The sequence below is a fragment of the Rhinolophus hipposideros genome (genome assembly GCF_964194185.1).
Source record: "Rhinolophus hipposideros genome assembly, chromosome: 15".
NCBI classification, from domain to species: Eukaryota; Metazoa; Chordata; class Mammalia; order Chiroptera; family Rhinolophidae; genus Rhinolophus; species Rhinolophus hipposideros.
In genome coordinates, this window is record NC_138061.1 from 30,327,077 (window position 1) to 30,471,255 (window position 144,179).

Genomic DNA, 144,179 nt, shown 5'->3' on the forward strand with positions numbered 1-144,179 from the left:
CCCTTACGCACTCACCAGAATGACTACATAATAAAATTGATGATGCCACGTGTGGGTAAGGATGTGGAACAACTGGAACTCTTACACAGTTCTGGTAGGGGATATAAATTGATACGATCACTTCAAAAAATTGTTTCACAGTGTATACTAAAACTGAATGTAAGAATACCCAGTGACACAACAATTCCATTCCTAAGTATACACTCAAAAGAAATGCATACTACATATGTTCACCAAAAGATATATGCTAGAATGTATACTATTTATACTATCCCTAAACTGGGAACTACCCAAATGTGATGTGTTGATGTGATGGACACATGAGTAGTAGAATGGATCACAAACTGTGCTGTACTCACACAACAACATACTGTACTGTGATGAGAATGAACAAACTATAAGTATAGCAAACAATATGGATGAATCTTATAAGCATAATTCTGAGCAAAAGAAATCAGACACAAAGAGGATAAAAGAGGACATTCTGTGTATTTCATTCACATAAAGTAATCTACGTGTGGGAAATCAGAATAGCAATTATCTTTGGTGAAAGTTTTAGGTGCTGGAGGTCTTGTTTCTTGGTCTGGGTTCATGGGTGGTAGTGAAAATTCACTAACATATGTTTATAATTTATTCACTTTTCTGTATGTAGGTTACACTTTGACTAAAATCTTTAAAAAATTTAGTGAAGCGTGGACCTGACTCCAGACTAATTAAATCTCACTTTCCGGGGATGGAGCCCAAGTATACAGTACTTTACAAAGCCCTTCAGGAGATCGCCGTTTACAGTCAGGGATGTAAACTACTGGTTAATCGAATGAACCCTGGTCTGAGAACTGGGGCACTTGGATTTAGATTCTGGCCTTGGAGAAATCTCTGCTCTGGGCCTTGGTCACCAACTGACTTAGCAGGTCCCTTCCAGCTTATGATCCTAAGGCATGAGCATGGCTCTGTTAATCCAACATATTAGTTGACATAATAGATTCTGAGGGGGATATGATGAAAAACAGATTTGGTGTGGAGGCCTGTACAAGTTTGTGCTCCAGCTGTTTACTGGTGCAACACAATATTATGTCCAAGGGTGGGCAGTGTCCGAATAAGGGATGAGCAGGGGGCACAGGAACCTGCCTTAATCTCTTTCACAATTTTACCTGGAGTTGGAACTAAGTGGAAATTGATTTCACTTTTTTTCAGTTTGACTTCATCATTCCTTTGGAATAGGCTATGAGTAGGTCAGGAAGGAAATAAAGTTTCAAAAAATATTAACACTTGATGAAATCCTGTAGATCATGTGGTTCAATAGTTTCCAACCATTTAAAGGTAAGCTCTTCCCTACTTTTTCCCCCCAATTAAATTTATGCAGAATACAAATTTATACCCAAATTACAAAAATGAATGGATTCCTAGGGAGTTAAAGTGTTGATTTTTTAGTGAACAATATTTCATTTCTTGAGAAACTCTCAGTCCCACAGAACAACTTATGTGATCCCACTATATAATTTTTTAATTGGGCAATGAAGTCCAAAGAGTAGAAATGACTTGTCCTGAGTTACACGTTAATTAATGACATAGCCAGAGCAAATCCTAGTCTCCTGACTCAGAGATTCTTTCATTCATTCAGCAAGCATTTGCACGTACCAAGCACTGTGCCAGGCTTGGGAGATTCAGAGGTGAACAGGTCACGGGGCCTTGTCACGGGGGCCTAAGCTGGTGCCTGTCACCTTCATCTCTGATTATTCCATAAGCAGAGTCTGGCTCTCCACAGTCACCCTTGGGATGGCATCTATGGCACTTGGCACAGTGGGACTCTGAAGAGGCTCTCCTCTCTGAGGATGCTTTGAGAGTGGTTCAAGCCAAGCTTGGCTTCAGGAGGTGTTAATATGTACGAGTGGCATCACTTTAGCTTGCCCATCACCGAAGGGTGTTATGCAGGCTGGGGACTAAGTGCCAAAAAATGGCTAAGCCTGGAACACTGGGCATCAGCTAACCCTCATGGGAGTGCTCTTATGGACATGAGCAAGTGGCTCAGTGGGTCATGCCGCTGATTCCCTTCAAAATGCTTATCTTTCTCTAGTTTAAATATTGAGATTCTGCGTAAGGTTTTATTCTAATAAAGATTTCTGTGACTAAAACTCTTTGACAACCACTGCCCCACCCACACCTTTCCTGATGACCTGTGAGAATCAAGTCTTATTATAATTATTATTTTATCTTCATGGAAAGCAATTTCACAACCTTTCTAGATCATCTGTGTTAGGAGAGTCTGCCTTGTATAAAAATGAAATGCCTATGTGGCACTTTAAATCTCTTCTGAATATCTCTACACTCTTTGAAGTGGAAAATGGGGACTACCTGATGGCCAGGGCAGGCCCCGGGCATCAACGAAGTGTGTCTCCCATGGCATCACCTGCTTTCACACCTCTGCCTGTTTGTCTGGACCCTGCTCCTCATCTGGGGTCTCACCTGATGCAACCTTTGTGGCCACGGTCCCCTTCTCTCCGGCTCCTCCTTCTTCTTTCCATATTGCAACTCATCAGTCACCTGCCTTATTGCTGCAGGATGCTGCTGGGAGAGGTCTTTCTCATTTCTGAAAAACTGTAACCCCATCATTAGGTTGAAGTACAAATGTGATCACATCTCAATCTCTTTTTTTGTACTTCGTTGCTCTAGTTCCTCTGCTCTTAGCATCAGAAGGTCGAATAGCCTCCTTTTGAATATCCTCCTTCACAATCAGCCAAAAACCATGAGTGGCTACGAATACCATTTCCAAATCTAGACAACGAGATAACTGGAATGCTCTATCATTCTAAGTGTCATGAGTTTGGTTATAGCAGTTCATCCCTCATTCTCCTGGGACATTTGTCCAGTGATGCAGAGGGCTCTGAGTGGTCATAGTGAGGTGGCACTCTTGGACCCAGGATCATAGTGCTCAGTTCTCTCATGTGCTTGGTGGATGCTTCCAAAACATGATACTGGTCAGGGTGGCTGGGGTACAATGGACCCTGTGTCCTGTGTCCTCACCCTGTGACACACCAACAACCTTAACTTTGTATTAAACTCAGGACACCAGCCCAGGGCCCCCTTTACCTTGTGACAAGTTCCTCCTGGGGCTGTTGTGCTCTTACCTACGAAGAGGGCTATAGTCAGGGCTGTTCACTTCTACCTTTCCACTCTGGGAAGAAGGGTGTGGCTGTAGTCCCTTCCTACCTACCACCGGCTCCTTTGCTATTGCTTCTTGTCCTCTCCAGGCCTCACTGCCTCAGGGCTCTACATACCAAGTGGAAGGAAGGGGAAACCTTGGCTAGACCATAGGAAAAAGTCCCTGCTCCTTTTTTTTTCTGGATAAAAGTTCACTCAAGTGACTTTTTTCATGAATATGAGTGCTCCAAGGTGACTTGCTGTCTCCACTCTGGACACAGAAGCGGCTGGCATTGCATAATTCCACCTCACCTGCTACCCCTGTACAAATACGCACTAACTCCAGCAGTGACAACGGCTAGCAGTGATTCCGTGTGTCACACTCTGGAGCATCATGTCCTAGTCAATTTGTTAATTCTTAAACATGTAAAGAACTTTTTTTTTGTTTTCAAGCTTGTGCTCTGCCTCCTTAATTCTCTCTCTTCCGGAAATGGTTTCTTCTTCAATCTTCACCTATAAATGCTGCCCATCCTTCAGAGACCCACTCAGAAACCTCCTTTTCCACCTAGCCTTTCCTGGATACCTAAATCAAAGATCACAAAACAACCAAGTCTCCCTCTTCTTTGAGTTTCCAGCACCCTTTGCTTCTCTTTCTCTCAGTGTGCTTTGGTGACCTCCCTGGCTTGTGAGTCAGTGGCACAGCTCTGTGCAGCTACTTGGTCTGAATCCTGGCTCACTGTGCTTTGCTGATGTGGTCTCAGAAAATGGATTTCACCTTCCTGAATCTTATCTGTAAAATGAGGATGATAATGGTTCTTGCCTCACAATGGTTATTGTGAAGCTTAAGTTGGGTAAACCGTGCCTGGCACATAAAAGGTTAGCTATCCATTCAATAAATATTTATTGTGGGCCTATAGGTGCCAGGCTCTGAGGATGTGGTGAGGAGACAAAGCCCTTGCTTTTATGGAGCTTCCATTTCAGTGGGGAAGAAACACAATAATCAAACAAATAATAACAATGGCTGTCATGTATTAAGCTGTTTATGTGTGCCAGTCATTGCTCTAAGTATTTTCATTAATTATTCTCTTTTGTCCTCACAAGAACCCTCTGCATTACATACCATAATTATCTGCTGACAGACAGGGAACTGTAGCTGAAGGAGTTACTAATTTGCCCCAAATTATGCAGCTAAAAAATGGTGAAGCCAGGACTGAACCCTGACAATAGGACTTTAAAGCCTGCAATTAAGTGTTAGGAAGAAAATAAAGCCAGGGATGGGGAAAAGGGGCGAGGGGGGTGTGTGTGTGAAGGGAGTGAGGGAAATTGAGAAAGGACTCCTGGAGTTGGAGAAGGTCAGAATAGGCAGAGGGAAGAGCAAATAGAGCAAATAGAGACTCCGAGGCAGGGTGAGCTGGACATGCGCAGACCAGCAAGACCAATCTAGTCCGACCCAGTGACTGAGGGGAGGAGGGTGTACGATGAGGTTGAGGAGCTGTTAATATTAACTTTTATAAATGCTGTTAGTTTCCAGCCATTATAATTATAGATCTTGCGTCTCCCATTAGCCAATGAGGCAGGGACTGCGTTGTTCGTATTGGTATGTGCCCACAGGGCTCAACTTCTGGACCTTATTAAATAGTAGACATTTAATATTTTTGTTGTTGTTGAATTAGAGCGTCAGTCTAATTGGGATAAACACAGGCTCTGCTAAAAGAAGAGAACTGGCTTTGTGTCCAGACCCAGCCACTCACTAACATCTGTAGGCAGCTCTCTCTCTTTCCCTCTCAGTCTGTTCCCTTATTTGTTAAACGCAGAGAGGTCAGTTTCCTTTATAGCATTCTTTTGTTTTTCAGGATTAAGAGAGGTAATGCATACAGAACATCCAGTGCATAGTAGATATTTGATAATTGTTGCTTCTTAACCCTACCCCTCTAATACTCTAATCTGTTGCCCTGAGAACCATCCCAATTACCCCCCCAAAGAATTTTTCTTTTAATTCCCTGAATGACTTGGAAAGCTGGCCTATCTCCTACCCCAAATGATGTCTCTGGGCAAAAATGACTTCTTTCTATTGTCAGAACTCCATAGATGTTTGAGGCATAACCCTGAATCAAAATGTCTTGGCCAATCCTTATTCCCAGGGTTCTTTGTCGGGATCACCTTAACAATAAGCTGAGATTTCAGAACTTTGCATTGCCTTAAGTTCACACAGGCAGGGTCTCACTCTCAGCCCACCAATGCCAGCCAGTTCAGGGCCACAAGGGCATCTGTGGGACCCACTGAGGCAGGACAGATAGCGTAGGAAATTGACAACCCCCCTCCAGCGTATAACGTGAGGTGCCTCACTGGTTATACAAGCAACAAATAGCTGTATTCAGTACCTGCACCTAGAGAAAAACAAGAACCAGTTTCATCCAGCTGGGCTGATCCCTATGACAGGGACCTGAATTATAATATCATTATAATCTCATTTACATAGTGGTTACTACGACTCCAATCACGTAGCCATGACAGTTCGGAAGGAACCAAATAAGGAAGAAAAAGCCAGAAATGGAGGGTCCTGCCAGGGGAAGGAAATGAATGAACCAAGTCAATGGGATGTCACCCAGGGAGGGATAAATAGCACCCCTATCATGACTTCTTTGCTGCAACTTGTTCTCTGGGTTCGACAGCACTTTCCTCTCAATAAGCCACTTTTGCTTTCTTGCATCTGTCTCGCTCTTGAATTCTTGTTTGTGCAGAGACAAGAACCCAGTCACTGCTGCTCTGGGTTGAGTCTTTTCTTGGACATCACCGTGAGCTTCTGGCAACACCACCACTTAGAGGAGAGCCAGGCTGCAGCCAGGACCCTGCCAAAGTGTACAGTGTGGTTGCCTTCTTCCTGCCAACTGGCCCTTTTTCAGAGACTTTGTGGTCCCTCCAGTAGACAAACAATTCTTATCTTATCTCTTGGTCAGTTCCTGGGATAACATTACCTGGAAGGCTACCCCTTTTACTGTGGGTCATCTCCAGCCCCAAGGAACTGAGAGGACTTTTCCTTCTCTTGCCTCTGGCCCGGATCCTAAGACTTGACTCCGTCTTTGTCCTCCCTTAAACTTGTTTTGTGGCGAATCATCTGAAGCATATGATCCCTCCATAGCTAAATTTGACTTCCTAGTGAGGAATTTCAGGGCAGATGTGATATGTAGGCAGGCAATTTACAGGTACGTGCCAACGTCTCAGAGACCAGCTTGGCCTGGCTGTATGCATTCATTCCACTTAGTGCCCAGTTTGGCCAGCACATTTGCTCAGTGTCAGCTCTTGGTGAAACCGGTCCTTTTTGGCTGGACATCGCATCCAGCTCTTCTGTAGTTACTAAGTGCTATTTATTTCTTCTCCTGGATTCTACACTCACTCAGAAACCTGTAATGTTTCCTCCACTTGGGCGCCTGAGCTTAGGGAAATTTTTTATTAATATCTAGCCTCTCACTCAACTTTAAACAGCTATCTTTTCTGTAGGGATATACCCACTTGCTCCCAGCCCTTCTTTTTCCTTTTATCTCCCCTTCATTCCACGAGGGATTTATATTTACAAAACAACTCTATGTATATTAGGATTATTGTTAGGCTCAACATAAACACGGAAGATCCAAAATGTTGATTGAATCTGACTACTCATGAAGCCATGTGGCAGTTGCTATATAAACAGTTGTGGAATTGAATTAGGTTTTTTTGATGAATATACCAGATTATATCCTTTACAGAAATCCAATCCAATCCTGAGCATGTATGTCTCAGCTACGATGCTTTTAGCTTTATCACTTATATATACTTGTGTAGGATGGTAGGAGATCCTTTTTCACAGTCTTTTCAAATGGAGCAGGTGTTGACAGGCTTGGGAGAAGAAAGGGGTAATGATACTGGGAAGGCAGAAGCTGGGCTGTAATTTGATAGAAGCTGTAACCTTATCTATCATCCATCAGATTAACTGTAATAGAGTGAGTGGGCCTTCTGGCCTTACAGCTATGGGTGCAGGGCTCTGGCAACTGTCACACTGACCGACACAGGCCAGTATAAAATCCAATCGCTTGGTAGGTTCTGGTGGCAGAGACTGTGGCCCATTTAATTTTCCCAGTGCCTGGGCCTGGTACATAGTTAGTGCTCATAAATATTTGTTCAATAAATGAATAAATCAAGATATGGACTTATTGATAAGAATTTATCATGATACGAATTTTAGAAGAAGGACAATATTTTAGACTCAGAGCCTGGAAGTATGAGACATAAGATGGCTGTATAATACGTTACTAGGTAGGGAACAAACTAAAAACAACTTAGAGTAGGAAGCTGCCAGCATGCCTTTGAGAAATGGACAGAGCTGGTAACCTTGGTGCATGAAGAGTCACTCAATTGGTGTCTCTTAGTTAAGCAAATATAAGCGGACACCTATTGGCCTGGGAGAAAGGTGTAATGGGGACTTGTTTTCTTTTGTGGCTTCATGGTAGCTGCTTCTCCCCTTTGTTGGCAGCACTCTGAAGAATATTGGGTCAATTTGCATACGACACCCAGGATTCTTCTTGGTGGGAAAGGATAAGAGTACAATCTCCTTTTGCAGAGTTTGGGACTGAGGGGAATCTGACGAACGTACCATGGGATGGTCAGTACCTTTGACTGACTGACAGAAAATCACTCTAATGTCTCCAGAGGGGGACTCACCTTGAGGGAAAGATGAGTCTGGCTTTGTGACTTAGGTTCAACACGGGACACATAGATGATTTTGGAAGCCACTAGAATCAATCTTTGGGGACATGGTTCAGCATGTAGGTGTGATCACAGGAACTATAACCTGTGATCTAGGGCAGGGGTATGACCTCAGGGCATCAGATATTCTAAAATGGTTCAGGGCAATTCTTCAATTTCAGGAGGCAAGAAGGAATGACAGTAATGAACAGATTAGTTGTTTCATTTATACTTTAAAAGCCTCTGAGATTTTTGTACAAATTTTAGAAGAACATAAAGAGAGAAATATGGTTCTAATAAGAACATATAAGACCTCCAGGGGATTAACTGAAAAAAAAAAGTGACTATGTTTATATTCCAAGCTACTGAAGTAGGTCACACCAGTTACAAGTTGAGAAGCAAAAGAAGTTTGTCAGGTGTGAGGCACGAAATGAGCAATGGTGTTGAGATGGAAACAAGCCTGCTGTGTGGTTTGTGGGGTGATGAGAAGTCTTGTCTCCACAGTGAGAAGGGTTGTGTTGGCCAGTGATGGTATATGAGCCTGTGTGGGTAAATGAAGTTAGGTTATGAATGGGTTACAATGGCAGGCCAGGAGTGTACACATTATTCCCAGGATGCCCTGGCTTTTGGAGTACGTAAGCCCAAGACATTGTGCTGATGGTGCCCTAAAGAATGGGTGGGAGGGGCAGAAACCTAGAGGAGGGAGGCCAGCCTGGGGGCTTTGGTCCAGGGAAGGCTATCTGATGCCTTGAGGGCAAGGCTTGTATCTTCTTCACCAGAGATTCCTGGCACATACTAGGTATCTAATAAAAGTTTGTTGACTTGAATAACAGGAATGCTGTCACATGGTGGGAAGGAATCTCATGGTGGCATGCAGAGTTCCTGATTTCAGAAGTAGGAGACCCAAATTCTGGCACTTCCTGTCTATGTGTTGTGTAACTCATTTCACCTTGTTGGAATTTCAGTTTCCTTAGGTGCAGCCGTTCATTCACCAAGCAATTGTTGACCACTAGTCAAGTACCACATATTGTGCTATGTCTCAAAGAGGAGCAACATAGAGCTCCTGTCTTTGAAGAGCTGATGATTTAGTTGGAGAGACAGACGTGTAAGCAAATAACTCATTACTGTGTGGAGTGCACTTTTACAAAGTGTGGTGGGATTCCAGAACGATCCCTAACATTTATTGAGCACGTACCATGCACCAGGCATTGTTCAAAGCTCTTGCAGGTATTGGCTTGTTTAATCCTCATCACAACCTCGTGAAGTAGGTATTTATGCGACCGCCATTTTCCAGAAAGAAAAGAGGTTGAGTAACGGAGTTAGTTAAGTAACATGCCCAAGTTTCCACAGCTAGTAAGTGGCAGAGCCAGGACCTAACCTGATTGCCCTGAACCAGATTGAGGGTGGAGTGTGGGGAAGGAGGTTGATGTTCATTGAAGGATTCATAGGGATGTGATGTTTGAGCCATGCGGAAGCTAAATAGGTGTTTGATAGATAGGAAAGGGGCAACCAGCAGAGGGAATAGCGTTAGAGTCTAAAAGAGCATTTTGTTTACCTGAAGAGGAGAATAGCACAAGAGACTAGAAAATAGTATGGAACCAAACCATAATGGGTTTTGAATGCTATGTGAGAGAATTTGAACTCTATCCAGGAAAGCTTTCTAGCATTTCCCAAAGTGTACAGAGGAGCTAAAGTTCTGAGAGACATTAATAGGTGTGTATTAGTCAGAATTCTCCAGAGAAACAGTACCAATAGGAGATCATCTATCTATCTATCTATCTATCTATCTATCTATCTATCTATCTATCTATCTATCATCTCTCTGTCTGGATTTGTTATAAGGAATTGGAGGCTGAGAAGCCCAAAATTTGCAGTCAGCAAACTGGAGATACAGGAGAGCTGATGTGTAGTTCTAGCCCACCTCCAAAAGCCTAAGAACAAGGAGAGATGATGGTGTAGGTTCTCGTCTGAAAGCCAGTAGACTTGAGACCCACGCACAGCTGGCATTTCAGTTCAAGTCCAAGGCCAGAAAAGACCAATGTTCCAGCTTACACAGTCAGCCAGAAGTTTGTTCTTCCTCACCCTTTGGATTGGATTGGATGAGCTCGCCCATATTGGGGAGGACTATCTGCTTCACTCAGTCTACCAATTCAAATATTATTCTCACCCAGAAACAGTCTCCTAGAAACACCCAGAATAATGTTTGACCAAATGTCAGGGCTCCCTAAACAAATACCAGAAGCCTTGTGGGGAAATTTCTCCTCATGAAAAAATAATCTCTTCCTCCTCTGCCGTGTGTCAGGCCTGCATGTGTATCAGGCCTGGCACTGCCATCTCACTATTCACCTGAAGAGGAAACTGACGATGAGGATGCCAGAGTAGAAAAACCTGAGGAAACATCTCCGAAGCCGGCCCCACCTCACTGAATGTGTTTTGTGAAGCATCACCATCTTATTGTTTATTCTAGTTTGGAGTCAGAGTTTGCGTCACTTGCACCTGTATCCTACCTGATATAATCATAAAATAATATTGAGAACTAGGCTTAAACAAAGTTAATGAGGTTTTCTTTATGACAACAAGACTTCTCAGGGCAACAACGTTTGTTATGTGCAAACATCTAAAAGTAAGATACGACGTGCAGCGTTTCCCAAACATGCATGACCCTGCAAACCTTTGTAGGGTAGAAGCCCAGGAGACTAATGTTCCATAGAAATGCTATAGAGGCAGTGAGACTTTAAAGCAGGTAGATAGCATTACGTGCTCAGAAAACTCCACCCTTTCCTTCTCCAGCCACATCAAAAATTATGTTTCCTGTAATCACAAAATTTAAGGAAACTCAGAAGTAGCTCCCCAGAAAAAGGTTGCAAGCCCTGACTTACTCTACCGATTTCTTAGTCTCCTACCAGTTCTCAAATTCTGTGGGGCTTGTATAATTTGATATATTTGTCTGTGAGCATTGCACAAAATTTCCCTTCTTTTTTTAGTCACTTGCCAACATCTGTGAATGAAGTTGAAGTGATATATATATCTATATCACATGTGCTCAACCAGTCTTATTCTGGAGTGAATTATTTAAAATAACTCACTGAGTGAATTCCGGCTCAGTGGGTCTCTGACTAACATTCAAGTTTTACTAAAGCTCTGAACATTTTTGTAATTTGTTATTTATTTTTTTCCAACAGGGAAATGGCTTGAGGCCACAAAGGAAAGTATTAGAATGTTTTCTCTGCAGTTAGTGACAGGAGAGACAAACGGTGTAAAATAGAAGAATCTATTCCTTCCCAGATGGGAAAAATTGTTTCTGTGGCTTTTCTTGATCTATGTTAAATTCATTATGGTTTTCAGACCGAAACCACCTTGGCCCTAAAAAGCAAAAGGGAAAAAGAAGAGAAAAATATGTGGCAGATCTTTGCATCAAGTGACTGTGCCCCCTGGAGAACTGTGCAACCTTGGGCAGCCCAGTTAACCTCAGTTTCCTCCTCCACACTAGGGGCTGCTAACAGAGACCTCCCAGGGACAGCATGACATCGATGTGAACAGAGGGATGTAGTGAACAGCAGAGCTCCTGTGAGGATGAGGTGACATGTCGCTGCTGTTTTCTGCCCTCACGTTATGCTGTGGTGAAGTCGCTCACTGCAAAGAAGAACCTGGACTCCAGGACACAAAGGTATCTGCGGTAGGTGGTGGCTTGTTATGAATGGGGGCCATGGAGAGAGACACTTTCTCTATCAATCTCTCCTTTGTTAGAAGGAAGGCCCCATGCCTACCCCAAAGTCCTCCTTCTGCTGGGATCCTCTGTAATCCTTAGAGGACTGTACTGCTCAGCTGGGGCCTCATGTTGATCCAGGTTGTCCACTCCTGGGATCCCTTACTTCTCTGTTTACTGAAGCCAAATCAATATGGGAGTTGCTTTAAAAAGCCCAGCTCAGGCCAGACGAGTGGACTTTCATTGCAGGGCAACGATTGCATGTTTTTTTCTGACCAGGTAATTATCGGTTATAGGACAATGAGGATGACTCTTTGTATCAATCAACAAAGGGAAATTAAAAATTAACATGCTCCTGTTTACTCAACTGTAATCTTTGAATCAGTCAATACCCAGGCTGTGCCAGTAACCTGATTTGAGGGTGGCCACAGATTCTGCTGGGGGACCAGCCCAGTCAAACAGTTAAGGCTGAGACCAGTCGAGCAAGACTGGGATTAAATATGTCTGGGAGGTGGATACCCATAAAGTGCTTAGAGATTTCTTGCAGGGGGCTGACATTTGTGGTGCTGGCTGTGCTCAGTTTGAGAGGACCCACAGCCCTAGTGTTTTCAGGTGGCATGTATTCCAGTTGTCCATTCCAAGAAAACCCAAAGTCACCAGGCAACACATTTTCCTTTTTCTCTTCTTTTTTCTATCCCTGTCTCTCTACCCAGCCCAAGATGGCTGCCAGTCAGGTGGAAGTGTGTGGGCAGGAGGCAGGGAGGGAGCTGGTCAATGCTGGTGGGAGACTGAGGTGCAACTATCTGAATTTGGGGATGATTCATTCCATGCCCTCTGTTCATTTTGAGGGTTAAAATACCTGTGAAAAAGGGGATGATGATAGAAAGTTTAGTTACAGTTTAGTATTTTAAATATCTCCATGAGCACAGTTCCTAGTACATACTGAGCAATCAACAACTATTTGGTGAATGAAGGAAATAATGAATGAGTGGACTAGGACCATGGAAGACTGGGAATCAGGAAGAGAATTTTAATTTACATGGAAGACAGACAGAGAGACAGAGAGACAGAGAGAGAAAGAGATTATAGAGATCTTTGCACTTACTAAGTTTACTCATTCATGTATTGATGTATTGTTGGGATTCTTTAAAACAATATGAGTATACCACATTTGTAATTAGAATAAACTAGTAAGACATAGAAATATTTATTGTGCTCTTAGTATATCTCAGGAACCATCTACCCCTGGGGATACAGAGATGAGTAAGTGGTAGAAGTAGATGCTGCACTTAAGGGGCCGAGTTCAACAAGGGAAGATCAGACAGGCACTCACTTAGCAAAGTAGGAAGTGCCCAGAATTTGCTGAAATATTACCTTAAAAAAAAAAAAAGTTAAGATGAAAAAGTGCTTGGTGTCGCCAAGTATAATTATCCTGCAGCATGGTTCCAAAGTACAGGGAGGGCACTTCTTGCCTGAGAAGGAGGTGGTGAGGATTTTCCCTGGCCTAGGAAACCTTAGCCTGGTTGTGGCCTCCAGGACGGCCTCTCTGCTCACCTATCTGGTCAGACTCAGCCTCTCCCCTGGTCTCACCAGCATCCTCCCAGTGGCCCTCACTCTTAAAGGTACAAGGAGCATGGTCCCAGGGGAAGATAGATGTGGGAGGGAGCTCCCAGCACAGAGAGAGAAGTAAGACTCATTGACCAAATCCAGTGTTTGTGCAGGAAGGGCCTTAGGAACATCAGTGCTAACACCTTTGTTTTATGGAAGATGAAACAGAGGCCCAGTGAGGCTAAAGGCTTGCTTGAGGTCACACAAGCAATGTCAGGGTTGTGAATGTCAGGGCTGGAGCTGGAACCCAGGTTTCTGATCCCTAGGCTTAGGGGTCAGCTGCTGCTCCAAACACTCCTTGCTTCTTACTGGAATGGCCAATTTCCTTTCTCCCTTCCCATCATCACAGCAGCCTCCAAATGTGTTTGCCTGGCCCTGAGCTTGGTCCATGTTCCCAGGCTAAAGATTTTACCCCTGGAAGCCTGGGTAGGGGCTGAGGAGTTCAGATGCTCAGCCTCAGCCAGGTGGAATGCTTTTAACCACCTATGAGAGTCAAGCCAGTGAGGTCTGAAAGGTGGTTGCGAGGGGAAACCACACAGCAGTACCCTCATGTTTGGCAGGCAGAGGGCTAGCATGAATAGCCTTGGGGATAGGGAGGGTGTTTGTGTGTTTGGGGGGGGGTGTAATTATGCACACATCTATGTTGGCAAAAATAGATATGGGTTAAGTGTGTGTGTGCATGCAGCTATTAAAAAGAGTTTTAGATCCATCCATATGTCATGAGTTGAAGGAATGCCCCCAAAAGAGTGTTAAGTTAAAGTTAATGCAAGTTGCTGAAAAAAACAAGTTTGCCAATGATGCTATTTCTAAACCTGAAAATCTTTGATGAATGTTTGTATGTTTGCATCAGTTTAGAGAAAGATACAGAATGATACACCCCATGTCGCTAACATTGATTATACTGAAGGATCAAGATTATTACTTTAAAGTGATTATCTCTGTAATATTTGCCTTATGACAGAAAGCCTGTTACCTTTGTAATTATAAAAAAAACTTGCATAAAATAGAAAAGAATAAAGTGTGTGTCATTATGTGTGCATGTGAGTGTTAATGTGTGTACACATGTATGTATGTGTCTGAGTGTTCATGTGAGTGTGTGTGTATGTGTATCTATGGGAGAAGTCTCAAGGGACAGCAGTACTTTCAGTGCAAATTCCAGACACTGGTCACATCCTTCAACCCTTGTACTTTGGAAAGTAGCCTCAAGGATGTACACTTTACTTGAAAGTTTTTAAATAAACATCACCTGCATGGCAGGTGCGTGCTATTTCAGGGCTCCTACCGTGTTTCCCCCAAAATAAAACCTAGCCAGACAATCAGCTCTAATGCATCTTTTGGAGCAAAAATGAATATAAGACCTGGTATCATATCATATATATTATATTATATTACATTGTATTTTATTATAGACCCAGTCTTACATTATAGTAAAATAAGACCGGGTCTTATATTGCTTTTTATTCCAAAAGACGCATTAGAGCTGATTGTCCAGCTAGGTCTTATTTTCGGGGAAACATGGTAGCTTAACCAAGTGGCTTTGGCTATGTTACAAATGGAATAGGCTGGAGTAGAGGCTGCCACTTTGCAGCCTACACCACTGGTGGTTTAGAGGTTTCTCCAGGAAAATCCACATCCCCTTGTACAATATTTGTGAGGCATCTCCAGTGTGCAGAGCACTCTGTGCAGTAAGAAATCATTTTTCTGGGAGGACAGCTGCACAAAGAAGAGAGCTTAGAAATCTCAGTCTATGTAGGTCAAATGCCTTCTATAGGCAGAACCATTTCTCTCTCTCTCTCTCTCTCTCTCTCTCTCTCTCTCTCTCTCTCTCTCTCTCTCTCTCTCTCTCTCATGCGCACTCTCACTCTCTCTGAAATCCAGGATTTCCCAGACATCAGGATTTATTAATTGACTTGACTAACGCTCAGTGTGGTTATGGCTGGCTTCTGTGATGACCTGGAGTTTTAAATTTCCATCTACAGCTGCAACAGTTCATTCTTACCAGCTGGGGCTTAGAATTGCTTTTTAGAATGTTGGGTGGGTTGCTGTGTGTGTGTGTGGCAAACACTTGGATGTTCAGTTGTATGAAGTCATTTCTATTTTCTCCTTCTCACATGGATATAGCCCAGGTGGTTATTCACACTGAGAAAATATCAGAGTGAAAATAGATTTGGGAGTCATCTCTCCTGCTCACTCTGTGATATAAGAATCAATTACTGAACTTCCAATTTCAGTACTTTTGGTGCAAATTCTAGACACTGGTCACATCGTTTCTGGTAGGAACCAGAAACTCCGTGTCTCTTAAGGCCATTCATTGAAACTCCAACACTTGTAAGTGTGGGACCATTCATCCTTATTCAGAGTGCAACCTGCCTTAGATGGGGTAATATGCTGTCATCCTGTCACTGGCATTTGGAATTTTCCCCTATACTGCCTCTCCTTGATGCAGTGGCCTCTGTTTCCATAGAATAAAAGAGTAAGGAAGGTGGATTTGAATGAGATTATCAGTAAGGTTTCTTACAATTTAGATTTCTTTTCCAATAGTGATACATCTTTGTAATGAGTCAGGAATCTGTGGTCACAAGTGACAAAAACTCTGCAGATGTCTTCAGGTGTCCATGAACTTCCCAAAGTCAATGAAGTATTAATGTCTGATAGACAGTGTTGTCATTCTACACAGCCATTCCATTCTTCTTCTCTACTGACAACCCCCCAGTGTGACCAGCCCTAAGTGATAAACCTAAGATTGTGGTAACTATCTGTTTTGGGGGTCCTAAAACCAACCAAAAGTCCAGGAATTTGCTAGGAAGACTCACAGGAGTCAGCATATATGTACACACAGCTAAGATTTATTATAGTGAAAGGCTACAAAGTCAAATCAGCAACAGGAAAAGGTGCATGGAACAAAGTCCAGAGAAACCCAGGCACAAGCTTCCAAGAGTTCTCTCCCAGTGGAGTCACACAGGACATGTTTAATTCCTCCAACAAGTTGTGATAATAATGTGACATATTATCTATCAGTGAAGTTCATCAGAGACTCAGTGCCCAAGGTTTTTACTGGGGGCTAATCACACAGGGATTACTTTCCTAGCACATAACAGCAATCCAGACTCCCAGAAGGAAAGCCGTTGTTCAGCATAAACCATATTATTTGCACACATAGTTTTGGCACAGTGAGCTACTCTTATAAGTTCTGGGAATGGTGGGAACTCTCTCCAAATCCAAGTTCCCAGATGCTAACCAAGAGCCAATCTTATAAGTAGACCTTCCTAAAAATAACACTCTCAGGCCTGCTACGTTAACTCTTTTCTGCATACTACCAATTCTTCTTTGTCTGACACTTGATTTGTCAGCCTCCTTTGTAGCTATAAATAGCCATATGACTCAATTCTGACCAATAAATTGCAAGGGGAGAGTGTTTTGATAATATTTGGAGCTGTAGTAGCCATCTTTGACAAGTACAGGGAAAAAACCCAAATACATGAAAGGTAGCATAGGGACAAGTGAAAAGAAACTACGTTTTTAGTAATATTTTCATACCAATGCACCATTTTGGGAACAAAACATCTCCACACTTTTTTTATGTGAGATAATAAAATGTCTTTATTGCTTAAATACTTGTTAATTGGATTAAGTTGAATACAGGTTAAATGTATTCCTAAGTAATATAATATGTATTCTTTGTTATGGGCTAAATTGTGCTCCCCCACCCCCAAATTCATGTGTTGATCTCCTAACTTCCAGTGCTTCAGAATGTGATTGTATTTAGAGACAGATACCCAAAGAGGTTTAAAGAGGTTATTAAGTTAAAAAGAGGCCATCAGGGTGGGCTCTAATACAATATGACTGGTGTCCTTGTAAGAAGAGAAAATTTGGACATAGACATGTATAGAGGGAAGATGATGTGAGGACACAGTGTGAAGGAGGCCATTAGCAAATTAAGGAGAGAGGTCTCAGAATAAACCAAACCTACTGATACCTTGATCTTGGACATTTAGGCTCCAGAACTGTGAGGAGATAAATTTCTGTTAAGATATGCAGTCTGTGGCATTTTGTTATGAGAGCCCTAGCAAACTAATATACTTTCCAATATGGATATGGATATAGATAAATATAGCCAATTATAACTGACAAAAGCAAGAATTTAGAAGAAATAGTCAGATCCCGTGTCATACAATTCTCAGGAAGGAGAAGAATCCAATAGGGTGAAGCAAGAGAACAGATTAGCCAAATGCCTTCAGAGGAGAACTGGCTACACACACTCAATCTCATCTTCCAGAGGCTAAAGCTTCTGTATAATTGTACTAATTACAATGAGATAGTAATGAGACATAATAGGTAAATGGTAAATGGAGATAGAACATCTGGTGGCCAAAGGCTGATGGACAAAGGAGAGGAGAAGGGGGGCACCCATTGGAAATTCCTGGAGAAGGAGCAGAGGCAGAGAGAAAAGAAAGACACTATTGCTGTAGATAAGCTAGGTCCCTCTTTGTGTCACTAGTCCTTGTACAGACCACAGCAGGATATCTTAGGTTGGTGCAAAAGTAATTGTGGTTTAAAAGGTTACAAATAATTGCCAAACCCACAATTACTTTTGCACCAACCTAATATATATATATGTATATGTATATATATATTATTTTCCCAAAAATAAGACCGAACTGGAAAATAAACCCTAGCATGATTTTTCAGGATGCTAGTAGTATAAGCCCTATTCCCAAAATAAGCCCCAGTTAAGATCGTCAGCCAGATAGATGCATTTAATATATCCATTGCAACATACGACAGACATATTGAATTATAAAATAATAATATTAACATATAATTAAATATAAATAAATAATATTATTGACATTAATACTTAAAATAAATGATAATATAAATTATAATGATTTGTAAATACCCAAGCAGGTGCCTTTGGACCAGAGGTAAATGCTTATGTAAACAGATGAACTCGAGACTTATTGCCAAATGACCAATCGGAATACATACACAATGCACAAATAACGTGTGCACTTGATAACAAATGGATGTGGTTGGGTCTAATATGAATCTTCATAATTCAATGCATCATATGTTGTAACGGACATACTTAATGCACTTGTGTGAAATAAAGGAACGTTTTCTGAATTTTGGTGCTTATAATTTTTTGTTGCTTTTGTGTAGACCATCATTCTTAACTGTCATCATTTTTGTTGCCACTCCTGTCTCGTAAGACTTCATTAACACTTGATTTAATGGTAGATTTAAAGGGAATAATATTTTGACCCCCATACAAGATGAGTGCAAAAAGAAAGAGCTATTCCGTCAAGTACGAGAAAGGAATTGTGGAAGACTCCCGGAGCAAGAATCTTACGGCTTTCTGCAAAGAGAAGTTGGATCTTTAAATGGTCCAGACATGGCAAGCAAAGTACGATAACCTCAGTCAACAGGTGAACGAGGGAAATGCTAAGAAGCACAAATGTGGATCAGGTTGGCAACCATTATTTCAGCTGGAAGACATCATCTGTGAATGGATTGCTGACAGGAGAGCAAAGGTTTTGGTTGTACGCAGGGCTGATATTCAAGCATTTGCCCTTGCAATGGCACCAGTTAGAAATATCCCCAGAAGAATTCAAAGCATCACAACACTGGCTAGATGGCTTCCTTCAGCGATATGAACTGTCTCTAAGACGACAACACTTTTCAAGCTGGAAGATACTGAAGTTATTAAACATGCACTTGCATTCAAGTCCTTTGTTGATGGCATCTACTTTTCTAAATACCAACTCTCCAACATGATTGCTGTGGATGAAACTGCAGTGATCACGGGCCAAGGATCTCAAACAACAATTGATCAGAGCCTTGTCAATCTACATTCCCTCCACTGGTTACGAAAGTGCACATGTTACCTGTATTTTGGCAATTCATCTGGATGGAAAGAAAACCCCACCTCTAATCATCACTAAGGGTAAGAAAGATAAGGTTGAATATGTTTCAGGCATTTATGTTCATAAAACCGAAAAAGCCTGGTGCACACAAGCAGTTATAAGGAAGTGGGTTGATTTAATGTTGCCACTTGTTTTGCGAGGTGGCCAAAGAGATCTGCTAGTCTGGGATTCAGTGAGCATTCACCGAGCTAAAGACATGAAGAACTTCCTTGCAGAGAGAAGAATAGATCAAATAATGATTCCCACAGGAATGACTGCCTATCTCCAGGCTCTCGATATTGCGATAAATAAGCCATTCAAGGACTATCTGCACATGGAAATCAATGACTACATTGAAAATAGAATGGAGAGAAATCAGCATGGAAACTTTGTGAAGCCCAGCCTGCAAGAGGTTGTGACTTGGGTGAAGAATTCATGGGATGAAATCAGCGACAGCTGTGTTGCCAACGAGCAGGCAACGTGGACAGGAAACCTCACTTAAGGAGAGCTCTTAGCTGGACATGAGAGATTGGGGCCGATGGTTCTACAGGAAATGGAGTCGCAAGAAATTCGAGCTGGAATTCCAGGTTTGGAGAGTTATGACGATGTTCCAGAAGATGTCATGACTGTATTTGAATAAATGTAGATTTTTGTACATGAAAAAATAAGACATCCCCTGAAAATAAACCCTAGTGCATATTTTGGAGCAAAAATTAATATAAGACCCGGTCTTATTTTTGGGGAAATATGGTACACACACACACACACACACACACACACATACACACACACACATACACATGCTTCCTCCAGATGCAAAGACTCTCAGGTGGAAATCAAGTGAAAGCAGTTACTACTGTGTGACCTACCACTTGTTACTAGGGATTATGGTCAATTTCATTTGGGATGCCTGGGTTATGTCATTCTGGTAAGACTTCCTTTGGTCCTGGTGATTTGGGGCTTTTTGAGGATACTTGACTAAGGTGTGAGTGAATCAGAGTAGCCACAAACTCAACTGAAATTAATGTAAGCAAAAGAAGAAGAAGAAGGAAGAGGGAAGGAGGAGGAAGGAGAGGAATAGGGGAAGAAAAAGAAATTTACTGGTTTATGTAATTGGAAGGTATAGAGCTGCTGGTGGCTTCAGGTACACTGGATCAAGGGGCTCATCAAAATTGGTTTTCTTTCTCTACCTATCTCCTCACCTTGTGTCTATAAGGCTTCATTCCTCTGCTGGTTACTCCTGCCAAAAGTTAATCCAATCATGAACAAACAATCAGACAAACCTAAATTCAAGAACTTCTATAAAACAACTGGCCTATATTTTTTAAAAATGCCAATGTTATGAAAGACAAAGAAAGGCTAAGGAGCTCTTCAAATTAAATAAGAGTCTCATTTTCACTTATGAAAACTAAATGCAACATGCCAATGTGGGTTTTCATTAGATCTTGGATGGGAAAAAATTGTTATATACTGTATACTAGGTAATAGTATTGTTTCAATGTTAAACTTCCTGGGATTTGATTTTTATATTGTGGTTATGTAAAAGAATATCCTTGTTCTTAACAGATACATTCAAAGGATATAGGGATAAAGGATCCATATGTCTACAACTTACTCTCAAATACAGTAATAATTACAGTAACAATAACAAAATTGCAGAGAATATGCAGAGAAGGGGAAGAGAAAAAAGAATGATAAAGCAATTTTGGCACAATGTTAATCTAGGTGAGGAGCATACTAAGTTCTATTGTACTATTCTTGCTACTTTTCTATAAGTTTGAATATGTTTGAAAACTTAAATTTAAAAATTAACAAAAAAGGTATTGACAGCTGACCTCTATATAGACTCTCAATGTCCATGTAGCAATTTCATGGAAGAGTCATTGATTAGCCTGGATCATGTGCTCATTTCATTGAGACCTGGGACAGACACTGTAACTGACAGCCTCACCAGAGACTTTATGAAATGGGGAGGAATTCCCCAAGAATCCACAAGAAAGAATGTGGGAGAGTGTGCTGGACATAAAAAAAAAATGACAAGCAACACATCCATCATCACCCTGTCTCAGTCGTCTCTCTTCCCACAGCTTCCAGTCTTTCAGATCCTATTCTGTTGGTCTCCCAATCTTCACTTGCTGCCTGGCCCCATCTTCCCAGGCCATCCCTCCCTCCAAAATGGTACCAGACAGAGGCAAAGTCCTTTCAGCAAACAGCTACACACTTGGGACTTTTGGGGGGTTCCTTGCTCCTCTCATCATACCCATCTGGACTTCATTCCTCTTGATCCTACTCTCTCTTAGTTCATTGATGAAGAAATCTGTGTTCATGGGCAAGTATTACTAAAGGTTATATGTGTGGTCTCACCCACTGCTTGCAGATTCACATTTTGACTGGGCCTTAATCCAGGCAATAAAAGCCAATGGCAGGATTTTCAAGCATAAGAAGTAACGTGGGGCAGGTGGGCCTCTTGCTTCTTTTCCACCCCACTGTGTTGGTGATTTTTTCCTTTGTCTCAGGCCAGGGTTTCTGACAGGGGCTGACTGCTGTCCCTCTCAGTTGGAGGAAGCCAGGGGAGCCAAAAGGAACCAGGCCAACATCACTTCATTTCCCAAAAGGCAATTTTTACAATTGATTTGTTCCCAAGCAGTAAAGCAGAGTTAGCAAAGAGCTTGCTGGAACTGAGTCAGTGCAGTCTTGGCATGAGTACCTCTGCATTCAGCCTTCTTGAGAACAAAGCAGGATTGAGGGAACCCATCTACTGAGGGCAAAACTAGTACGAAGCAATGAAGAGAATGCATTCATTCATTTTTCATGCATCTATTCACTCATGTATTCGTTCAGGAAAGGCGGAACAGCATAGAGGTTAAGGTAGGCCCACATGAACATTCTCGAAGGTTGTGCTGTGTTCTGCACAACTCCAGGGGGTGCTATTCACAGGGACCATATGTGGCATCCCTAGGTTAGCAGCACTTGAGCTGGGATTGCATCGCTTCGCTTTAAATCTGTCTCCACCACCTCCACCTGTGTGACCTTGGGCTAGATTCCACATGTCTCTGACTTAGTGACCTCATACATAAAGTGAGGATACTCCCTGCCTCCTAGGGGTTGTTGTGAAGGTTAAATGACTGAATACATCTTCAGTAATCTGAATAGTTTAAATAGCATTGCACTGATCTGTTCCTATAGTGGCAGTAGAATACTCTTGGGAAGCCATCTGGGTCTGGGGCTCTTCTGTGTGTTTTTTTCCTCCCAGACATTTTAAAGGCAAATCCCAGACATAGCATATTATTTCACCCATAACTACCTCAGTATATGTCTATAACAAAAAAGAATTACAACCAAAAAACTCCCAAACAAAACACAACCTACTCACATACAATGCCATTATCACATAAATATAATTCATTTGTAAATGTCACTAATGTCAAGTTCATATTCAAATGTTTGTCTCAATTGCTTTTATGTTTATTCCAAATGTGTTTATTAAGGTGGTTTCCCACTTATCCTGATGCAGGAGGCTTTTAAATGTGCTGCTTCTGTCTGAGGGGGCATCCTTCTGGAAGCCTTGCATTTCCTCCTGTAGGCTGTCAGGGACAGTGGAGCAGCCAACACACAGAACCCACCTCTGTGCGTGGCTACAGGAGTGGTGATTTGGTAGCATCTGGGCAATTCACGACCATTATAGGAATGGAGGCTTTGCGAGAGGCACCTCTTCCTGTGTTTCTTCTTCTCCTCTTCTGCACAGGGATAGAGGGATAAAGGCGAGCCTTTGTGAGAGGCATGTTCTTGTAGGGAGTTCATTAATGCTGGAAAGCTCAACTACTTTTCATAGTTGGTTTTCAAATCAGAATCTCAGGTCCCCCAAGAGTGTGTACTTCATATTTTATCTGACCTGTGGTATCTGACACACGCACTATGGAAAGCCCTGGTGTCCTGTGCCTTTCTCTGGAAAGGACTCATAGTCACCTCTTGCCCTAATTTCCTCTTTTTGTAATGTCTCAACATCCGCTTCTCAAGGCTACTTGCTTTTCTCTTGACGTTCCCGCCCACACATGGAATATGCCCATTTCCCTTCATTTCCTCAAAACACTGCTTGCACGTAGCTCTCAGGGGACTCAGAGGAAATGAGAAGCAGGGGTGGTATGGGAAGAGAACTTGTTACACTGTAGCAACACAGCACAAAATGCACGTCCTGGTTCTTACATGTCCTTCTACTGTCCCTGTCACCTGAGACTTCTCACTTGTCTTTGCTTCTTCAGGAATCCTGGCCTCCTGCCATGTTCTGGCCCCCTCTCTACTCCCATTGTAGCAATGTCTCCCCACGCGTGTGCTTCCTCATCCTTTCCTTTGAGGTTGCCCATGGTGACATCAACTTCTTACATTGTTAGGTCAGGAACCTAGTTCCCTTGGTCTCACTCTTCCACCTCTGGACCACTTCTTACTACAGTGAAAAGGCCATCAGAGTGTTTTGTTAAACCAAAGTCAGAGCTCACCACTTCCCAACTCCTATTTCTACATTATCGATAGCATAGTTGTTTACTTAGACTATCACAGTAGCCTTTACCTGGCTTCTCTACCATCATTCTTGGTCCTCTCCAGCTCAGACTTTTCTAAAGCCAGAGTGATCTTTCCAAGACACTAATCTGTGATCACACTGCTGCCATGTTTAAAATACATCAGTGGTGTCCCATTGTGCTTTAGACAACGTCCAAAACCCTCAATATTCTCACAGGCTCGGCCTGAGCCCAGCCCTGCCCACACCTCACCTTTATCTCATGTTACTCTCCCTCATGCTTTCTCCATCCATTGGTTTTCCTTCCGTTTTTTTCAAATGCTTCTCGTTCTCTCCAGTGGCCAGAACTGGGTCATGCTTTTTCCTCCACCACCTCTTACTCCTCCTTTGATTGTCTGCTTAGAGAGAACTTCCCTGGCCCCTGCTTGCACCCTTTTGTAGTACCTATTACTCTTATAATTGTTTGTCTAATTTCTACCATCCCTGCTTGAGTGTGGGTTACGCAAGGCAGGAACTATGCCTGCCTTGTTCATTACTCCATCTTCAACCTCCAATGCAGTGTCTTGTACAAATACCCAGTGAGTAATTATAAGTTCAATGGAACATCTAAAGGGTGCCACTGGTGCCATGGACACTGGTGATAATGAAAAAAATCCCAGTCACCCAGAAGTGAAATCATCATCCTGTTAAGGAAATCAACAATGCCGTATTACACTCACCTGCAGATGCTATGATTCTGACATTTCAAAGGGAAAAAGGGGCGGGCGGAACTGCATCCAAAGCCCAGCTGGTGCTTATGGAAACATTGCTTTGCGATGTTACTTTCTTCACTCTGGAGAGACTATTTTTTATGCTACATTTCTAGAATTATACAGTTGCATGCGTAATGCCTCAGTTCCTGCTGATGAAGTGATTTCTGCAGAGAACTGGCTGCCTTCCAAGAGGAAGGGCGGGCTCCTGAGATGCTTCTGAAAAAGATGAAAGAATTTCCAAAATAGCAGCTTAATGTTATACCACATATGGGATTTTCAAATTCACAGCTGGTTGGATAACCATTTCCGGCTTCAAGCTATTTGACTTCCTGTCTCCGTGGCTTCAAGCACCCAGAGTTTTATTTATCTCCTGGTGACCAGGGGGTTTCTCTGCCTTTTTTCACCCCCCCCAGTTCCTCCCACCTGCTGAGTATTTCCAGTTGTGTAATAGGAGCATTTGATTACGTATCCACATGGACGAGGAGCTCCATGGAGGAGGTACCACCTCTGTGCTTTGTCCCTTTGATCCTGCAAATAATAGCTGGATCTTAATATGTATCATCGAATAAATGACTCCCCAATCAAATGGTTGAATGCCAATAAAAAAAGCATACAGGGGAGAATCACCATTCAATACAAAAGACAATATTGATACCAACCTAAACCCTCCCTTAAATATGCTCAGTCATGTCTGTATTACACACTCTTCCTCTTCCAGTCACTATTGCTACATAACAAACTACCCCAAAACGTAGTGGCTCAGAACAACAACCTCTTCTATTGTGCTCACGGATTCTCTGGGTCAGAATTTTAGACAGGGCACAAAGGAGATGGCTTGTCTCTGCTGCATGACATGTGGGAGCTCAGCTGAGAAGACTCAAAGGCTGGCGTGACTAAACAGGTCGGGGTGTAACAATCTGGAGATGCCTTCGCTCCCATGTCTGGTGCCTTGGCTCTTATGACCTGAAGACCAGGGCTGCAGATCAGAGCACTTACCTGGGCCTTTCCGTGTGTCTTGGGCTTCCTCACAGTGTGGCAACCTCGGGGTCGTTGGACTTTCTACATGGCTGTGCGTAGTCCCGGGAGCATGGAAGAGGCTGCATCACTTTTCCTGACTCAGCTCCAAAGGTCACAGAGTATCACTTCCGGCCACACTCTGTTAGTCAAAGCAGTCACAAGGCCATTGAGGTCAAGAGGAAGGGAAATCAACTCTGCCTCCTGATGGAGGTGGGGCAACCTTGCATTGTAAGAGAGAGAATGTGGGGCAGGAGATAGTTTTATAGCCATCTTTGGAAAACACGATCTGGTGCACTCCCTCAAGCTTCGCCTGCTGATAGGTGGGAAACCTATCAGGCATAGGGTATTGCAGGAAGGACCTGCAGCCAAGGTAATCTCATGCTCATCTGAGTCTTTCTTGGGGTTTATTTATTTTTCTTTTGAAGCAGAGGTCCTTGTGTTTATCTTCTTAATCATGATTGATTTTTGGCATAAGAAATGATTTTTTTTTAGATGCAAATAGATAGGCAAGATGAGACCAACGTTGCCCACCTGTCTTATTTATCAAGACATTAAAAAAGTGTTTGTGGAGAAAAAAGACTTAAAGTTTGGAAAAACTTTTAAAAATAATTTTCCTCTTAGAAATTAATGCACATTGTTATAACCAAGACTGACGAGTTCAGCAATAAAGAAACATTTTAAAGTTTATTTAATTTAAGCACCTATTAGGTCATCAACAAAATGTTAGTGTCCTGTTCCCAGCTCTGCACTATCTCATGACCCTGGGTAAGTTGCTTTCCTTCCTTGGGCTTCAACATCTTCCATCGGTAAAATGAAAAAGTTGAATTAGATGATGTAGAAGGTCTTGTGGTCCCCAGGGGCGGCTATCAGTTCCCCAAGCTACCCCTACTCAACCCACAGCAGGGTGTTCCCAAGATAATCCCCTCTCCACATCACTGACCCAAAGCACTGACAATTTAGAAAACCTAGAGTAGCCGCTGAGGTCTGTTGACTGTTAACCGGCTGGGACATTCTTGGCCCATCGTTCTCACGGGATTGTTGTGAGGATCGAGTGTGACAGTGTGGCAAAGGTGCTGCATATGCTGGACAGACATTATTTACTATTGTGTTACCATAACAGTCAGAAGCAAGATCAAAGTCCAACCTGACTGATCTTTAGAGTGACTGAATTAAAGAGTGGGTGGACACTATTGATTACTTGGAGTTGAGCTTGTAAACAATCTGTCAGGAAGAAAGTTTCAGACAAACAGGTTGGAATTCATGGGGTGGAGGTGGGGCCAACAGGCAGCGTGGTGCAATCAGCTGAGCAAATAGAAGTTTCCATAAATCCCGGGTGACATTCACAGAATGGTGTCTTGATGAAAGGACTCATCAGAAACCCATGGTTGTGTCTGCTCTTTGTGTGGCCCTCAAGAGACCTCGCCCCATGTTCCTCCAATAGGCCATTTGAGATTTGGGCCAGTAAGTGACATGTACCCATTGGCCTAGGCTGCATGAACCCATAAGCTATGACAGTAGCTGACATTTATTACATGCTTATTAAATGCCAGGCCTTGAACTAATTCTCATATAAGCTTGTTCCATTTAGTCCTCCCAATAGTCCTCTGAGTTGGGTCTTATTATCATTCCCAGTTTATAGATGAGGAAACTGAAGTTCAGGAAGGCCACACCCTTTGTCAGGATTCAAACCCAGTTCTTCTGACTCTACAACCCATGTCCTAAACTCAACGGTAGGCCTTAGGTTCAGAGTTCACACTGTTTCCTCCTCCATGGAAATAAAAATAATGCCTACCGAGCATCATCAAGGGCACAAGCACCAAGTACACAATCTTCAATGAGTTTTCACAGTCCGATGAGGTGCGTGTTACCCCACTTTACTGCTGAGACTGGGCTCAGAGATGTTAACGTGTACAGTCACTCAGCAGGAAGTGGAAGGTTTACCCTTCATCTGCCTGACCAGGAGTCCTTGCTCATCAGCCTTTTTACCCTCTGACCCTCCCTTAGCTGTCTCGGGTACTCACTTAGAAACCATTGCTCCCTTCTTGGGATTCCATGGCTTTGATGCTTCTCTCCTACAGCCTAGTACACAGAGATCCCATCTCTCTGCCAGGTCAGGGGCTTTGCCAGGGCAGGGCTGGGGTTTTATTTTATCTCAGCGTTTTCTGTGCCCACATGCCAAGGGAGCAGAGAAGGCAGCCCAGAGCTGAACTCCAGAGAAGCTTGTATATTGAGTCCTTGGGCAGAGTTTTGGGACTGAGACTGCCAGGAAGGCTCCTGAGATCTTATAGGCAGAGGGTCGTGAACAGGGACAAAGGTCCCAGTAGTGGAAGGTACAGGGGTGCAGATCCGGTTTTGGGGGTTCACCTCCTAGACAAGGACTTAAGGAGGATTCAGGAGGTCAGTGAGGTGGGTAAGGGATATAAGAGGCTCCGATAGCTGATGCCAACCAATAATCAAGTCCCAAATGCTTTATAGACCCATCAGGCCCATGTTCTTTTCTGGACTGCCCTTTCGGAGACAACAGAAACACCATGGTGTTGCCCTCCACCCACCCCATCCCCTCTCTGACCACACAGTGTTTTGTCAGTGCTGTGTAGTAGCTGGGTTAGAGGTATCAGGCACAGTGAGCAGAGGCATAAAGGGGGCCTCCATCCCTCTGGGCCTCCTGGCTCTGAGGAGCCAGGGGTGCCAAACCCTTTCAAACTAGGGCCAGTCATGATGCAACCTCAGGCTTCATTGCAAGTTGGCATATGGCTGTCAGAGCTCCAAGAAATTTTGAAAAGAGGAAGAGCGGCTTGGTAAAAGCTGAGCTGCCAGGGGAGCCACTGCAGGGCCCTGTGTGGCCTGCCAGGTGTGTGATAGTGAGGTGCAGCTCAATCCCCTCCTCCCCCTGGACTCATTCTGAAGCCATGCCCTGAGGGGGCTGGCTTGGATGGGTGACTGTTTCTACTTAGGGTTTTGGAAGCCCTGCGGTTCTGCAAAGAGGCCTTGGGTGCATTGCGAGACAGAGGCCAGGTGGCCCCAGCCCTGAGTCCCTCACGCCAGTGTCAAATGAAGCAGCTTCTCTCTTAGCTGATTTCTGTACTTTGCTGCAGGGCTCTTTCCTGCCTGTGCCATCCAGGTCTCTGTAGCAAGGGTAGGAATTCTCTTCCAATCTCCCTTCCCTCTGCTGATGAGCCCACATGCACACGCACACAAACACTCATGCACCTACATCTGCACGCACACACGCTCACACAGGCACAAGACCATAAAGAAAGTCCGCTTAGTTTTTACTGCACATTCACAGCAATATATTCAAAATTCAGGCAATAGAAGAGGTGAAAACATGGGTGCACAATCTCTCCTTTCCTCTCTATTCCTCCCTTCCTTTTCTCTCCCCTCCTCTCCCCTCCCTTCTTTCTTTGTTTATCCTTCCCTCCCCTTGGCTCCTGGTCTATTTTAGCTCCTTCCATAGCTTACTCCCCTACAAGGGAAATCTTTAAGCCTTGGGAAGGGCAGGGAAATGCTGGGTTGAGTCATCCCACTCCAGGGGGTGGAGGAAGGAGGGAAGACTGCCAAGGTGATTGGGCCCTAGGACCACCTGCCTTTTCTTGCTTTCTGGCACACCCTGGATAGTGAAACTGAAAATCTGATGCGAGAAAGCAGTTACTCTCCTGAGATGACTCCCAGAGCTCTGGGGGCCCTAAAATCATTCATCTACTTTGTGATCTTGAGTACAAAGCTCTCTATGGTGTGACTATATTCCCTCCTAGTTGGTCTCTGAGTTCTGACCCAGCTTAGAAGGTTTCTGGTTCCTCTAAGAAGGGAGTGTCCTCCCTTGCAGCCAGGCTGTAATATTGGCCATAGTAAAAGAGGCAAGAAAGAAGAAGGCCTGGAACAAATCAAGCTTTCGAGGTACAAAAATCAGTTCACTGTAGTCTCCAGGCATTTGAACATAGGAACTCAGAAGGAACAAAAGGTCTGCTTTGAAAGATGCAGCTTCCTGAGGTCTGGTCTCCCATCTGCCCTGCACTCCAACACCTGTCATCCCAAATAGGATTGTTGGTGGTGGTCCGTGGGGGTGGGGAACTACCCTTATACAAAATGTGTGTGTGTGGGGGAGAGCAGCTCCTTTCCCAAGGGCCTCTCTGTGCTCTTGGGTGTGATAGGATTACCCCTCTGGCTCAGAGAATAGCTGGTTGTCTTCCCTCACTGGTGAGTCTGAAAGTTGGGACTGATGAGAACCAAACTCTTGATGGCTCTGGAGGAGATGCTTTGGTTGTGAAAGAATGCTGAGTTGGAGTAGATGTTCCAGCTCTTATTCCTCCCCTGTAGAACAAAAGCACATCTTTCCAGCTTTCCAGGGAATGGAGCAGTGCAGTGGCTGGATCCATATGGTATGGCAGTGGGATTCAAAGTCCTTGGAGACGAGGCTTGGTGACTTCCTAGGGTCAGACTTTGCTCACAGGTTGTGTGGGGACAAAGCCCCCCAAAAACAGTTTCCAGGTTCTCAGCCTCACATAGAAAGGTGCTGGCTCGAGTAGTAAATGGCCATCAACTGTGATCAGATGGCCAGCAGCTGTGGCTAGTTGGCCGTCAGCTGTTACCCGTAAGCCATTGGCCACTAATATAACTGCCCTGGCTACGCTAGCAGAAGGAATGGGGGCTAGCAAGAGCGGATTGCAGAGAGGCGGATGCCGCCGGTGAGAATATAGTGATATGACTCCCCTACTTATGGTTCCGTGGGTGTTCCTTTTTGGCCTCACCATGTCCTGCGTTCTTATGTGGGGAGCGGGAGCTGAGACCCCGCAGGCCGCTCCGCACGACACGTGGATCTTGAGATCCTGGGTTATCTCGGTGAGTCCAATGTAATCACATGGGCTCTTGTAAGTGAAGGAAGGAGGCAGGAGGGCAGCGTGAGAGATGAGCAGATGCTGCAGAGCTAAATTTGAGGAGGAAGGATGGGGACCATGAGTCGAGGAGTGCGGGCTGGCAGCCTCTAGAAGCCGGAAAAGACGAGGAAGCACATTCTCTCCTGGAGCCCTTCTGACACCTTGATTTTAGCCTTGTATAATCCATTGCACACTTCTGATCTCCAGGACTATGAGATAATAAGTCTGTTTTGTTTTAAGCCTCTTACTCTGTGGTAATTTGTTACAGCAGCAATAACCAGTACGCCTTCACTCATGTGTCTTGCACGCTGAGATGCTGTTTGGTCTCCCTTGGATCCAAACACAAACACTGTCTAAAATCACGACACATTTATGGTTCTAGATGATCAGGAGCTAACTCAAGTAGCCTCCTGGGCTGCTCAGAAATTGTGTTTGGCTTGCATTTCCCAATGCTTTCTTGTGAAGTGTCAAAGAGGAGGGTGTGGTGGCCGTGTCTATAGCTGTGACGGTGCATAGAGAGCTTCCCAACTTTCCTTTTGACCACTGGAATCTCAGAAGTGGCAGTCAAAAGTGAAAAGTAGATCACTTGGGACGAACTGGGGGATGTTTTCCTAGGTCTCCAGATTTCTGTCTTGGACACAGAAAGTGATCGTCGGTCCTCAGCACGATGGTCCTCAGCACGTCAGAGGTCAGGGGTGATGAGCCCATGCATAAATGAGGGTGGTTGTGTAACTCAGAGGCCATTTTCATCACCCCCATTTACCCTGGGCACTGACTGATGAGCTGGGCTCCAGTTGGGGCTGTTCCTGCTCAAAGCCTAGTTCAGCGATAAAAGCTGGAGACAGAAGCCACATCGAGCAGGCACCTCCTGTCCAGGCACTTTATGGACACTATTGCTAGGGTTCGGTTCCTGGGCCTGTCAGGCTGCTCCCCTCAGGGGTCTAGAACATGGAGTAAACACATGTGGCTCAATGGAGAGAAAACTATCTGCTGGGCCCTTCAGCTTCCAAGTACAGGCTCCTTTGTAAAATCAGTTCGGAGAACATGCTGACGTCGTGCCTGACTGCTAGCTATTGCCACACTGTGCTTCCCCCTCTTCTGAGGCCCAGAGCTGGACTACATTTTTCAGATTCCTGAAAAACTACATTTTGCAGTTAGGTGTGGTCAGGTATGGCTGACACTCAGGTGTGCCTCCAGACCCTCCTTCAAGGAGGGTCTTGCTATTCAGGGACAGGAAGTGCAGTCAGGAGGACAGTCTCTGGCTGTCGGCTCCTTCAGTGTTGTCCATGGCTGCAGAAAGATGCCTCACTCAATGTCACACCGTCCAGGTGTGACTGCCTTCCACCTGATTGCCTGAGGCAAGACAGAGAAACCTGGCCCATTTTGGCACAATAGAGGAAGACTGACAGGCAGTATTTGCTCCACGGGGCTGGCCATTACTTTGCCAGGACTGTGTTACAGCTTGATTTCTCACTCTGCCCAATTCTGTTTTCTTCCCGCTTTCCTTTCACAGGTAGATTCCTAATAAATTTTCCGTAGCCCCAAACTTCATGTCAGCATCTACTTCCTGAGAATCCAGTCTGTGACTCTGTGACTGAGTTCTCTCCAATGCAGTGTGAGAGCAGGGTGTTCTGTTTTCAGGCCTGGCCCATGAACCCTTCGGGGTCATCCACCATGCTTTCTCCTTCAGCCTGCAGGATACAGATATCAACGATGCCCTAGGAGATGGTGGAGCCAAAAGATGGAAAGAGCCTGGGCATCAGGATGGGGAGAGCTGCCCTACTGACCTGAACTTCCGCCCAGAACTTTTAGGTGAGTTAGAAATTAACTTCTATGATATGAAGCTACTGAGTTTGGGGCATCTATTTGTTACTTTAGCTTAGTCTTCCCTGACTTATCTCTCCTCTGAACTTACCTCGCCAGAGACAAATGGAAGAGCTAGAGAATGGTGGGTCTCTGTGGGGGTGGCCATTGACCAGGGGGGACTGGAAGCGTATGTGCCCACTATGCCTAGGCACAAGCAGGCCAGAGATTCCTAGAGAACCCGGGAGAAGAGCTAGGGTTGGGTGGCTTTTCTGTGTGTAGATCTACACTCCAGTGAAACGTGGCCCGATGCTACCGGGCTCTCATCAATCAAAAAGCAGCTGCCTTCCTGTGGGGGCAGCAGTCAGAGAGAGGAGAGAAAGCAAGTTCTCATTCTCACACTTCCTGAGTGGAGAGGCGAGTCAAAGGTCTTTTCTCGTGAGCCACGGTTGCTATGTAGGAAGAGGAGCACGATTCCAACAATGAAATAATTCAATTGTTTCAATAATTCATGGATAGTTGGGTAGATGACAAATAGGTGATCGGTGGAGGGGTAGGTGACACACTGAAGTCTTGATAGCCAGTGTCCAAGCAAGTTCGTGTGAGTCAGAGCAATGGGCTATTAATTAAAGGTGAAACTATTCACCCATATTGTTCTCTGGTCCATGCCACTGATTTGATGAGTTTTGCATCCGCCCAGTCACGTCAACAAGTCAGGTAGGATTTTGTCAGTTTACCAACCCAGTACTGTGGTAGGTGCCAGGTGGGGACACAGGAAATACCTCTGTTCTCAAGCGTTTGACACACACACATGAACCACACACAAGTTTAAAAATACTAAGCGCCACTTGAGTGAGCAAAAAAGATAGGTGGGTGAGTGTGAAAAAGGGAGATTTGTCTTCCAGCTAGCTTTTTTGTTTGGGGGCTGGTGATGTTTCAGGGCAAGATTTGGCTGGGGAGAGAAAATTCTGGTCTAGGGAGGTTGTGGAGGGCAGGGGACCTGAGATGGTTTGGGACAGAGCTGGGGGAGGAATTGTTTGTTTGGAGAGGAGCAGGAAGAGCACATCAGGAGCAGGGCTAGGACTGAGCAAGGTGCATTCAGGAGACTTTTGGGAGTTGGTTTAGGGGAATATGCAGAATAAAAGTGGAACACATGCCAGGCTTTGGAGTGGGAAGGTGGTCAGATAAGCACCAGGTATCTTAGACAACTTGATAGCAGGGCACATGATCAGAACAGAATTTTATAAAGATTGTCTGTAGAGACCTTAAGATAAATGGGGGAAGAGTAAGTTTACAGTTAGAGAAGCTGGTTAGCTATGAAGGGCTGAGTGTCTAAATCAAAGATGAAACTGTAGGAATGGAGTAGAAAGAAGGATCAAATCTGAGAAGCAACATAAAGATGAAGCTTGCTGACATGAGGCTGAAGAGAAGGAAAAGTCAAAATGAGATCAATGTTTATAAGCCAAGAAAACCAGGAAAATAAGATTGCCAACAACAGAAATAGGCAAGTAAAGAAGGCCTGTTGAGTCTTGGCCTATATACCTGTGGTTAACACAAGATTGTGCTCCTTGAGAAACCCTACTGAAATAATTCTGTATTTTTTTTCTATTGTAATTTGTGTGTTTGTGTGCATATAGAAAAAGTCAAGTCAGGTTACAGAAAAGCTTATCAGCTTAACTCAGTGGTGACTAATGCTCCTATTGTATGTATACCCATGTGTTCTAAATCGTAATATCTAAATGGTATGAAAACACTGAGTTGTATGATTGTCATGAAAATCCTGGAGGTATTTGGTTGATATGGTACACATTTTAATACTTCATAACAATTCAGAATCATATCTGCTTCTTATGTTTAAAGAACAAGCAATGGTATATGGAGCTGTGATCAGCCTTCAGTTTAAATATGATAGGCACTCAATAAACAAGTGGTAACAAAAAATAGATTGGTGTAAACAATCTACAGAGAACAATGTACTTAAAAGTTTCACACATTGGATGGGGTAAAAAGAACCAAGAGGCATGCTTGTACAGGCTGCACGGAAAAGGGAGAGGCCATTTACTACTATAAACTCTTATAAATTTTAGACAACACATATCTACAAAAATCTTAAAATATCAATGTCCAAGACTGAAAGGAAAGGAAATCATCAGTTATAGGAAATGAGGAAGAAATGAAAAGCCAAAAGTAGTAAGCAGTATTAGGTGATTCATGATGGTGATGAACCCTCTAATGGATTTTAATGCCCATATGAGTTCAACAGACGTGCCTTAGGCCTATTCAAGGTAAGGAGCCCAAACTGATCCCACTTCATACAGTCTAGCATTTGCAAGGATTGCTATGTCTATGAAAAGGAATAGAAAAACTCTACTTCTAAGCCCCAAACGGTGCCACTATAGGTGAGGGGGTCCATATTTACACAAGTGGAAAAGGAACCTTAATCCAAGAAGTTCACACAAAAATTGGTGTGGGAAACCTATAGGGCATGGATTGAGAACATGAAACTATTCTGGTAAAGCACTTGCACTATTGAGGACATAAAATTAAATAAACTAAAATATAAAATTACAAATACATAAGAAAATAAGTCACTATGAGAGCCAGTTGATGAACTTATCAAGAATTTGTACTTCAAGAACTAAAAAGAGTAGAACGATCTAAAAGAGTATCAAACAAGTATGCTGAAATTAAAGAAATAAAACCCTATGAAAGAAAGAACAGTATGAAAAAAGAGCTGGTGGACTTGAAAAGGAACCAGAAGAATTTCTAGAAGTGAAAAATACAGCCATTGAAATAAAAAAACAAAATAAAAAACTCAGTGGGTTGGTTGAACAACAGATTAGGCATAGAGAGAGATGGAATGGTTGAATAAGATGGTCCAACATATGTTTAACAGGAAAGATTAGAGAGAAGAGGGAAGGCCAATATTCAAAGAGAAAAATGGCTGAGGAATTTTCTAGAATTGAAAGATACAAATTCAAGAACCATAATGAATCCTAAGTAGAATAAACAATATACAATATTTACATTGTCTTTAATGTTCTGCAATTTCATAAAAAAAGAAATATCTTAAAAGTAGCTAGAGGAAAAAGAGATATCTACCAAGGACGACAATTATAATGACAGCTAACTTCATATCAACAATGAAACCCAAAGATAGGGGATTAATATATTAACAGTCCTAAGAGAAAAATAACCATCAACTTAGAAATGCATATTTAATGAATCTTTCATGAATAAAGGTGAAATAAAAGCATTTTCAGATGAATGAAAAAAGAATTTACTACCAAGAAACCCTCATTTAAAGAGCTTCTAACATATATAATTTAGGAGGAAGAAAATTGAGCCCAGATATAGGTGTGAAGAACAATAGAAAGGAAATGGTACACAAAGAAATTGTAAATACATGGTTAAATCTAAACAAACATTAACTATATAAAATAATGTTTTATTTTATGGACATTAAATTAAGAAAAAATTCGTATTACAAAAGATAAAAATCAGGCCACATACTAGATCTTTGCAATAATAACAATGTTAATAGTAATTGTACTAATACCAAATACTATGCTTATGATCAGGCATAAATATACTTACATATTTATAAGTGCATATACATACGAGTGCATATACATATATGTATGTTTATGTTTTATTTATAAGTATATGTGTATATAATTCATATATACACATATACTTATAAACTTATTTAGCTTACATATTACGTATACTTATATGACATATACATATAAGTATATAAGCACACATGTATATTTATATATACTTTACCTAGGTTTGTTTAACAACTCTATGAGCTATGTATTATTATTTTATTTTAGAGATGGGTAAACTGAAGTGAGATGTTAAGTCATTTACTCAAAGTCACAGTCATTGGCAGCTCTGGGAGTCATACTGAAGCAACGTTGCTCCTGTTAACAAAGGATCAATGTTCAGAATAAAAAAATAACTCCTAAAACCAATGAGGAAAAGAAATAGAGAAAAATTAGGCAATGGAGAACTGACCATTCACAGAAGACATCTGAACAGCCTGTAAATGTACAAAAAGGTGCTCAATGTCATTAGCAACTATAGAGATGTCAATTAAAACACATTGGTCAGATTAGCAAAAAAGGTAAGCTAAAACCAACAAGTGCTGAGAATGTGGAAGAAAGACAACCCTTACAATATGGTGGAAATGAATGCTGGGACCACCACTCTGGAGAGCAATTGGACAACATTTGGTAAAGCTGAAGACGTACACCCCGTGACTCAGCCATTTCACATCTGGGCTGTCCCCTAGGGGGACTTCTACAGGCACACTCAACACGGGCAAGTGTGCTCATCGTAGCCTGGCACACACTGGAGAAAATATCTGAATGTTAGTCTGTGGGAGGATGGATCAACACATGGTGATACATTCATTTAATAGGATTCTACTACGCCATTGAAATGGATGAACTATATCTAAATGTATAATCAGGGATAATACAATATTAAGGACAATATCGAGTGTAAAAAGTGATGTACAGACAGGCGGAGTATGATAGTAGGTATGCAACTACTACTATATAGTGCTTACAGAGACACATGCGTAATATAAATGTAGAGCAGTATGGGAAGGATTCACACCAACTACAGTTTTTTGTTTTTTTTTCCTACCAACTACAGTTTTATGGGGAAAAAGGAGAAAGTATTTTGGGATTAGAGAAGCACACAAAAAGGGGCTTCAACTCCATCTGTGATTTTTTATTTAAAAAGAAAATCTGGCAAAATGTTAACATTTGTTAGATCTGAGTGGAAACATGGTTTTATTATGTTAATCTCTGAAAATTTTCTCTCAAGTTGAAATGTTTCCTTAAAAATAAACTCATTTATTTTCGAATTTTAAAATCACATTTTACACATCTGTAAAATAGTATTAAAAACCCTTGCCTAGTGAGACATCCGTAAGGGTAAAATTCTAAAGCACTGTTTCTAGAATAAGAAATACTCTAACAATTTTAATGCCTCAAAGCACTTTGTGTTCTTTAATATGGGGTTGCACCCAATGTCGGAGAGTCAAATCCTCCAGGCTTCAGAAACAGTGTTACAACCACAATGGCACCATATTGTCTACTCCAGACCAGGTACCGTGGAAGTGGTTTTCACATATTCATTTAATCCTCCCTACAACCCTCCACAGGAGATAGGGAGATTATTGCCATTTTACAAATTATTTTCACTTGATAACTGAGGCACAGGGAGATGAAGTAACTTGCCCCAGGCAACATAGCTGGTGAACAGTAAACCCAAACCCAGGCAGTCTGGCTTCAAAGTGCAGTTCTTAACCACTGCACTGGATGAAAGGCTGTGTGTGGCCGTCTGGGTGAACTGAGCATGTTCACCCTCTGCTACCTGTCTTCTTCCATTAATCACATCATTAATGACATTCTGGCCTATATTCTCATCATCTCCTCTCTTTTTCTTAAGTATAGGAAATGTGGGCAAGGAAAAAAGGCCAGACAGATAGTTTTGGAGAGAAATACTTAAGATCTGAAGTTGTCTGTCTATGGCCAATGAAATGTCATACTTAGTTCATTTCAGGGTGGTCTCTATGGCATTGTAACACTCACTCGGTGGAATAGATCCAGACATTGTTTCATACTGAAAATAACTGAAGAAGTTGGTGGTACTTGGTGTCAATAACAACACACATCTTTTGAAGCCATGTACATTAATTAGCACTCTTCCTAAGCACTACTTTAGAGACAGTGTAACGAAGGCAATAGTTTGCAATATTTAAGATATTTTAAACTTACAGTTTTAGTTAATTGCCTAATATTCAGAAAACAAACTGAAACCTGACTGATTGTATAACTTTAATATTCGAAAATTTTTATCCAGAAGTTAACAACTTAATACAATACAGATTTGTACAAAAAACGGGGACCGTTAAAAACTTCTGATCATACAGACAAAAATATGATTAAGCTAAGATTTAAAAAGTACAGGACATTTTGTAAATACTGATAAATACCGTGTAATGATTTAATTTACTGTGGCAGATACAAAAATCAAGAATTCTTTAACAGATTATATAAAAAAGCAACTACATGAATTGTCTAGCTGTTTAAATTAACAAAATATAACAGTAGTGGTTTTTTTAAAAAATGAGGTATTGTTACATCGTAAACAAAAAACAGCATAAATAAGTAAAGGCAATGTACAATTAAATGCTAAATGGTTATAAATTTCAACAACAGACAACAAAAATTTTCCAGTTTTTTATGGACTTTGTCATTTAAAAATCTGGCTTGCTTGTGTACTTCTTATTTAAAAATGACATAGCTATCGATATACAGCACATCATTAAACATGCAGACCAAGCCAATACAATTTTTTCCATCTCTACCAAATAAAAATTTTACATTTTATTTAAAACATTTAAATCTGGTTTCTTATACATGATTCTTTTGTGCTTATTAGTTAGTAGTAACCTACATTAAACATCTTACTTTCTAGTTCAAGCAGTGTAAGAGAGAAGCAGTTTTATTTGCATATGGATTAAAAACAGAGCAAAAAAAAAACACCAAAAAAACACACGAAACCAACACTTTAACTCTCTTAGGCTTTCCAAGATTTTTAAGAAGAAAATCCTTTAAATAGCGTATCCAAATGTAAAGCAGAGTCACTTCTGTCTCAAAGAGAAGAGTAAACCAAGTCGTAACTCCTTTTCCTTAAAGATTCTAGGTTGCCTTCAGAACTACAGGAAACCAAACTGATACCCAGTTCCTCCACCCGAAAAGAAGTCTGCTGGTTGGGTGCAGGAAGCATAGCAATAAGGAAATAGTATAACAGAAAATATTGTGGGAAAGTATTATTTGCATGTGAACCATATGCTGGTACTAACTGCTGGCTTCATTATTATTGCAAATATATCTTCAGAGATTTCTGAAGGAAAACTATCAAAGTATAATAGAGAAATCTTGATTTGGAAGTACTTATAACATGCTAATAAAACTGCTTCATTTGCTGTAAATGAAAAGAAAACCATTTACTGTCTGACTTAAAATGCAGTTTCTTTTTACATGCTACTTTATTAGAAAGTCCAAAAAGAGTATTTTTGAATTTACTATATTCAGAATCCAGTGAAAAACAAACATTTTGGTCAAAATGTCGAACTTGATTTTTCCACCAAGCTACGTCATTTTGGCACAAATGTTTTTATTGTATTCACTTGCGTCAAATATCTTATCCTAAACTTTACTAAAAATTAGTGTTTCAGTACAACTGGTGATCAAAAAATATTAGAAATAAGCCTTGTACATCGATCAAAGTATATATAAAAAGTTTTCTTTTGTGCTTGTAGTTGACTTAATTTACCAATGATTAGTTATCTGATTTCTTTTCTAATATCCCGACCCTTAAGAAGAAATGATAATTATACAAATATTACAGAAGTACTCAAAGTAACTAGTTTACTGCCAATGTGCATGCAGACTAACAATACTTAAAAGAATATAACCTTGAATCCAATTAGTCTGAAAATAGTTACACTCTTGTACAATCGTTTGTATTGATTTGTAAAAGCTGTATACACATCTAAAACCCTGAATTTACTTTGTAAAAATAAATCTTTAGCAATAAATGGCACTATCAAAATCCCATTATTCTCAGGCTATTATGTAGTTATTTACAGGCTTTTCAGCAACAGTTGAAAAGAATCTTATAGGACCAAAGCCAGTATATCAAAAAATCCTGTAAACTGCATTTGCAATTATACTGTTGTTTACCTCTATATGAAAATATGGCTACGTGCCGTACATTAATGATAATGTAGCAATGTGTGTTGCTACTGTGTGCTGGCAGCACGCGACCTGCCACTGGGTTCCACTGTGTCATCAGTGCATTCTTTACCGCACCTTGTGTTCCCAGTGGAATATCTGTGACAAACTACTAATGGAGAATGATAAACTGCTGTATAAAAGAGGGACGGAACCCACATCTGTCTCTGCCATCTGGTCTTTTCCCCACTCAAGCAATGTCTGTGGTTTTAGAAAATCATGCCTCCACTAAACATACTTCATATTTAATTTTTTTAAAAAAAACAGTATTTTAAAGTTGGTGAGCTTTGTCAAGGTGTTTTGAAACAAAAACATAAAAAGGTTAAAGGCACAATAAGAGGGAAGTGAATGCTACATATAAAATATGTTTCAAGTCTTCTAGGTTACTCAAGTCCAAAACCTTCTGAATTTGAAATTCCAATGATCAATTTCTGTTTCAGGTCTTTTTTGCTCTTGTAGGGGGGAAGGCAAAGTTGATTGAAGCAGGTGTGGGCCACAGGCAACCTAGGGAAAACATTTTGTTAAAGACATTAAGCCTCAAAATACACACAGAATGACTGCGTAGCAACTTTCAAAATACCAGGACACACACTTGATTCAAATCTGTTTTACTATCCTAAGAGATGACTCATTCTTTCCTTCATTGAACCCACTATGCATCAGGCACCCTTCTCGGCATGGGGCTAAATTTACAGATGAGACAGTCAATATCTCTGTCCTCATGCAACTTTCATTCTAGAGGCATTATTTTTGGAGTCAGACACATCTGAATTCGAACACTGTCTCCTTCACTTAACTAGCTGTGGGACCTTGTTCAAGTTGCTTCATGTCTCCAAATCTCAGTTTCCTCATCACCATGATAGGGTATACTATCCAACTCAGTTGTTAAAAAGATTAAAACAGCTATCTACATAAAACACCTAGCAGAAGAGCAGATAATATGACTGTTACTATTATTTCAGTCTTGACTGTCAGAAAATAATAAAAAGGCTCCAGCTCATCCCATTGCTGCCTGAGTCACTGCCTGCATAGCTCTGGCCACCTGGCTCCTTGTGCTAGCCACCGATATTTGGAATTCTTACAACATAGCGGACATTAACAAGATGTTTCATGGCCCAATGTGGCTGCCAGAGTTCTGACCATCACATCTGTATTCTAGAGAGGAAGCAAGATCAAAAAGGCCTCCCAGCTGTCTACCATCCTATAAAGGAAGCTTCTTCAAAGTTCTACGCTACTTTTTATCTCACTGCCCAAACATAGTCACATAAGCCACATCTAACTAAAAGCAAAAAACAGTCTGAACTTGATCAAGATTTGGATGATGTTAAAGAAGTAGAAGACACTGGTGAAGAACCAAAAATCAAAGCACATTAGCTGACTGCTCAGATTGTGCCAAATCCACAGATTCTTGCAGCCCTCTAAGAAAGACCTGATGGTCTAATAGGAACACCAACAGGAAATATTGAAAGCTTGCCAGTGTAGTTAAAAGATGAGGGAATGCTCTCAAAACCCTTCACGTTAAATGTGCACAGATGGAAGCCAAGTTCTGTGAGGAAGTTCGTGATCTTGAAAGTATGCTGTTCTCTATCAGCCTTTATTTGATAAGCAATTCGAAATAAAGAATGCAATGTATGAACCTACAGAAGAAGAATGTGAATGGGAACCAGATGAGGAAGACGCAATTTTGGAGGAGCCGCAAGAAATGGCCAAGATTGAAGATGAGAAAAAGGATGAAGAAAAAGAAGACTCCAAGGGAATTCCTGAATTTTGGCTGACTGTTTTTAAGCATGTTGACTTGTTTAGTGTTGTGTCAGGAACATGATGGACCCATTCTGAAGCACTTAAAAGGTCTTACAGTGAAGTTCTCAGACGCTGGCCAGTCTATAGTTTTGTCTTAGAATTTCACTTTGAACCCAATGAAGATTTCACAAATGAAGTGACATATAGGATGAGGTCAGAACCAGATGATTCCGATCCCTCCTTTTTTGATGGACCAGCAATTATGGGTTGTACAGGGTGCCAGACAGATTGAGAAGAATGTCACTCTGAAAACCATTGAAAAGAAGTAGAAACACAATGGACATAGGACAGTTCATACTGTGACCAAACCAGTTTCCAGTGACTCTTCCTTTAATTTTTTTGCTCCTGAAGTTCCTGAGAGAGGAGATCTGGGAGATGATGCTGAAGTATCCTTGCTGCAGACTTTGAAATGGGTCACTTTTTACGTGAACGTGTAATCCCAACGTCAGCGTTATACTTCACTGGAGAAGCTACTGAAGAAGAAGAAGATGATGATGATGAAGGTGAAGGACCACATGAGGAAGGGGAAGATGAGGAAAACAATCCAGGCTGTGACTCAGGAAGGGCCAAAACCCAGGGGAGTGCAAGCAGCAGTGAAGCAGGTGGTCTACCTTCTGCTCTCCTGGAAAGGATGAGTTTTCATTATTTGACAAAAGCCTATTTCAAGTTTTCTGTTGTTTGTTTACTTGTTTTGGTTAAAACAAACTAAAAATGTTTGTTTTAACATTTACTAAAAATGTTAAACTAAACTAAAACTAAAAATGTCAAATATGAAAAAATAATCCTATAAAGAAGATTTCTGAGACACCTGATGCCCACACCTTTAACGCTGCTGTCCCCAACGCACACACGATGTTCATGCTCTGAATCCTTTTGATCAGCAACCCCACCCTCTACCTGATGACACTGTTATCTTCATTTAACACTTCTACAGATTTCTTAGACCCCTTCCTTCAGAGCTTATGAACTCCATACTATCAGAATAGCGCTGACAATGGTACCAGTAGCAGTGGGAAAGGAAAGGACAAATTCAGTTCACAAATGAAAAGAAGAACTGACAGAACTCCGGGAATATATGGGGTAGCAGAAAACATGATTATAATCTAAGTACTGTCTACTCAAATTAGGCTCAGAAATTACCAAGTGGTTGGGAAAAGAAGTAGATCAGCATTAACCCATCAACATTAGAAAATAATTTAATTCCATCATAATCATCACTTTCATATGCAAACAGCACTAGATTAAAAACAAGAGGATTAGTAATAGAGGTACTTCTAGTACCAATTATAATAGCCAAAAAAACCCACCTTAGCATTTTTAATGAAAAACACTTGTAAATAAAAATGCAGTTTAGACAATCTAGTACTAAAAGCAAGTTATATTCTAAAAGAGACTACAAAACAGTTAACTTAGCAAAGCAAAAGGTTCATGGAAAGAAATTACTAACAGTTAGTATTTGTATGTCTCAAAAATTAATAGAGGACCTTAAGCCATAGTCTGTCTCATTTCAAGGCAATGTTTACTTCCAAGATTTTTTTATGAAGACGACTTCAGATTGAAAGAAGCCTCCAATTCTAAACATAATATTATTAACAAAACATAGATTAAAAATAAAATTTCAATCCGGAAATTTACCAATTAGTAGAAGTTTCATTCTTTGAAATTTTAAAGTTCAAATCAGCCATTCCTCCTACAGGTACTCTGTCACTTCCTGTAGTAAAATGTAACAACTTCTTTTGAAGATCAAGAGGAAATCCAAGTACAACATCCCAAAAGTATCTAGAGAACAACAAAGGAAGTTTATATAAAATGCCCTGACACAAATCCTGCAGATCAAAATAAAGTAATATAATGTAAGCTCTAAGGAAACAACTTCCCTAAATATACATAATACCCTTATTGTGAAATTAAGGAATGACAAGCTTCTACATATGAATTAGATTTTTTGACTAACAATATTATAAAAGTAACCCAACAGTGGATAGCACAAAAGCCATTTTTTGCCAATCTATTTTTTCTTATTTTTTTCAACACAGTGCTGCTATTAAACTGCTATTTAGATATGTAGCATCCCTGACATTCTAGAACCAAAGTCATTTTAAAAAATGTAAAATCTGTATACTTTTGTAGAAACTTATTTATATCACTCTCTCCGAAGGAGACTGCTAAGTGATTTCATATTTAATATTCTCACATTACTTTCTAGAAATGAAATAAGACAGTGTGGAACTCTGTAATATTTCAGCTGACTTACTTGATTCAAAGAGTGTAAGTTACACATAAATGAACCACATCCTCTTTCACTCCCTCTTCTGCATCCTCTCCATCTCAAGTACACAGCTCACCTTATCGTCAGGTCAGTTTTCGCATAGCCGTCATACTGAGTACTTCTCTGCAGAGCATGCATATCCAATTCAGGGCTTCCACAGACCAGAATTTCAACCTCTTCTGGACGAAGCAGCTGCCAGTAATTATTTATCAAAAATGATAATAAAAATGATTTAAAAAAAGCGAAATTGGAACTATTTTCACTGAATCAAAGTACAAAAATTACAACGTCTTTTATAGTAAATCAAACCATTTATGTTAAAGAAAAATCTCCATTTATGTTTTTCCTACTGAGGTAAAATATTTTTTGCTTCTGAAAGTTTATAAATCTTGTCAAACTATTAGGCCTTCCCCTTTTGCAAACAGTAGCAATTTGCCAGAAAAACCAGCAGATGACTAAGCAAGAATCCAAATTACTACTCTGCCCCAAAACCCAGCGTGAAACTCTTAGCTACTTCAGCATCTACTGATCTGCCTGCCTCCTTCCAGTATCCCTTCCAATAATGCACAGGAAGTATACACTATAGTTTGGGTGTACTTGGTTACAGTCTGTCTTGTGTCATTCCCTGGTTCTTTTCACTTATATAGGTTGTCTCTAAAGAGATTAAAACTGAAAAATAGAAACCATGGCATGTCATTTAATTCTAATTTTCCCTCTCTCCATCCCCATGACTACCAGTGTGTCACAGACAAAACTCAATTAGAGTTCAATAAATATGTGCTCTGTTTTCAAAGGTACTTTCAACAAGAAACATGTGACAAAAGTTATTTTAAAACAAGCTCTCTCCTTTGAAAAATAATTCAAATGAAAGATCTTACTCCAAACCCTCATAATAAAACTGAGGTGAGATAAAAATGATGTGATGGCACCTGCCCTGGGTAGCTGGGACAAAGAGCATGGGTTCTCTCAAAAACTTGCTTATATCTCCCACATGGTGTTCTAAAAGCAGCTGACCCATATTCACATGGCTAAGATAAGTCAAACCAAACAGTCCATCATGACTCTGGAGACAAACTGCTTCCTATGGGTAAAAGGCAACTCAGAGTTGCTGAGGGACCCGTGAAGCAGCAGGAAGCAGTTATAAGTATGTTCCTTAGTCAATAAGAAGTTGTGGCTTTTGCCCTGGAGCTTATGTGTTAACTCTGTTTACTGTGCTTTGTCCCTCAGTATTAAGACCTTGAGCCCCTGGGATCTCTTCATCCACTCTGCTTCAGGAAAGCTTTTAAAACCCTAAAAGACATAGCACAGGGGAGAAAAATGCAGTTGACTGGTCTTTTTTTCCCTTTAGAGAGTTAAGGCTGAAGTGGCAGAATTATTTTTATTTCTAGCTCTACCTTTAAAAAGTAGAAAATATTTTCTACTTTAAAAGCTTATCTACTAAAATATTTAAGGAATTATTTGTCAATATTATTGTATTACAAAACCTAATTGAAAGCTTAATTAAAAGTCTTAAACTCACCATAAGGGCATTTGAAGCACACACACTATGAAATCCATAATAAAATGCAGCAAACTGCTTATAGATGGATTTGTTGAGAAGAAAGTCAACATAAAGTTGTACATATTCTGAAAAGCAATTTTACATCTATTACATAGTAAAAGTAAATGGTAAACACTAAAACATTTTAGTTAAGAAACGGTGTCTAACTTACCTTTCCTATTTTGATTGGTAACTGGAATTTTATCACCACCTGGCTTTAAATTATAGGACTTAATTATTCCAAACTCTTCTTGAAAAACCTGATGGGAGATTCCAACACAAGATGTTCATTGGTATGGTTGCTATCATAATAGGCTTCAATGAACGGGTTTGTAAAATTTAAACAGAACAGTTTTATTCCCCTTCTAAATATACAAACTACAGAAAAACTAAGCTCTTGTGATATTTGTATTAAGACCGAGGTGTCAGGAAAGCATTACGAAGTTAAAAAGTAGGGCTTTAACTTATCCTGTTGAACACAGTTTAATACTTTACTGATGTTCACAAAACCTGTGGCCATTAGGTAACGCTCAGGTCTTTGGAGCTTCGAGAATTACAGTAATTTCCACCTCCCAGTTAGTGTTAGGGGAATGGAAATGAGAGTTTTGGTCTAACACATTAGTTTCTAGTCCTAACTTCTTGTACTGTAGCTAGGAGAGAGGCTTATTTTAAGAAGTTGAAAAGCTCTGAAAAAGTAACTGAGTCAATCCGGAATACGCCAGCAGCCTAGAAGCAGCTGTACCCTCACCCTTGGTGAATTTCCTTAAGCACTTTCCCTGGCTATTCATTTACCTGTGTGGGCTTCACTGTCTCTACTTTATCAGGTTAAGACCCTTTAAGACAGGGGATGGTATGTGTTGATTAATCCTGTTCATCTTTCCTAATAATGGGTGTTTAATAACAAATGGCATTTTTCACACATGCAAATACGTGGTTAACAGAAAGCTATTTGCCCTTAACAGTACCTGGAATGTTGAATAGAAATCTTCTTCAACATTGCCTTCATATGACAGTAATTCATTTAATCCATGGGCCAACTCCTATAAAAAAAGAAATCTGTTATCTGTGTTTTTAAACTAGATAGTATAACCTCAAATAGTTATGTGGATCTACTGTAGCTGAGTTACATGTGAGATAGACAGCTAAACTCTTTCAGCTATTGAAATAAAGATAATATTTGAGATATATTTTCCAGGTCACAAAATGCTTGTGAATGATTTCTACCGTCTACCTTTTCATTGGAAAAGGTCATATAGGAAGAAAACATCCCATTCAAACCAAAGAGGCAAAGCTCTGGGGTCTATTCATCTGCAGCAATCTAAGAGCATAGTTTCCGTCATAATTCACTGCTATCTGCAACATTACTATTTATAAATTTGTAGTATTTTCACTTTCAACTTATATTCTTAAGAAAATCTGCTGTTTTAGGATACATCTTTGAAACATAAAAGCATGAAGTTCATGCATGTTAATTGGGTTCTATATTTAGTTACAATGACTTCTTCTCCCAAGAAGTTGAGAACACTGAAAAAAACATTTTTCTACGTTAGGTGATAATTCATGTTATCCATGAGTAAAGATTTACAAATAGAAAAATTAACCAAATATTTAAAAAAATTTTCAGGTTTTATGAAAAAATTAAAGTCTTAAATTATTAAAAAATAAAGAATAGCATGGTTAGAATGATCTTACATACTTGCATACATAATAAATTTTCCATTCCATTAAAACCAGCAATTTTTATACAAGTCTATATAAGCATAGAGTTGATATGATTGTCATTTGTTTCAATTATTAATAAAAAATTATGGATGCTGAAAATTATAATTGGGAAATTTGTGATTTTTATTAAGAACTGCACGGACTACTGAAGAATCCAAGGGAAAGGATTTACCATCTTCTTTCAAAGATTAAATTTTAATGACAAAATACAATGTCAATAGGTCATGAAGTTATATACTCAGATCTGATTTATTCAGGACTGTATGGCCTTTTATTCCCAGCCTTGTATTTTCAAACCCCAATTTTTGTTGAGAATTGTCTTTATCTATACTGTCAATCTTAGACTCTTAACTATAATATGCTATCTCTAAAATATTAGGTATAAGTTTTTGAATGATTTTTGTAAACCTGTAAAGAGTATGTGAAGAATCAGAATATTGTTTTTACACATTGTTTGAAACCATGGTCTTATTTAATAGAGCATATTTGAGAGTGACTTAAGTAGAAGGAAAAGAGATATCACAGTTGTTGATTGAAGGTTATGCTTGACTCTCCTCTAATTTCAACTAAAACTCTCAAGTGTAATTTTCATAAGACTGTCGGGAAACAATTCTGATGCTTTGAGTCATGGATCAGAGTATTCATTAACAGGGTCATGGAAAATTATTTCTGTGATTTCCTTTTTATTATTTTCCTTATTATTTATTAACAACACATTGTTGAGTATTTTCTTCACTTTCTGTACTTTTTGTCCTATACCTTGCACATACTGTCTTTAAATTAAGAAACATATCTACTATATGTTTTTCTTCACTTCCCTGTTCTCTCTTTTTGAAAACAGAGTATACAAATACCAATTATAAGAAATTGAATAAAAAAGTAGTTAAAAAAACATTTTTAGGATACATTTTTACCATATGTCAAATGGAAATTGGGTACTTATTTTTAATAGATGCTATTTACTAATAAATTAATAATTCATTTATAAAATGTTTTTAAAAAATTACCCACATTCTACTACCCTAACGCGGTTTTCCTGCTTCCTTTTAATCTTTACTAATGCATGTAACAGAAACTTAGTTTTTTCAATAGTTGATCTCACAGCATATGTACAGTCGGGATTCATTATTAAAGAGCTAATATAAGAACAGGAAATTAGCTTAGTGAAATCTTCAGCTCCATAATATAAAACATATTGGCATATTCATTCATAAAATATCCATTCACTGAAAAAAAAAGCTGCATCTAAATGAGTCAAATTCAAATAGCTTTAATAATAAAATAATTTATTAACAATAAACAAATAATAAAATTAGAAAATTTATTGGTAAAAATTTTGGCAAAAACTAAGTATGTGAGACAAAAAAGGAAATCACAGAAATCTAAAATGAGAAGGTAACTCAGAGATTAGTCTACTCCCATTGTTCTACAGATAAGAAAATGAAGTGAATCATCCAGGGTCTTAGCTAGCATATTGTAGATACAAGACCACAGAAAGCTGATCTTTCAGAGCCATACTCTATTAACTTTTGCAAACAGTCATATCACACTATTTTCCAAACTATTGAGTCTTATCAAAATGTGAATTTATGTTGTTAATCTGAAAGAACCCAAATCAACTTCCAAAAATGTGTCTGATATCAAACCCCTGGTTTTCTAATTGGACCCATGTTCTGGGAGGTTTCTCAACTTTCATAGGAAGGCGCCAACCATACATCAAACTCATCTGCCTATTAAACACAGGGTTATTTAGATACTTAATGAACAACAGAAAATGTCCACATCTAGGTATTTGCTAAGAATATTACAAGGAATGCTCTGCTGACCAACAGTTATAAAAACTAAGCAGTAAAAAATATTATAAGGGATTGTCAGAAGGAAGTGTATACTATCCATCTATCTACTAAATCTTAAACTTGGCTTAAATTTGATGACCAGAAATCTAATTTTTGAACTGAGGAATGTTCTAAGGGACAGTCCTGTGAAATTTATGTTGTATTGATTTAACAGCTGTTTGTTGAAGACACTGTTAATGATATTGCATAGTATCATCTTAATAAGGACCACAGAAGTGATCAAATACTAAGTGCCTTCTTATCTCATGTAATCCCCCGATATATAAGTTTTATTATCCAATTGTTCACATAAAGAAACTAGAGCTCAGAAAGGTTAAACAACTTATCCAGGTTCACAGAGCTAATAAGTGGCAGAGCCCGGATATAAACCGCAGCCTCTCTGACTTCAAAGCCTGTTCTACTATGTTATAAGAGCTGAGGAGAGTTGCAGAGTGCGTGATGTCTCTCTATAAGGAAGGAGAAGCTATATAAAAAAGGAGATGGGTTACAAAAGGAGAGGGGAAACCATATTTAAAAAGAATAGCATCAGCAGGAGAAAGACTGTTCAGGTAGAAGATGTTAGCTTTAAGGAATAAGATTCTAGTAACTGTATACTTACAGGCATAATTTGGCATAAGTCGTCAGTGGTAACACTGCAGATGCCTACTGGTGTATTTTGATCACTAGGAACGATGGGAGGGCTCAATAATTTCTTGTAGCAGCAGGGGGGGAAACGAATATCCAAGGTAATGCTGTTATAAACAGCTAGTCCCATAAGCTATGCATACTAAATGTTAAGCATTAACATAAAATCCATGACAACAAATGAGTTTTGAATTATGCATCAGTCTATTTCTTGCATAGTTCTTTCAGATCTAACGCCGACTTTCTAATTAATCCCACATCCTTTCCGCTCATATTTCCCTTTTTTACATAATATAGTTCCTTGATTACCAAGTCACGTAAAAAGGAGGAGTTCAGTAGATAGTATTTAATGATTTCCTTAAAAAAGTTTATCTAGGATCACAACAGATAGCAATTTCAGACATTCCTATAAATTATTTAACATATAAAAATATTGTCTAAATTTAAACAAAGATGTTGGTGATTTTATAAGTAGCAGCAACAATTTACTCAGTGGAACTCACTGTAGAACACACTACTGATTTTGATCATCATTTTAACTATTTTAAAATTAAATACAGACTATGTAATGACAGCTGAACTGAAAAAACATATGTATACACACACACACACACACACACACACACACACACACACAGGCACAGACATACACACTGTTGGTAAGCTAACAGGACAATTTCTCTCCTACAGTAATACCTGAAAAGCCTTTAACAATGGAGTTTACTCAAAGTATCTAAGTTAAAAAGCTACAGATGTTACATATATAAACTTTGCCCTATTGTATTTTATTTATCAGTTACATGGCAGAATGTAACTACCATTTGCTGAAAGAGGGGTTTTAGATTAAATTTCATAACATTTCAACTGTCAAATAAAGATTATTATATCAAGTTATTAAGGAAGTCATTAATTTTATAGGCTCAAAAGAAAATCTAAAAATATGGGCTGGATGAATTACTGCAAACAATTTTTAATAATTGGAAGACAGTCATTATCTCAATTTGCTAAGGCAGAATGAAGGTTAATTTAAGGAATAGAGATGATATATGTAACTATATCAACCGAGACTGAGCAGTGAGTGTATTCAAGAGACAGATACTAAAAAGAAGTTCTCATATACTTCTGTAACTGTGATAATAGCAATAATGACAATAACCACAATACCACTGCAGTGACCATTTATGATCATCTATAGCGACAAGTTCTAAGCACTTTTCATTAAAATCAACCTTCTGTGCTTGATGCAGGAATGAGGATGAGGAATTCTGGAATCACTGAGGTGTCATGTGTTGAAAACCCTGCACTATACTATAGGGCTCCTACTTCTACTTCCAATGCCCCTTTTCGTATAAGTAAGTCTACTTTAAAAAACTGTTATATTACGGCTCTTCATGCAATCTTCAAAACATTTTATAATTACTATTACAGGTTTCATTGTAACATTTGTTGTAAATTCTAAGGCCTTACCATATTTAAAAATGAAATATTAGAAACACAATACTGTTAGAACTACTAGAACAACAAATTTTTGGTCCTGAAATTTAGAAACTGAAATATATACAGAACCAACTATATTTTCTCAATCATCATGCCTGTTCTCAATTTTTAGCTTTCTCATGTGCAGCAGCAGATCTCTCAACCACTTACAGATCACTGTCATCTCACATTTTTTCTACATATTATCATGCTTTTGGAGCATTAATCTTGTTTTCTACAGTTTATTTTTTGTGTGAGATAAATACACATTAACAATGAAATGTAGTGGCTATAATAATTTTAAATCTACAGCAGGTCCTCGAATAATGTTTTGTTCAATTTCGTTTTGTTATAATGTTGGTGAGATGCCATAGGAACTTAACTCTTGTTTATATCAATTAGCCTGTGGTAAAATTGTTTTTGTTATGTCATTTTACTTAAGGTAGCAGAACCTATCAATAACGTTAAGTGAGACTTCCTGTAATTATTTAACTTGAAACACGCAACATATGCAAAAATGCTTAATATGCCCTTTTAGGTCATTACTGAATAGAAATTAATGTCTATTGCAAAAGAAAATAATTAGAAAATTCATGATTTTATGTATAATACCATTCTAAAAATGTGATAGCTAAGATCTAATCCTTCAATACAAATATTAGCAAGTCAAAATATCATCCTAAGCTGTTATATATACAAATATACAAACCTAAGTTGTTATAACTATGTAAAGTACGACAAACATATATATAAAATGAAATCCAAATAGCTCACAGTATAGTGATATGCATCAATGACTCAGGCTTTCACACATTCAACAAACGATTACTGCAAATAATACAATAAAAACAGAAGTCTAAGAATTGTCAAGCATTCTATATTGTGGAACTTGGCACTTTGGGCCTTTAGATGTGACAATATACACAAAATTTCATACTAAGTTTACCATCTCAATGTATAGTTTTCTCCCTGCAAACTTTTATTCCACCCAGTCTCTCATTTTTCATATACACTCCTCTGGATTGATCCCAACAAATGCAACAAAGATAGATATTGAAAGTCCTCCATAAAATGGTTCTAACTCTTCTTCTGGTGGTATATTCTGTAGCTCCCAGCGTGCTCTTTGTTTCAATCAAAGCGGACCTACATATTGCACTGTAAAAGGTCCAGTACAATGCAGTCTTTTTTTCTAGTCATTCTCCCACTGTATGTCCTACTCTCTACAGCCCTGTGTCAATCAGACAGAACGACTCAACGTTGAAATGTCTACCTTCTGTGGGAAGACCTTCCTTAGAACTCTTTAGCTCTTAATGTCAAATGTTCATTTGACTCTGAGAACAGGCCACCTTGTACTGGCAGTCATCTGCCCATCCATCTAAGTAGTAAACTTCTTGAAAGGTGGATATTTCTTTCCTCTTTTATCGTGTGTATCTCCAGTGCTTGCTCATTTATTTACTCTTCCCTCCTTTCTTCCAATTACATTTGTTAGAATTAAAAAAGCTAATGTAGAAGGTATCTTGTCCAATCTCCCATCCAATGCAGGAATGCCCTCTCCAGCACACCTGATAGGGATCAGAGGATAGCAGAGGGATTTATATAATTTAAAAAACACTACAAAATAATGCCATATGCTTTAAATATTCCCATTTCACTAAAATTTTAATTTTTATGAATCTTGGAATTTGGGAATATATTAAAGACCTAGATTTAATCACCATAATTTCAAATTAGTAAACTGAGTAAAATCAATACTAAGTGAAAGAATGGAAAAATAGTTCATTATGAATGAAAAAGATATTTTGATTTTTAAAAAATGTCTCAATTTTCTGATAAATTAGATAATATATGAAACAGAAAATAAACATTTTTATTTTTATTTTGAGATAACATTTTCAGTCATTCCTTTCAATTAATTAAATCTGCTGATATATAGCTATGATATTACAAATAATAAAGATTATTGAAAATCTATTCGTAAATTTGACAAGAATGTTTAATCTGAATAAAATGCTTAATGAGAACAGTTTTCTAAAATTCAGATAAAATTTTTTAAAAATCTCTAGTCTACTAGCACCTCCTAGTGGAAAGTTTAAAGGATACAATTCCAACCAATCGGAATTCAGAATAGTTATCACATTTAAAGCTGCTAAACCAATGGCAGTGTGAATCCTTGTGATATGTAAACATGCCTGGGAAAAAAGAAACATAATTTCATTATTATGATTGATTTACAAATCAGAGTAAAAATATACATGACATTTCAACTGTTAGAAGCAAAACAGTTCAGTAATAGTTCTGTTACAAATCATCTTTCATGTTATTATAAAATATACCAAGTATACGTAGAGAGCATGCAAAAGCATTGGTATCCTGAACCAACAGTGGAAACGTGGGGTAAAAAGACAGAAACTAAATTAATCAGTTGATTTTCTTTTATAAAAATTATAGTTTTATAATTTACAAGATATGATCAAAATTAATTTTGAGACTATCTGGAGATTTCAATTTATCCACATCATCTCTCTTTCCCAATACCAGTAAGATGACATATACACATACATATAAAATAAAGAAAAATAAAGAATACGAAAAACACTAAAACTCCCTGAAGAAAAACACTTAATAGAAACTAAGGATTATAAAGGTGTTTTCTCTAAATAAAATAAAACCAAACTTAAATATCAAAGGTTTATTTTTGTCTTAAAAATTAATGAATTCTAATTAAAATGGCTCATTATTTAATGAAAGAGTTGAAGCCTCTTATTATTAGTATCAAATATTAGTGTAGAGCAAACTATAGTTTTGTTTTTCAATTTCAAATGTTCTCTATTTCAATGACAAATTTTCATGCATTTGGCTTATGCAGAAAAGATGTGGATGCTCCCTTGTAAATGTATATTTTCAAGTCTTTCTATACTTTATATAGGATTCCCAATAAGATAATGGACATTTCGATCACCAATTTGGTTAAACAATTTTTAAAATGTAATTAACAGTCCTTAAAATTTTTTTCAAGATTTATAGTTGACAAAAAAATGTGTAAAACCATAGGGTAGATTAAAAATAAGATCAACTACTGGAATCTAACAATTACGAAGAAATACTGTTCATAAAAATTAATACTCACCATAATCTGGATGAAAAATTTGGCGAATTAGAAGAAGGAACCATTCTTTAGTCAAGCCACCCATGTCCAAACCAGCTTCCCCTACAAATGTAACTTTCAACTTCTTTTTCAAGTCTGCTCTTTTCCGGGTTAACTATTTGAAGAAATTATATAGTAGAGGAGAACAAAGGACAATAAAAAGGAAGTTAACTTTTTTAATTTGGGAAATGTGTTACGCAGGCTGTGTCTTATTTACAATGTCACAAAACTCCATCCATCCATCCATCCATCCATCCATCCATCCAATAAATCTACCAGACACTGTGTGAACTAGGTATTATTATAAGAATTTGATTCTTGCATAGATCAAGAAACAGAATTAGAGAGGTCAGGTACCTTGCTCAAGGTTACTGCCTCCTGGTGTCATACTGCCTCCAATATTTTCATTTAGCAGATTACAATATAAAATAATTCATTTCCTTTTCTTTAACTTGCCTTCAACACTAAACTTTTTAAAAAATCACATAACTAAATGAGCCATTATCTTATAATAGCCACACAAAGATCTGGCTGAAGAACTGTACATACAGGAAGCTTAGTAATACATGTACATACAATCCAACTGTGTTTGACCCAAAATTGATCCAATATACGCTGTGGATCAGACATCTAATTTTATAGATGAGTAATCTGAGGTTTGGAAAAGTTAAAATGACTTGTTAAACACCCAGCTAGTAACAAAGATGGATCTAGAATCTAGGTTACATATTCATCAACATGAATTATTCATTTAAGTTGCTATATATAAAATTCTTTTCTGGGGAACTAACAACAAACCATCAATAAACATATAAAAATGAACATAAGGTTTAATTGTGAATACAGAACTGATTTTAACTATGTAATCAATTAATATTATTTTGGAATAAATGATCTATACCTCATCAAGAGAATCGCTAACCAGATGTGTCCTCCTTACTTTCATATTTAGAAATAACATATTCATATCAGGTCTCTGTCTTCGAGATACTTTATCCACCAGACTTTGCTAATTAAAAAAGAAAGTAAACATTTTCACATTTAAATTATAATTTCATTTAAAATATTTAAACACTTTAGTAAAAATCACTTATATTCTTCTCTATGCCATCTCACATAAACAATTTCATAAACTCAATTACACAAGTTTTGATTTATGAAAGCGCCTTATTATTATTTAATTTTGAAACAGTGGTAATCAAAGGGGGTCCAAAATGGAGAACCCAAAATAATTCACTTTCTATAGTAAAGAATGTTGCATTACAGTTTCCATGTCTCATCTCTTAAATGGCAAGGTTTTCTGTTTAATAAATATAAACGTAAAGTGGGAACATTTGAAACAAGGTATATACTTCTGATGATGAACTTGGCTTAAGCTTTTTTAGATATGGAATGTACTCTAAAAGCACAATTAGTTTACTTTTAGAAAGCAGTTTGTCAATATTTATCAGAAACATTAAACAATGTTCATATCCTTTGTCCTAATAACTCCACTTCTAGGAGTTCTAAACGCAGAAAATATTTTACACTTGATCTTAGCCAAAAGGCTGAGAAGCAATAGCAGAAAATATTTTATACAGTGAGATGTTCATCACAGCATTATCTATAAAAGCAAAACTTAGAACTATCCTAAATCTGTATCTATCTAATGGGATATAATACAACCATCTAAAATGATGGTCATAAAAAATATGTAAATGACATGGAAAATGTTTAAGGAAGGTATAACTGAAACAAGGAACAAAAATGTGGCTACAATACTGAACTCTGTTGCCTTTTAAAGATAATATAGATAAAAAAAAATTTCAAAAGAGCCCTTACCAAAATGTTAATAATACTTATATTTGGGTGATGAAAATATGGGTGATTTTAAAAATCTGTCATTTTCTAAAAAGTATAAGCAATGAGTATGTAAAAAGGAACACATTTAAATATATAATGAATATATAAACATCCTTTATCATATAAAGTCTGCATGCTTACATATTTAGTTTATCCAAATTTTTTCAGACTACCTCATCTTCTTTAGCAGCAAAGAAAATGACTTATTGTACAAATTAAAGACTAAGATTTAGACATTTTAAATATATGCAGCAATTTGCTTTAGTAGATAAAACTTTAATATCTCAAATCTATCTAATAAGGCTGCTTTCATGATTTTGTAGATTACTACAATAAAACATTAATTCAGAACCCTTCTTCATGTCTCCAATGTCCAATTCTAAAGGCTTTCAATATTTTTCTTCTCAGGGTCCTCTTTTTCATGCTCAAAAAATTCCATATTTCTGGGATAGCATTCTATGTCATGGACCTTTTTTCTTACCCTTTCCTATCTTTGTTCCCAGTCTAGCTCTCAGGAAGCTGTCACACTGGAAATACGCAACACACAATTTTATACTAGGATATTAATGGAAGGCAAGGCTTAGTGGCTACTATCAGGAATTCATGTTTAATAGAAAGTGCTTCAAATGAAGAAATTATTTTCAGGTTGGGGAATCTCTTTTGCAGAATTAGATTATATTATACTAATAAGCTTTTGCTTACATTAACTACCTGTAAGGTGGTCTTTGTGTCAGAATAGTCACCAGTCATTAATGCCAAGTTGAATGGCAATTTATAAGTTAAAATGTTGGGAAACACCTGTAAGAACTAATGATGCCATTGGACTCTTCAATCTCTACTTATTTATATCCATGCTCTGTGGAAGACTTAGCCAGTGACAGCCTACAGCTGCCACTCTCCTTCTTTTAATTAGAAGAAAAGTTCCACAAAAGAAGATATTTAATATTTTAATGTGAGTGACACAGCAGAACACTGCTCAGAGGAGTTTAAACTTCTAGATCTTTAGAGTTTTTTCCTACAAATATTAAAAATCATAGACCAAAGTAAAAAAAAAAATTACTAAAAAGGCACATTAAATGCAATAAAAACTAGTAAACTAATAAAAAATGTCAAAATGAATAGACTAATCTCTGAGCCGATATTTACCTAAGATTAAGCAATAATTCTGTTGCTAAATATACCTGTTTAAATGTACTTTTCAGGGGGCTAGTGTGGCTATGGAATTCCCTTGGTACTCAGTTTCTGGAAACTGAATTACTGAAGATCAAACAATTCTTATTTTTATGCTATTTTGAAGTATTATAATTTATGCATTAGGATTCTTTTTATACTATTGGGCAAGTTATGGAAATCATTTCTTTTTACTTTATGGGTCTCTTTTTATTTTAAGAAGACTAGAGCCACCCTTCCCTCTAATTTTTAAAGTTGTGAGTAATCATGTTACAGAATCAGATACTCAAAATATGAGCATTTAAATGTATAGTCTAGAGCTCTGATTTAAAAAAAGCTCACCAAATCTCGTATCTATTAGATAACGTACATCATGTTATTGTGCTGTGCTGAAAACACACGTGGGAGGGAGTGGTGAGGACAGGCCCAGAGATCAAGTTCTTCCTGTTCCACCATTTGCCTAAAGCCAGCCTGACTGCTACCCCAGGTTCTAGGGGCCCCCATGCATTTGGGTTTCCTAAGAATCAATAAAACATCTTTCACCTTCTTTGGACATATTTCTCAGTTTTTCAAGATTATACTTTTTGTTACACCTTCTAATTTTCTGGTTGTTTCTGTTGAGTTCTCATGAAACCTAGAAAATATTTCAGTGGTTTGAATGGTTTGCTTCTAAGAAAACTCCTTGCCCTCACTCTTTCACCAATGCTCTGCTACCGTGTTTCCCTGAAAATAAGACCTAACCAGACAATCAGCTCTAATGTGTCTTTTGGAGCAAAAATTAGTATATTTACTATATATTTTACTATAAGACCCAGTCTAATATATCATATCATATCATATCATATCATCATATCATACCCGGTCTTATATTAATTTTTGCTCCAAAAGACGCATTAGAGCTGATGGTCCAATTAGGTTTTATTTTCGGGGAAACACGGTAGTTACCCTGGAGCTGGAACATGGTATCTACAAAACAGTGTCCAGTAAGTTCCCAGTACTTGGTATCAGTGAAATGCATTTAATCTTCCTGCTATATAACATAACAATGATGAGGGGTATCTTTTTCCCATATCATCAGCAAGTTTAAGCACTTTTGGGTGGAATACAACATGATTTTACTTTTAACATTTCCTGATTATGCTAGAACAATTCACAAGATATTTATTTATTAAATTATTTACTATATTGATTATAGTCAGCACAAATATGCTTACATAGCTGGCTTACCCTTGCGATGTTTATCATCTGTTGTTCTGAGTCTCTCTGAATAATGATTTTTTTTGCAGCTATAGAAATAACGAATGGGTACTGACAGAAGGAAAACCTGCTCAACAAGTGAAAACAGAAAAAAACAAAATTTTTAGCAAAATTATACTAAGGGAATCTAAGGTACCCCTTCCAAAAATAGAAAACATTACTTTCGTATTGTGTCTTACCATTTACAAAACGATCTTATGTGCATCATTTCTTTTAATCCCTGTGAAGTACGTATCTTTACTAAATGTGCAGTGTGCTTATTTTCAGAATAGCTTATGTTCTGAAATGTGTGCAAATCACTTATATTGTTTATACAAATAATTTCAGTTTATGTACAGTTACCAGTGAAAAATATGGCCAACACCAGAACCAGGAGGCAGAAGTGTTGATGAAGGAGGACTAGGGCAGAAAGTTCAACTACAGAAATTAATGTAAGAACCCATTCTTATGTGGATATTTCTTTTTTTTTTTAATTAAAGTTTATTGGGGTGACAATTGTTAGTAAAGTTACATAGATTTCAGGTGTACAATTCTGTATTACATCATCTATATTTCACATTGTGTGTTCACCACCCAGAGTCAGTTCTCCTTCCATCACCATGTATTTGATCCCCTTTACCCTCATCTACGACCCCCGCCCCCTTTGCCCTCTGGTAACCATTAAACTATTGTCTGTGTCTATGAGTTTTTGTTTCTCATTTGTTTCTCTTGTTCCTTTGTTGTTTTTGGTTTATATACCACATATCAATGAAATCATATGGTTCTCTGCTTTTTCTGTCTGACTTATTTTGCTTAGCATTATACTCTCAAGATCCAACCATGTTGTCACAAATGGTCCTATATCATCTTTTCTTACCGCCGAATAGTATTCCATTGTGTATATATACCACAACTTCTTTATCCATTCATCTATCGAAGGACATTTTGGTTGTTTCCATGTCTTGGCCTCCATAAATAAAGCTGCAATGAACATTGGAGCACACGTGTCTTTATGGATAAATGTTTTCAGATTTTTTGGGTAGATACCTAAGAGTGGGATTGCTGGGTCATATGGTAATTCTATTTGTAACTTTTTGAGGAACCTCCATACTGCCTTCCATAGTGGCTACACCAGTCTGTATTCCCAGCAACAGTGTATGACGGTTCCTTTTTCTCCACAGCCTCTCCAATACTTGTTACTATTGGTCTTGTTGATGATAGCCATCCTAACTGGGGTGAGGTGATAGCTCATTGTGGTTTTTATTTGCATTTCTCTGATGATTAGTGATGTTGAGCATTTTTTCATATGTCTATTTGCCATTTGTATGTCCTCTTTGGAGAAATGTCTCTTCAGGTCCCCTGCACATTTTTCAATTGGGTTGTTTGTTTGTTTTGTTGTTGAATTGCATGAGTTCCTCATATATTTTGGATATTAGTCCCTTATCGGAGACAGTGTTTGCAAAAATCTTCTCCCATTCAGTTGGTTGCCTCTTTATTTTGTCGATGGTTTCTTTTGCTGAGCAGAAGCTTTTAAGTTTGATATAGTCCCATTAATTTATTTTAGGTTTTACTTCCCTTGACTTTGGAGTCAAATTCATAAAATGTTCTTTGAACCCAAGGTCTATAAGTTAAGTACCTATGTTTTCTTCTATAGTTTATTGTTTCATGTCTTATGCTTAAGTCTTTGATCCATTTTGAATTAATTTTGGTACATGGTGACAGTTTCATTCTTTTTCATGTGCCTTTTGAATTCTCCCAGCACCAATTATTGAAGAGGCTATCTTTTCTCCATTGTATGTTTTTGCTTCTTTGTCAAAAATTATCTGACCATGTTTATGGGGATTTATTTCTGGGTTCTCAATTCTATTCCATTGGTCTATGTGTCTATTTTTCTGCCAATACCATGCTGTTTTGATTATTGTTGCCCTGTAGTACAAGCTAAAGTCAGGGAGTGTGATACCTCCAGCATTGTTCTTTTTTCTTAAGATTGCCTTGGGGGTCTTTTGTGGTTCCAAACAAATCTGATGATTTTTTGTTCTATTTCTTTTAAAAATATCATTGGGATTTTGATGGGGATTGCATTAAATCTGTACATTGCTTTGGGTAATATGGCCATTTCAACTATGTTGATTCTTCCAATCCATGAGCACGGGATGTTTTTCCATTTCTTTGTGTCTTCTTCAATTTCTTTTAAAAATGTCTTGTAGTTTTCAGCATATAGGTCTTTCACATACTTGGTTAACTTTATTCCTAGGTATTTTATTCTTTTTGCTGCAAATGCAAAAGGAATTGTTTTATTTCTTTTTCTGAGATTTCATTCTTAGTATATAGAAATGCAATGGACTTTTCTATGTTGATTTTGTAGCCAGCCACATTACTGTATTCGTTGTTTCGAATAGCTTTTTAGTGGAGTCTTTAGGGTTTTCTATATACAGCATCATGTCATCTGCAAAGAGTGACAATTTAACTTCTTCATTCCCAATTTGGATGCTTTTTATTTCTTTCTCTTGCCTGATTGCTCTGGCGAGGACTTCCAACACTATGTTGAAAAGCAGAGGTGATAGGGGACAACCCTGTCGTGTTCCTGAACGTAGAGCAAAGGGTTTCAATTTTTTCACCATTAATTATAAGATTGGCTGAGGGTTTGTCATATATGGCCTTTATTATGTTAGGGTATTTTCCTTCTATACCTATTTTATTAAGTGTTTTAATCATAAATGGATGTTGTATCTTATCAAATGCTTTTTCTGCATCAATTGCTATAATCATATGATTTTTGTCCTTTATTTTGTTTATGTGATGTATCACATTGATGGATTTGCATATGTTGAACCATCCTTGTGCCCCTGGGATGAATCCCACTTGGTCGTGATGAATAATCTTTTTAATGCATTGTTGCATTTGATTTGCTAAAATTTTGTTTAGGATTTTTGCATCTGTATTCATCAGAGATATTGGTCTGTAGTTCTCTGTTTTGTGTGTTGTCCTTGTCAGGTATTGGTATCAGGGTAATGTTAACCTCATAAAATGAGTTAGGGAGTACTGTCTCTTCTTCAATTTTTTGGAAGAGTTTGAGCAGGATTGGTATTAGATCCTCTTTGAAGGTTTGGTAGAATTCATTAGTGAAGCCATCTGGTCCAGGACTTTTGCTTTTGGGAAGGTTTTGGATGACTGATTCAATTTCCTTACTGGTGATCGGTCTGTTTAGATTTTCCAGTTTCATGGTTCAGCCTAAGAAGGCTAAATGTTTCTAAGAACTTGTCCATTTCTTCTAGATTATTGAATTTGGTGGCATATAGTCCTTCATAGTATTCTTGAATGATCCTTTGTATTTCTTTGGTGTCTGCGATAAGTTCCTCTTTTTCATTTCTGATTTTGTTTATTAGTATCTTCTCTCTTTTCATCTTAGTGAGCCTAGCCAAGGGTTTGTCAATTTTGTTAATCTTTTCAAAAAGCCAGCTCTTTCTCAGATTAATTTTTTCTATTGTCTTTTTGTTCTCTATTTCATTTAGTTCTGCTCTGATTTTTATTATTTCCGTTCTTCTGCTGACCTTAGGTTTCATTTGTTCTTCTTTTCCTAGTTCTTTAAGGTGTAACTTGAGGTTATTTATTTGGGATTTTTCTTGTTTCTTGAGATAGGCCTGTAATGATATAAATTTCCCTCTTAAAACTGCTTTGGCTGCATCCCAAAAATTTTGGTAGGATGTATTTTCATTGTCATTTGTTTCTATGTATCTTTTGATCTCTCCTCTAGTTTTTTTCTTTGACCTGGTCGTTCTTTAAAAGTACATTGTTTAATCTCCATGTATTTGTGTTTTTTTCCTGCTTTCTTTTTGCAGTTGATATCCAATTTCAAAGCTTTGTGATCAGAGAATATGCTTGGTATGATTTCAATCTTCTTAAACTTACTGAGGTTAGTTTTATGTCCCAATATATGGTCTATCCTTGAGAATGTTCCATGTACACTAGAAAAAAATGTATGGTCTGATGTTTTAGGATGAAGTGCTTTATAAATGTCAATTATGTCCATTTCATCTAATGTGTCATTTAGGGCTGCTATTTCGTTATTTATTTTCTGTTTGGATGATCTACCCATAGCTGTCAATGATGTATTTAGGTCCCCTAGTATAATTGTGTTTTGGTCAATTTCTCCCTTTAGTTCTGTTAGTAGTTGCTTGGTATATTTCGGTGCTCCCTGATTGGGGGCATACATATTGATGACTGTTATGTCTTCTTGTTGTATAGTCCCCTTTACCATTATGAAATGTCCATCTTTGTCTCTTGTTATCTTTTTCACCCTGAAGTTTGTTTCATTTGATATCATTATGGCTACACCTGATTTTCTCTGGATACCATTTGCTTGGAGTGTCAATTTCCACCCTTTCACTTTGAGTCTATGCTTGTCCTTGTAGCTGAGATGTGTCTCTTGGAGACAGCATATGGTTGAGTTTAGTTTTTTGATCCAATCTGCTACTCTGTGCCTTTTTATTGGTGAGTTCAGTCCATTTACATTTATGGTGATTATTGATATGTGAGGATTTCCTGTGATTCTATCTTTAGTTTTCTGGTAAGATTGTGTCTCCATGGTTTCTTTGCCTTTTTGTTGTTGTCTGTTATTTCTGTGTGGTGGTATTCTATGATGTTTCCCTCTGTTTCTTCTTTTATTACAGTATATATTTCAGTTTTGGATTTTTTTTTGAGTGGTTACCATTAAGTTTATGTAAAGAAAGTTTGATCTTCAGAGTATTTCATTTTCTTCAGCATGCTTACTTTCTCCGTTCCCATATTCCGGTTCAGGCCTTACTCTCCCCCTTTTTATGTTTTGGTTGCCACAAATTGTCCCTGTTGATGGTGGTCGAATAGACTCCTTTAGTATTTCTTGTAGTGCAGCTCGTGTATTAGAAAATTCCCTCAGCTTCTGTATGTCTGGAAAGGTCTTTATTCCTCCTTCATATCTAAAGGATATCTTTGCTGAATATATTATTCTTGTCTCATAATTTCTCTCTTTCAATAGTTTGAATATTTGGTTTCACTCCCTCCTGGCTTGTAGAGTTTCTGCTGAGAAATCTGATATAATCTAATGGGGTTTCCTTTGTAAGTTACCGTCTCCTTTTCCCTGGCTGCCTTGAGGATTCTTTCTTTGTCATTGATTTTAGACAGCTTCAATACAATGTGCCTTGGAGAAGGCATGTTGGGGTTGAGGTAATTAGGTGTTCTATTTGCTTCTTGGATTAGAGGATCCAGTTCTTTCCACAAGTTTGGAAAGTTCTCATTGACTATTTGAATATACTCTTGAGTATATTCAAGAGAGAGTTCACTTCTCTCTTTCTTCTCCTTCTGGTATGCCCATTATTCTTATATTGGTCTTTCTGATGGAGTTAGAAAGTTCTTGTAGAGTTCTTTCATTTCTTTTAAGTCTCAAGTCTCTTTCTTCTTCCATCCGTGTCATTTCCAGGTTTCTATCTTCAATGTCACTGATTCTTTCCTCCATCTGGTCAAGTCTACTTCCTAATGGGGCTATTTCATTCTTAATTTCTTCTATTGAGTTCTTAATCTCCAGAAATTCTATTTGGTTCTTTTTTACAATTTCAATCTCTTTGGTAAAATGCTCATGTTTTTCTTTGATTGTGTTTCTGAGTTCATTCAACTGCCTTTCTGTATTTTCTTGCGTCTCATTGAGTTTTTTCAGAACTGCAATCGTGAATTCTCTGTCACTTAAATCACATATTTCCATATCTTTAACTTCATTTTCTGGAGACTTTTCACTTTCTTTTTGAGCCGTTTTGTTGCGTTGGTTACTCATGGCAATTAATGATTTATTATTTCTCTTCCTAGACATCTACAGGAGTGGGTTCTGCAACAGGTTAATAGGAAGAGGTCTTTCTTTTGTTTTCCAGTACGTGTATGTAGAATGTTTTATTTTCTCTCCGACTGCAGCCCTTTTTTCTCTCACACACTGTAGTGTTATGTTTTCTCTGCACTATTCCAGCTTCTCACTCAATGGGGGGAATTCCTGGAAGGCAGGCTTCTCCTCTGTTAACAGTTCACCTGGGTCATAGGGCACTGTGTCCCTTTAGTTGAATTCAGTAGTGAGCCTCTTCGTCTTGCCTGTCTGCTGTGTAGGGAGTCCTTTGTGGAGTTACAGCTGTTTAATTTGTTGTAAATTCCAGGGGATATTTCCAGAGGCTCACCTCATGCTGCCATTTTGATGACATCTCCTTATGTGGATATATCTGATGTGCCTCAGAAATGAAGAAATCTAGCAATAACTATGGCAGTAAAAAGCAATAAATAGATTTGAGATGAATAAAATAAAAGTCATGGGGAAAAAATATGTTGCTGTTGATACTGCACTGAATGGTGTAGCAATATGAAATATGTATTTGTAAAGACAAAAGATTATGATCAAAGATTATGAAAATAACTTCTTTCCTGGGTCAGAGTTCATTCCATATTACGTAAAAAAAGCCCCAAACTACACAGAGACATGCATTTAGAAAGAATGGCAGCAACAACTTTAGGAATTAGACTTCCATCAGAAGTGGCTACTCCATGCCCATCAGTTATAGTTGGAATCTATCTGAGTGTAGTCAAGAAGGGCTTCTGTGACCACTGGGTGCCATGAAGGCACTACAAGGAAAAAGGAGGTAGCCCTAGCGTGAACTGAAAATGAAAGAGCTTTCCCCTTGGATCAAAATTGCTTTAAAAAGAAACAACAACCAGTAAGAGGTGTTCAGTACTAATGTGTAATAATTTTGAATCACTAAGTTCTAACTGAAAATTTAGAAATGAAAAGACATATAATGAACTTAGTAGAATATATATTGGTCTAATTATGTACTTTAAAACAGTGCATCTCAATCTTTCTCTAGTCATAGAACATAGAAAAATGATACTATGTGTATGACACACTGCCATAAACAGATGAGACTGTTCATGACCAGAGGTGACTTGCCCTAGGGCTCTAGGTCCCCCTCTAGGTCCAGGCTGTCTTCTCATAGCTGAAGGGATCATAGGATCAAATCTCTGTAACTCATTCTTGGTACACCATTGCTATGGCACAGTGGTTAGAGGAACTCTGTATTAAATGATGTCACTGAAATACGCATAATAACTCTTGGAGTTGTTTTCAGATTTTGTCTACAACATTACAATTATATTAAGATGGGACAAAAGAAAAAGTGTCTTTGTAAAATAAACTTTCCCGAGAAAATATCCATCAGACTAACCAATGTCCCCAGAAATGGAATTCTTATATTGAGTTCTGAGTGTTCAGATATGGACTTGAGATATGTCCAGAAGATGATTCGATGTTTTAGGCCAATTCTGGTAGAAAGGAGCCCAGAAGCTTAAACCAATTTATATTAGCTAATCTGGGATTTTGAGGTTATTTATATCTACACCATAGACTTATCTCCTTTAGAATAAAGGCACTCTCTGGGATATCTCATCGTCTGGAAATAAATTATGTTTGGGATAGTACTGCTGGTTTAAACTGTAAATGTGGATACAAGGTACAGTATATTAAAGAATTTGGTCAGGTGTTTTGAAAATCTATTATACTGTTGTAGTAAATAATTTATGATGAAGCCCTTTCTCTGTGACATCCATTCTTTTTAATATTGAATGTAAAGGTCAACCCTTTTTCTACAGAATAAGGGAGAAAAGGAATGAATGTACGTGTGTACATGCACATGTGTATGATCACTGTGTTGATCAGGCACTGGCAAATTATGGCACATGGGACAAACATGGCCTACCACCTGTATTTGTAAATAGCTTTTTGGGACACAGGCACACTGATTCATTTATATATTGTCTAAGGCTGTTTTTATGCTACAATAGACCAAAGAACCAAAAATATTTACCATCTAGTACTTTACAGAAAAAGTTTGTTGACCCCTGTACTGGACAATAATGTGTAGACTAAAAAGCTACTAAGAAACTGCATATTAAGATAAAACCTTTCCCTTCTTAAAAAGATGCTATTAGTCAAACCCAAACCAAAGTAACATATATATACATTCAAAATGTAACAGAAAAAGCTTTAAGAAATATAATGGTATTTCAAGCCTGAATATCTAAACTATAATTTATAAGTCTACATGTAAAGGTATATGTATATTTAAATTTATTTATACAAACTTAAAATCCAGTCATTATTTTGAATAACATTTCACTTAGGTGGGTAATCAAATGAGCTTCTGATCCTACCTGTGAGAGTTTCCAAAGCTTTGCCAGGTGTGATATTCTTCCATTAAATCAATGTGATCCAATGTAGAATTATAGAAATCGGTGTAAGGAATAAGGGGAGGATGAACCAAACTGTTTGCAGTATCTGTAAAGATAAATTCTAAGATGATGATGTTTTCCAACACGTGCATGATTCATTCTAATAATAGTAAGAATGTTTGAATGTCCACCAGATAGCTTTTATCTAGAAATTCCTATTTTAAGCAATTGTAGCTCTAAATGGAAACGGTAGTTTTACAATTGGGTCAAAATGCATTCAACATTCCCCCCCCCCCAAATACTTATGGTATGGATTATAACAGTATGGTAAAGGGAGTGTGCAAATGGTCATCCACTCATACTATCCCCCCCATCAGTATGTTCTGGAAGTTCTTATTTTCTTAGGAACCATTACTTAGCAGCTCATATGCAGTTGATAGCCATAACACAGAATAATGCCCACACATGGTTTTTTCATGCTTATTAATTAACTGTGAACTCCATTATCAAAAAAAGAAAATAAAGTACAACTCTTCACTTCAAAGGAATGATTTAAAATGTAAGAATGCCTCTATAGTACTTTGAGATCTTATGGAAATGTCTCTGATAATTAACAAAAGAAAAGATGATAGGATAATAAAACGTACGTACTAAGTAAAGCCAACACTTTAGATGCTGATGGGATCCACCAGGAACACTTTGTTATAGGTGGAAATTCTTCAGGCTTTGCAGGAAACAGGCGTAAAGAAATAAATTGCAGCAATCTCTCTACCAATTGTTTGAACCTCTTCTGGGATAATCTGGTAAAGATTTTGAAATAATTCCAATCAAAATTCAATTTTTTATTTTGGCAATATATTTATTAGATATCAAAGTGCATTCTGTATCCATAAACTTTAGAATATTCCCCAAAATTCTATTTCTTAAATTGCCAAACATTTGAAAAGATGGAAAATCTTACCTGGAATATTGTTTCTTAATTAAATAATAAACATTAACATAACCATTTCATTTTTAAGGCTTTCGACATTCAGTCAATCCTATTATTCACAGACTCTGTGTTTGCAAATTCGCCTATTTGCTAAAATTAAACTGTAATCCCCAAATCAATAACTGTAATGCTTTCACTGTCCCTTGCGGACATGCAGAGTGGCAAAAAGTCTGAGTTGCCTGATGTGCACATTCCCAACTGAGGTCGAAAAAGGCAATGCTCTGCCGTCTTGTTTTAGCTCTCAGACTGGAAGCAAGTGGCCTTTACGCAATCTATTTAGTGTCACGTTTTTCACATTTTGTGCTTTTTGTTAGTGATTTTACTGTTTTAAAATGGTACCCAAATGTAGTGCTAAAGTTCTGTTCAGTCTTCCTAAGTATGAGAAGGATGTCATATGCTTTATGGAGAATATACTTATGTTAGATAAAATTTGTTCAGATGTGAGTTATAGTAGTGCTGTTGGCAGTAAATTCAATATGAATTAAACAACGATTTCTACTAAATGTCTTTAAATAGAAATACAGATAAAGCAAGATTATGTATTGATGGACTGATGAAATGTGACCTAAAGCTCACACAAGCCTAACCCAATATTTACTGTAAAAGCAATAGTTTAGTATTCATTAATTCAGTGTTTGCAGTTATTTTATAGAATCATAACTACTGTGAATAATAATAATCGACTATTTAAAATTAATTTAAAAAATATTTTGCCTCTTTCACTTTAATCAACCACGGAGAAAAGTAATTGTTAATGTGAGTATAGTTCTATGAAAAAGTATGGTACTTTTATAAATTGATATTGATGGCTAACCTGTCTTACAATGACTTTTTAGGGAAGGAGAAGGTACCACATAAATGGTGAAATTTATTGATATACAAATAGGAAATAAAAGATACAAATTAAAATAGTAATGTCTGAGCAAATCCAATCACCATCTTTGAAATATATGAAAAACCAATAATAGGAATGTGCTGCATAAAAATCAAAAGCAGTGGATAGAAATCTCAACAATAGCTTGCACAAGCAAAATGGTTACTTACATTAAAGACAGACTTTTCATTATCCTCTACATAATACTAAAGTATATGCTTATAACTGCCTTTTGAAGCACTGTGAAGTATAAGTATCATTTCTAAATTTAAAACTGTAAGTGTACAAAAGTTCTTAATATCACAGAATTATTTACTTTTTAAACCAGTGAACTAGGAAATGATGGTCAGCTTCCACTAAGGTAGCTATCTGTCGTAGCAAGTGAGCATAGATGACATACGTAGATGTGTTATTAAATTGAGGATTCTGAAAAAGATATTAAAGATGATTGTGTTAAAATTTTGTTAACATGTAAAAGGAAAGACACTAACTAAGTTTAATGAGCTAAGCGGTAAATTCAGGAAACTAAATTTGAGGATATGAAATACTAGGTAAAATCCTTTAAAATAATCTATTTGTTTAATTATTTAATTAATAGAGACTTGGATTTCCGCTGTGGTACAGTGGAAAAATCCTGGGCTTTGGAATTAAGATAGATCTGGGTCTGAGTGAGCAGAACCAATTGCTGACTAACATACAGTACTCACTTAAAAACTTAACTTTCATGTTGTCATTTTCTAGCTTTTACTACCTCTATATATGTATTTCCTCTTTTTATTCTGGTGTTATCTTTTTCCTCCACCCTCTCTATTCCACCCCCTACATCTCTCAACTACCTTTTGTCTATTTACCCTTCCCCCCACACTTTCCTTTTTCCTTCTCTCCCCTTCTCTCTCTCTCTTTCTCTCTCTCTCTCTCCCCCCGTCTCCCCCCGCCCCGAAATTTCCTTTATTGGGAACAGTATGAACTAAACACTGTTAACGTATTATTTTTCCTTACCTTTAAATGAGATAATATACATTAACACCTTTTGTAAATTGTAGAGAGTGACACAAACATAGCATGCTAGCTATGGTAATAACATAATTCTTTCTAAAAAATAATAAAAACTAAAACTTGCTTTCCATTTGTCTGGAATTTATTTTTTGTATCCATGAATTGGTATCTTTTGAGAAGAAAAAGTTCATCATCTCTGCTTTGGCAAATATAAACCACTGTGACTTTTCATTAGAGTTCTAACTCAAGCATTTATTGAAAATACATAGAGAAGTTGGAAACCTACTACTTGGGAAATAAAAGAAAGTTTTGTAGCCCATTAATATACTAGTTACAAGAAAGAAGGATTACTGGAAGAGGAAGAAGTGCTTCCATTTTGTTTCTTTTTGAATACCACAGCAGGAAGACAAGAAGTAATTAAAATTTTAATCCTGAATATAATTTAGCTTCTCATTGTTTATTTGTTATAGCTTTAATTCTCCAGTTACAAGTAACTATATTCTAAAAAGTATCAATGTTGCTTACAATAATATTTGATATAATGTCACTTACACGTGCATACATAGAGATCTGAATTACACAAGTTCAATTACATTTTTGCTTTCTTACCTGTAAAAGTATAAAATATGCTCTAAGATCATCTTTTGTTCGTGGACTGAAAAAGAAGCACAATTGATTAGAGATGTTTAATCTTACAGTATCTAATAAAAAATGATCAATAAATGTTTCTGTGAAAATCGAGTTGATAAAAACCAGAAACTAGGTTTAAGTTAACATGTATTATTATTGAGACAGTAACATATCTATAATATACTGAGAATTTAGGTTTCTCTGTGCCTACTCTAGGCTGGTTCATAGAAACTGAGTCAACTAGGCTATAACATTTTATGAGGAAAATATTGTGACTAACTCTGGAAACAGTACAGAGCCTGAAAAATAATGAACAATTTTAGAATACTGTTTTTTAGTATAGGATGACTGATATCTCAAAAATGTTTATGCATTGAAAAAAGAAAATATGTTTCCTGTAATACTGGCTTGGTGATAATGAATTCCTTTAGCTTTTTATTATTATTATTTATTTATTTATTTATTTTATTTTTTTATTTTTTTATTAGTTTCAGGTGAACTTTTTTCTTATCTGGGAAGCTCTTTATCTCTCCTCCTATTTGAAATGATAGCCTTGCTGGGTGGAGTAGTCTTGGTTATAGGCCCTTTTTTTCATCATCAACTATAATTAAATACATATGTATATAATTATACATATATATTATATACATAACAATAATGACCATATATATGGTCATGGATGTAAAGTATAGCATAGGGAATATAGTCAATGGCATTGTAATAGTTATGTACAATGTCAGATGGGCAGTAGACTGAGGGGTTATTATTTTGTGAAGGGTGTAAATGTCTAATCATTATGTTGTTTTGTATATCTGAAACTACTGAGAAAAAAATCTTAAAATATAAAAAAAGAAAATATGCTTGTGTTTATAGGTCTATTCTACAAATCAAATCACACTTTAAATACATCTAGTATATTTCTAATTAAAAGAATCATATTTTGAATACCTCTGAAAAGTAACTAATTTTTTTTCCACGTTAATCTGGATTTTCACATTATCAAACTTGACCAACTTTTTGTTATTTGCAAAGTTGATGAGTGTTTGTTTCTTGCCATCTCAAGATCTATTGAATACACTCACAAATACTCAGAAGTGCTTCTTGAGTTAAAAATGGTTCACCTATATAACCAGAGGCAATTTGTGATCCTTGATTGGATCCTGGATTGAAAAACCAAACCCAGATATTAAAGAACACTTTTGAGACAAATGGGGAAATTTAAATGTGGACTGCATTTTAGAGAGTATTATTAAGTGAATATTAAATTTGTTTGGTGTGATATGGTATCATGGTTATGCAGAAAAATGTTATTAGCAAATACATGCTGAAATAATCGGGGTGAAGTGTCGTATGTCTTCCATTTACTTAAAAAGATTACACACACAGAGAATAACAAAGCAAAAGCAAATGTGGTAAAAAGTTAACAATTGGTGAATCCAGGTGAAGGGTGAATGAGTTTTCATTTTTAAGTTTTCTGCATTTTGAAGTTTTTCAAAATTAAATGTTGGGGAAAAAATAGTTCACCTTCAAGTATTTCCTTTAAGAAAATAAAATGACTAAATAATTATTTACTTTTCCCAAATAGTTACAAAATAAATATGATATTGTAAATCATTGTCCAAAATGTAAAGCCACATAATCTGAAATATAAATATGACATATGTAATAAAATTTGAAATAAATGTGTATACACAAGTATATATAAAATTTTTTATTAGTCAGTAATATTTCTTTGTGGAAGAATTATCTCAACTGAATAATGATTTATTTAGGCTTAAATCAAATCTATATTATTTCTGTCTATTATCTGCATAATTGTAAGACTATTTTCTTAATGGGACTACTGTTTTGTTTTAGAAATTATATTTGAAAATATTTTAAAATACTCAAGGCAATTCATAACTGTTAAAATTCCTGGTGATAGGAGAATCCAACATTTTTTCCATTTTATAGCTGTGCCATTACAATTTCCAATTTTTTGTCCTATGCACTATATATACAGTTCTGTGTATAGAAATTGTGGTTAAGATCACAGGTTCTTTTGCTACACTGCCTGGGTTCTAATCCTGACTCAGGTATTTATTGGGTTAACTTGGGCAATTTACTTAAACTCTCTGTAAATTAGTTTTCTTAAATGAAAAATAAAAATAATCATATTATCTATTTTATAGGATTGTAGTTATAGACTCAGTGAGAAATACATGTAAAATTGATAGAAAGGTGCCTAGACCATTATAGATATTCAATAAACTATGTCTTGTTATTATAATAAATCCAAAATAAAACAAGAGTGTTGTGTAAAGACCACATGCTCGTTTGATACATAAGTCACATCAAATTATCATTTTAATCTGTCTTGGGCACACTTTTGAAGAGCAGAGGTTAGAAAGCTTTGAGGGTTTGCTTATTAGAGGGGACAACAATCCCAGTTGTTTCAGACCCCTTGATTTCCTCACTCTCCTAAGACTTCTCTTTACAATCTAAAATTTTCTCATTTTCAATGAAGCATTATGTGTTCAACCAGAAATACAAAATTCAAGGAAAATGCCAATTTTTTACTGGAGTGATAATTTAGGAAAAATACTGTTTACATTAAAAATCATATTAAACTATACATTATGATTTCAATTGTTTTTAAAAGGTGACTGGACACATCAAAATTACAATGAAATTATAGAACAACCATCAATGAGAATTATCTGAGTTTAGCTGAACAGAAGTCCTATAACTATGGATGTAAAGAAGAAGCCACGAGACTGGTATATCAACTGTAATTGAAAAATAAAAAAAATACTAAAAAAATTAAAATAAGAAGATGACTAGACAAAAACTGCAAAATGTTAAAATTTTAAATTTTTTATATTTTGGTTTTTCTAAATTTTCTATAATAACCATGAATTTCTTTGAAAATCAGAACAATGTTATTAAAATATACAAGGTATATTAAACATTATGTTTAAGAATTCTACTTTGATAATATTTTTAATTGGGCTTAACATAAACATTTGATTTATAACTTAGTGATATTCATTTGGCTTTAATAGAAGCTATTATTTAAATGATAATTCTGTTTAAATAATGTCAATTTAAATAAGATATACTTTTAAAAGTATATTTTTGTATGTTCTACCTATTCACAGTTCAAAACATTATCAGTTACATTGTCTGGCATTCCTTATATGATTCAAAATTTATTTCCAAGAAAAAAATGTTTCGGTAGCTAAACTTACACTTCCTTACATTAGAAAAAAAAAGAAATTTTGCTCTGGCTACCAGAAGTCCAAGGCTAAATTTAATACTCATATTATTTCATCCTGGATAACTTATAAAACTTAGCCATCCCATATTTGTACAACATGTATATTTGGACACAACAAATTTTCTATATAATTTTAAAGAATTCAGAGATCCTCTGAAGCCCACATATGGACCTTCCTGATAAATCACAAATCTCAAGTTAAGAAGCTTTGTTACAAATGGTTTATCATTTCTTTTTGATCTATGTTTTTATTATAACAACTAAAATCAATTGGAGAGTAAAATATATACATATATACATATATATGTACATACATATATACATACATATTGTGTATATATATAATATGTATCTATATAATATACATATAAAAGATGTATGGGATGTGTAAATTAACCATCTATACCGACTAGCTACATATTAATTATAATTACCCTTTCCATTCTCGTAACAGGCTGTTAATGATTCCCTTTAATACTGTCTTCTGAATGTCTTGAGGCTGTAGGCAAAAGAAAATCATAAGATAATTAGGATTAGCTACCTAGGTGATTGTTTAAATACTGTTTATCCATTTACCTATTGAAGGACATCGGGTTGCTTCCAATTTGGGGCAGTTTTGAATAAGGCTGCGACAAGATTTGTGCGCAGGTTTTTGGGTGGACATAACTTTTTAAATCTTTTTTGGGTAGATAACTGGGAGTATGACATCTGGATCATATTGTAAGCTTATATTGTGCTTCGTAAGAAAATGAAAATACAACTTTTCAAAAATTTGTGGGATACAGCAAAAGCAGTGCTTCGAAGGAAATGCAGTGAATGAATATATTACAAAAAAAAGAAAGATCTAAAATCATTAATTTAAGCTTTCACCTTAGGTAATTAAAACAACACAGAAAATCAAATCCAAAGTAAGCAGAAGAAAACATATAATAAAAGTAGAAATCAATAAAATTGAAAACAGTGAACTTATATAGAGAAAATCGATGAAACCAAATGCTGGTTTTTGTAAGAGGTCAATAAAGTTGATAAACCTCTAGCCAGACTAACAAAGAAAGAACGAGAAAAGACACGAATTATTAATATCATAAATGAAAGAGGGATAATCACTACTGATTCCATGGACATTAAAAGGATAACAAAGAACTATTATGAACAACTCTACTACCACAATTTGAAAACCTAGATGAAACGTGTTAATTCTTTGGGAGATACAATCTCCCAAAACTCACACAAGGAGAAATAGATCATTTGAAAAGGCCAATATCTATTAAAAAAATTCAATCAATAATTAATAACCTTCCAAAAAAGAAAGCACTGGGCCCAGATGACTTTACTGGTGAATCTACTGAAAATTTAAGAAAGGAAGGATACCAATTCTTTACAGTTTTTTTCCAAAAAATAGAAGCAGAGAGAATATTTCCTATTTCAGTCTATGAAGTCAGCATTATCCTAATACCAAACCAAAGATATATCACAAGAGAAAGAAATTACAGGTCAATATTTCTCCTGAACACAGATGTAAAAATCCTCAACAAAGTATTAGCGAATCAAATCCAACAATGTATAAAAAGAATTACATGCCATGACCAGGTGGGATTTATTCCAGGTATGTAAAGCTGGCTCAACATTTGAAAACAATTAATGCAATTCATCACATCAACAGGCTAAAGAAGAAAAGCCATATGATCTTATCAACAGATACAGAAGCATTTCACAAAATCTAATACTCCTTCATGATTGAAAACAAGAACAACAACAAAAAAAACACCTCTCAGCAAACCAGAAATGGAGGTGAATTTCCTCAACTTGAAAAAGAACATCTACAAAAAACCCACAGCCAATATCATCTTAAGGGTGAAAAATTAGATGTTCCAGGTTCATCTTGTACTTTAGCTATCTCACTCCTGGAATTAGCCATTTCCCTAGGGAGCTCTGATTTCTTTTAGTGAGGAACATATTTAGAAACCATATATGCTTAAGTGCTCATTGTTACTGAGTATTATTGCTTCCAGGCCCTTTCAGTGAACAGGGTTACGAAATAAACACACACACACACACACACAGACACACACACACAGACACACACACAGACACACACGCACGCATGCACACACATGTATCCATATATATCAATTAAAATCCCTGAGTTTGTTACGATGCTTTAATACCAAAAACTAAGAAAAATCGAAGATGTGTTTAGATTTTTAAAAATCTTTAGACTGAAGACAGATAAAGTACTGTGTACAAAAGTTACATGGCTTAGTGTGTTTTTTTTTTAAGTATGGCTATGGTATTCAAAATATAGCTAGGTTTTGGTTTGTTTGTATTATATTTTAGAGGGTTCTTCCCTTATGTTATAGATTTTTAATGTTTTAGTGCCTATAAAACATTAACACCATTCCAAGTCAGAGAAGTGTCCTAGGAGTGGAACTTCGGGGTCACAGCATGTGCGTATGCATAGTGTTAGTAATAATGCTAAGCAGCTTTCCAAAGTGGTTGTACAAGTTTATGCTTACCTAACCAGGCTATAAAAGTTCTAACTGCCCCACAATATTGCCAATACTTGGTGAGGTATTTAACATTTTTTTTAACTAGTTTTGAATGGATGTGTAATATTATCTTCATTCTTTTGGTGACAAATACTGTTAAGTATCCTTTCGTATATTTAATAGTGAAGTACTGAGATTAGGAATAAGCAAAGATGTCTGCTATTACTTATTTTATTCAAAATTGTACAAGAAGTTTTTAGTCAGTGCAATAAGGCAAATGTATAAAAAGAATTATAACCACACATACATACATACACACATACATACATACATACATACATACACATACAAAAATTGGAAAGAGATAAACTCATTTTTTCACAAATGACATAATTGTCTATAAAGAAAATCCAAATGAATCTGATGTACTATTAGAATGAATTTAGAAAAGTAAATAAAGATAAATATATGAAAGTATTTCCATATACAAGTAACAATTAGAAAATGAAATTACAATAGCATTAAAAAAAAATCAAGTACCTAGAAACAAGTGTAACAAGGTATGTGTCAGACCTTTACCCAGAAAACTACAAAGCATTACCAAGAGAAATTAAAGAAGATCTAAGTAATCGGAGGGATATACCATGCTCATGGATTGAAAGATCATCAATTCTTCAGGAACTGATCTATAGCAGTGGAATTCTCAAAAATGTGGTCCCTGTATCAGGAGTATTAACATATCCTGGGAACTTGTTAGAAACACAAATTTTTGCGCTCTACCCCAGACCTGCTGAATCTGAAACTGTATTTTAAGAAGCCCTTCCTTGTGATTCTGATACACGCTTAAGTTAGGTTCAATGCAACGCCAATACAATCAAATAACTTACCTCCTTTTGCTGGGTAAGTGAGGCATAATTTTACTTTAGCAAGCCTTCCTAAACAAGGACTGGACATAAATGTATTTTCTGCTTAATTCTCATTTCGTTAGAAAAATAGAAACAATCTAATTTCTGAGAATTCCAATTACATTTACTGTAAATTTGTAGTTTCTAATATAATTATATTACAAAGTGATTTTTACAATATTTGTGTGATTTTTACAATATGTATGTAGCTGCTTTTGAAATATAGACAAGACAAAGAATTATACTATCTGCATGTGTTCATAAATAATACTTACAGTATTAAGTAAGGCATCATATACAGCATTCACAAATTTAGCATTAATCCCAGAGTCTTCAATGGTATTAAATGAGGTGGTGGTATCTTTCTGCAAATTCAATTAAATAATTAAGTGTATATAACATTTTAAGGACTGTTCTTAGTAATATTTGAACAATAAGTATTCCTTCATAATTTCTAATATTTTCTTAGTACGACAAAAAAACACACACAATCTTTTAGGTCAAAATTGCTAAAAATGAAAATAAATGTATAAAAATTATTTTAATAACATTCTTTTTTAAAACTGAAAGAATGGAGTCAAACATTAACAGTTAGTACAAATAAAAACAATCTTTAAGATACCACTTAAGTAACATTTGATACATGTAATTTTAGAAATTAATACATATATATTTTTAAACAGTCACTTAAGTCAATATTGCGTAGAAAAAGAGGCAAGTTTGTATCTTTTTTTGAAAGTCTAAAAGTGGAAAATGTGTTTTATGTATTATTACCTTAAATGCAGCATTTAGTTCTGGGAAAGAATCAAATGTTGTTAGATAAAAATCATATACTGTTTTCCAATCCCCTGATGAGTTAACTTTTTCTACATCTTCCCTAAAATGAAAACATAGATTAACAATAAAGGAAATACTATTCAGATAAAATCATATTACTTCTTTACAAATAAATGTCACCAAACATGCAACTTGAAATACTGAAGCTGAGTAGAGAAATCTGTTCCAGTTAATGTTAATATAGTTTATAGATTTATAATTCTTAATTAGAATTAGATATTAATCCAGCTTCAACTTTCTCATTTACTTGCTTTTTTAAAAGTTCAGTCTTGACATGCTCCTTATATTTAACACTCTTTCCTTTCTTCATTTCAAACATCTTGAGAGATTTTGTTTACCTTCTACTGTCTCTACTGTCTCTTTATCCTTTGGTCCTTCAAATATCCATTTGAATTCTTTGTTAGTAGTGACATAGCTTTTAGAGTTCATGTGTCACATAGATAAAACGTGATTTTTTAAAAAGGAAACATTCTGTTTTGTCACCACCTTTTCCTCCTGCTTTGCCTGTTTTGACTCATATTCTCTCATTTAGTGTTTCTTCTGCTGCAACATTATCTATTCCTTACCTGTTATTTATACATTTGTTTTCACCTTCAACTTGAGACATCTAGTCTTTTGTGTCTTCACTCTTGGCTAATACCTTATAATAACCCACAAATTCAATTTCTCACACAAAAATATTAAATTATAGAAAGCACTGACATGCAGATGACTATATGTCTACATATAGCAGTGAGCTGAAACTTAACTGAAAGTCTTTCATAGTTTTGGGCTGGATAGGAAGCACGGGGTCTGGAAGAACTGGTGCCTTCATTTCGGATGATAATGCATCAGTAGAGAGACGCTGTTTCTGTCTAACATCAAGGCAAATTGGTGGTAGGTCTCTCACTGTGAAGTATAAAAAAGCATTCAATGTAATTAATCATAGAATTTCGCCAAATTATAAAATGCCAGGATAACTCAAATGAAGTATTTTGTATTGCATTCATGTTGGGTCAAATAACAGAAAAATTTACCATGCTGAAGGGCACTTAGGGGAGATTCGTTCTCCTACCTCCAACTTCACCCACAATGGATATTAGGCTGTACTTGACATTAAAATTTACCTATAGATGTAATATAGTTTCTTTCCCCTGCTCTTCTCCTAAAAGTTGTTTTTCAGGGAATATTTCAGTGAGACTCAATGTTTTTAATGTTTATTAGCTCTTTGAATAGATGCAAATCATTTATTTGCATTCCCAGCAATTCTTTATTGGAGTTTAATATTTCCTATGAACTTGTGTAAAATTTTAATGTAGTTTTCTTTTTGCAAATATTTGCCTGTTATACTTTATAACCTTTTCAATTGTAAAATAAAATGAATACACAAAAAGGTCATAAAACAAATGTATGGCTTAATGAATTATTATATTATTGAAACCACTAACCAGTCAAGGAATAGAGTATCACCAGCTCCTCCTTGCTTCAACTACCCACATGGACTATGTCTCAATATTAGTTAATTTCCTCACATTCTTTTTACCTCTTTATCTTCTAAATTTTTAAACATTTCCTCCTTTTCATCTTCTAGTTCTCTTAAGGCATGATGTGTTATGCTTACCTTTGTGTTCCTACTAATTTAAAAAATTTTTAAATATTTTTAATTCTTTGTCACCTCATTTCTCAGTTTTACAATTCTTTATCCATTCATCCATCAATTCTGTTTTTAAGTGTCACATCATTTTCTTAACAAATTTTAGCTCATCTTGAAATAAGATTTTATCTATTTTTGGTACGTGTTTCTGATTCTCATTGTTCAAGTGGATTTTATGTTTCTTATTCTTTATTACAAGAAAGTTTTGTAACTAAAAATTAAAGACTTTGATTTTTTTCCTTTTCTATTGCCAATATTATTTGAAATTAGTTTTCCCAAACTTTAGAAGGTGTAGCTATGGCTGAGATTTCCAGGCCGTTTCCCTCCTTCACTTTTATTCAGGTATCCTCTTTCCTTAATTTCTACTGTCCCAGTGCTGCTCAAATTAATCAAATTTAACGGGGCCATGGCCTTGGAAGGGCACCCTACTTAGTCAGTTTTGAGAATACACAGGAGGTACCTTCTCTCTTCTGATCTTAACACAGGCCCTCTGCATTTATCTGCTCTTGGCAAAACCCCTCCCATTTTCAGCCTTTGTTCTCAGACTGGCTTCCTGAGCTCTCCAGTTGGATACCTGTCGCTTATCTTGAAGCTCTCTTGTTCTCAGGTCCATCAAACAGCCTGGATGCTTCCTTCTGCTTACACCTGCCCAGAAGCAAACACCATGGAGATCTTATGGTTTTCGGGATTTGTCCTGCTTATCTTTTTAGACCATTTATATGTAATTATTGATATGTTAGGGCTTAAGTCTGTCATTTTACTTTTGTTTTCTATTTGTTCTCTCTAAATTTTCCTGCCTTCCTGTGAATTCCTTCAACATTTTTTAGAATTCCATTTTAATTTATCTGCAATGTTTCTGAAAGGTTGCTCCAGATAATACATTATATACACATATCTACTATCATTTTACTGGTTGAAATCATACCTCATTTTACACCTCTTTACCCTTCTGTTTATAATTCAGTATTTTCTTTACCTATATTTAGAACACACCAGTGCTACAAAGTTTGTCTCCACTGTCAACCATAATTTAGAAAAACACAAAAGGAAAACGAAAATCTGTTGTATTTACCTATTTTTTGCTTATCCTGTTCTTTCTTTCTGGATGTTTCAAGGTTTCTTCTTTTATTGTTTCCTCTCTGTTTAGAGAACCTCTTACTGCATTCTTTTAGAGTAGGTCTACTGGCAATAATATGGTAACAACTATACTTTACATCTCCATGACTATTTTGTAACTACTAATTTGTACTTCTTAATGCCTTCACATTTTTCACTGTGCCCCCAACCTCTCTCCCATCTATCACCCCAATAACTCTACTATCCATCTGACACCATACACAGTTATTACAATATTATTGACCATATTCCTTATACTATACCCTACTTTTAGTAGTCCCCATGACTACTGTGTAACAACTAATTTGTACTTAGTTTCTTTTCCTTTTTCACTCCCCTCGTAATCCCCTCCTATCTGGCAATCATCAAAATGTTCTCTGTACCTATGAGTTTGTTTCTGTTTTGTTTATTTTGTTCTTTAGATTCCAAATATAAGTGACATCACATTGCATCTGTCTTTCTCTGTCTGACACTCCACTCAGCATAATACCCTCCAGGTCCATCCAGGCCACTGCAGATGGCAAGAACCCACTCCCTTCTATGGCCGAGCAATTTTCCATTGTATGTATGTACCACCTTCTCTTTATCCATTCATCCATCAACAGACACCCAGGCTGCCTCCACCTCTTGGCCATTGTAAACAGTGCTGCAATGAACATATAGATGCATACGTCCCCTCGAAGTAGCACTTTGTGTTTCTTTGGATAAATTCCACACAGAAGTGGAAACACTGGGTCCTTGTCTCTTGTTATAGCATTTGTTTTAAAGTCTATTTTGTCTGGTGTAAGTATTGCTACCTGAATTATTGTTTCTTTTCTTTTTTTTCTTTAACCTGTTTCCATTTTCATGAAATATCTTTTCTCATCCCTTTACTTTCAGTCTGTGTCTTTTAATCTGAAGTGAGTCTCTTGTAGGCAGCATATGTAAGTATCTTGTTTTCTTATCCACTCTGCCACCTTCTGTCTTTTGATTGGAGCATTTAATCCATTTACATTGAAAGTAATTGTTGATAGATATAGAGTAATTGCCATTTTATTATTCACATTTTTTTATCTTTTCTTTTTTTCATCTTGAAAAAGTCCTTCCAACATTCCTTATGATACTGGTTTGGTGGTGATGAACTCCTGTAGCTTTTTCTTGTCTGGGAAGCCATTTATCTCTCCTTCAATTTTAAATGATTGCCTTGTTGGGTAGAGTAATCTTGATTGTAGGTCCTTGCTTTTCATCACTTTGAATATTTCCTGCCAATCTCTGAGAAACCAGCTATCTTATGGGAGCTCCCTTACAAGTAACTAGATGCCTTTCTCTTGCGGCTTTTAGGATTCTGTCTTTAACCTTTGCTCTTTTAATTATGATGTGTCTTGGCATGGACCTCCTTGAGTTCATCTTGTTTGGGACTCTCTGTGCTTCCTGGGTTTGTATGTCTATTTCCTTCACCAGGTTAGGACAATTTTCTGTCATTATTTCTTCAAATAGGTTTTCAATTCTTGCTCTCTCTCTTCTCCTTCTCGTACCCCTATGATACGAATTTTGGTACACTTGATGTAGTCCCAGAGGCCCCTTAAACTACCCTCATTTTTTTTTTCTTTTTGCTCTTCTGATTGGGTGTTTTCTGCTACCTTATCTTCTAAATTGCTGATTTGACCCTCTGCTTCAGCTAATCTCCTACTGCTCCCCTCTAATATATTCTTCAGTCCAGTTATATCCTTTACTTCTGAGAGGTTCTTTTTTATGTTCTCTATCTCTATTTTTATGTTTCCTATCTCTTTGCTGAAATTCTCCCTGAGATCACTGAGCATCCTTATAACCAGTGATTTGAACTCTGCATCTGGTAGATGGCTTGTCCCCATTTTGTTTAGTTCTTTTCCTGGCACTTTGTTCTGTTCTTTTATTTGGGACATGTTTCTTTGTCTCCCCATTTTGGCTGCCTCCCTGTGTTTATTTCTATGTATTAGGTAGGTCTGCTATGTCTGCCTATCTTAGTAGAGTGGTCTTATGTAGTAGGTGTGCTGTGGGGCCCAGTGGCACAGTCTTCCTGGTCACCTGAACGGGGTGCTCCAGGTGTGTCCTTTGTGTGGGCTGTGTGTGCTCTTCTGTAGCAATTGAACCTCGGTTGCTGTTTGCACATCAATGGGAGTGAACTGATCCTTGGGCTGATTGGTTGTGAAAACTGGCCGTGACTACAATGGAGGAGCTGTTGTGCAGGGGCTGACCCATTGGAGCAGGATTCACTCTAGCAGGGCTCAGGTACCTGTCCAGTCTGCCCTTTGGGTGTATCATCCTTGGAGGAAGCTGGATGATGCTCTAGCTTGGTCTGAAGCTTGTCACTGGGCATGCCAGCCCCAGGCCCTCCTGGAAGGGACCTGGCCACAGGTCCAGGTTAGCCACAGGCTGTAGGCTGCTCAGCCAGAGGTACAAGACATGCCAAAGCCAGATGCTACTTGTTCATGTTTTGGAACCTTTGAGAGATTTTAAGAGTCTGCAGAAAGAGCCAAGACAGGCTCTTTGTATGGAAAAGTGACTGAAAGCAGCTTGGATGTACCCAAAGTTGGGTTGGGAGAGGCGAATGAATGGTGTTAGTTAGGTTGATGGAGACTCAGATATAGTGGCAGCCTGCATCTACATGCTAGGAGAGGGAGGAAGGCTTAACAAAGAGCTGGCTTTCACCAGCTCCTCCATCCAGAAGACAGCTGTCCCTCCAGCCATTTCCCTGAAGCCAGACAACTCAGTTCCTCCCCGTATGTCCCTGTTGCCCCAGCACAGGAGCTCAGAGTGAGTGAGTTCCTCAGTGAGTAAGTCTGTGCGTAGGCCCTTTAAGTGGGGCGCCTGGGAGTGCAGCTGCCCTTCATCTCACTCAGCCACAATCTCCGCTGGTTTTCACGGCCAGAAGTTATGGGGACTTCTCCCTAGCAGTGGAACCCGGGACTGGGGAGCCTGGTGTGGGGCTGGGACCCCTTGCTCCTCAGCGGGGACCTCTGCAGTTGAGATATCCCTCCCAATTTTAATGGTCACACGCAGATGTGGGACCAGCCCATTCTATGTCTCCGCCCGTCCTACTAGTCTCGAGGTGGCTTCTTCTGTATGTCTGTAGTTGTAGGGCTACAGTTCAGCCATACTTCAGGCGATTCTCAATGATGGCTGTTCTGTAGTTTAGTTGTAATTTTGATGTGGTCGTGAGAGGATGCAAGCACAGCATTTACCTATTCTACCATCCTGACCGGAAATCTCTTCATGTTGTTTCTTTCCAGTCTATTTTCTCTCTGTTGTTCAGACTGAGTAATTTCCACTGTTCTATATTCCAACTCATTAATTCCTGTCTTCTCCATTCTGCTGTTGTGCCCATCCCCTGAGCATTTTACTTCATTTGTTACATTTTCACAAGTATTAATACTTCCAAACCAATAGAATAGATTACTATTTTAAGTTCTAAACTCTACAATGAAATGTACACATATAGACTTAGATTCTACTCTAATATAATCAGGATATATTTTCAACTAAGTGAACAGCCATATCAATCATCACAGCAGTAACACAGCTATAAGGTCTTCTTTCCTTTCTTATACACTCGACCAATCATCTATCCTTGGGTCTATCACTGACTTCAGTAGACTAAGATACATTTCATTGTATTTTAAAGTGAATTCTAATAGTAGAAGATAGTACAGAGATGATAATTTCTTATACTCAACAGCAATGGTTTTCAAACTTTACTGAGTATCAGAATCCCTGGGAGAGCTTGTAAAAACACAGATTATTAGGCCCTCCCCAAAGGTTCTATTTCAGTAGATCTGGGGTTGGGGCCCAGAATGTGCATTTGTCACGTGTTCTCAGGTGCTGCTGATGCTGCTAGTCTGAGGATCACATTGAGAAACATTCATCAGTTTTAGGAGACAGCAATAATGCTGACAGTGTAAAATAGATTATTATGTTTCTTTAATTCAGTTCTGTAGAGGGTTTTTATACCCTTTATTAAATAATGGAAATACCCAACTTCTAGTAGTTTGTACTTTAAGCACAAATTGGACAGAGGTTTATTAGCAAGTAAAATTAGATATCTCCACAAATGATTTCTTATGAATTATGTTTGGAAATCTGTATTAATGGGATGGAAATAGATCATAAATAGGCTCACCTCTCCAACAACCAGTCTTTTTGCAATTACCTTTCGAGGCTCCTGTACAGCTTCTCTTCCTCTTCACCAGGCTCACCTTTTCCTATCCCTTCCTACACCTTTCCCCACCTGGCCATAAACACCCACTATTAGAGACAGACTTATTCAAATATAAATTAACTTATTCACTTACAGACATATATACACATTTTTATACCCACTCATTTTTATTAATACCAGGCTGAGGTAGAAGAGTGAAATTTAATTAGGAAGAGAACTGGATTTTGGCAAAGCCTGAGAGTGGTCAAATTCTCATATAAGAGAAATAGTAATGCCAAGGCTAAAAGTATTGCAGGATGAGGTTGGAACCAGAGGCCCAGATGGGATTTATTTTTAGTTCAGAAGGTAACTTGGAAGGAAGAGTAATGCAAAATGTTAACGTACTATGTTAATGGAACTTGAGTCAGAGGCAGAATCCTTTGCTCACATTAGTGAATGAAAGCCAAACTACAGGATGTGACATTAGCTATTAAGAAAGGAAGAATAACAGCTCACAGCTGCTCTCATGTTCCTGAATATCAAGGCATTGTTTCCAGAGACAGGCTTTCAGCCTGTTCTCACAGATGGTTATTAAAATCTAATTCAAAAGAGAAAAATCAATAACTGTGGTGATGAGAGATTAATTAAATCTCAAACTGATATTATAAATAGAACAGGCAAACCTTTGTTCTATCATATGCAGCTTTTTCTGCAATATAGAATATCACAATACACTGAAAAAAGCCAAAATATTTTTCTCAGTGAAAACCTGTCATTTAGGTTTCATTCAGCCAATACTTTGGGAACGCTCTGTGCTAAAATGATAAGCAGCAATCATTTTCCTTTTCTTTTAATATAGTGTTGCCAATTTTAGTTGGTTGCTTAGAAACATTAAGTAAAACATTTGAAGCCAGTGTAAGAAGAGTAAGAGTGTTGGGGGCTGGCAGTATATTTTTAAAAATGTAAAGATCATAATACAACTATGTATACAAGGGTGTGAGATTATCAGGCAAACATTGCCAGCTCAGTGTTTTCAAGAAGCCAATAGGCTGACTCTGGTTGAAAACAGTAATATGTAGCTTTCCACAACAGTAGCAACCAAAAGGAAGACTGACATTTTAAACTGGCCACATGATTAGGAGATTGAAGACTATTCCTGGTCAGCCATCCAAGATGGCAACAGCAGCATCAGAGGTAAATAGGAGCCTCTATGTGGGTTGGGTGTTCAGTATGAGGAACACCCAACCCACATAGAGACCCGTATTTCTTACCCCTCTATTGCTGGAGAGGAAATGCTGATACAAAAGGTTTGTTGCCGGTGACACACTGTTGCAAAATGCTATACAGTAAATTTTGTCTCAAATAATTTGTAATTAAATAAGTAATAAATACTGGGAAATCACCACCTTGGAAGTAAAATACTACTAGGTCCTGCTGCTGGATAGGTTATTAACTTCTGTAACCTCAGACATGTCATTGAAATGCCTTAGTCCTCAGTACTGACATCATCAAAAGAAAGAGACTGGCCGAAGTCAGTGGTTTCCAAGATTCCAGCGAAGAACTTCAAGGGCCACCTGAGGGAAATGGTGCTATGTGGATGTGTTTACTCAGAGCAACTCAGCTTTTCTCTGCTTAATGTAATGATGCTCAAGGAAAAATTTTGTTTTTCAGAAAGTGTTTTGGTATGAAAACAAAAAATACAGAAATAGGTTTGAAAACCACTGGCTTAATAATTTCTAACTTCCATCTCTACAACTACTTAAGAACAAAATGGACAGGACTTATAAACCCATCAATAAAAGTTAAAAAAAATTCTCTATTAGAGAGAACTATATAATGACCTACAATGGAGACTGCAAAAGTAGGGAAAGTTAACATGCATATATCATGTCTACACCTGATTTTAGTTACAAATTCCTGCCCTACAACAGGGTCTGAGAAAAAGTTGTGAAATAAGAGTCAAAGACCTGGCTTCTCTTCCTGAATGTACATTCTACATTCACATGATGTGGTGCTTTTAAAATATGTCCCTAAATTCTTTGATGCTCCTCTTATCAAAAGATGGAGTGTAATTCTTCTCCCTTTGAATACAGGCCAGATATAGTGGCTCCCTACTAATAAAAAACAATGTGGCAGAGTGATGCTGTTTGACTAGGTTACAAAAGGCAATACAATTTGTTTGGCTGTCTCTGTTGGGATGCTCGCTCTTGAAATTCAGTCACCATGATATGAGGAGCCAATGAAAAGACCAGGTGCAGGGGTTCTAGCTAAAACCCACCTGAAGTCCAAGCTTACAGCCAGCATGTGGATTGAACAAGCCTTCAGATGATTTCAATATGGAAGGTAGAAACCAAAACAAATAGACAAAAGCAACTTGGAAGAATGAGAAATCATGCAAGGAGAAAAAAACCACACGAACCAAAAACGTATCATTAATTTACTCAGAAATAAAAGATGATACAACCAGGCAATAAGAGGGTGCTCTCAAAAAGAAATATTCAGAAGCAAAAATTCTTATTAATTAAAAGCACGTTAGCAGAAATACAATACTCAATAGAAGGGTTTTGAGGAAATTCTCTAAAATATAGAGCAAAAGGATAAAGAAATGGAAGCAGGAGTGAAAAAAAAGAAAATTAGTTCAGAAAGCCTGGCTTTTGAATACTAGGAGACTCAGAAAGAAAGGACAGAAAAAGCAGATGGGAAGACATCATCAATACAAAATTTCTAGAAAATTTCTTGGAATTCATGGACAAGTACTGCTAGATGGAAAAAGCCTACCAAATACATAGCACAAGGGATGAAAATAGACCCCCACCAAGGCATAGCATTGTGCAATTTCAAAACGCCAACGTAAAGCCACGGTTGGTTCTACAAGCTTCCGGGGAGACAGAGACAAAAGGAGAGACAGACAGAGATCTCATACAAGGGGCCAGGATCACACCAGCCTAAGATGAGAGCTGTGCTGTGCACAGACTAGGACAGAGTAGCGTAGGAGTGATCTTGATGCCTGTCATCACCAACATCCTGACTGCCTTTGTACTCTTCTTCTTTAACTGAAGCCAGACTGAACAGGTGAGCTGAGCCCAGAGTGTTATCTGTACTTCTTTTTGTCTAGCCAGTGAGTGATGAATCCCTACTCTCCACTTATTGCTCTACCTGAATCAGCTGAGGACACTCACTTCACTGCCTTGACCTGGGGTACTCCTGACAGCTGGAGAGTCCACATTTCTGCCGGACATCTAATCCACAGTCCAAATCACAGCTCTGTCAGATATCCCAATGGCTATCCTTTGATTTCCAGGACTCACTCAGGCCCTTGTCCAATGACTTCCCCAGAATGGCCTATATATTCTTGGGAAAGCTGGAGCCAGATTTAATTCAGACACTCTGTTCAGATTATTGTCTCTTGGGAACCTTCACCTAATAGTGGTAATATTTGTGCCTTACATATCCAGTTTTGTACTTGCTATTCAGTTTTTCAAAACTAAGCAGTACTTGTTCATGCACATGTACAAAGGAAATAAAACTATTTTTTTATTAAATTATTTGGCGGTGACACTGGTTAATAACATTATATAAGTATCAAGGGTACAATTCTATAATACATCATCTGTGTAGTGCATTGTGTGCTTACAACGCAAAGTCTAGTTTCCTCTCATCGCCATATATTTGACCACTTTACCCTGTTCATCATCCCCCTGCCTCCCTTCCCCTTCTGGTAACCACCATACTGTTGTCTATGTCTGAGTTGGTAACAAACCTAGTTTTTAAAAATCAAGGGAATAGTAGTTACCTCTGGACAGAAAGGAAGGGCGATGAGATTGGGGTGGGCTCACTGGAGCTTTTAAGAGGCAGTTAATGCTCTTTTTCTTAATTTGAGTGCTAAGTTAATAAGCGTTCATTTTATTATTATTATAAAACCATACACAAATATTGATTTCATTCTTCTAGATGTGTGGCATGCTTCACTTCAAATTTTTAAAAATTTGTATAGTTAGTTACTCATGGGTTAAGCGTAATGGAAAATCCTACCCCATTGCAATCCTTCCCCCACAACTTAGCTGTTCAGCATTTACTGAATTTCATAAGGCATGAAAATGAATACTTTTAAATGCCGTTTTTCATTTATCCTCACAACCTTATGAGTTAGCTTATCTATTATCCTATATTACAGATGGGAAAACAAGTACAGGGAGATTAAATAACTTTTCCAGGCTCATACAGCTGGTAAGTTACAGAGCCAGGATTCAAACCCACCTTGGTAAGTTACAAAACCTGTTATTTCCACTATCGAATAATGGGAAACCTACCACATATAAAAACAAGCAGCAAAACTGAACCCTAAATTTACACTGCCAAACAAAACAAAACTCAACAAGGATCAAACAAAATAAATATGTTGAAAAATTAACTCTTTAAATCCTAAAACGTAGGTGTAGAAGATATTTACAACTCAAAGTGCCCCAGTTCCCTCGTTCTATAAATGAGTAAATGAAGGCTTCTGAGGCCTAAGTTTAACGTCCAAGGTCAGAGTGACAATTACTGGTAGTAGTTAACTCAAAGACTCACATTCTTGTTTAATATCCTAATTTACAACCTGTGAGTACCAAACAGGTAATAAAGGAGCTACAATGTGAAAGATCCCTCTATCAGTTCAGTTCTTTGGCACTGCTTTTGACTACATATTTAGTAGTAGCCGGTGGCTGAAACAGGGACAGACCAGAGTGGATTAGTCATAACAGGTGGTGTCCACATCATTGTCTAGAGGATGGCTCTTCTGAACATTTGGAAAGAAAGCATCGAGGTGGGAGAGAGAAAGGATGAAAGGGGGAGAAAAACTCTGACTCACAGGACGTTAGCCGTGGGAGCCAAATAAAGCGGTACATTCACTGGTATGTGCAGACGCATTTTTTTACTAAGCTAAACGATGTGTGTTTATAAAACCACAACAAAAGCATAGGTGAAATATTCTTGTGTGGGTCGTTATAAAAATATTCAAAGGTCCTTTTCATAGAAGGTTATCTCTAATGGAATAGATACCTTATGTTGGGCATATCTTAGAGAATTTATTATAGCCTTGAGATGGGTTTGACATCTCAACAGGGCAAACTGGCCAAAAACCCAGAAAAAGTGCCTCCATATGTTTCCTAATTCAGTAAATCATTTGCTGAATAAAGACTCCATGTACCAGGAACAATGGATCCTGGAGATGACACAGATAAATTCAAAAGTCAAGGCGATTGTAAATGCGTTTACTCCCGGACCCAACAATCCCACTTCTAAGACTGTCCTATAGATACACCTACATATGAACAAAACGACATATGTGCAGTCATTCACTGTGGCATTGTACATAATAGTAAAAGAAGGAATTTCTTTTAATAGGATCTTATTAAATAAGTTATAGTATGTCCAATATACTGGAATATGGTTGTAAAAAAGAATAAGGAAGCTTCTTATGTACTGATATAGAAAGATATCCAGGATACATTAACTAAAAACACAAGGTACTGGACAGCTTTACCTTTTCTTTAAAAAAAGGTAGAAAATCAGGTAAAAAATAAAAATCATTTATATTTGTTTTCATTTGCATGAAGAAACACAGGAAAGAACACAAAAGACAGCAGGAAAAAGGGTGAAAGTGAGATATCTAAAACACTTAATTTTTATAGTTTTGATTTTTGAAACGTATAAATGTATTACCTATTCAAAAAAAAGGATGGCCCTTTCCTTCTCAAAAATAAAAGCTTAAGGAGCTCACAGACCAGTTAAGAGACAGATAAGTAAACAAATGCATGCAGCAAGGTATTATAAGTTCGTGATGAATACACCTCTCCCATAGGCATAGTAGTTAAGAAAAGCCAAGTACAAGGTACTCACTCTGACCTAGAGAAGGATCTTGGAGATTTAGTCCAAAAACCAATTCGTTCTCCAAAGAAACCTGGAGATGGGGTCGTTTGAGGCCTTGGAGATAGTTCTTCTAAGGTAGGAATCCTAGCATGGCTACTGAAAGTGCTTTTCTCTCCTCAGAGGGCAAGTCCTGTGCGGGTTTTCCCCAACAGCTTGTTTTGCTGTCTGCCTCTCAAGTTGCTCTTGGAGAAACTGTGAGAACTCTGGTACTTCACCTAAGAATAGATCACAGGACCCCCACACACTGATCCAGTCACGATTTGAGCTAAAGACCATTCTGTTCTTCCCTCGGCTATTTCAGAGTGGCAAAGACCACAGGATGCATTCCTCCCGAGGGTGTATTATGTCACAGCAGGTCCCTTCTAGAACAAACTCATGAGATGGACTGAGCTGGGAGAGGAGGAGGGCCCCTGAGGTCCACGTCAGAGCTCATGTCTACCCTTTTCTGAATTACCAAGTGTGCAAAGATATTTTTAAAGGTTTGGGGAGAAATTGTTTCATTTCTTTTAAAGTTGTTCTTGCTGTTTAAAGAGGTTTTAAGTAAGTCTGACAGGGGCATAATCACTTTAGAAAGGAGGATACAAAACAGTAAGAGAGAATGTATTGCTAGCCCCCTCTGCCATTACTTACCGTGTATATTGTTTCTCTGAAGCTGCATCATCCCTAGCAGCTGTTGTAGTAGGTAAAACTCCTACACTTTGCTGATCTTGAAAAGGACAGCCAACTTGACAGGCCTACTGAGTCACATGATCTACAGGGAGGAAAGGCATCCCTCAGCTGTTTGGTAAGCCCACGCTAGGCTTTTGCAGCTTCTCTAATACCACTTGAAGATCAGACGGGGAGACAAGCTGTTAGAGAATACCCAGCACAGGTCCTGCTCCCAGAGAAGAGAAAGGAAAACTGTACTAACTGCCAGGAATGATGCCTCGTTGAGGAAACAATCTTATTGGCAAGTAAGAGAGGCTTCCTAAACATGCTTACATTTTGAAGATTTAATCTAACTTCCAATTCAATAATTCTGTCTGCAGCAACCCTGACATATGAACTCCATGTCACACGTGAATTGATGTAGCATCCAGACAGAACAGCTAGAAGTCAGCACTAAAAGTTCCAATAAGAAAGGATGTCTGCTAAGAGGTCTATTCTTCTAGAGTGGGATATTTAAATATTCCAGTTTCAGGTTGGGGTTCAGTCCAGACTCCACAAACTGGCACAGATGAAACGGAAGGACACATGGGGAGCTCACAGAAGTGGGCCACATTCAGAGTCAATACATCCACTCAGGAGGCAGGCAGTTGTGGGCATACAGGTAGGCAAGCTGGGTTCGGCGATGAAGATATTAGTGTAGACAGAATAGATTATATTATCAGTGTTGGATCAGAGGCTAAGAAATCTGAACAGACATTCCAAATGAAGGCTATGGCTACCCACCCCTTCTCTGACTCCTTACCATTATCCATAGCAGACATTTCAATGTTCTTAAGGTTCCCAATCCTCTGTTGTGAGCTGAACTGTGTCTGCTAAAAGGATATGTTGAAGTCCTAAACCCTACGATCTGTGAACGTGGTCTTATTTACAAATAGTGTCTTTGTAGACATACTATGGGGTCATACTGGATTAGGGCACGGAACACTTTCTCCTTCAGAACCTTGAAAAGGAACCAATCCTGCCAACACATGGGTTTCAGAATTCTAGCCTCCAGAAGCAGGAGAGAATCCATTTCTGTTACTTCAATCCACCAATTTGTGTTACTTTGTTCCGGCAGCCCTGGGAAACTCATAAAACCCGCCAAGGAGACTACTGAATTCAAGGCGAGAAGTGAGTTTCCTACCTCCATTTCCTCTTTCGTCTGTTGCAGAGTCTGAATAAAAAGTGCCCTTTTCTCTTTGCTGGAGCCAGGATCTCAGCCCCTATGGGTATATTCTTCTTTGATCCCATCCTCACACCACTTCTTTATTTTTTCTGTTCATTTTATTCTACGTTCCTACTGCAACTTTAGTCTCTCCCTCTGTATTAGATCTCTTCCCTCGACCATACTACTCCCGAGATTCCACTGTTCTTTTCTCTTTCAACCCAAGCTACTCTAAAGGCAGTCTACATTGCCCTACACCCTCACCACTAATCCACACCTTAACTTCTTACAATTTGAATTCTCCACAGAACATTCTACTACACTGTTCTTTTAAAAGTCACCAATGAACACATTAACCAACAAATGCTTGTCTGTCTCAGTGCTTACTCATTTCGTCCTCTCTTAGCAGTGACACTATTGACCAAATTCTCTTTACATTTTCTTTTCCCTTGATTTCCAAGTCATAGAACAACCTGGTTCTTTTTATCGCCTTCAGGGCTCACTTCCTTTCCTTTCACCAACTCTCCTTTTAATTAAGGGATTAGTACAAACTACCTTTGGTTGTCTTTTCCTTTTTCCATCTCAGTCAATCATTAGCTATGCAAATTCATGCAGGGCAAGTCGCTTAAAACTTTCTGCGGCTTACGTTTCCTTACCCTTAAAATGGGAAAATAATTTATATCTCAGGCTCATTTTCCTTATTTCTATAATTGTATCACAAATTGTAGGTTGTGTTTGTTGTGTTGTGGGTTGGGGGCACCAGTGCCTCCTTGGGGTAAGACTGCGATGTGTGCATGTATGTGTGTGTAAGTACAGGAGGACAGAAGTTTTCAAAGGCAAAGGTTGGTAAATGAGACGTACAGAGCAACCTGTAAGAGTGCAGAATAGGTCTAGCACTAACTTGGAGTGTCAACAGAAAATAGGTGCAGAAACAATTTATGCCACATGCAGTTTATGGACACCAGAAACTCTGTTCTTAAACATTTCTGGTTTGTTTTGTTCTGTTCAGGTGTGAAGGACATTTAAACCTTTGCAAATTTGTTTTGTTTTGTTATAGAGCAAGGGGCACTTAAAATTATGCAAGTAATGTACATTTCCTGTGATAAAACAATACAGAGTGGTATATAGAAATAGAAGATATTAATAATATATACCCAATCCTACTTTCCTGAGGAAACCATTAACAGATTGGTAGCCCTTCCCTATCTCTTTATATGCAAATAAAAAAGATTTGCCTACACTTATAAACTTGGAGTCACAGTTTACTTAGTGTGTAACTTGCATTTTTCATTTTACAATGTATTGAGGGCATTTCTCCTATACACTTTATAGACATACCACATTTTTCTTAATAGAGAAATTATGTAATGTGTATTACCATAATTAATATGTATTACCATAATTTAGTTAATCATTTATTTAGATCTCTTTAAATACTACTATTGTAGACAATGTACACTCTTTTCATATATCTTTGACCTTCTTTAGAATGTTTCTTTAGAATAAATTCCTAGAAATGGAATTACTGGGTCAGTGAATATATGAACATTTAAAAATTTGTGTATATGTGTAATTTGCCTTCCAAAAAGGTCAAATTTCTAGCCCTCCACTCATAAAAGTGCCAATTTTCACCCCCTTTAGATAACTATACAGATATAAATTCTTTCATTTACTGCAGCTGAGTTGGGAAATGTTAACTCCTTGTTTTATGTCTTTTAAATTCTTTTTAGAAGATTTTATTGGGGAAGGGGAACAGGACTTTTATTTTTTATTTTTGGGGGAACAGTGTGTACTTCCAGAACTTTTTTCCAAGTCAAGTTGTTGTCCTTTCAATCCTAGCTGTGGAGGGCGCAGCTCAGCTCCAGGTCCAGTTGCCGTTGTTAGTTGCAGGGGGCACAGCCCACCATCCCTTGCGGGAGTTGAGGAGGTAAACTGGCAACCTTGTGGTTGAGAGCCCACTGGTCCATGTGGGAATGCAACCGGCAGCCTTCGGAGTTAGGAGCATGCAGCTCCAACCGCCTGAGCCACCAGGTCAGCCCTTAACTCCTTGTTTTAATTTGTATTTCTTTAAATACTAGTGAGGTTAAGGATCCTTTCACATGTGTATTAATTGTTCGTATTTCTTTGTTTTTAAAAGAAGATATTGATAGCACTTATTTAACAGTATCACTCTGAAGGTGATATGTAACAGTGATGATGAAATATTCAGGCACATAGTGTTGAACAAATGTTAGTTGTAAGCTTTGGCTCTCGTCATTTATTATTTTTTTAAAACTTTTATTTATTTAAGTGTGTTTTTCCAGGACCCATGAGCTCCAGGTCAAGCAGTTGTTTCAATCTACTTGTGGAGGGCGCAGCTCACAGTGGCCCATGTGGGGATCGAACCGGCAACCCTGTTGGTAAGAGCAAATAGCACCGCGCTCTAACCAACTGAGCTAACCAACCGCCCCCATATTTCCTTTTTTGATTCATCTGTTCATACCCTTTGCCTTTTTCCCGACTGGAACATTCATTTTATGGATTTATTAATGATCTTTATGAGTTAAGAATGTTTTTCACCAACTGAGTTGTTTGTACTTTATGACTTTTTAAAATTCCTATAATAGTTTTCAATTTTCTTACATATTCAAACTTACTGATTTTTTGTTTTATGGCTTTTGGTATTGTTGTCACTCCAAGAATTTTATTATAAAAACTATCTCCTGCATTTTCTTCCAGTACTTTTGTAGTTTTACAAACCTTAACATTATTATTTTCAACAGGTTAGCCAGTTGGCCTAATTCCATTTGCGAATAATTTAAACCCCTTTGTATTTAGTATTTTTGACTGCTCTAGCTCCATCTATTTGGCTATGTTGGTGGCAGTGCTATCATTAGTACTGCTTTATAATATATGGTACTATGGAGGAATGAACTCCCTCAACTATTTTCTTGCATCCTCTCAGACACTTATTCTTATTGACCAAACAGAGCATCATTTTCTTACATTTCTACCAAAAAAGCTGTTGAAACATTTATTAAATTGGGTGTACCTGACATCTCTATAATATTTATGCTGTTTTTTCAGTGAAACCACCTTTTAATCTTTTGATAAAAGTTTTCAGTTTTCTTTATATAGGTTTTGCTCATTTTCTTTTAGGTTTATTTCTAAGTATTTAGTATGTTTTCTATCAAATCTTTTAATTGATTATTGATCAAATAAAGGAAATCTATTGAATTTTTATATATTTACATTGGGTCTGGCTCCCTAACCAAAATTTATTATTCATAAGCTTTGTGTTTCATTCTCTTATTCTAGGTTTAACATTCACCTAAAAATAATAATTTTGCTCTTTTCTGTAAATATTTATGCAGCTTATTTCTTTTTCTCATTATATTAATTAACTAGACCTACCAGAACAATGCTGGATAATTAAAATCTATTTATTTATTTATTTATTTATTTATTTATTTATTTATTTTTATTAGTTTCAGGTGTACAAGACAAGGTAATACTTAGACGTTCATCATAAAATCTATTTTTAAAATAGATTTAAAGTATACTTTCAGCCAAGATATACAGACTATGTGCACTTTTAATTTTTTTTTTTTTTACCATTCTTGATGTTAGGGAAAACAAGATGTGTAGGTGAACTTCTGTTTTCAGCAGCTTCTTTCTTCTGGCCAACAGTTGAAATAACACTGCTGAAAGTGGAAATTTGGCCTTGAGATCCTCTGTCCAAACCCTAAAAACAGAAACATTAACATTACAACATAATTCCAACTAGCTATATTGAAATTATTTTGTTGCAGAAATTATCAACATTTATAATAGACACTTTAATTGATGATAAATATATGGTAAGCAGATAGATAAAACATGTATATAACACTGACTTACCTTTTCTAGGACCAAATTGTTTTTGGTATAAAATGAAAGTAGTTATATTATCTAACTGCTTACAAATTAACAAAGTTTGGAAATGGGGGTAATAATAGTACTTCCTCACAAGTATTGTGAGGTTTAACTGAGATAACGTGTATAAAACAGCACAGCATTTTCTACCAAGTACACGCTCCATTCGTGTTAAATGCTATTTTGACTTTGTATTTAGACGATACTCTTTTTCTGCCTGCCACTAATATTTTCAGTAGTTAACATGCATGTGATACTTACATGCATGTTAGTATTACAGGTGGATTCACCGAAAGTTTTCTTGTGTTTTGATGCAACTTTAAAAGTTCAGGTAAAGAGATAAACCCTTTCAAACTGACTCTTTCTAAGCACTGTGACTGTACTTCTAGTGGGCCAGGATTTGAAAGCGAAGCACCGAGGGATCCTTGAATGCAGATAATAGAGCAGTCTTCCTGTAGCATAGACTCTATTACTCAATAATACATTTTCCACAAAATAACTATAAAATCCATAAGGTATAATTAATCTGAATTTTATAATTTTAAATAAATTTACATTACATTACCAGTGGAATATTCAGCTATAGCGCTGCTAGAGAGCTACCTCAAGGCTTATTCTCAGCTCTTTCCAGCTTACGCTATGTTCCTACTTCCAGATGCTTTATAGAATATAGTAAACTTCTTCCTTAACATTCACTTCTTCAAACATAATTGCTTTGCTTTCACAGTACACAGTTTCTTTTTCATCTCCTCTTTCCTCATTCATCAGCTTGATTCCCATTTACCTTTTTAGAATCAGTTCATATGTTATGTAGCAAAAACATTTACCCTCACCAAATATTCACTGTACCACGTTACCCACTCTCTAACAGATAGGTGGAGCCATATGATTAATTCTAATAGGCCACAGGAGAAATGACGTTTGTGGATCAGGAAGTACTAATGCATTTAAGGAATGCATTGTGACAACTATGGAGGACACAGTTGAGATGTTAGAGCATTCATCGGCTTGCTGAGTGACTATGTGGAGCAGAGTCACTCTGACGTTAGATTATACCATTAGCAATAAATAAACCTTTACCATTTCAAACACTGAAACTTGGGGCTACTTTGTAAATGCAGCATAAGCTATTCTATTGTAATTTCTCTGCAAAATATTTTCTAGTGGTCACCATTTCCACAAAAATCAATCACTCTTATTTATGCTTATAATTTACTTAAATTATTCCTCTGAAATTATAATTGTTCTCATAACTTGTCCTTCATGCTGGACTAGAAATTCCTTATTCATCACAGAGCTTGACATCCAGTGAATCTTGTGCATAGATCCTGTATTTTAAAGTAAATGTATTATGTTTCTGTTTTTCAAAAGAGATTAGTATAAAAAAGAATCCAGAAAGAATAAATTTCAAATAACTATATACATAGAATTAAAAAGTTTCTGGAATTAAGAGATATTTAGAAATTAGTTCTTTAAATCCTTTATTTCACAGATGAGGGAACTAGAACTGTCTGAGACTCACCTAAAGTCATTCAGCTAACAAGCAACAGAGATGTGATGGACACTAAATGAGAACTTGAGTAATACTTCCATGAGGCAAATACTACATATATGCAGTTTTTCATGTGTGACATCTTTGGCTGCTCATAGAATTTGTTGTTTTTGCTTGCTTTTTGGCTACATTTAGGCTCAGTAAAGTCTGAGTTAATATTTCTGTGTTAGGATTAGCCTACATGATTCAGCCTATAAAAGGTAAACATATTGCCTAACTGAAATAAAGTAGTCTTCTAATAGATTTTACTTATCAATCTGATGTTTCAGAATTAGACAATATCATCTAGGGTCTTGTACATAACCTACAACACAATGGGTGTCAATAAACGATTATTCCTGTGATAATAACCTATTATAACAAGTCATGTATTCAGTACTTGTTATATACTTAGTACTCTATTAAGTGCTTTCATACAACATTCTGTGTCATATGTATTGTTATCCTATTTTAACAATCAGGAAATTGAAGTACCATGCCCAAGTCTACAGAGCTGGTAAGTGGAAATTCAAACTCTAGTCTGAATGACCCTGAAATCTGTACTCTTCAACAATTAAATCTCAGAGTCTTTTACTATAATAACTATCACCCATCAAAGGTTTATCATGTGATAGTGGGTGTGTTACACATATCAACCTGTTTTCCCAACAACCCTTTGTGGCTGACATTATCTTCTCTACTTTTGTAGATATACACTGAATGAAATTTAATAGCTTTAGGAGCAACTCACCTAACCAGAGGAAATTAACATAAGCAGAAAAATCAAGTGTGTATTTTAGGGAAACCTTTGATGTCCTAGCAATCTTAGGAAAGCTTCAATATTTTATTTGCCTCTCCATTCCTCTACCCCTTCTTAATAAAAGGAGGTCCCGAGGAGCATTGCTTAGTTCATTTTGGAATTTTCAAATAATAAAAATTACAAGTAATTGATTCAATCAACAAAGCCATTTAACAACTATCAGTTCTAATCTCTAGTAGATTTATAATATCAGCCACAAAGGGTGATATTAACTACCTTAATGGGTGATAATTACTATAGTAGATTCCCACAGGGGACAGAGAAAGTTGGAGAAAGAGATAAATAAGAGAGTGAGATGCAATATTTTCTATAAAACAGTCTTAGTAAACAGCACAATTTGCATAATCTTGGTAAATTAAAACAATAAATAAAATCAAATAGGAAAATAAAATTAAAATAAACTATGTGTTTGAAAAAGTAAATCATTCCTTGCCATAAATATTAGGATACTTAAAGTAAGAATTTTATTAACTCATGGGGCCAAGTTTGCTTATTTGTATGTTTTGTTCTATCAGAACATCTTAAACAAGAGTGGGAACAAATGCCAAATTTGATGAACTATAAATTGGATTTATACATGGTAATTAATAAAAGTAACCGATTTGTAAGATGAGGTTAATGAATGGCACCTCGGTAATAGAGGTTTGTTAACTTAGTAATAAATATCTACAATAACAATATAGCAAGAGCATTTTATTCATTGATGACTATCACAGATGTTTTCTAAGACCGAGCAACAATAGGATTTGAGGAGCAGTGTAGTTGAAATAAAGAATCAGAAACAGACAATGGTCCAGTGAGGTGAGACTGGAAAGGCAGGCAGGGACCATATCAAGGAGCCTTCAGGTTATGGAGTATGCATTTTATCCTGGAAGGGGATAGAGAAAAGTCACTGAAGATTTATAAGCAGGGAGTGACATGATCATATCTATACCTTAGAAAAATCATTCCGGCAGCAGTGTAAGGAATAGACTGAAGGGGAGTAATACCAGAAGCTAAACCAGGCCTATTGGAAGAAATGAAGTCTGAACTGAGACAGCATTAATAGGCAATGAAGAATGGCAGCCTGGGCCAAAGCAATAGCAAAATGGTAAGAGTTCAGGTCTGAATGTGAAGCATAATTAGAAGCAAGGAACCCTTCCATAAATTACAAAATAAATGGAACAAAGTATAATTTCAGGAGAATAGACCTACTTTGACATCTCACCATAAAGAAGCGGGCATATCAAAATAATGATTTTTTTCGTGCTCGCTTCGGCAGCACATATACTAAAATAATGATTTTTTTCTAATTGACAGGGTTATCATTATGCTGCTGTTATTTAGCAATTGTTATGCAAAACCAACATGAGGTCAGAACAATGGGAATATTGGCATGTGTGATATGAGCTGACAAAGATTAAGAATGAATGGCCAAAGAGATCGATATCTAAGGTGATGGGTGAAAACTAAGAAAAAATAAATTTTCAAAATAAAGTAATCAAAAATGTTAAATGAAAAAGAGTGGTTAGGTCTAAAATGTGCCTATAGGAATCAGCAACTATGAAGTCACAGGGACAACAGATTCAGAGGAATGGTAGTGGCAGAAACTATTATGAAATAGATTGGCAAATGAATGGGAACTTACAAAATTAAAGCAATAAGCACGGATTGCTCTGTCCAGAAGCTTTACAGAAGGGACAAAGGCCAGTGGCTGGAAGGGTACAAAAGTGTGAGGGAAGATGTACTGAGCATGTTATTACAGCTGCCAAACCCAGTGTTCACTGTTATGGTCCTCACAGCATTACTGCTATTCTTTGTGTAGAAAAGGCCAAGGATTGGAGAAGAGATAGGCATTCAACTGAAAAACAGCTATCTGCAGGCTGCGTGGCCACACATTAGGTGGCCTGGTATAAAGGGTATTGATGCTTTCTAGTATGTCAATCAGAGGTGGTCTTTCTAGATTTTTGATGGAGGAATATGGAAGAGTGACAAACCAACCAAGAGTGAGAGAATAGAAGAGGCACAGAGAGCAGCCAGTTTTTGTTCCTGTTGGCTTTCTGGTTCTAATCAATATGCGTCATTCCAATAAATCCCCCTTTTCCAAAAGGAGGCATAAATGGCCTGATTTTCTGTTCCTTGTAATCAAAAAAGCTTAAACAACATAAAATAAAATCCTTGGTCTAGTAAGTCTCTTGTTTGTTAGATGACTGTGCTCTTGATACTTTATACTTGAGATAACGTGAAATTAATCATGGACAATTTCATAGTTTAAAGTGCATTATAGATTAATAAACGCAAACTCTCCAAGTATAGCAGTTGCCCCATAGTAGTTTCCGAAAGAGAAATATTACACATCACCTAATACTTTCATGAGGAAAAACAGGGCAGCATGTTATGTGATGGTAAACCTATTAACTAAAATTTAGAGAATCAAATCAAGAAGCTATGGGGTATTAACATGACGTCAAACTTCAGACTAAGTTAAAGGTGAGAAAACATTACTTTACAAGACTTCTAAGAATTGGATTTACCACAGTTATTACATCTGGTTTCCTGTGAGTTTTGGAAATGTTATCTGAGGCCCACAGAAGGAGAACACTAAAGATGAAGTTTTGGAATATGGCCAGTTTACAAATAGTGGGCTGGATGTATTGAAGAATAAGATAGTAGCAGGATACCCAAGCAGCTGTTATAGATTGATGATAAGTGCAAACAGGGAGCTTGGGGGGGAAACACTTTAAGAATTCATTGAGGAAAATAACTCAAAATATTTAAACCTGGCATAGCAAATAATATACTTGACTCTCTAGGCAGAGGCTGATAATGTGTTTAATAAACAGCAGAAATTTCTTTTTTAATTTATTGGGGTGACATTTGTTAGTAAAATTACATAGATTTCAGGTGTCCAATTCTGTATTACATCCTCTATAAATCCCATTGTGTGTTCACCTCCCAGAGTCAGTTCTCCTTCCATTACCATATATTTGATCCCCCTTACCCTCATCTCCCACCCACCTCCCCCCTTACCCTCTGGTAACCACTAAACTATTGTCTGTGTCTATGAGTTTTTGTTTCTCATTTGTTTGTGTTGTTCTTTTGTTGTTTTTGGTTTATATACCACATATCAGTGGAATCATAGGGTTCTCTGCTTTTTCTGTCTGACTTGTTTCACTTAGCATTATACTCTCAAGATCCATCCATGTTGTCACAAATGTTCCTATATCATCTTTTCTTACCGCCGAATAGTATTCCATTGTGTATATATACCACGACTTCTTTATCCATTCATCTATCGAAGGACGTTTTGGTTGTTTCCATGTCTTCGCCACGGTAAACAAAGCTACAATGAACATTGGAGCACACGTGTCTTTATGGATAAATGTTTTCAGATTTTTTGGGTAGATACCCAGGAGAGGGATTGCTGGGTCATATGGTAATTCAATTCGTAATTTTTTGAGGAACCTCCACACTGCCTTCCATAAAGGAGCAGAAAAATTTTATGTACTAATTACATAATTAATCAAAGGTCATGTTTCATAAGTACCTAACATAGACCTCAATGGTCTTTTTGACTATATAATCGCACAGATTCTATGTAAGGTGATAATATAAAATAACTTCAAAATTTTAAGGAGACAAATACTTAGACTACCTGCTCTGCTCCTGTTAACATAATTAAATATTATAAACATATTTAAATTTTATTTTAATATACATCTTCCTACTTTCAACCTTTACTGAGGAAGAGACTACTACATCTGAGTTAAATTTCTGATTTATCATATTTTTTAACAGATACCAATAAGAATGATATTCATGGTTTTCCATGACAGCTTCTGTATTAAACACCAAGTTCCATTATATTCAAAATTCTAGTAAAATTTACTTTGCTCATCTTCTATCCCTAAAAGCTGCCTTAGAAGATAAAACTTTTTTTTTTTTCACATTTTAAAGCAATCTTTCTTAGAAGAATAATTGCTGGCTCTCTTCCATCACGAAACACTTTTGAAAGCCATGATTTCTCACTATATTAGAGTCTCTGAACTCAAATATTTTAAATTGAATTTCTATGTCTACAAAATTCATTCTTCATAACATATTTTAAACTACTAGCCTTGCAGACACGCTGAAAATGCTTGCATTTTAAACTATATGAAGTGAAAGTTAATGTTGCATTCTATCTATCTATTTAGATAGGTCAGACTGGCAGAAGTTCATTCAGTTCTGGAAGCAAAGTGTCACAGGGGATCCAGTCACAAAGATATTTTCAATTATATTCAGCATTTTCTATTTGAAATCTACATAGTGTATTTTAGAAAATGCTCCACACAATAAATAATGATTGGGTATTCTAAAATATCCAACAATGCATGGATAGTTGAAAAATTCACTTATACAGAATACCTGTCATCTATAATGCCAAATAAAAAGCATTAATAGTAATAGTACAAAGGAAATTCAACATACATTAGGATAGTGGTTCTCAAACTTTCTGGTCTCAGGACTCCTTTACACTCTTAAAAATTATGGTAGGTATGTTCTAATTTCTTTTAAAATAACAATAAACCCATTTATGGAAAGCAACTGTATGTTCCCAAACAAAAAATATTAGTGAGAAGAATAGCACTGTCTTATATTTTGCAAACCTATTTTTTAATATCTGGTTTAACAGAGACAGCTGGATTCTTACATATGCTTCTGCATTCAATTATTTGCAATATCATAGGTCATGTAGTCTTTAGAAAACTACTCTAAATTCATGAGAGAATGATCTGGAACAAGACAAGAAAAAGAACATCTTAGCATGTTAGAGGACCTCATGGACCTCTAAAAGGATGTGGAGGACCACACTTTGAGGATAGCCACAATAGGGATAAACAGTAATTAGAACTAAGAATAAATTTAAGAAATCTTGGGAGAACAAGAAGATGTTTAAATCTGCACTGCCTAATATAGCCATTTGCCACATGTGGCTATTGGGCACTTGAAATGTGTTAGTGCAAATTAATATATCTAGAAAGTGTACAATATACAATTTTCAAAGACTTAGTATGAAAAAGAGGTAAAATACCTCACTAAGCATCTACGTTGATTAAATGTTGAAATGGTAAGTTTCTGCATATGTTGGGTTAAATAAAATATCTTATTTAAATTAATTTTACCTCTTTATTTTTATTCCTTTAATGTGGCTATTGGAAAATTTTTAATTACATATGCAGTTCACATTATATTTCCAACTGGACAGAGCTGATCTAGATAGATTTTCCTAAACTAGATGCAACCCAAACCTACAATCTTAGAAAAGAAGGAACAAAGTTATTATTCTGAGTCACAATTTCCCTGCATCATTTTGGAAGAAGGGGTTTGTGGAAATGTAACAAATTTAAATATGGTATAAAGTACTCTGTAGACAAAGAATATAAGATGTCTGGATGAATTAAAATTGATTTTCTTGCTTTGGTAATTTCTTATATGTATGTAGGGACAAAGGTAATCAAAAATTTCACACACTGAAATTCATTTTTCAAATCCAAAGATGAATATTTCGGCAACAGATTAAGTGCTTCAGTCTCAAGGAGTCCAGGGACTACCTATGATGCATAGAAAAACTACAAAATAGTGAGTGGCTTCCTGAGATACTCAGCAAAGGCTATTGTGTCAAAAGATTGCTGAAAAAATATATATTATGTTTTAAGTTAAAATAAAAAGGATTTAAGCTACTGTGCTTTACCAACTTTTTAAAAAACTGACCTAAACTATCAGGGCCACAGTAGATAAGAAGCCTCAACTGTATTTAGAGTCTACAAAGGAGATTATTGTAGGTCCTATGACTATTTTGTTTTTCTTTCTTGTACATTTTTTCACAGTTCCCTATTAGGATGCCGGGTTATTAAATCAAAAGTACTAGCTTTGTTCTACAGCCTTCAATTAAGATGTGAAAAGTTAGCTACTTTCAAGGTGAGAACTTCCCTCCCAAACTAACACCAGCCCAAGTGGACTTATTTGCTTTAGGTGATATAAACCACCTCTTTCAAAGGAGACTAGGAAATAAAGATATGGATCTTGAAACAAAATTCTGATACCAACAACATCACAACACCATTGATCTTATAGGTAACTGAAAATTAACTAGACTTAATATAAAAGAAATGTTGGTCCCAAAGCTCAGAAATTTCAGGACTTACCAGGAAGGCAAGGTGGCATGGGAGATTTTATTCACTTAATTTATAACATAGGAAAAGAAGCAACTGCATCAATAGATTATCTATATGCAGTAAAATACTACTTTTAAAATGTGCGATTTGATGCAGTCACAATTCCTTAACCAATTTCCTATTTTTTAATAAAAACATCTGGGTCAAAACCAAGTTAATTTGAAATGTAACTTTCTGTAATAACTAGGCTCAAACTTCAGATTGACTTTTCAATTCAACTGAATTGTATTATTTCACTAATTTCTACTTTTAAGAGGCACATTCATTACAATCATTTCCCCCAAACCTATTTTTTGACTGCTTACAAAATGTCACCAAGTTACAAACATCAACTTAAGAACAACTATTTATTCATATAAGGCTTAGGAGTCTAACAGTTTTGCAATGCAAGAATGGATCCTTCACCCACAGACTAAGCTATATTAAAAAAAGAAGAAAAATTAGGGAAATATACATATTTTTGTAATATGTGTGGTTTACTAAATTGCTTAAAATACACCTTTGCCACCATAGCTTTCATTCTTAACCTGCTCACCTCTTGCTTAGAACATAATGGACAAAGGGCACAAAATGTTCCATATTAAGATTGTTCCAAACACCTACATGGGCAGAGTTTATGTAAGTTCACACACTCATATGATTATTTACAATGATGTTGGCTAGGATGACTTTCTATGTAAATATTTTTCTCTGAGAGAACTCACCTGGAAATTCTAGAATCTTTTATTAATCTTCCTTCTCTTTCATTCCTGCTTTCTAGTGAGGTTCCATTTCGTGCAGATTTTCCATCCCTTACACCTAATCACATGGCCACCACCCTAGGAGATGCACTCATCACCTAAGGTATAGACTACAAAGCTCCTTCCTTTGCACTCTTTCTCCTAACTCCAGTCTAACTACCTCTAATCACTGCCACTGATTTCATTATGGCGTTCCTCTGTTTAAGAAACTCCAATGGCTTCCCACTAACCACAGAAAAAAATGTCCAAATTTCTCTGCCTAGTGATCTGGCTCCAGCCCCCATGCAATCTTACTCACCTCCCACATGTTCCCCAGCATGCTTCCTTTGGGCTTGCTTTATAACTCCCTGATTCTTCCCTTTGAGCCTTGTTCATGTTGTTTTCCCCACTAGATTGCTTTTCCCACTTTCTCTTGCCCATCCAAGTCCTATCATCCTTCAATGGCCAGCCAGCTTAAATAATTACCTTTAGTTCAAGGCCTTTCTGCATAGTTCTGCTCACACTGGTCTCCATTCTCTGATCTCCTATAGTGCAAATTGTTTCTATGGCTCATTGTGGCTTTTACACACTGCTTTCCTTTGTGATGTCTTCATGTGTTAGCCTTGCCTACCCTGAGGCAGGCATCTTTTCAAAACAAAAACAAAAATCTTGTATTTTCTGTAAAAAATCTTTTGTTTTCTGTAACATCTAGCCCGAAGCTAAACATAATAGATGTTCAATAACTGGTAGTTACACTTTGGCACAGCAGCTCCACAAGCCCATTTATACACACATGACACAACGCATACCAAGTTTTCGTTCTTACTGGCTTCCTGACAAATCTTCTCCATATACCTTACGTTTTCCCTCAAACTCTTCCCTTCACCTTCCACCTACTTGACAAGTCTCCTGGGCAAACCTCGCTTTATAATCCAAAACTGATTTCCTCCATTTCCCTTCACCTCCCTGACCTAAGTAAAATCTAGCTTTCTTGAACTCAACTTCATTCCTTGCTACCCCATCTGGTGCAGGACCTCGCTTTCCTGTTTACCTGACATAAATATTGAAATAAACAGTCAAACTCATCATCCTTACCTGCCACTATTATTTCTGCTTCACCTTTGACCATTTTTTTCCTTCCTCATTCACCAGTTTTTTCTAACTTCTGTATTGTATCAGCAACTAATTTATTATGGAGTGTCCTCCACTCCCATCTATCAACCTCAATAGATTCAATATTCACACGATCAGCCCTTCATACCCATGCACTACAAATTCCTTATCTCAACTCTGTGGACTTGCATCACCTCTCTACAGCTGCAAGGCCAACCCCAAACACTGGCAGTCCTCTGAGAGATCTATCTTGAGCTTCTTGGGCATCTCTAACTAGAAACACTTGAATTCCCATTTCTCTTAATTCCCCCATCACACCTAATTTCTACTGTGCCTCCATACCTTTCACTAGTCCACTTAGTAAACTAAGTCTACTTAGTTTAGGGAGCAGTATTGGTTAAAATAGAGATTCCATAGAGCTTCCAGTTCAGTACATACAGCATCTTAGCTACACCTGGGAATTTTTTTTTTTTTTTAATGCCTGAGCCCCATCCCCAGCAACTGATGTAACCGGCCTTCATTTGGACCTGGACAAACATGGCTTTAAAAGTCCCCCCAGGTGATTCTACTGTGCGTCAAAGGCTAAAAATCGGTGCTCTAGGGTGAGATCTAGAAATCAGGACTTGAACATGCTACCAAGGTAACTGTGATCAGTCAGGTCTAAGACCATTGTGTTAGGGACTTCCTGGCTAAAATGGATTTGCCTCACACTTTGGTGATCTTAGGATCAATCACTTTAGGGCGCCTCTTTCCAGCACCCTCAATACAACCTCTGTAAGTGTCTTTAAACTTCCAGGATATAGTCCCATTAGGGTCATCATAATCTGGCCTTCTACTTATTTTAGGGAGCTATCACTCTAACCTATTTCCAAACTCTCATAAAAATGTGATACAATGACTTTTAGTAAAAGCTAGTACTATAGGGCTACATTATGTGAGTCATAAACTCAATCTACATGGAGAGAGCTGTTAACATGGGGTAAAAAGGACGAATTACTAAAATGGCTCAAAGAAAAAAGTTACTGATGGCAATCAAGTTCCTAAGCAAACCTCCAGAAACTGTTTAATCCACATGAAGGCTGAAAAACAACCAAACAGGCCACTAACTATCTTTCCTTGCCCCACACCAAGGCCTTCCCCAGCTACTAGTGAACTCCGTCATTATTCCAGGTCTCCTGGCTTTCTTGCTGTCTGGAGCACCAAGCACATATTTTCTCGACTTAGGCTTTTCATTACTGTGACTCAGAATTCCAGCTCTAGAAATCTCTCTATGACAAATACACACACACACACACACACACGCACACTATCGGTAAATTCCTCATCTTTCAATTTCTTTTAACTCTCGATGCAAAACCCAAGAAAAGGTCCTTTTCCCTCCTGTCATGATTCAAAACGGGTGCTAATGACAAACCTCCATCAATTTAAAGAGCCATAAATTCTGAACGTCATTTAAAAACAAACAAACAAACAAGAACAACAAAAAACACAATGCTACAACCCTAAGAGACCTTGGAAGGCAGCAGAAATTGCCTTCAGAATCTCAAGTTTTTCTATGCATTCTCATTCTTTTCTAATTTAACCTATGTCTTTTCAAGGCTTAAGTCAAGATTTTTAAAAACGTCTTTAACCCTCTTCTTCTGTATGACTAGTAGTACAAGTCCATAATCTTTTATTCACACTTCCAAAAACGGATAAGCTCTTAAAACTGAAAGGTTTTTGTAACTCATCTGGTAACAAAACGTGGACCTGACCAGAGCTCCCTGACAATCCAACATGAGCTGACCTGAAAGCAAGCTACTTACAGTCTGATTTGACATCATTTGGCAGGAACACACATGTACTGCACTTGCTCGATTATGTGGAACTAGCCAAGACCCCACTGTGATTATACAGATGTACTGAATTACCTTTCCCAAATCTGAAAAACTCTGAATTCCAAAGTTCCAAGGGTTTCAGATAACAGTCTGTGGACCTGTGTCCACACTGTATCAATTTCTCCAAGTTTTTATTCCAAACCTTCAATTTTTCAGTTACACTTAGATAAATGTTTTTGGAAGGGTGCTCACTTGAGGACCTAAACCCACTCATATAACTGTTTCTTTCTTCCTTTCCTTTCTCCTCTCCTTTCTCCTCTCCTTTCTCCTTTCTCCTTTCTCCTTTCCTTTCCTTTCCTTTCCTTTCCTTCCTTTTTTTTTTTTAAAAAAAAAAAAGGAGGGCGCATCTCACAGTGCCCCATGCCAGGATCAAACCGGCAACCTTGGTGTTACCAGCACCACGCTCTAACCAGTTGAGCTAACTAACAGGCCTCATGTAACTGTTTCTGTAAGCATATGCATTCATTGTTTTAAACAACTAACTTAGAAATGAAGTGCTGAAACACGCTATTTGCAAGTTAAGAACTTCCTAGATCGGTTCTGAAAGCCTAGGGTACCAACAGCAACTGGTTCTGCCAACAGAGGGGTGAGAAATTCCTTCAAAGCATTTCCCAAAGTACTTCCTAATCCTAACTCCAATTGAACGAGCAATTGTAGCTATATTTTAAAACGTGTCATTTTATTACTGTCCACACTTTGCAGCACTGAGTTAACTTCAAGAGCTTGTCCTACAATTTCCAATTATCAGTCCTTAGATATTTTTGAAAAACCTACCAAATCAAAACATTATTCCCAACACTTTAAAGGAGAGTGAGTTATTTTAGTAAGTTCTTAGTCACTTAAGAGGGAGGTTTTGAGAAATGAATTGCAAGCAGGAATGAAGAAAATGTATCATGCTCTCTAAACTTTTACTATTTTGTCACTCACAGCTGCATGACAAGTGATGGTCTTCAAAGCAAACTCTCAGCAAGTATTGAAATATCATGTAAAATAAAAATCTCAAAAATCAGAGGTTAATTTTTTGTGTGCGCTCCAAAGTAACCAGAGTCATAACCACCAGTAAAAATAGGGAAGGGGGGCTGTGCCATTACATCATCTGGCAATATGTAGTTTGAAGCCTGCGAGCGCTCTGCAAATAATCCTTAAGAAAATCCAGCTGGGAAATCATCCCTGTCAAGCTTAGATAACTTGAGTTTAAATTAAAAGGTTTTAAAAACCTCCCCACCTTACGTCACATGTCTGTACCGTACGAAAAATAAACCATCACCGAGACATCTACCTCCCACCGCGCTGACAGCAACGGGAAGGTCACAATTAAGTGGAAACTCGCCGCGGAGCCCGTTCAATCAGAAAGGGGAAGGGAACGAAAAGAGAAGAAGAGGTTAAAATCTTCGCGCCCCAAAGGTAGGCAGGCAGGCAGTTCGGTGGAAAACCCACTCCCGCCTGCCTGACACCTTATCCTCATCCAACAGAGCATGCCGATTCCAAGATGCTGGTCATTTCCTTAGAGAAAGAGGGGGCCCCTCCAAACCAGAAAACAACCGAAAACAGCCAGCGGACCCGGCCATCCCAACATTTCCCGAGTGGAAGGTGCAGCTGGCCACGTGTTCGCGGCTGTCCGCGACCCCCGGGAAGGGCGGCCTGGGCGCATCCCCCCGGGCGGTCCCCCGCGTGCCCCATCGACCTGTCTCCCGATGCGCCGTCGGGGCGCCCGGAGGCCCCCGCCTGGCACCTACCGCAGTCGCGCCGGCCGACACGATGGGCGGCAGCTTCTCGCGCTCCGGCTCCTTCGCTTTCCTCTCCTCGGGCGCGGCAGCCGCCACCGCCGGTGGCGCGGCGGGCGAGGGCCCCCGATCCGTCTCACTCATGTCGGGCCGGGCGGCGGGAGCGCGAGGCGCCGGCGGCGGCCGGGCTGCGGCTGGGGCTGGCGCTGCTGCCGCCGCGGCCGCGAGAGGGCTCTGGGCCGCCGCTTCCCACCGCCGCCGCGCCGCCTCCGCTGCGCCCGGGCCCGGATGCCCCGCCCCGCCGCCGCCCCCGCGCGCGCCCGGCCCGCCGACGCCGCTGCCTGCCTCTCCCGCCCGTTCCCGGCCGCGGCCGCCCCCGCCCTAGCCGGGGCTCGCCGCTCGTGGGTCTGGGACGTCGGGCGCCGCCACCCTCGCCAACCCCGGGGGCCCCGGGAGGAGGCGCCAGAGCCGACGCGGGGCCGCCATGTTGTTTGCGGACTGTCGCGGGTGATGGCGAGGAGGGGTCCGTACGACAGGGTCTGGACTCGGGGACCAGGCGAGGCCTGAAAAGGGGCAGACGGGGATGGAGAGCGCCCGAGGGGCGCCCGTAGCGCGGGCGAGCGTTTCGGTCCCCGCTGCACTGGCCGCCCTGGCTTGGGGCGCCTACACCCGCGGTGGCCTGTTCCTCCCCAGCGCCCACCCGTCTGCCGTGGAGCCGCTGCTGGCTCGCGTCCGCCCGCCGGCCCCGGAGACGCGGTCTCGAGTCTGCGCATCCTCGGGAGACAGCCTTTCCTTTCAGTAGGCGACCGACCCTTTCTAAATGCCCTGAGGGTCTCCGCCTACAAACGGAACGCCTGGGCGTTGGGCAGTGAGACGTCGTGGCCTCCACCTTCCCCAGCATCGGGCGGGACGGCCGGGCCACACTTGCCATTCCTGTTCCTCTCGTCCCCCTCCTTTGCCAAATCCGCCTCTCCCTTCCCGTTCCCACGCGCCTACATCTTGCTCTCTCCCTGCATCCATCCCATTGCTGCCTCCCATCCCTTCCTTGTTCCTTTCCTTTTATAAGTTACAGATGGACAGACCCAAACTCGGCTGCATAATCCTTAATGTCAGATCGTTGATATGGGTAAGAACTTTAAAACTGAGGAGGAAAGCTCTTAATCGTGGTATTAAAACAACCCCCCACTTGTACCACCAAGACAATTTCCTTTCTTATCGTCCCCCCATCCCTTTCCTTTCCTGGCTACTGGAGTGGCTGAGACACCTGCTGATCTAAGAGAATGGAGCGAGTAAGAAAGCACCGTGTAGCCTATTAAAACCGGAATTTCTAGACATTGAAGACTCCCGAATTTTAGGTTGTGGATTTATTTGACTCGAGGTTGAGTGAATTTTCAGATCGAGGATACCCAGATCCAAATGGAAGAACCAAAAATACCTCTGAAACAAACCCAAGGATGATGTTTGAGTTATCTATTATTGTTCTACATAATTCAGTTATTACCATAATTAAGTACAAGTTCCAGTGCATCATGGGATAAGGTTGCATGTTTTTCAAACCCAGAATTTGTAACAAGCCAATTTGTAATGAGTAAGAAACAAACAATGTAATGGGTATAATAATTAGTGCTCAAGATTACCTTTGAAATTGTAAATTCTGATTGAAGGCTTTCTAGTTTTAATATAGCTGCTGTCATTGCCTATTTAAATTTTAAATAGCAAAAGGTATGGAGTAAGTGCCACATAGTTAGCAAAAAGTATTTCAGTGCTAATTTGCCTTGGAGGGAAATGATGTATACAGGCATTACTTTGAAGCATTCTCCCCCTTACTATTTTTCTTGAATTCTTTTCCAGGATTTTGTTTTCTTCTTAAACCTTTGAACATACAAAGGAGCATACAATTATTTTGTACTTCTAGCAGATCAGTATGCTGATCTTTTGGTACAGCAAACACTCAAATATTATTTTATAAACGGAAGCCTTTATTTTAACTACAATTCAAGATATTCTGTGCTGCCAAGTTAGGTTGATACTAGAATAAATACTGGGGTGGGGGTAGGGGGGCGCATCCTCTTTCCTATTGTTTCCAACTAGATTTAGTAACTTGCGATAAAAATGCTTGGATGAGAAACCACTTGAATTACATGCCTTATGCTTTCTCTTTTCATGTGTGAGACTAAATAAAAGTGTGTCTGTACATGTAGTCACATTCAATATGCTTAAATATTGGCAAAACAAGGCAAGTCAGAAATTTAAATTTCTGCTACTGCACCAAAATAGATAATCTAATTCTAAACAAGTCCACTGATTTATTCACTGTGAGTTACATACCAAAAATGACAAGTAATTCATTGAACTTTATTTCCTATTAAACATATTGCTCTCAATGCACCACCCCCTCCCTTTTTCATGCACATTCACTCCAGAATGGGAGGGTGGGAAGGGGGGTGCTGGAAAGCTGCAGAGTGATGGTTCCAAGGGAACTAGTGGGCTTGGAGACACATTCCCAACTGCTACCAACATGCTTCTGGCGGCCCAGATGGGAGAGAGGGCTGTGGAGCAGGACGTACAGAGTTCTGTACAAAGGTGTAGAGAAGATACTTTTCAGCTATGCTAAGTATCAGTGAGGATTGCAACAATGATGGCATCCAAATGTAAACTCTTCAGCCTTGGAGAAACTGGGAGTGAAGCAAGAGAAGCATTACACCTTTCTAAGTCCGGGTGGAAAACCTGAGCTCATTAATTATACCTATGGGGAATAGGAGTTTCGGAAGAGATGGGAAGGTTAAAGAACTGGTTATTTCCATGGAAGAAAAGGAAGGACCAAATTACAAGGTAATAGAAGGTCTAAATGATAGATAACGTTCTATCATATATAGTTATACTCATCTAGTGAACAATAGTAAAGTAAGTTTTGACAGGTCAGTAAGAGTGGTTTATAATAATTATAGAAGGAATAGCTATGAAATAGAGGACTTGTTTTTTAAAGAAAACATCTTTTTCACATTTTAACTAGGTGTTCTAAGTTAGTAAACTTGGGGAAATAAACTTATTTTTGCCATGTTGACATTGTTAATAACATTATTAGAACTCCTCCTTAGGTTTAATGACTATGACTTTTTAAACTTACTATTAAAAATAGCTTTTCTTTATTACATAAACAATACATTGTCATAACAGAAAATTAAAATACAGAATAGCAAAATGAAGAAAATAAACTCTGGATCCTAACCAACATCAGATAATCACTAAGACTTTGGTCCATATCTTTACAAAATCCATCCATCCATCCATCAGTCCATCCATCCTTCCCTCCCTCCCTCCCTCCCTCCCTCCCTCCTTATCTACACACACACACACACACACACACACACACACACACACACACACACACAATGCTTCTTTATTTTCATAAAAACAACATACTGACCTGCTGTTTGAATCTGCAACTCATCCTTCAGGATACCCACAGTGGTGTGGAAAATCTATCTTTAGAAGACGATTTTTTTTTTAAATTGCACAATGTTATGTAGAGCCAAGAATGAAGAATAGAGTAGGTGATCATCAAGCTTTCTATTTTGAATCAGACCTCTCTTGAACCTATTTTTTCTCTCTGGATTCCCACGGCCATTGACTAAGTCAAGGCTCTCAAATCTTTAACCCACATTCCTTACATAGCTTGCCAACTGGTCGTGCCTTCAGCACTTCACCTGCTCCAATTGCTACCAGAATGACCTTTCAAAATATATACTTTCTTGTGAGTCCTTTGTTTAAAAATACTTCGGTGATCTTTCCAAGTAAAACCCTGAAACCCCTAGTGTAACGTTCACTTGAATTCTTTACAAAAAAGACATTTTCTTAAAGTCCTAATTAGACTAATTTGTTTTTCGTGCCAGAGCATATTGTACATCCTTACATTTATACACCTATTACACTACATCTTAGTTATCTGTTACCCTAGTAGGTCATGGCATAGAGAGGAAGGGTCATGTCTAATTGCTCTTTGAATCTGCACATGTAGCACACTGTCTGAAGTGTGCTGTTGAGGAAATACTGGATAAGCTCAGAACAAATGAAAAAAAAAAAAGGTGTTTCCTTGACATGGCTTATCAGGGTCTCTGAAGACACTTTCCAAGAGGAATTACAAACAAGCTTCAAGTGATGGGCTATACTTCTTCGGATGATTCATCTGGGTTTTGCTCCCTTTGTCCTGCCTAAAAGGATATGATGTGTGGATATGATGCATCTTGTAACCATGAGGCTGCAAATATGAGGATAAATGTTAATACACATAGGGTAGAATAGTGGAAAGATAAATCTGGGACGTTCCTGAAATTGTGGAACGTATACCTGCTTGGACTGACTATATCTGGATTTGTTGTTTTGTGAGACAAATTCCTATTTTGTTTAAATCCGTGTTAATTAGTTTTTCTGTCATTTGTAGCTAAACACATTCCTGTTACACTCAGTACACACACATACGCCCCTTCAACACACATACACAAACACCCCAAAACTAGTAAATTGATTGGATTTCTACAGGCTTAACCTGTTGTTTTAGTTGTAAAGACACAAGCCCAATCAAGTAAAATGTGTCTTCTTAATTCTAAGATTAATAGCTCAGAAATTGTAATAACCTTTGTAAAATCATGAACTTTTTCAGAGTTAGAAGCGATGCCTTTATATTTCAACTCAAGGTACCTGAAAGTAAAATTAGGAGTTGTAAAAATTGGCTTTTAATTCTGGTTCTTCCCATTTTTTAATTACGTGGACCTGGCAAATCCACTCCGTCCTTGAGTTGGTTTTCTTGTCCTTGGATGGGTGATGTCAAGCAACATGAGAAAACATACAGCAGTGCTTTGTGAAGTATGATGCATTTTCATAAATTTAACCTAATAAGCACTTACTGGGTACCAGAGACTGTGCTAAGCACTTTCCATGGAGTGATTCATATATTCTTCTCAGGAAACTACTTTGAATATTGCTGTAGCTTAGGGACTCACTCCCATTTTATACATAAGGAGGTTAAGGAATCATGTCTAGAAAACTGCAGATTCATCTCTTTACTCCCCACAAAGCACAGTTGTTCAAAAAAATGTTTATGATAGGAATAGATGTGCATTTTACTCCTTTTGAGATCCGGTAATTCAATACCATGAAGGATGTTGAAAATTTATAGATTTGGCCACAACAAAGGACTGGAGGCCTACCCAGCACCTCCCTGTCACCTAACATCCTAATGGAACATTTTCTACTAGAGATACTGAAATGATCACCCTTTATTAAGACGGCAATCCAGGTTAGTAATCTTTGGCTAACAATTTCTATTGCCTCCAGAGGTTTCTGATGACAGATACAGAAGATCCCCAGCCTTTTGCAACCTCCTGAACAAATATTATTGAGTAGATGAATGTTAAATGCTTCACAGAGGCTCTGCTTTTGGGGAATATGCAAATGTTCCTGTGTGGCAATCATGGTTTGATCAAGAGAGCAACAGAGGACATTCTGGAAAGTTTTTTATTAAATCCTGTGTTATTGAAACACATCAGGTATTAGAGCTTATTTTTAAAGGGCAGGCAAATACAAAATTGAGATTCCTGATATCACTATTTAGGTGGAAGGAATTAGCACTAATGGGATGAACTCACATGGTAAATTTCCTCCCCCCAAAAAGAGGTTCATTAAACCTTCCTGGGGTGACTCAATCTGTACCATATTTTTCTTCACCAAGTGTCCTGTGATATGGAGATTGCCAGCATGAAATACCTTCTAGGATATCTAGGACTTCCTGGCTTCAGAGTCTCTGCTGATGCATTTTGATGATTATGGACCTTTGTTTCTTACCTCTGACCCTTCTTTTCACTGTCAGTAGCTTTGCTTAGTGACAGAATATTAAATGGCATGAAAACATCTACTTCTTGGGAAAAAAAAGTGCTGTTCACATGGAAGTACGAATACCCTGGTAAAAAGGTCATGGTGAAAGTAGGTTCCATGACTGTCTTGATAATTATAGTGATTACAAACCTCTTTTGGAAACCCATTTCTAAGGACAAATCTGGGTTCTTAGTCATGGCCCTATTACGTTGTTAGGTTCTTTTGTCCATTGCTGCTGATGAGACGCTAATCTATAAGCCGAGAAAATGCAGGATGAGTATCAATGTTCTCAGCTTTCTCCCACTGTAGATTTTGTGCCACTGAAAGTTTTAATTTTAGAAGGCGTTCCTGACCACCTTCATCTGATTGATAAAATCAATGATTCAATCCCAATTAACCACCATTATGGATCACCTACTGTGCAGCAGGTAACAGATTGGAGTGGGTGCTTGGGATACAAGAATTATGAAACTATCCCCAAGAAGTTTACAGTGTAGTCAGTACAGTGGTCCTCAAAGGTTTGTGTGCAGCAGACTCTCTTGGTAGTTTATTGAAATGCAGACTATCAGACTTCAGATCTTTCTGAAGTCATAAGAAATTATTTCATTGCAACCACAATGACAACAACTGTTATGCCTTTAACTGGTGAAGTGGAGAAAATGCGTTTAAAGTAATTATTTCCTAGTGACAATTGAAATGTTGCCTCAAATAGTCAACAGTCAGATCAGAAAATTTAAACAAAACTAATAGTTCCTTTATTCTTCAACCCCATAGAAGTAAAAATGCTGCATCAAATTGATATGTACCATTATGTCATCTTGCCCTTTCAAATATCAGCTTATCATATCTATATTCTATTAATGAAATAGTGAAATACTAAAATTTAATGAATGGCAGATACAAATGGCCAAAAAAAACTGGTATTGTTTATTACCTACATCTTAAAAGATTAGGCATAAAAAGATTTCAATAAATGACAGCTCATTAAGATTAATTTCTTTTTACTTGAAGGTGCTCATTGTAACTGTGATTAACCTTTTACTTTCCTAAAAAGATAATGTTCTTTGAGGAAAGGATATGACGGAGAAGAGATCAAACAATCTTTAAAAGATTTTTGTAAAATTCAGTCATTCACTTTTAAAAGACCTCGGTTTGATTAAATAATCTTATGTAGTTTTAAAAACCTTATCTGTGGATGGGTCTGAAATCTTCCTGTCTGGCAACAGAGGTCTCTAAATGACTGATTGCTTGAGGCAGAAATTCCATTAGTCAGTAAGGGAGGCAGAGTTTCTGAAATGGTCCCCAAAGATGTCCCACCCTAATACCCAGCCCCAGTGAATGTGATGAGAGCTCACTCTGTGACTGTGTTATGTGCCACAGCTGACCTGAAGCTAGGGAGATTAGCCAGGTGGACCTTACCTAATCACAGGGGCCCTGAAAAGTAGAGTGCTTTCTCTGGCGGGTAGCAGAAGTCAGAAAGAGCTACACCGCGAGAAGGACACCTTGACGATGGAGGAGGCTATAAGAAGGAAATGTGAATGGCCTTGTGGAGCTAACAGAGTCCCCAGTGATTGCCAGCCAGGAAACAGGGACCTCAGCTCTACAACTGCAAGGAACTGGATTCTCCCAACAACTTGAGTAAGCTCATAAGTGGGCTTTTCCCAGAGTCTCTACACACGAGCCAGCCAGCTGACCTTGACCTCAGCCTTGTAACACCCTAAGGAGAGAACCTAGCCAAGCCCATCTGGCTATTTGACCTACCAGACTGTGAGATCATAAATGGGTGTTGTCTTTAACAGCTAAGTTTGTAGTATTTTTTTACATTGCAATTGAAAATGATATAGTCAAAAATGCAAACAGAATATTCAAGGTAGAAGGGCCTTAGAATGCTTCTAGTCCACTGGTTCCCTAGACAAGGAAGGGCTCTAGACACAGGAAACAGTGTGAAACCACAGGCTATTTCAAACTTTAAAGAGCCTATATTAAGTCATACGTTTATTAGCAAATACTGCTAAACAGTTTTACTTGATCTTGAGAGCCATCATGTTTTCCTGTTTTCTGCCCCACTAGAACATTTGGACCACTTGGACAGATATGCTGTCTCTTTCGTTTATCATTACCCCCAAACCAAGAACGGAACCTAATACCCAGGAGGCACTTAATAACCATTTATTGAAAAAACAAATAAAAGATTTGGGCTAGAATTATATCAAGTCAATGTTATAACAACAATTACTCAACTGTTGCCAATTATTTATGCTTTGAATTCATTAGAGAGATAATAAACTTATTTGTATGTGTAAATGCAGTTAGATATGCCAAATCATTCAAAACATAGGCTTCATGGGCAGGTGAAAGTAATAAAAAGGACATTAGCTATTAATTTGTTTCCAAAATATCATTATTTTTGTTTACCCTCCAACCCCTAAAAATACGGATGAAGGAAGTAGTTAGGTTACAGGCACCATTCATTTTATTGAGCTTTGCTTTATTGTGCTTCATAGGTGTTACATTTTCTACAAGTTGAAGGCAAGACCCTCCACCATCAAAAAAGATTATGAATCGCTTTTTTTGTGATACTACTTGCTTAGTTAATGTGGTCTGGAACCCAGCTTGCAGCAGCTCTGAGGTATGCCTATATGTAACTGTTAGCTAAAATGTGGCACTGGCTCTGAATGTTTATGACAGGATATTTTTTAATCAAACAAAAATCTATCCAAGTGTAAAACTGATAAGTGCTACTGCTAAATCAGCTGTGTGAAGAGAAAGTGAAAACAAACTAAAAAAAGCAGGCTTCAGATTCACAGTTACTGGAACACACACTCAATTCCACTCAGTTTAATTACACAAAATTTACTGAACACCTACTATATGTCAGATATTAATAGACACTCTTTGGATAAGGATGAACCAACATGCCTTGACCCCGTAGGAGTTCCAGTCTAGGAGGGGAGCAAAGGAATGTACCCACATAAATATAATAAGAGGTAGAACATGAAGGCTGCTGGCAGGGAGGCACAAAGAACTATGAGAGTGAACTGGGTGGAGAGTTTAGTTGTAGCTGGGAGGGTGAGGAAAAGTTTCATGGAGGAGGTGTCATCTGGCACCATAGCAATGATCACCGAGTGGAGTTTTCTCCAAAGTTGAATTACATTTTGCAGAATAGATGTCTCATTAGAAACCTACCCCTTGAATTCTTGTCCCATCAGTGGCCTGAAATCTAAACAGAAGGATAACCAGCTGGAGAATTGCTATGCCTCAGAAACAGATATGCAGAAACTTTTTAGATCGAAAGTTGCACTTGATTTGTATTCTCTCAGCACTCACCCCATAAATGCTTATTCTCTTGTTCCTCAGTATTTTCTTGAATGCCATGATGCTTCACTTTGGGATTAATATGGAGGATCCAGCATTTTAATACGTGGAAAGCACTAATATTGAGTTAGCTGCTTCATATCTGAAAAGAATAAGGAGCATCTCCCCCATTGGCAACTCGCAGTTTCTTTGCCTCAGGCCAGGGAATTAATCGCTAGACTCTTTGGCACTCTGGCACTTAGATTCTGTTTCAAGTGTTCTTTTTTTCATTTGTGGAATTTTCTTTCAAACTTAAATATAGGATTGATTAAAAAGGCATAGCAAAATATACAAGGAACATCTGAGAAATAAGATAGGTTTTTTTAAAAAAGGTATTTATTCAGCTGGCACTGCAAGAGTGGTTTAGTAATCTTGATTACATTGCCCTCTAGAGGTAAAATGAGGGTATAAAGTGCAAAAACAGTTCCTTTCAGGTAGACTTATTCAACATTTATTGAGCATCTGCTGTATGCTTAGCGTTGAGGTAGACTCTGAGCATACTGACATGTTAAGACAGTTCCTACTTTTGTTGATTTTTTTGGTCTAGCAGTAGATGTATTTAACCATAGCACAGTGTGTGTGAGAAGGAACTACAGCAGAAGTATGTACAAAGATCTGTGAGTATGCAAAGGAGAAAGTCATCAATTCTACCTAGATGTGTCTGGAAGGGCTTTTCAAATGCATTACACTTGAGTAGCACTTTGAAAAATACATAGAAGCTTCCCAGGTGTGTGTGCGTGTGTGTGTGTGTGTGTGTGTGTTGTTTCATATTGAAAGAGTAGCCTGAGTAAAGGAAGCTAGTGCTTTATTAACAATTAAAATGCACAGTGTATTCAGGTGACAGCTAGGTGCCTTTCATGTGAGATTCAAATGCCTGTCGCTATAATCTTGCTTCCCCAGGTATACTCGCAATGCACTTCACAAACTTATTATAGATTGTATATTAGAAAGGTTGGAACATACTAATCAAATAGGCATTTACATCCTTGTCAAGATTTGGCTCTACCATGATAATAATAGTAATATATAACATTATATATAATATATAATACAATTTATGTAATAATATGTAATTGATGGTTTTTTAATATCAATCCTGATTACTGTTACAATATTCACTATAGTTCTCACCCTCCCCTTCCTAGGTGTATAATGCTGATTTTCATTTACTATCCCTTTTAAAGTTCCTATGTTCCTTAATTTGTTGGGGGGAAAAAACAGAGCTTGAAAAATACAGACTCCAGTGGTTTGTGGATTTGCTGAATTCCTTTCTGGGTGAATATCTTTTCCTTTTGCTGTACAGAAAATGTAGCACCTTCTTGGCTTCTGGGCATCAAGTCCACACTCGTGCAGAGTCTTGGGCCGTCCCCAGCTCAGCCGCTATTGGGCTGCATGTCTAGGCAATTTCTCCTGGTTCCCCCTCCTCACCTTTTGCAGGTCTATGGAATGGGGCAGGTGTGGAGGTGTAAGCAGGGTAATTGTCTGTGATTCAAGATTCTTTCCTTTTGCAAAAACAGCACCCTGGAGGAGAGCAAAAGTGGATTCTGGAGGCAGACAGATGGGGCTCAAATCCTGACTCTGCCACTTACTAGCTATACTATTGGCAACTGTCTTTGTCTCGCTCAGCTCCAGTTTTCTCATCTATAAAATGGAGATATAAGTATCTACATCCAGGATCTCTGGAGAGAGTAATACGACTATATGAGAAGTGCCTGGCCCAGAGAGAGTGATCAGTAAAAATTCATTTCCCTTTCTAACTTCCTTCATTCTTTGTAACAAGCATCAGCTATTCCAGATTTCCACTTAAATATGAGCACAATAGAACACTTTCATGTGTATTCCATTTTGCCAAAAGTACCTAACATCTAGAAAGGGCTTTATTATTTGATACTCAATCTCGCAGGCCTAATCTCATTGGCTTCTCACTCAACTCTGTGAGGGAGGGCATCTTAACATCTCTCCCCATCATTTACTGAGAGTCTACACTGTGTCAAATAAATGCTGGGATTAAAGCACTCAATGGCTACCTCACTCTTTGTCTCTAATCCTAATCAGAGTAGCAATAGCTGTTCATGGAGTCATGGTGCCAGTGCTATTTCATATGCACAGGTGATGTACTTTTCCTTGAAGAAACTCATATATTTTCTAGACTATAAAAAGTGGGAAAAGTCTCTTAGCTAACAATGTGATTTATTTATTCACTCTATCTTCGCCCATTCCATCCATGCAACCCAGCTATTCAGCAGATGCGGCCATGTTGAATTCATTCCTGCTTTTGCTCAGCTGAAAAGGAAGCTTTCTAAAATCAGAATGCCTCACAAGATAGGCGGGTCCTTGAGCACGCACAGCGGCATGACACACACGCTTCCAAGCCACAATGGAGATGGAGTTGTGCTGTGAGATACACAGCAGATATTTTTTCCCTCTCTAACTTGGGTAGGCATAAATTCACTTCTTTTCCAGCCTTGATTCCTGGCATGAACCACCAAACATTTGTATTTTTAGAGTCCCTTTTTTGGGGGTGAACGTTTGGTGTGTAGAACTTTTCCTCCAAGGATTATTTTAGCATTAAAAATGCATCAAACTATTTCAAATCCTGGCAAGTTTCAAAATATGAGTGGGTGACTTCGGAAGGACTTATTCTCAAGAAATAACAATAGTGCCAGGATAATCCAAAGGACTTGAAAAAGAAGTTACACACCGTGTGCACGCACACACAGACACCGTCACACACACCTTCAGTTCACGAAAATTGAAATTGGTTTAACACAGTGAGATTGTTACTTGGGTGTTTCTTTTCAATGCCAAGGAATAATTTTACTTTGGCATTAGAGACAAACATTTCTAACCCATAGAAAAGAGGGCAGAGAGTTTGGGCTTAACAAGTGTTCACCTGCATTATTACAGCACAGGTCATAAAAAGTGTATTTGGATCTGAGAGGCAATAAATTGCTAACTGGCCAACTACCTAAGCAGAGGTGAGGGAGTAGACTTGCTTGGACACCCACTTTGAGTGATTTGAAGAGAGCCATCTTCAAACAATGCTAAGCAGTCCCTACTTTGGTTTCCCAGGGGGCAGTGCGGGAGTCCCTGTGAGCTCTCAGGCCCTCGTGATCTGTCCTGGGAAGTCCAATTTGGCTGAAGTGTCTCTTTCCCATAACTTCCCCTTGCTCAGTTACTTACCAAATTTCAAAGAACTTTCTACAAGACCAAAACCAGTGTTTGTGATCTGGGTCCCTCTGGAACATGGGCCCACGTAGGAGACCCTCTCTTCCTCGTGGCGTTGAGTTAGCACCTGTCCAGTGGCAGTGAGGACCATTAGAGCCACTTGGCTATCCTTTGCCTCCTGGTCAATCCCTTAGCAAATTCACCACAGCTACTTCTGCCAGCTTCTCTGTTTCTGCATTTTCCCAAGCTCTTTTCAGAGGCCCCACTCTTGACAGATGACTTGGCCATCTATTTTATCAAGATTTCAGGCCACCTGATTTGAACTCCTTAGATTTATCTGCCCTCTGCCTCAAATATCCTTTTTCTTTATGTCTCTGAGGAAAGAACATACTTCTTGCAGTGCCTGCCACAGCCCTACTGAGTGAATAGGATCTTGCTCTCCGGCTGTAGTTGATTACAATCTGACTCAAAGCCAAGATCATCCGTTGGCCAGGACTGGCCAATCTGGGTCTCCCTTTGAAAAATTAAATAAGCACAATGATTGCAACTCATGCCTCTATACAAACTTGGATCACAAACTGCTGTGAAGTTAGGGTCGGAACTGACAGCTTGGCCCATGTGTGGGGAAACAAAGTAGAAGGAGAAGACAAAGCAAGTAAGCAGAGACCAGAAAAGGAAGCCTGGGATCCCCAAACTGAGCAAGGTGGAGGGAATGTCTTCCAAATCACTCTCTAGTTCCTGTGAGGCTGTACCTTCAAACTTGTGTTCTGGAATATTCCCCTGAATCCTGTTAATAACCTCCCATTTTTATTTGTGCTAGTTTTAATGGGTGTCTGTTTCATGCTAACTTTCCATTTTGCCTTTCTAGGCCAAGGCTTCTCAACCTTGGCACTGTTGACATTTTGGGCCACATAATTCTTTGCTGATGGGATGGGGGTGTGGTGGGCAGGGGATGGGGAGAGTGGGCAGGCTATCCTGCGCATTGTGGTATGTTTAGCAGCATCTTGGGTCTCTCCACACTAGATGCCAGTTGTCCCCCCTGTCATGGCAATCAAAACTGTCTCCAAATTGCCCAATGTCCCCTGAGGGGCAAAATTACCCCCAGTTGAGAATGCCTTTTCTAGGCCAATCTCTGCTTAGGCTCTCAAAGCTGGTGCTTCTTGTCAATCTTAAGACATGCCACATTGGTGCCTTTCCTTCGACTTATAAACGTTCTCCAATATCCCCTATGTTTCCTTGGCCCACTTTTTCCCTGAAGGTACTCTTGTCTTTTTCTCCTTCCCTTTAAGTTTGAACTGGACTTGCTGCCTTTGGTTTATAATCCTTAACCTCAACCAGTCTGACTTCTCCTGAAGAAATCTCTAAGACTTCAACTACTTTTCAGAAAGTCACCAGTGACCTCATTCTATATTAAATACCATGTACTCATAGGGCTTCACCTTTTCTCCTGAAACCTGGCTCTGCCATTCCTGTCTATTCACCTTTGCTCTTGGATTAAACTGAAAAGGGGATGGCAGCAAAGCAAACACTGTGACATCTACCTCAACAAATTTATAGCTTTCTTGGTATAGCAAAACATACCCACAAAACAACAGGACAATCACCAAAGAAAAATTTGAATAAAATTCTAAACAGAATATAATTGAAGATCAAAGAAAGGAAAATGAGAGAGTAAATTAACCAACAAATATTACTTAAGCAGTGATGACATGCTCAGCCTTATTTTTGATATGAGAAAAAAACATATTTGCTTTCAAGGAGTTTACACTCTAATTAAAAATCCAATGCATATACACATGAAAGAAAGATCGAGTGAAATAGTAAATAATGGGTTCACACTGCAATGCATAAGTAAGCATTACGCAAAGTTGAGAGAGGACTAGCATTAGATTTCCTCATGTGTATATACTATTTTGACCATTCTTAGAGGACAGCCACATAATAATGACCATTCATTGAGTGTTTATAATGCCTGGCTCTGTATAGAGAATTTGACATTATGTGCTTTGTTTTTCATAGGTTGAATGTTGAAAAAGACTTTTCCTGAGGTCTTAGATGTTTAGATAAGGCCTCTAAATTAGAGAACAATAAATACACATTTTTAATTGGAATCGTTAGGCACATCCCTGCAAGACTAACAGGGTGCCAAGCAGATCTTTCAACTCTCACTGCCATTACCCCTCTATAGCCTTTGTAAAGAGATAAATGATTGAAAATGTCATTGAGGCAGAAGAGTTATTGACTTCTTGACCTTGTGGTAAGCTCTGTGCTCCGCCTTCTCCTAAACTAGGTGAAATGGGATTCAAAAATGGTCAGGGTGTTGCAACAAGAAGAGACTGGCATCTTCTGCTGGCTGCTGGCTTTGCTGCAGAAACTGAACTAATTTTTGCTTGCAGATTCTGAAGGCTGGAGCTGGGCTGGAGCTGCCCACAATGGAAGTGGGGAGAGAGAGTGTGGGGGTAACAGTCTGCATGCCTGGTATTGGTATGGCAAAGATACACAAGATTTTCCTGGGCCAATTAGATATTGGGGAAGATAACTGGCTCCATCCATCTTACAGAGACCCCACTGAAAAGGTCTTCTTCCTAGAAGAGGTCATGTGGTGTGTGTTGCTGGGTACAGGATCAAGAGGCCAGCTGAAGAATGCAATACCTTGTTTAGGGGACTGTGCAGTACAGAAGTCTTTGAGGGGCCTCCAAAGAATCCACACATCTCTACCCCAGGAAAGTGCCAGGCTTTAGTCTTCTGTTATGACAGAGGGCATCAATGTCTAAGAGGGCTCCAGCTAAGTAAAAAGACTTGGCCATTTTTCTTCTCTTTCTTCTTCCTCTTGCCCTGACTCTGGAAGACCCAGAAACAGACAAAAGAGGAGTGGAAGAGCAAGAAGGAATGAAAGGGTTGATGACAGCAGGTCCCTGAGCCATCAGTCAAACCTGAATTGGTGGGGAGAGAAACAGTGGGGGAGGCAGAGAAGCATTTATGTTTGTATTTGGATTGGACTGGACATCTTTAGCATTTGGAAGTGATATTTGTTCTTATAATCTAAAGTTTCTAGAAACCTATTGTTCAAGGACCAGGAAGGGAGAGTTCTGCTATGACATAAAGTAGTAGAAGGCAAGTGCTGGAGTGAAATAAAACCATTTTCTGTTTATCTCAACTAGTTCAAGTTGTTAACAAACCGAAAGCACACAGCCCTGTGAAGTATGATTATTGTCTAACAATGCTGAAGTTCAGAGCAGTCACCTCCCCAAGGTCACATGGCCAGAGAGAGGGAGTCTCAGAGCTGGAACCTTAGAACCTGGGACACCACACACCGTGTCAGTTCACTTATCCTAGTTGCCCACTGGAAACAGAGCAAAGTTTGAGGTTGGCTTATTTATTTATTTATTTATTTATTTATTTATTTACTTACTTACTTACTTACTTACTTATTATTTCTCTTTTTTTTCATGGCTTTCTCTTTAACACAGTTAAATACATAGAACTGAAAATACCCAGTGATGAATGAAAGATGATAGAGTGGGACAATGTAGGATACATGACTAATTTCTGGTGTGGATGATATAATAATCAAGATAGAAGATATAATAATCAAGACAAGAAATGTAAATGGATCAGGTTTTTGGAGAAAGTGAATACATTTATTTTGGTATATGTTAGTTTTGAGGTGCCTGTATTACCTTCCTATTGCCATTGTACCAAACCTGCACTGCAGGCAGGTTTGAGTGTGAAGTCTTAGGACTCTGGACCAACATGGACTTGAATGAAGAGAGAAGTCTGTGTTGGGAAATAAGGTCAGTTGAGGTGGAGCTAAGCTGTTGAAATCTGGGAAGGAACCTGGATCTGACTGCCCTCGTCAGATTCTGAGCCTGCAAGTGAGATGACGTAAGTCATGAGATCACTCTAATGGGGATAAAAGAAGACAACTCAGAAATCAGACCCTCTCAGTAGTCAGGATAAGAGATAATTACAACGATGAGAACAGTGATGGTGACAACAGAAATTGGCAGGACAGGATGACAAATGTGTTAGAGGGAATAAAAGTGAGGCTTAAATAACAGGTTATGAAAGAAAAGAAGCTGTTTGGGGCTGTCCCTAATGTACTGAGGTAAACAGCTTGAAGGGCCACCTGTCAGTCGTGGCCTCTATGGAGAGCCCCGGACTGCATGGGAAGGAATATTGGTCTAATCTCATTTAGCTTTTCCTCTGCTGTTTTCCTTGAATGGAGATGCAGTGTGAATGCGAATGCATTAGTTCAGGCAGTTTACAGGGGTATCAACTAGAAAAGCAGCTGGGAGCCAAGTCACAGCCCAGGGTGCAATTTACTGTAGTGAATTGAACACAGAGAAGGGGCTGGCTTTAACCCTGTTGGCAGATCAGTTTTTCTTCCCCCTCCCCCTTTTCCTGGGGCGTGACACACAGCCAACTCCTCTGTGGGGTCAGGCATGCAGCAAGCAAGGATAACAAAAAGGGGTCTCTTGTTATCCGCCACTAGCAGAGACTGGAAACTCTGTAGCTCTATCCTAGAGTGGGAGATGGGTGAGTGGGTGGGGGCAGAATAGAAAAGCAGACAGATTGGAATGATTGATAACACAGACCAAAATTGTAGAGGGAAAGAGATGAGATCAGAGAGCAAGGAGCAGAAGTGTTTGAAAGACAAGAGGTGGTAGGAAACAAGAAGCACTCAGTAAAGAGGGGTGGGCACTCTCCAAGGCCCTGGGAGAGGGTGACAGTGTGGGTGGCCCTAAGAGTTGAGAACAAAGGCCAGGCGGGGGTGGAGCTCTGAGTAGGTTAGATGCTGTTGGGATGAGAGCAGATGGTTTGAGCAGGAAGTTACTGTTCTGAACATTCTTCTGGACGTGTCAGTGTATGAGATTGATCACAGTAAGTCTCAGTTTCTATAATGGTAGGAAACAGTTTTCGTCTGCATCGTGAGAGAAGCTCTGCTTTTCAGGAGGAACCCATAGTAAGCAAAGCCACTGAAATGGCAATGTAAGTGAACGCCAATGTATTGATTTATAATGAGAAAGACAGCTGTGGATAGAGCTGAGTAATCATGTCAGTAGATTTGTATGTCACCTCACTGCAGCTGAGTGACAAGGGAAGTCAATGATGACCAGAAGGTTGTAGATAAGTCCACAACCAGAACAAGGGTAGTTTGCTATTAGGTTGATGCAAAAGTAATTGCGGTTTTTGCAATTATTTTTAACCTTTTAAACCGCAATTACTTTCGTAACAACCTAATACATAATTCACACCAAGGGTGCAGCCTGCACAGACTGTGCTTAGAGGACCCCAGCAACTTTAGATGCTTTAAATTTCCCCTTTTTACCGCCTAGGCCACTGTTTCTCAAAGTCTAGTCCGAAAATACCTGCATCCTAATTCACTGAGAAATTTAAGTATTCAGGTTCCCAGGTATTAGACTTATTAGACTTATTAGAATCAAAATCACAGGTGCTGGTGGGAGGTGGGGGGAGTGCCTGGAAGCTGCATTTTAAGTAAATTCTCCACTGGATTTTTGAAGTCTAAATGTAGTTTCACTTTGCTTTTAGTCTTTCTTTAAGTCAAGTATACTCGGTTTATTAGGTTTGCCCAATTCAACTTACTGATCGATGGTCAGGAAGCCAATTGCTCTCCTCTCCTCCCCCTCTGGGTTCTAATCCATCGAACAATCAACATAAAATGTTAAATGGGGATGTAAGTTTTGGTTTTATCTAGCACTTTCGTTCAGACTTAGGTTAACTAATGGCCTAGGGCCTCCCTGCTCTCTAATAGAACTTAGATTTGGGGACTTTTCTATATAGGCCTGAGAGCGGGCAATGGCAGGGAGAAACTGACAAGGAGGGCTTTCTGTGTGGAGAGTCAGGATGGGGTCAGCTACAACTGGGCAGGTCCAGAGGAACTGAGAGATAAGAGGCTGAGCTATGCTGGAAAGTGGTAACTGCCTGGTAGACAGGTGTGACCCAGCGAGTCCCTCCTCCGTCCCTGTTGTCCCCACAAGGACTGGTGCAGACTGAAGAGTCCTCTCTAGGATGACTTTGAAATGCTGCTTCCCTGAGCTTATTCTAAATTGGATTCCACATAACTTCTCCATGAATTTTAGAGCTCACCTATCCAGCCCAGTTTTTAGCCTAGCTCTTTCCTCTAGCTCGGTTTCTCCCATTGTCTCTTTGCTTCTCGTCTGCCTCCAAGGAAATTTACCCAGGCTCTGACCCCTCAGTCAGCTTTCCAGGCAGATCAATAGTGATGGGGGGATGGGGAGGACGTCAGGGGCAGGCTAGACCTCATTCTCCATCCCTTCCTCCGAAACTGCCTTGCCAATGCAGGAGAGTTAAGGAGTGAGTCTTGAGTCAAGGGAAGAGGCCCAGCAGTCGTTTCTTGCTAGATTCTCCCAAAAGCTGTCAGTGGTTTTGCTCAGTCTTCATCGTGAGCCTAGAGGAAGATATGGCTTAAGCCAACCTGAGAAAGTCAGAGATGGTTTCACAAAGGATCCATCTCTTCACTATAGAGTAGGGGCAGTGCTGCCTGGCATGTTTGTACAGGTTATGTTGCAGCCATGGTAGGAGTTTGTTGGTCAGAGGGGAGAAGGGTGCAGGGTGCCTGAAACAGAGAGCATTTGGGGGGAACTACATGGACTTGAATATAGCTAAAGCAAGGGTCAAGTGGTACAAGCTATGGCTGAAAAGTGGACAGGGGCCACATTGTGATGCGCCTGTCATGAGGCTAAGCCAAAACATTTGAACTTTGTCCCATCGTTAGTGGTCTCCAAAGTGGGCTCTGTCTGCTTCTAATTTGGGATGTGCAAAGTGAGCTCCTAGGGAGTGAAAAGAAAATCTATACCTAATTATATTCACTAAAGATAATTAACTTTATTGAGGTATTTTGTATTATATTTTTAATCTTAAAAATTAGAAAAAAAAGAAACATTCCTAAATTATAATGCATGGGTTGACCTTGTCCCCCTGTCGTGCTCCATCTGTCCAGTGTGTCACATACAGAGCATGAGGTATCATGAGGGAGGAGTGGGAATGGGTGCTCTGTAATTCAGAGTCTACCATTAGTGCCTATTTTTGTTTTGTTTTTTTCCCCAGCCTATAGCATGTGTTTAAATTTATACTGCCTAGTTAAATGGACCTAGAAGTTATATTTTGACTAAACTGACTACAAAATGGACACATGGCTTAAGATAATTTTACAAAGAAACTACAGATTACTAAGGAGCTCTTAATAAATGGGCTGGGATACAGACAGCTCACAGCAAATGGCTTTTAAATATATGAAAAGATGACTAGCCTAACTCACAGTGATAAACGCAAATTAAAACTACACAGAGATACCACTTCCCACCTGTCAGATTTGCAAAAATCCAAGTTTGACTCAATACTCTCTTGGGGAGGCTGTGGGGAAATCAGCATTGCAGAAGGAAATGCAAAAATGGTACCACCAACTACGAAGAGGATTTGGTACTACTTAGCAAAATCACAGAAGCCTGAAATATCTTGTCAAACCAGATAAGAAGGAAGCTATCAAAGACTACTGAGGTCCTGTCAAAAGGCTGCAAGACTCAGTTTGAATAGGCTCCCAACAGCCAAAGATGGGGCAAATCAAGAATTAAGAAGAAGAAGAAGTGCAATGGATTAGAACACATCACTTATGTTTTAATGAGTTCATAATTATACAAAAAAAATCTTTGCTTACCTTTGGAAGATGATAGGGAAGCAATCATTATTTTGAAAACTGGTAAATAAAGGGAAAGCATTAAGCATTTATCCTGGGTTTTTTTCTATACAATTTCTACTCCTTGAAAAGAAATATGTAAAGTTAAGAAGTATTAACTTTATGGAAGTATTTAATTTACTAAATGAAGAAGGTATGGTAGAATTAGAAAATAACCATGAAGAAAAGACTGCCTTTATACATAACCCACAATAAGGAGGAAAATCAATCAGTTAGAAACAGACTCAGAAAGAACACAGATCATAAAATCAAGAGTGAAGGATGTTAAAATAAGTATGATTAACATATTCTGTATGTTCAAGTACATACAGGGAAACATGAGCAGTTTTAGGAGAGATGTAGAGGATATCAAAAAGACACACTGAAATTCTAGAGGAGGAAAATACAATGTCTATGATGAAAAATACACTGAATGGTATTAACAGCAGGTTAGATGTTTCAGAAGAAAAAAAATAGTGAACTTGAAAACACAGCATGATAATTATTCTATTAAAACACTAGAGAGTACTGAAGAGTTTTGGAACAACTTTAAGTGGCTTAATATATACATAATTAGAGTTTATAAAAGAGAAAGGGGCAAATTTTTTTGAAGAAATAATAACTGAAATTTTTCCAAATTTTATGAAATCTATGTGTCTACAGATTCACTGACCTACAAACAGATGAAAGGTGATAACAGTACACCAAGGCACATTCTAATCAAGTCAATTAAAATAAGTGATAAAGAGAGAAATCTTTAAAGAGAACCAGAGTAAAAACACAAATTACATAGAGGAACAAAGATAAGAATGACAGTAAACTTCTTGTTGGAAACAATGCAAGTTAAAAATAGAAAAAAGATGGTGGAGCAACACCTTGCAAAAAACCAAACCTGTCAATCTTGAATTCTATAAATACCCATTCAGCAAGTATAACTTTTGCAAATGAAAGCAACATAATGATATGTGGGCTAATACAAAATACTTTCTTTTTCTTATTTTAAAAGGACCAGGATATTACTTTAGTGAGAGCAAAATGTATTTTTTCTAAAATCAATAAATAGCATAGCATTATTTTATTTCACCTTTATCTCATCCTTTAACTATTTCTGTTTTTATGTTTGTTTTATTATGTATCACTGTATTTGTGCAGTGTGTATGCGTAGTATTTATTAAATAATAAAATGTATCTCTAGTACTGAATGTTATAAATAGCAATTCTATGTTCGTTTTTTTTTTTTCAGAGAAGAATGAATAATTAAAATTTTTGAGATGACCGCTATGGCTTATAAAGACCAATTGGAGTGTTTTGAATAGTTTAATAATAGTATTTTGTTATTTGTTTTGGCTCTTAGAAAAATCACTATGGTTAGCAAAATGGACAATTACTTGAAGCAATGAGGACTCTGGAATGGGATTAAATTGCTGAATGTGAGCTCTCAAAATCGGAGGTCATTCAGAGGAACTTAAGCTAGCTATACAATATGTAATTTTGGTGACCAAATTAAAACAAAAAGGCGTGTCATCCTGGATGGTGGTTTTGGCCTGTTTGCAAAGAAAGACAAGCCCCTCAACTATTAAATAAGTGTTTTTACTACCTTAGAAATAAGCTGGCACAAGCCTTACATTTTATGGACTTGGAAACTGAGGCCCAGAGAAGTGAAGTTACATGCCTAAAATCACACAGCAGTTAACTGGATTGTATTTGGCAGCCATTCACCTTAGGTACTGGACTGTGATGATACCAATACACATGAACTTCAAGTTGCTGGATCACTTTTAGTTGTGACATCCTCAGGGTTCCTTGTCTGCTGTGCAGAATTTGGATCACTAGATGGCAACCTAGACAACAGCACCAACTTATCCTGTGGTTTCTCCAGTTTTGATTATCCACTTAAGGCAAGCTAATGCTATTCACTCTTTGTTATCATAAAATAAGAAAATTTCCCCCAAGGTCACCTGGTTGTGACAGAATTAAATAAACATGACGTGCAGGGATTGACAACAAACAGAAAACACACACACCCGTAAACACATTTAGGAAGGATTGTTGGTTTGTCTGCTACATCAGCGTCCCTTCTCCCACAAAGCAAACAACTTAACATTCCCATGCACTCACAAGACGTCACACAGAAGCTTCCAATTGCTCCATTTAGCACAGTGACAGCTGTTTACCCTGAACTAACCTGCTTACCCCAAAGTCATTCAGGTCCATTCTACCTCATAAACATCTAATAAATCTCTTGCTTCCTCACCATCTCCACTGCCGCTTCCTTGGTCCAAGTCTTGCCATGCTCTCTTGGATTCTTACAACGTCCTTCTAATTTAACTTCCTGCTTTCACTCTCAACTCATTTCAAACTAATTTTTCACACTGTCATCTTCATAGTCTTTTGAAAACATGAATCTGGTCATGTTATAGCCCAGTTTAAAATGCTTAATGGGAATTTCTGGATTACTCACCATCATATTGAAAAACATAGAAAGTTATTTCGATAAATTAATGACACCATTATCAACCGATATTATTCAGAAAGAAACTCCCCCTATTTCACAGACAGAAGCATTCAACAATAGGAGGGAGCGAGTGAGCGCCTTATACAAGAGCTGCTTTCCAGGTTGTCAGACTCTAGTATTCCCCTTTTCTCTGCCACGGAGCTACAATTCCGGATAATGTAAGATGGCTGGGAGCACTCATATTTGGGATGGGAATTTGGTAGTGGCAAGGGACTGAATCTGAAAGACTGTTTCTGGAAGGGAAAGAAATATAGAGGTTTCAAAGAATTCTGGAATAAACTTCACTCCTCATGGAAAGCTCATCAAGCAAAAAGACCAAAAGACATTTCCTAAGGACTTTAAATTCATACCAAGTAAAGGCACATAAATCCGGAAAGTTATATAGGAAATACCTTCTAGGTTATGAATAAAGAGGAGGATTTTGATGGTAGGCAAATAATAAAAGGAAACAAGGAGAAACTACACATCCTGTTTATGGACAAATTCTAGGGCTCAATACAACTCCTTTTTTTAATGTTATCATAAACTTAAAATAACATAAAACAATGAGAATGTTTCTCTGGCATAAAAGATGATAATATCTTCTAGAGGCTGAAAGAAGCTAACTTTTGATAAAGACCTACTCCAAGGAACTGGTTAAGTTTAGAAATCATCTATATTATACTTTTTAAAATGTGGAAAATTTGGACTATATGAAGCAAAAGATCAAAGATGAGAAGATAAAACAAAATAATGAATTGGAAAAGAAGCTGACTGAGTGATGGGCAGAAAAGAACTTGGATTAAATAACGTCTAAAGGAAATAAAAATGTAAACATAAAATAAAAAATAATCAGAATCAACAGTAAAGAATTAACACTATAGAAAATAAAATCTATGCTATAGACTGTAGCAAACCAATGCCAAAACTCTTCCGGGAGGCAGAGGAAAAGGACTAAGAGAAGAACATGATAAAAAAAGAGAATGTTTGATGTGGAGGATAAAGAAGAGAGATCTGAAATATAGACAAGGGAAAAAAAAAGGCTGGAACTAGTGGAACTGAAGAAACAATTTCAAACATATGTGACCTTACACTTAAGAAACATGAGAGTTTGAAAATGCAAGTGATTCAAAGTCATGTAAAGAGAAATGTTTATGTAAAGTAACCAAGACCTATACAAATCGTGGTGAATCTTTTTTTAATTGAAATTTGTATCGAGGTAGTGTAAATTCACATCCAGCTATAATAAATAAGACAGAGAGCTCCCATGTATCCTTTACCCAGTTTTTCCTAATGGTAGTATTTTGCAAAATTGTAGTGTAATATCATAAACAGGGTATTGACTCTCGGATCAATTAGAATCTATAAATAGGGCATTTATTAGAGGCAGTTCTAAAACAAAGTCTTAAAAGAGGTTAAAAGAAGCATGCAGACTTTATAACAATTGCTGTTTTCCTTGTAACGGGGTGTAGCTCCCCATTTTGTGTGTAGTACCACCAGCTGATGTGCTAGCCATCTCCCCACAAGCTAGCCGAGTAATGTCATTTCAGTGGGATCGACATTCCCACCTCCCCATTCTCTTTTCCCCAACAAAGAGGGCTGTAAGGTGGGGTGGGGGGGTTGTTAGAAGGTTTACTTTTAGGAATGTCCAGTGTTTGTAAAAGCAGAGAGTACTAGACTCATTTCTCTTCTCAAAGGCAAAGAAGAGAATCCCAAATTGGGATTATTTATAAAGTCTGAAATTGTTTTTCTTTGTTTATGAAATGGAGACTAATCTCTTGTTCTCCAGTTGAAAGTCCAGATAGCTACAGTGATTGATGGGCTGTCCCACAGTGAAGAAATAGCTAAACTGGGAGGGAACAGGATACTTTGCTTTGGAGGCCTCCCCTGTGAACTGCTGAGAATTAAGAATATATATCCATTTCATCCCATCGTTGGGGGTGGGAGACTGTAGCTGAGGTTGGGATCTGCAGCTTGCTAGAGATTGCACAGCTTGGGTCAAAGAGGGACATACATCAGAAGAATGTCGCATGGGTACCATCTGGGATCCTGAGGGAAGACGCATTTGAATCCACCAGGGCTCACCTGTGCCTAGGGGAAGTTGTTGGGATTGCAACTCTCACCAGTGGGCACCACCCACAGCCACGGAGTCTAGAGATAATGTGCTGGTTCAGCCAGGATGACAACAATAGTCAGCTCTCTTGTCACCACTGATTGGTGGTTGCTCACAAAAGAGAGTAAAATTTGAGCCAGCAAATCAGAGATCTTTTACCTCTCCTTGCACAGGCAAATCAGAGGTCTTTTACTTTTCCTTGCAGAAGCAAATCAGAGGTCTTTTACCTTTCCTTGCACAGTCGCACAGAGAACGTTTTTTTCCCCTTACCAGATATGGGGCAGCCGCAGGAATGATGAAGAGGGCAAGAGAGCAGAACGCAAGTTTCGCTGATCTCCTCTCAGGCCCCCACTCTCATGGACTCTTTCTCCCTCAGCTAGTGCAAATGCCACTCTCGCCTGTGCTTGGAGGACGGGGAGAGATTAATATTTTGACTAAAGAATTTCAATAGCCTGACAGCGACTGAAAGTTATGAGATCAGACTGAAGTATTGTAAACAATCTTTTCAGTTCAGCTGACAACCGTTATTTGTATAATAAAGCTGTTCCATGTTGATACCCGCAATGAGTCAATATGCCTCAATCAAAATGGTTAAAAAAAAAGGACAGAGTCATTGTAATAATTAAAACACAAGAGAAAAGGCAATAAATGGTTTTAAAAAGTGAATACTTTTATTTTGATCAAGTGTGGTTTCTTCAATGAGGGTACAGTCATGGGTTGTTATGAACCAAATGACATTCAATGAAAATTTACAATAAACATTTGAAGGAATACAAGGATGTACAGAATCACTGTCAACACGCAGTCTTTAATATGATGAGACAACTAAAATTTGGTGAGGTGAATTTACTTGCTCAAAGTCATACACACAGCGAGAGTAGAGCAGTGTCAAGCCTAGAACCCAGATTTGTTTCCACTGGTCTGCGTTCTTTGCACCTCATCACACTGACTTCCTTTCCTACATGCACGGGTACACATACCTACATAATAAAACATGTCCCCATGTCAAAAGCCGACGCTTAGAAGATTTTTGTTGTCGTTGTTAGTTGTATACACAGGGTGATTCTTGAAAATTGTGAGAAAGGGTTTCTTGTGACTGTGTTTGGAGGAAGTATTATTTCAATAGGCAAAATTACTTTGAAAGCCTGGAATACTTTAATAATACTTGGTTTTCACAGATCAGTTTTCATTTCTCAAATCAAGAGCCAATAAATAGCCAAGCACCAAACAAAGATGATAAAGAGAATCTTAATGCATGTGGAAGTGCCTGCCATATGGCAGCTGCATGCTCCCTCCTTTTCTTTCTTCTAATTATTAAGGTAATAAATGAAACTAGAAAGGGAAAGCTCTTTCATTTACTCTGATCTCCAGACCCTTGGAATCACATTGTAGTCTGGCAATCTGTTACAGATCTGATGCTGATAAACACACTGTCTCTTCCGCTGTGTTCACAAAATGCCAAAAGAACAAACAGCTCTGAGTGTAAAAAAAAAAATGTTCATGTTTGAACAAAGTTTTCTCTTTGTAGCTGTCTTAACCTGTATGGAATTAGCAATTGGAGATCCTATAAAAATCATATAAGTTTCAGTAAAAAAAAGGAAGGGAAGAAAGAAGGAAGGATGGAAAGGAGAGAGGGAGGGAAGGCAGGAACCGAGGAAGGAAGAAAGGAGAGAAAGAAGGGAGAAAAAAGTGAAAAAGGAATCTCATTTAGTATGTAAGACACTGGAAAATATTAGAAATGATCACTGGAAATTTCTAAATGGCATGAAGTGGGATGAAATATGAATCATGCAATTTCCTTGTTATTTTATTGATAATGCATAATCATAGATTAAATCATAGTTCATTGGCATGTCTTTGGGTTTGATTTCCTGGGAAAGAACAAGGAAGAAATTACGACACTCATGCTTTAACAGAAAGTAGGAATTCGCAGACCTAAGTTTTGTTTTTCATCCTGGTGCTCACCTATTACCTGTGAGCCCAGACTGCTCATTATTTTACCAGAATGTGGGAGGCGTAGGGATTGAATTTGCCTGGAGTGGGGAAGCCTTAGTGCTACCATCTATAAAATTATGTTAACGCCTTTTTCTTGTATGTGTTCATGACTTAGTCTTAGAGAAGTGAATCTTATAGACTGGCAAAATACCCTTGTCATTCATAAATCTGAAAACTGCCTGTGTGTAGACCTGTATAAATTCAACGCTTTGAACAGGTCTTTAGTCAGTCTACTTTTTCCTGTTGTGATACTACCATATACATTGTTATATGTCACGTAGTTGAACTGTCAACTTCCACCGCTTTACCCCATGGCTGAGTGATGGGGTGTTGAGAGTCCTGTTAAATAATATTAACAAGGAAATGAAAATAGGTGACAGTGTATTTTAAACACAGGTAGATTACTAAGTCAACTATTTAGAGTTACGGCACCCAAACACATAAATTAAATCTATCTATACATCTATCTATCTGTCTGTCTGTCTGTCTGTCTGTCTGTCTGTCTACCTACCTACCTACCTGCCTACCTACCTACCTACCTACCTACCTGGTCTATTGTTACCGATGACCTAAATAGATTTATAGTGTATCTAGAAATTTACAAGAACAAAGCATTGAATCCCAGTTAAGTTTTCAATGCCTGTGATTCAAGACGCGTGAATTGCATGCTGCCTTATCAGTAGCTGTTAGATGAGAAGCTTTGCTCTTAAATATGATGTGATAGTTTTGATTCCCATCAAGAGGACTACATTTAGTAGCAGTGCCTGAAAATACCATGTACTTCAGCTGTGTAAACCTACCTGTCTCTGCTATCTTACCGGGAGCAAATGAGGTGGGGGTTATGACTCAGGCATATGGGAATGGGAGAGCACAGTGACTTCTTAGAAATGAAAAGTTGAAGCAAAATCCTTTGAGTCAACCGGGAAGATGCCATCATTAGTGAGTGCACACATGCAAACCTATATTTAGAGGCATGATTCACAGCCAGAAAGAAGAGAACTTCTATATTCATACCTTATAAAATGCTCCATTTCCCAGTTCTTCATGGATCAATATGAGAGAGCAGGTGCTTTTGGTCCTCACGATATTATAAATTATGCAGATGTTATTCCTGATAGTCTCTGGTAAATAGCAGAATCCCAAGGTTTGGTCCAAGGTATATGCGAAAAGAACTGACTAAAGTAACACAGAATTTGCCAATACATCATACCTTAAATGTAATTGTGATGTTTCACCTGGTGTCATTCCTGTCTATATTGAAAGGTATTGATCTTATTATTCCTAAGGTCATTTGCCCATGTCCCAAAGGTGATAATTGCACGAGAACCTTTGTGGCCTGTTCTTATTCTGAGTCTATTTGAAATCGCTAGAGAGTAAATTCTACCTTAGAAATGTTAAAGGGGTCATACTCAGGCCACTAAAATTGATCAGATCACAACCAGAAAGTGGAACAGGTTTAGGGTCAGTGTGAAGGAGTTCAGAACCCCCTTCAGGCTGGCTAAAAGAAAACATGGACAAGCCTTGCAGGTTCTTTTGGCCAAGCAACAATCAGCCCATGAGTCGTGTGTATTTCCATGGTAAGTTTGGATTAGTATGTATCTTGGATAGCCTTTTGGTTGCCACCACAATGTCTCAGTCCCCAGCATTCATCATCATTGTGGTGGGATTATTTGGAAAAGGAAAAGTAATATAAATTAAAGGCAAGAAACAAAAGGTAGGAATATGGGCACTTAATCGAACAGAATGAGCTACTTCTCATAATTAGGAACATACTGGCAAAGGACATCGATAGTCAAACTTCTACGTTTGCAGGAGACATTACATGGTTTGAGGGAGGGAAATGTCAACCAGCAAAGGTAATCATAGAGAGCTCACAAGAAAATTGTTTCCCAATTCCCGGAACACCAAATCTGGAGAGGCCACTTGAAATACTAACTAGTAACCATGACGCTGACGATGACCATCATGGCAGCAAATAATTTTGTGCTTTGTAAAGTGTTTGTGCTCAGTGAATGCTTATTGAACAAAATGGATCGCCTTTTTTTTCTTTCTGTTGTTGTTGTCTAATGTCTGAGAAGCTAAGCTTCCAGGGCCTCTCTCAGGAAAGAAGGAAGGATTCTCTGGGCCTGTTTGAACTGCTTTTTTTGTCATTGAGCCAAATTTCCCAATTTCAGCCTACACAGTGCATTGGGCAGTCAGGTATAGCAACCGAAGACATCTGGTCTTCTCATATATTTAACGGTGTAGGATGGGGTAAGCTTCATCTGGGAAATGGAGGCCCTCCAGCCTGGTTATCATAGTTTGGGGTCCTCGGGAAGCTGGCCCTGAGATGGAGATTGGCATGCAGATTGTTTAAAGAAATCAAGCCCTGTAGAAGGGAAGGAGAGGAAGCAGGACTGAGCAGAGAAAGAAGCTGAGGTGTGATGGAGTCTTGACAGGTGCCTCAGCTAATCATAGGGCAAGTCATGAAGATGGAATGAAACTGCAGAGGGGTCATGGGCTGGGCCTTCATCCTGCTGAGTTAGATGTAGGATCCCTTGCGAAGGAGAGGTGATTTTGGTCGGGCAGTTGCCTTTAGCTGAGGCAATCCCCAAAGGGGGCTGATGGCTGAGGGTGGGTGCTGGTAGCAGTCCCAGCAGCTGGGAGTAAACGGTCCTTCATTCCTAAAGAGGGATCTTGGTAGCTCATCCCAGCATCCTCCACACCTGCCTTCTTCTTGATCTCTGGTTCCCATTCCTGATTTACATGGTTGGATGGCAGGATGCTGCTCAGGCTCTGCTTAGTGGAAGACCATGGCTTAGTTGCCAGGTATAAGACCAGCCCTTGGGGAAACCGAGGAGCTGACAGATTTGTCACCAATGGTCCCGGCTTCCCTTCCTGGACTCCTTGCTCCCTTTGTCAATGCCTCTTCCTCTCCCTGCCCCTCCCTTCCTCACCTGGGGCTCTTCTGCTCATCTTCTCCCCACGTCTACTACACCCTTTCCAGTGGAAATGATTTGATAAATTTATTCACCCAAATTTGTTATTGAGAAGGACTGGATTTACATTTTAATGTAAAATAGAATCCTTGGGCCTGCAGAGTAATCTTGGGTGAGCAGAAGCATTGTTTGGGGAGAAAGGAACACTTCCTGAGTTGTAGGAATGAAATGGTGTTTGCAGTCATCAATCCCTGAAAATTAAGTGTGGTCCTGAAGAGATCCCACGACATAGGTATGGAGGCGACCAGCAAAAGAGAGGAGAAAAATAAGCATTTCATGGAGGCTCTTGCCTGCTGGACATGATTGACAACTGCTGATAAAAGCAAGAGCTGGCTCCCTCAGCGTGGGAAATGCTGCTGCCTAGCAACTAGGCTAAAGAATGAAAACAGAGGTTTTTCTACCCTGAACTAAGAATTCGTCCCTTGTCAATTCTAATGAGTTTGTTAAAATAAATCCAAATGGAGAAGCTAGACCTCTGTTGAAGTGATGATGGTGAAGGCAGTTTGCACAGATGCAGGGATAGTTCTTCAGCCCTCCTCTCCCTCCATGAACCCTACCTGTTCTAGCTGCCAGCATTGCACTTTTAGTAGTAAGAACTTTTGATAACCTAAAAGAGGACTTTAAAAAGGAAGAATTTTAGAAGACTTTATTGACATATCGTAACCCTCTGTTGGTTTAAGGAAGGGAATCTTTCTTGAAGATTTTTGTGCACTCTAGGGAACTGTAACATCTGTCCTTATAGTTCCATCTGATCCTACTTCACTGTCTGGGGGAACTCATCTCTTCCTTTGATGGTCTGTAACTTACACCATCAACAAATTTGACATTTTATTTAAAAAAATCTCAAGGTAACTATGTTTTATGTATCAGCAGGTTGTTTCCTAGAAGAGGCATGTGGGAAGTTAGTGAACTCACTACCTTAAAGAGGTAGATTTGAAGAAAGTTTTTCTAGCTGAATTCACTGTCAATTCTGCTTCATATTGCACCTCTTTATTTTCAATATAATTCTTCTGTATCATCAGTAATATTTTCTTACATTCCACTAGAATGTCAATCCTATGAAAACAGAGATTTTGTTTGTTTTGTTCATTGATATACTCCTGTATGAAGAATATAGTTAGGAAATCAATAAATATTTATACAATGAAATTAATACTTTCCACCACCATCTAGGGGCTCAAAATCCTCAAGCTGTTTTTTAGCTTCTTGAAATATCTTACCTTAGTTCTCATCAAAATGTAACTGTCTTTGTTAAGTCATTATCAGCAAAAAAAGAGTTACATCAAAATGTAACTCTCTTATTGCTGATAATGACTTAACTTGTATTCCTTTTGGTTTAGTATATTGGAAAAAGTTGTATAGGAGTTATGATTCCCAGAATTAGTCAAGAATCAACTAACAATTACTGTGTTTCCCCGAAAATAAGACCTAGCCGGACAATCAGCTCTAATGCGTCTTTTGGAGCAAAATTAATATAAGACCCGGTCTTATTTTACTCTTATTTTACTATAAGACCTAGTATAATATAATGTAATGTAATATCATATCATGTCATGTCATGTCATGTCTTATAAGACCAGGTCTTATATTAATTTTTGCTCCAAAAGACGCATTAGAGCTGATTGTCCTGCTAGGTCTTACTTTCAGGGAAACACGGTAGTTGGGGAACCTTGGGCTAGTCACTTAAATTTTCTGGGTCTCCATTGGTTCATCTGTAAAAGATAATATAATAATGCCTCTATCTTGCAAAACTTTAGATTGGATCTAATCACGTCACAAGCAGTTTAATGGTTTAAAGCAAGAACTCTGGATCTAGAGTCAAATCTTTACTTTTTACTTTCTAATTAATTGTATGACTTAAGGCAAGATATTTAACCTTTTTATGCGTTAGTTTCTTCATACATAAATGGAGATATTTATAGTACCCCTCTCTTAGAATTATTATATAGATTAAAAATAGCCAATACACTTATGCAAAACACTTAAAATAGTGCCTGCCACATGGAAAGTGCTCATAATAAGTGTTAAGTATTATTATTAAATGTAAAACACATTTGGAAAAATGTGAATTGCTGTACAAATGTAAGGTAATTAAGTTTCCACTTTAAAACCGCGTCAATGACTTAAGCTAAAATGAATGTCTAATGCTGAAGTTTAGGCCCCGTGTTAAACTAGGGGTGAATAATTTGGCATCTCTCAAATTGAACCTCATAGCTAGCAAATTTACTTTCTGAGTTCTGTTATCATCTACCTATGTAATGTTGAACAAGTCAATTAACTGATTTGATTTTTAGTTAACTCGTGTAAAACGGGAATGATAGCAGCTTATTGCCTTTTTTAGAGGGTTAGTGAGAGGCCCAATTAAGAAATTCAATATTCAGGTATGAAACGGTATTATTCTTTTGTTTATTCTCTCTGACTTTTTGATAGTCCTTTAACTATTCTGCCTTACAAAAATAGTAGGCTGTTTAATGCTGTGCAACTCTAGGTGTAGCCTCTTTGAGAGGCAAATATTATTTCTTTTTCTATCCACACTCCTCCATTATTCAAAGTTGAAAACAGACCCTATAAACCGTCCAATTAGCGAAGGCCAGATTCAAATGGACTGTAGGGGCAGTGGTGGAGGAGGGCTTATTGACTGCAATCACTCAGCCTTAAGGGCCCATCTCAGAGCAGTATAGTGTTTGCAAATGGCCAAGTTGGTCTAACTGGATTCATTTTCCAAGTTTAATATGTTAAACTCCTTAATGGAGTAAAGCATTTAAATTCTTGTTATGTTCCATAAATATGAATATTATAGAGTTGGTATTGAATATGTAAGCGACTCACAAAATGTTTTCATTTTTGGTTTTTGGTTCAAATCCTGGCTAGCTTTTGCTTTGGGGTTATGGTGGAACAACTGGGAGTATCCCTCTGGTGATAAGTAATCATAAAACTGGAAAAAACATATCAAGCAATTATTGTCAGACATTGGAAAATAGGCAATGCAAAGGATGTTCCCTGAGAGAAACACATGTGGTAAACCCCACATTGCTGCAGCTTTCTGTTTGGGCATATTTTCCCAACCATGGTATGGAGAGCTGGGATCTAAGCAGTATGCAGTAGTCCTGGTGAGTTGAGAAACCATAGATCAGAGTTTGGGGTTTTTGAAATGGCTGGGCTGCATATGTGCAGGGCAAGACTATACACAAGGCTTACCAGAGAACCCTGCTGCACAACTGGATATGAAACGGAAATAAAGCTTGAGTAGGGCTAGGGGGAGTTGGACACACTGCACAGCAAGAATGGAGACACACCATCAACCTTGTTAATGCCTGAGGCATCCATCTTTGAGACGACAAAGACCACATCTTAGGCCTAAGATCCATGCTGTAGAGTAAGGCTGAATCTCTCATCCTAATCTCAGAAAACCTAGTACCAATCCTCCAGAAGAAGCTAAATTGAGGGGCTTACCAGACAGCCACTCCAAGTAAGTGAAAAGCCAGAACTATACAAATTCATGGTGACCAATCAGTGATTAGTCTGACTACTAGCATAAAAATAAACCCTTTTTAAAGGAAGATAATAGAATCTAGAGTCTCTAGAATGTATCATGAACAGTACCTAATACACAATAAAAAAAATTACCAGATATGCAAAGAAAAGGAAGACATGACCCATAATCAAGAACAAAAGTCAATGAAAACCAACCCCAAGATGGCTTCAATGATTCTAGATTTATGAGATAAAATCTTTAGAACAGCTATTATAAATATTTTAAGAGAAAAGATGAAAAATACAAAAGAGTTTTAAAAATTATGTCTAATAGATGATGGTAAATGGGATCAAATATATGGTAGTGGAAGGAGAACTGACTCTGGGTGGTGAGCACACAATGTGATATATAGATGATGTATTACAGAATTGAACACTTGAAACTTATGTAACTTTACTAATCATTATCACCCCTTTAATTTAAAAAATTATGTCTAAGTAAATAGCTAGGGAATTTCAACAAAGAAATGAAATATATATATTTCAACATCCCTCTTTTCATAATTGATAGAGTAAGTAGGTAAAAAATCAGTAGCTGCATAAAAATCTTAATGACACTATCAATCAAATATACTTAATTGACATTTACCAAGCACTTTACCCAACTACAGAATACCCATTCTTAAGCACACGTGGAACATTTACTAAAATAGCCATCTGCTGA

The 144,179-nt window shown here is 38.2% G+C and overlaps 1 protein-coding gene and 1 pseudogene across 4 annotated transcripts; one reads left to right on the plus strand and one right to left on the minus strand.

Annotated features, from left to right (window-relative positions):
* Positions 1–37,878: 37,878 nt before the first annotated feature.
* On the minus strand, positions 37,879–110,557 carry HECTD2 (HECT domain E3 ubiquitin protein ligase 2). Of its 3 annotated transcripts, XM_081073975.1 has the most exons (21): positions 110,304–110,554; positions 96,011–96,140; positions 78,502–78,640; positions 77,690–77,792; positions 77,191–77,280; positions 73,956–74,020; positions 70,242–70,287; positions 68,953–69,062; positions 67,423–67,571; positions 66,754–66,877; positions 58,531–58,627; positions 55,193–55,300; positions 54,274–54,406; positions 53,247–53,335; positions 49,645–49,803; positions 46,434–46,508; positions 45,641–45,728; positions 45,448–45,554; positions 44,005–44,120; positions 43,295–43,438; positions 37,879–40,363 (listed from the first exon to the last, which is right to left on the minus strand). In XM_081073975.1, exons 1-21 carry the CDS (start codon positions 110,433–110,435, stop codon positions 40,243–40,245), a joined length of 2,325 nt encoding a protein of 774 aa, XP_080930101.1. In that variant the 5' UTR covers positions 110,436–110,554; the 3' UTR covers positions 37,879–40,242. The 3 variants fall into 3 exon arrangements, 2 of the variants coding, with proteins under 2 accessions (XP_080930101.1, XP_080930102.1); XM_081073976.1 differs by lacking the exons at positions 37,879–40,363; positions 43,295–43,438; positions 44,005–44,120; ... (1 more) ...; positions 45,641–45,728; positions 46,434–46,508 and having other exon boundaries at positions 49,678–49,812; positions 110,304–110,557; XR_013994965.1 differs by lacking the exons at positions 37,879–40,363; positions 43,295–43,438; positions 44,005–44,120; ... (7 more) ...; positions 58,531–58,627; positions 68,953–69,062 and having other exon boundaries at positions 110,304–110,557.
* On the plus strand, positions 40,514–42,602 carry LOC308508195 (nucleosome assembly protein 1-like 1; annotated as a pseudogene). Its single transcript has 3 exons — positions 40,514–40,534; positions 41,120–42,335; positions 42,594–42,602. The product of its transcript is annotated as a nucleosome assembly protein 1-like 1 (transcript).
* Positions 110,558–144,179: the final 33,622 nt, after the last annotated feature.

What these genes read in the sequence shown, in the direction of transcription:
- HECTD2 (XM_081073975.1), bottom strand. Translation starts at nt 110,435, where the DNA reads ATGAGTGAGACGGATCGGGGGCCCTCGCCCGCCGCGCCACCGGCGGTG. An exon ending in TTTCCCTAACATCAAGAATG is followed by an intron (nt 78,641 to 96,010) that starts GTAAAAAAAAAA and finishes TATACTTCACAG; the next exon opens with TGAGAGACCTACCACCAATT. An exon ending in AATTCCGATTGGTTGGAATT is followed by an intron (nt 49,804 to 53,246) that starts GTATCCTTTAAA and finishes TAGTATGCATAG; the next exon opens with CTTATGGGACTAGCTGTTTA.